General features: G+C 36.2%; 9 protein-coding genes and 1 pseudogene across 17 annotated transcripts; 3 read left to right on the top strand and 7 right to left on the bottom strand.

Annotated features, from left to right (window-relative positions):
* Nucleotides 1-25,905: 25,905 nt before the first annotated feature.
* LOC145073259 (E3 ubiquitin-protein ligase RDUF2 pseudogene) lies at nt 25,906-27,559 on the bottom strand (annotated as a pseudogene).
* Nucleotides 27,560-37,039: 9,480 nt separating this feature from the next.
* Nucleotides 37,040-38,957, bottom strand: LOC145076684 (transcription factor PCL1-like). Its single transcript, XM_079022495.1, has 2 exons — nt 37,770-38,957; nt 37,040-37,434 (listed from the first exon to the last, which is right to left on the bottom strand). Exon 1 carries the CDS (start codon nt 38,777-38,779, stop codon nt 37,811-37,813), a length of 969 nt encoding a protein of 322 aa, XP_078878621.1. The 5' UTR covers nt 38,780-38,957; the 3' UTR covers nt 37,040-37,434; nt 37,770-37,810.
* Nucleotides 38,958-41,642: 2,685 nt separating this feature from the next.
* On the bottom strand, nt 41,643-48,182 carry LOC145077191 (Tetratricopeptide repeat (TPR)-like superfamily protein). 2 transcript variants are annotated; one of them, XM_079022951.1, is made up of 5 exons: nt 46,463-48,182; nt 42,848-43,225; nt 42,403-42,470; nt 42,189-42,320; nt 41,643-41,862 (listed from the first exon to the last, which is right to left on the bottom strand). In XM_079022951.1, exons 1-2 carry the CDS (start codon nt 48,042-48,044, stop codon nt 43,038-43,040), a joined length of 1,770 nt encoding a protein of 589 aa, XP_078879077.1. In that variant the 5' UTR covers nt 48,045-48,182; the 3' UTR covers nt 41,643-41,862; nt 42,189-42,320; nt 42,403-42,470; nt 42,848-43,037. The 2 variants fall into 2 exon arrangements, with proteins under 2 accessions (XP_078879077.1, XP_078879076.1); XM_079022950.1 differs by having other exon boundaries at nt 42,189-42,470.
* A 1,330-nt stretch (nt 48,183-49,512) lies between these two features.
* On the top strand, nt 49,513-51,587 carry LOC145077193 (Chaperone DnaJ-domain superfamily protein). 2 transcript variants are annotated; one of them, XM_079022952.1, is made up of 5 exons: nt 49,513-49,980; nt 50,514-50,655; nt 50,870-50,902; nt 51,033-51,127; nt 51,204-51,587. In XM_079022952.1, the coding sequence occupies exons 1-5, from the start codon at nt 49,612-49,614 to the stop codon at nt 51,405-51,407; spliced, it is 843 nt and encodes a 280-aa protein (XP_078879078.1). In that variant the 5' UTR covers nt 49,513-49,611; the 3' UTR covers nt 51,408-51,587. The 2 variants fall into 2 exon arrangements, with proteins under 2 accessions (XP_078879078.1, XP_078879079.1); XM_079022953.1 differs by lacking the exon at nt 50,870-50,902 and having other exon boundaries at nt 49,515-49,980.
* A 130-nt stretch (nt 51,588-51,717) lies between these two features.
* LOC145077190 (pentatricopeptide repeat-containing protein At4g13650-like) lies at nt 51,718-53,737 on the bottom strand. Of its 2 annotated transcripts, XM_079022949.1 has the most exons (2): nt 52,286-53,737; nt 51,718-52,186 (listed from the first exon to the last, which is right to left on the bottom strand). In XM_079022949.1, the coding sequence occupies exons 1-2, from the start codon at nt 53,658-53,660 to the stop codon at nt 51,801-51,803; spliced, it is 1,761 nt and encodes a 586-aa protein (XP_078879075.1). In that variant the 5' UTR covers nt 53,661-53,737; the 3' UTR covers nt 51,718-51,800. The 2 variants fall into 2 exon arrangements, with proteins under 2 accessions (XP_078879075.1, XP_078879074.1); XM_079022948.1 differs by having other exon boundaries at nt 51,718-53,737.
* A 3,228-nt stretch (nt 53,738-56,965) lies between these two features.
* On the bottom strand, nt 56,966-59,475 carry LOC145076939 (transcription initiation factor IIA large subunit-like). Of its 4 annotated transcripts, XM_079022735.1 has the most exons (10): nt 59,121-59,465; nt 58,821-58,994; nt 58,593-58,739; nt 58,453-58,504; nt 58,330-58,376; nt 58,126-58,245; nt 57,970-58,033; nt 57,724-57,890; nt 57,423-57,506; nt 56,966-57,346 (listed from the first exon to the last, which is right to left on the bottom strand). In XM_079022735.1, the coding sequence occupies exons 1-10, from the start codon at nt 59,241-59,243 to the stop codon at nt 57,323-57,325; spliced, it is 1,002 nt and encodes a 333-aa protein (XP_078878861.1). In that variant the 5' UTR covers nt 59,244-59,465; the 3' UTR covers nt 56,966-57,322. The 4 variants fall into 4 exon arrangements, 3 of the variants coding, with proteins under 3 accessions (XP_078878861.1, XP_078878860.1, XP_078878862.1); XR_013692877.1 differs by having other exon boundaries at nt 57,423-57,522; nt 58,593-58,994; nt 59,121-59,474; XM_079022734.1 differs by having other exon boundaries at nt 58,593-58,994; nt 59,121-59,471.
* A 22,706-nt stretch (nt 59,476-82,181) lies between these two features.
* On the top strand, nt 82,182-87,269 carry LOC145074730 (splicing factor PWI domain-containing protein). The gene is made up of 12 exons (XM_079021067.1): nt 82,182-82,329; nt 82,465-82,554; nt 83,598-83,720; nt 83,819-83,986; nt 84,074-84,163; nt 84,294-84,472; nt 84,556-84,612; nt 84,695-85,471; nt 85,574-85,780; nt 85,902-85,988; nt 86,344-86,412; nt 86,495-87,269. Exons 1-12 carry the CDS (start codon nt 82,309-82,311, stop codon nt 87,021-87,023), a joined length of 2,397 nt encoding a protein of 798 aa, XP_078877193.1. The 5' UTR covers nt 82,182-82,308; the 3' UTR covers nt 87,024-87,269.
* Nucleotides 87,270-89,286: 2,017 nt separating this feature from the next.
* On the bottom strand, nt 89,287-92,663 carry LOC145074728 (pre-mRNA-splicing factor ATP-dependent RNA helicase DEAH1-like). 3 transcript variants are annotated; one of them, XM_079021065.1, is made up of 2 exons: nt 90,044-92,663; nt 89,777-89,948 (listed from the first exon to the last, which is right to left on the bottom strand). In XM_079021065.1, exons 1-2 carry the CDS (start codon nt 92,535-92,537, stop codon nt 89,923-89,925), a joined length of 2,520 nt encoding a protein of 839 aa, XP_078877191.1. In that variant the 5' UTR covers nt 92,538-92,663; the 3' UTR covers nt 89,777-89,922. The 3 variants fall into 3 exon arrangements, with proteins under 3 accessions (XP_078877190.1, XP_078877191.1, XP_078877192.1); XM_079021066.1 differs by having other exon boundaries at nt 89,830-89,972; XM_079021064.1 differs by having other exon boundaries at nt 89,287-92,663.
* Nucleotides 92,664-94,388: 1,725 nt separating this feature from the next.
* Nucleotides 94,389-94,994, bottom strand: LOC145075482 (uncharacterized). Its single transcript, XM_079021715.1, has one exon. It carries the CDS (start codon nt 94,992-94,994, stop codon nt 94,389-94,391), a length of 606 nt encoding a protein of 201 aa, XP_078877841.1.
* A 35,097-nt stretch (nt 94,995-130,091) lies between these two features.
* LOC145074756 (tropinone reductase homolog At5g06060-like) lies at nt 130,092-131,791 on the top strand. Its single transcript, XM_079021089.1, has 5 exons — nt 130,092-130,477; nt 130,713-130,920; nt 131,011-131,227; nt 131,306-131,412; nt 131,491-131,791. The coding sequence occupies exons 1-5, from the start codon at nt 130,269-130,271 to the stop codon at nt 131,677-131,679; spliced, it is 930 nt and encodes a 309-aa protein (XP_078877215.1). The 5' UTR covers nt 130,092-130,268; the 3' UTR covers nt 131,680-131,791.
* Nucleotides 131,792-144,179: the final 12,388 nt, after the last annotated feature.

Here is a 144,179-nt window from a genome sequence, read left to right on the forward strand (position 1 = left end):
GCAGTTCGCTATGGGGGGCGCCCATTCTTTTTGTCAAGAAGAAGGACGGTTCGCACCGGATGTGCATTGATTATCGTGAGTTGAATAAGCTAACGGTCAAGAACCGTTACCCATTGTCGAGGATCGATGATCTGTTCGATCAGTTGCAGGGAGCATCTTGGTTCTCCAATATCGATTTGAGGTCTGGATATCATCAGGTGAGGGTGCGGGAGGAGGAAGTCCCGAAGACAGCATTTCGGACTCGTTGTGGGCATTACGAGTTCGTGATGATTCCTTTCGGACTCACCAACGCACCGACGGTGTTCATGGATCTCATGAACAGGGTGTGCAGACCGATGTTGGATCGCTCGGTGATCGTGTTCATCGACGACATATTGGTGTATTCGAAATCCAGAGAGCAGCATGAGAAGCATTTGAGGGAGATCCACGGAGTTCTGACATCGGAGAGGCTTTATGCCAAGTTCTCCAAATGTGAGTTCTGGCTGCGAGAGGTTCAGTTTTTGGGGAATCTCGTTAACCATAAGGGGATATTGGTCGGTCCGGCCAAGATTGAGGCGGTTATGAGGTGGGAGGTGCCGAGGTCACCCACCGAGATCAGGAGTTTTCTGGGTTTGGCCGGCTATTATCGGAGATTTATTAAGAATTTCTCCAAGATTGTCGTGCCACTCACCAAGTTGACCCGGAAGGGTGTTGTGTTTTCTTGGGGTCCGGAGCAGCAGACCTCGTTCGAGACACTTCGCAGGAAGTTATGCGAAGCCCCAGTGTTAGCCCTTCCGGAAGGGATGGAGGATTTTGTGGTATATTGTGATGCATCGATATCTGGATTGGGAGTGGTGCTTATACAGAAGGGGCATCTGATAGCATATGCATCGAGGCAGCTTAAGCCTCATGAGTCGAGATATCCCACCCATGATTTGGAGCTGGGAGCGGTAGTGTTCGCTCTTAAGATCTGGCGACATTATCCATACGGGGTTCGGTGTGCGATATACACGGACCACAAGAGCTTGAAGTATCTGATGGATCAGCCCAACCTGAATATGCGCTAGAGGAGGTGGTTGGACGTGGTCAAGGATTATGATTGTGAGATCCTGTACCACCCGGGCAAGGCTAATGTTGTAGCCGATGCACTGAGCCGTATGGCGGAGAGCGCCCCAATGCGATGCATTCGTTTGAGATTGACGGTGATGACCCCGGTATTGGATGCTATTCGTGGGGCCCAGGCTGAGGTTGTGCATTCTGAGAGCCAGAAGAGAGAGCGAGTTGTCGGGCTAGTATCGAAGTTCATTACCGATAGACGGGGGCTTATGACATTTCAGGGTCGGATTTGCATACCGTCCGTGGGCGGCACGCATACCATTTTGATGGAGGAGGCCCATCGATCGAGATTCTTGATCCACCCCGGGGCCACTAAGATGTATTTGGACCTGAAAAAGGATTATTGGTGGCCGTGTATGAAGAGGGATGTCGCATGGTTTGTAGAGAGATGCTTGACCTGTCGCAGGGTTAAGGCCGAGCATCAGCGTCCACATGGTAAGCTGCAGCCATTAGAGATTCCCGAGTGGAAATGGGAACAGATTACCATGAACTTCATCACCAAATTGTCGAGGACTGCGAGGGGCGTCGATGGAATTTGGGTGATTGTGGACAGGTTGACGAAGAGTGCTCACTTCCTGGCCATCAGTGAGAGCTCTTCCGCGGAGAATTTGGCAGAGATGTACGTAAGAGAGGTGGTATCACGGCATGGAGTGCCGATCTCGATTGTCTCAGATCGAGATGTACGTTTCACTTCTAGATTCTGGAAGAAGTTTCACGAGGAGTTGGGTACGAGGCTGCATTTCAGTACAACATACCACCCACACACGGACGGGCAGAGTGAGCGGACGATTCAGACGCTCGAGGATATGCTTCGGGCATGTGTATTGGATTTCGGAGGGATTTGGGACACGTATTTTCCCTTGGCGGAGTTTTCTTATAACAACAGCCATCATTCGAGCATTGGCATGCCGCCCTTTGAGCTGTTCTATAAGAGGAGGTGTCGGACCCCTATTTGCTGGCGAGAGGTAGGGCAGCGTGTGATGGGTAGTACTGAGATTGTGCTTCAGACGACAGAGCAGATCCAGCAGGTCAGACAGAGTTTGTTGACCGCTCAGAGTCGTCAGAAGAGTTATGCGGACAGACACCGGTCCGAGCTTGAGTTTCAGGTCAGCGACTTCGTGCTCCTGAAGGTCTCTCCTTGGAAATGAGTGATCCGATTCAGGAAGAGGGGCAAGTTGGGGCCCCGATATATTGGTACTTTCAGGGTGATCGCGAGGGTAGGCAGGGTAGCCTATCGTTTGGAGTTGCCAACAGAGTTGGGTCAGATTCATGTCACTTTCCACGTGTCGCAGCTGCGAAAGTGTATAGCCAACGAGTCGGCAGTTGTGCCATTAGAAGATATTCAGGTGGATGCGAGCCTGAATTATGTTGAGAGACCAGTGGCGATCAGGGATCGAAAGATCAAGGTTCTGAGGAATAAAGAGGTGCCACTAGTGCAGGTCCAGTGGCAGCATCGGAAAGGGTCAGAGTTGACTTGGGAGTCGGAGCGTGAGATGCGTGAGTAGCATCCAGAGTTATTTGCAGAGTGAGACTTCGAGGGCGAAGTCTGATTCTAGTGGGGGAGAATTTTAACATCCGGATTCCCAGGTATTATTTTACTCTTTTTATTTTTGGGTGTTGTGAGGAGACTCGGCGAGTTGGGGTCTAAACTCGCCGAGTAGGATCGCGGTTGTGCACGCGGGTTTGCGTCTGGACTCGGCGAGTCCACACTGTTTAATGAAACCCTAATTTCCAGGGTTTGGGACCTATTTAAAGGCCATTATGGCCGTCCATTGCGGCTACCACACCCCAGAGAGAGTCCAAGATCGCTTGTGAGGAGAAGAGAGTCCATTGTTGATCATTGATTGGTGAAATTTGAAGGAGAAGGTGTCCAAGGCAAAAGAAGGTTGAAGGAAGTGCAAATCTAGTGTCTTCAGAGATCAAAGGCTTCATATTAAGGTATTCCTTCGGACCTTCTCCAGTTTTGGGTGTTGATTCATAGAGTTAGGGTTTTTAAACCCTTTAGAAGAAGAGTATGTAGAGTATTTAGTCCCCTTTTCGAGTTTGTGCTTTGGATCTGGACTCAAAGAGGTCAAGAGACCTTAACCCTTGGAGCTTTATGAGCCATTTTGGAAGTCATGAGTTTAGAATGTCATTTTTGGGGCTAAATCACCATTTTGGACCATTTCTATGTTATATGTGTGTCAAGGTTCGAACTTTACGTAATTATCATGCTTGGGGAGGCCAGATCTATGATTGTATGGAACATATCTAACCTCAGGAGTTGTATAGAGTTTGTGCATGGCATGAACTCGCCGAGTCCGAAGAACAGACTCGGCGAGTAGTATGAAGATTGCCCGTTAATCACTCAGTGAGTGGACTAGCTGAGTTGGGGTATAACTCAGTGAGTCAGGGAGAGTCAGGGGGGACTGAGTTCAAGTGGAACTCACCGAGTTGTTCTTGAGACTCGGTGAGTTGAGTCGGGGTGGCCCCTCGATTCATGTCAGGTGGAACACGTCAAGTCAGGGGAAGAACTCGACGTGCCAAGAGATGGATTAAGAGAGTCAGTGGATACGTGTGGACTCGCCGAGTTGCCCTAGTGCACTCGACGAGTCGGGTCAAAGTTTGACCGTTGACCTTGTTGACTCTTAGGGTTGACTACAGTTGTATTTATGAGAGTATTTACTTTGTGTGATTAGGCGGAGGCTAGATCACATTTCTTTCGAGACAGATACTAATCGAGACCGCGAGGTGAGTCTTCTCACTATACGTTACCTAGAGTGGTATAATTGTGTGGACCAGAGGGTCTTATGTGCTATGTATGAGATTATGTGCTATGTGTTATGTGTACGTTGTATGATGTTATAAACCGGACCGAAGGGTCCGACGATACAGACCGGGCCGAAGGGCCCAACGAGCTATGACCGGACCAGAGGGTCCAACGATCTACGGGACTGGGGGGTCCCGCTGAGACACATCGACCGGAGGGTCGTATTATAGCCTCGAGTGGCGTATGTGTTGTATGTGGTATTTTGGGGAACTCACTAAGCATTTATGGTTACAATTGTTGTGTGATGTGTTTCAGGTACCAGTGATGAGCACGGGAAGGCGCCGGTATGATTCGTACACACTTGGGGAGTTATGTTTTGGATTCTGGGGAGATGTTTTTGTGATAAATACATTTGATACAATATGTTTGATGTTATTTTGTGAGTAAATGAATGTTTTGAAAATGAAAAATTATTTTGAAAATTTATGTTGTTACAGTCATTATCAATACAGATCAAAAGCATAAATAGAAACAACATAGGCCTTACAACATGTATTTATTCTAGTGGCCTATAATCCATTGATCTCTCATTAGATCATCACTTATGTGCTCTCTTGCCACTACCTGTATGCAAGTAACTGATTGCGTTAGGCTTGGGAGTCTGGTAAGCACATAAGGTTTTCAACCCACAATAATTAATTTCATTAATTTCATCAAATCAATCAACCCGATTACTCGTTCCCGTTATCCTCACTTATTGTCCCTGAAGCATCTAAATTAAGGGAACTAGCCTAAGGATTTTCAACGGGATGACAACACTGCTTAGGGGATTCCACAGCAACATATGTCAAATAAGGCAACCATGAGGGGGATGGAGTACACCTGGTGAACACTTAGTTCAAAAACACCTACAGGTTGCGAACCTGCCAGCATTCCACTAGACTATGTAGAATAGTCTGTGGTCGTCATCTATACTCCGCTAGATAACTGGATCATCTTAAACATCGAGGCCTCTCTTCATTTATTTCATCTTTCATCATCTAGATCATCTACCCATCTTTATCCATCATGATTTATAGGTACAAAATACATATACAGTTTAAATCAAATAAAACATGTATATTGTGATCATCCTGCATAAATATCAAGTACACAGATAATATGCACACATAGCACATAATTTATGTTAAATACTTCATATCTATGTGTAAGATGAAATTAACTATGCACTCATTTGTTAAAGTGATGATTCCAAACTCGGGCAGCGCTTCGCTTCTAACAATTTTATTTTCCTTTGACGAAACCTAGTATCATTACTGCAAGATTTTAGTCAAATATTTTTTGCGACTATTTACGAGCGATATTGTTTTATAAGTGTTAAAAAAATACTTTTCAACCACTATGTACAACGGGTCAGACATGAAACACCAGAGGGCAGGACCATTTTGGCATTATAGCACTTTTGAAATCTAACAACCCTATGTGGCCCTTCAAACCAGATTCCCCGTACCGTGAGTAGTTAAAAGATATTATAATAACACTTTGTATATTATATTTTATAGTATATCTTGTTTATAAGTTCATAATAATGATAATAAACTTAAGCAAAAGCTATACTTTAAGTAGGGTAAGCATAACTCACTTACTAGGAGGTTTGGCTAGGAACCGGGCTCTACGGGGGCAGAACTTCCGAGCAAAAAGATCTTCTTCTTGGAGCCATATTGCGCTCCAGGACTTGCCTCTAGCACTTAGGAAGTACTAGGGAAGGATAGGGACAGTTTTGGAGTGTTGAGAGAGAAAGAAGGGTGAAGGTGTGAAGAATTTAGGAGAACCTCGCACCTATTTATAGGAGTTGGCCACGGACTAAGTTGGACATACTCCTCGGGGTATGTTGCGCGTACCATGCTAAGTTTCACGTACGAGGGGGCAACTGTCAATATTCGGGTGGGGTGATGTGGAGGTTGTTGGACCGCACATGCGAGACCGTTGGGCGTCATGCTGGCTACACGGGGAATATACGTGTCCCCTTGCATCCTAACCCTTAATCTTCTAAATTCTATAACTTTCCCATACAAGCTCCATTTTTGACGTTTATATCCACGCATAGGTGCCAACGTACTCTAAAACGTTTTTTTAGACTCCATCGGCTAATTTTGACTTTATTTTTAAAGTTATATTTTAACAGGCCTGGACAGATAAAGTCCGTTAAAAATTCATAACTTTGCCTTTCGACGTCCGTTTGCGTCAGTCTTTATATCGTTGAGTTCTTATTAATGATATCTTCAATCATCTTTTAGATTGTGCCGTCTAAAAATCGGTGGATCTAAAATTTGAATTCCAGACTGTGCATTGCTATGCTAAATCTTAGAAAAACCATAAATTCCTCATATGAAGTCAGATTTGGATGTTCTTTTTATGCACGCTCGCGGTTTAACGTATACTACGACTTTCATTTATATCGCTAAGGCTAAAAATTATTTTATCGCAAACTCACTATTTACGATTCTCGGTGTCGTGTTGGTTTTGCCAGAAAACTTCGACAGACCATAACTTCTTCGTTATAAGTCGGATTTCTGCATTCATTATATCCCCGAAATCCTTGTTACGACTACTTCAAATTTATTCAAATATATTGGGTATATCTATTATTTTATTTTTGATGCTTATTTTTATTATTATCTTATTACATCGTTAATAGCAAGTATAATGCACATAAAATCACATAATTCACATAATACTCAAATAATTCCTCTTCATTACTTAAAAATGGGTTACGATTGCCGACCCTAACTATTACATCAAACTATTAATGCTTAGCCTAGAAATACGGGCGTTACATGTCGTGACATCCTTCTTATCACGTCGTGACATATGGCTTTTCTTAAAAACCACACCTTTGACTCCTTAATGTCATAAACTGATCCATTCTAGGAGACGAGTGTTACAATATAATTCTATACTTAGGCTATGTGGAGTGGGATGCACGAATCCCATCTCCAAACATCACCCCCTGGCGTGCGCTACGCAAGCCTCGCTACCCGGTTGGCAAGAAGTGAGAGGAGAGAAAAGGAAGGAATGTGGGTTGTGATTGGTTGACCTTAATTGTTTTTCTTTTTTGTTTTCTTTTCCAAAATCAATTCAATGTAAATGTTTTCACCGCTACTCCCTAGCATTTACAAGGTCCTATGATTTTTTTAACAAATGTTAAATGTGACTTGAGCATTTAGAGCATTCGTATGGAGCATTTGAGTTCAATGGATCACTTGGAACTCAATGGAGCACTTGGGGTACCTAGAGCATGTGACAAAGTAACGGATCATCTAAGAAGGTAATGGATCATCTGACAAAGGAATGGAGCAAGTGACAAAGGAATGGATCTTCTAAAAGGGGGTATGTAGCACCAGGAGGTGGAATGGAGCATCTTGGTGCATGGATGTGCCATATGTGATCAATATGTGTTATCCTATGGTTGGATGTGCCACTTAGAATTCAAGGTATGCCACTACTGAAACATGATATGCCACGAATTGACATGATACGCCACCAAGTGACATTATAGGCCATCAAGTGACATGATATGCCGCCAAGTGACATGATATGCCACCAAATGACAAGATATTCCATCATGAGATGGATGCGCCATTGTGGAGAGTGTGTGCCAACTCTGAGTCTAGATATGCCAACTTGGAAGAGGATGTGTCATCCCTTGATCAATATGTTCCATCCACATGTATGATGCGCCACTTGGTTCCTTGATATGCCAAGGTATCCGTTGATGAACAGTATGCTATAAATTCCCTTATGATGTTCAAGATTGTTCAATGAAGCTCATAAGTTGAAGACGCTAAAGGATTATTGCTTAATGCACCACCATGATGGTTGATATGCGATGGTGATCTTGATGTGCCACTATTGCATCATGGTGTGCCACTATGGATCATGATGCTCCATCATGTGTGTTGTTGATTCTCATGCAAGGATGAATGTTCCAGAAGTTGTTTCATGGCGGCTTATGATTGGTTGACACCATTCATGGACCTATCGGTTAATGGGTTTGGCCCATTATGGTTTTAGGTTTGATCTCTCAAGTTTAAATAGGGATGCATGCTAAGTCATTGGTGTCTTTTGTTTTGTATCCTTAGTGAGTAGGACGAATATCTGTTAATTGTACTTGTAATCTATGTTTGAGAAATCTGTGAATAAAGAATACTCCCCTCCTTCCTATAGACGTAGGTCACATTGACCAAACCACGTAAATATTGTGTCTTTGTGTGCTTTTGGTTTTGCTAGTTATCCGATTTACTTCCTAACAACAAATGTTTATGTGGCTTAACAAAATCTAATGTGGTTATGTGATAAGGGTGCTACAACTCCCTTTAGCCTTATTTGACTTTTAAAATATGACGTGAGAGCATACCATGTACACCACCACTCCCTCTACTTTAACTAATGAAGAGTTTAGTGGGTAGCGTTGACCAAACTTTTCATGAACATAAGAATTTCTTGCAAGAGAAAAAGAGGAAGAATGAGATGTAAAAGGAATTTGGATTAGGTAACATTGACCGACTTCATTAGTAATGCAGATATACGTGAGTACTGTTGGAATAGTGTCTAAGGCTACAACTATATTAGGCAAGTATTTGACCCGATTGTGCATGGTCCTTTTGGGTTGCCTTCACCATAGCAACTTGACAGGATGATTTATTATGAGAGAATAAATATTATTTATATATTATGTGAATAATATAAGGAATAATAATATTGTTATTTGATTAATATAAGTCATAAATTAATTAGAATTAATTGATGACTTAAAGAGATTAATTAAATAAGAGGGTATAACCTGTCAATTGTTTGATAGTTACACTTTGGGCTGTAAAACCTTTATGGATAGAGTTGGACGATTTCTAGGGCTTAGGATAAGCCACAAATCGTCCAAGGGCTTATCTTGGAAAGGATTTAGATTGCTTTGAGTAAAAGATTATCCAACTAGGGTTTAAGGGTGAAACCCTAGGAGCCTTACAAGTATAAATAGACCCTTGGGGCAAGGGAAATCGGCACCTCTGCTAAATTAAAGAAACCCTGGCCGATTTCTTCCCTCTCCTCTCTCTCAAATCATCCTCTTGCTAGTTGGTGTTTGTAAGACATTAGAGGAGTGACATTTGTGACTCTAAAGCTCCAAGAAATAGAAGATCAAACAAGTGTTTCAAGGTATACTTCTAACTCTGATTTTGTATTGTTCTTATACTCTATTAGTTATTAGAAGTCTTGGATCCAATGCATGTTTAATTAAAGAAACCTAGATCCAAGCATTAGGGTTTGTATGTGCACATAGGAATGCTCATATGGCCAAAACCCATCAGTGGTATCAGAGCCTAGATTGGTTTCTATTAAATTGATCTATGATTGTTTGTTTCTTGCTTGCAAAATTCGTATTTTGTGGTTCTGAGTCATGAACTCGGCGAGTCCCATGGTGGACTCAGCGAGTTGTCCTGACTCGGCAAGTCCAGTTGGGAACTCGGCGAGTCCGAGCGTCAGGAAGAGCCAAAATTGGGATTTTTTGATATTTATCTTATGGAAACTTGCCTTTATCATATTAGATCAACCCTAATCCGATTTTTTGATATATATGACTATAATCTTGATCTAATTGAAGATATTTATCAATTAATAAAATATTTAATTTCCTTATGTGATAATTAATTAATTATTTTGATTAAATTGGTAAATTATTAAGCAAGAAATCATTAAGTAAATCAAATATGGATAATTATGGAATTAATTGTTAATTAAGATTATTTGCTATTTGATCCTCCATGTTTTGAATGTTTAAAACTTGCCCTCAAGTTTTGAAATTTATGTTTTGTGATTAAAAGTTTAATTTAGACAATTTAAATTTCAAACCCTAGAATTTTACAAGTTTAAAATCCAACCCAATACTAATATAATATTATAAGATTAATATATATATATATATATATATATATATATATATGTATAATTAAAATGCTAGTCTTACCGTTAGTAGGCCTCATTCACGAAGCCGATCTACAAGGTGGGTATAAGGTTGCGGCCTATAAAATGGCGCTTAATGGGTGTACACTCACACCCACCGCTTGCTTGATCGGTGGAGGGTCGTTAGCCGAACAGATAGGATAGGGCAACCTCATCCTCTCATTAAAAGTATAATATGAAATACAAAGTAACTACATGTTTTTCAAAAATTTCTCAATCTTAGTTACTTTAGGAAAAGTGAATTGATGCAATCCCATGAAATTACAGTTTGCACCCTTGCTAAGAAGTTAGTGGAGCGTGTATGGTTTACCGGCACACTAATTGGTTCTAAGCAAAGGTGGCAAAGGGTGATTCATTGTTTATCATAGTTCGATGGAGCGTGTGTGGTTTACCGGCACATCGAATATATATATATATATATATATATATATATATATATATATATATATATATATATATATAATTAAAATGCTAGTCTTACCGTTAGTAGGTCTCATTCACGAAGCTGATCTATAAGGTGGGTACAAGGTTGCGGCCTATAAAATGGCGCTTAATGGGTGTACACTCACACCCACCGCTTGCTTGATCGGTGGAGGGTCGTTAGCCGAACAGGTAGGATAGGGCAACCTCATCCTCTCATTAAAAGTATAATATGAAATACAAAGTAACTACATGTTTTTCAAAAATTTCTCAATCTTAGTTACTTTAGGAAAAGTGAATTGATGCAATCCCATGAAATTACACTTTGCACCCTTGCTAAGAAGTTAGTGGAGCGTGTGTGGTTTACCAGCACACTAATTGGTTCTAATCAAAGGTGGCAAAGGGTGATTCATTGTTTATCATAGTTCGATGGAGCGTGTGTGGTTTACCGGCACATCGAATAGGTGATCGTTACAATGAAGGCACCATGTAAATTTGCATGGTAATTCACACCCACTTTGTGATCCTCGGTATCCCAGTCACAAACAAGAGGGGCATATCGAGATTTAAACATGCCATTGAAAAGTTTCAATGAATCTCATCCAAACCTAGGAATTCTCAATACATTTAGAACTTAAAGTTATGTTTTGTGGTGGAGAATTAGTGAATCGTCATTCGCTTACCTTCAAATTGTTTGCATGTTAGATTACGACATCCCTTTTCTAATATGTAAATATTGTTGTTGGATCCTAGCCCTAATTTTCTTATTGGGTGATAATTAGGGATTCATATTCTAATCTATCTTTGTCCTTTCTATTTGTAGATGTCGAATGCAAACAACGATGCTGCTAGTTCATTCACATTGATGAGCCTTTGTCAAAAGGTCACTTTCGATGGGACGAACTTTAGCGAATGGATAAGATACATTCACACTATTGCTCGCTATGAGGACAAGGAGTATGTCCTCGATGAGAAGCTCGAGAAAATCAACCCTGAAATCGCTACTCCGGCTGAAATGACCAATTTTGAAACTCACGAACGTGATGCAACGAAGGTACATTGCATCATGATAGCCACTATGAACTCCGAATTCCAAAAGTCCTATGAGGACATGTACCCGTACGAGATGCACCAAGACTTGTTGGAGAGATACCACCAAAACGCGAGACAAGAGCGTTATGAGATTTTCACTAACATGATTTCTGCTAAAATGGGTCATGGAGAGTCTCTTACCGTGCACCTGCAAAAGATGCAAAGGTATGTCGACCGTCTTTGCAAGTTGAATGTTGACTTTGGGGAAGACTTGGCGATCGACATGGTGCTTCACTCTTTGCCTCCAAGTTACAATCAATTTAGGATGACCTACCACATGAACAAATAAGAGGTCACCCTAAGCAAGCTCCAAGGTCTCTTGAGGGTCGCTGAGAGCAACTTCAAGGACAAGTCTATTGCACCAACTCCCAATCCACCCACTGCTCCTGTTTTGGCTATTAGACAAGGAAGGGGAAAGAAGAGGAAGGCTTCGTCTAAGAACCATCGCAAGGTTAAGCCCCGAGATGGTGCCTCTTCTAGTGGGACCAAAGTTGATCCTGCTAAACCCTGCCCTAACCCAAAGGAGGCAGAGTGCCACCACTGCCACAAGATAGGACATTGGAAGAGAAGTTGCCCAGAGTACTTGCAAGCCATCAAGGAAGGAAATATCAAGCTGTCTTTTGCAGGTATATACACAATTAAATCTAACACTTCATCTCATGCTATTTCTTGGGTTCTTGATACCGGTTGTGGTTACCACATTTGTTCTAATGTGCAGGGACTAAGAAGAAATAGGGATGTGGAGCATGGAAGGATAAATCTAATCATGGGGAACAGAAGATCGTCGCATGTGACCAAGATTGGAGTGTATTCTTTAGTGCTTAGGAATGGTTTATCTTTAGATTTGAACAATTGTTGCTATTCGCTAGAAATGGCTAGAAACATCATTTCATTTCATGGTTTGTTTAGACAAGGTTTTAGATTTTCTTTTAATAATGAGAATGGTTCTATTTTGGCTTATCTAAATGGTGTCTTTTATTTTGAAGCTATACCATGTAATGGAATTTATGAAACCGTTATGATTGTAGATAACTTAGGAAATGATGTTTTATGCATGGATTCTTCCAATAGTATGGATAGAGCATCCTTGTGGCATTGTCGTCTTGGACATGTCAACAAGAAGCGCATAGCCCAACTCCAAAAGGATGGAGTGTTGGAGTCATTGGACCTTAGGGAAGATGACACATGCGAGTCTTGTTTACTTGGAAAGATGACTAAGTCACCCTTCACAAGTACATGTGAAAGGGGTGAGGGTCTATTGGACCTAATACATACCGATGTATGTGGACCGTTTAGATCAACCACGAAGGATGGGAACCGCTTCTATGTGACTTTTACCGATGACTATAGTAGATATGGGTATATCTACTTAATCAACCAAAAGTCAGACACTTTTGAAAAGTTCAAAGAGTTCAAGAATGAAGTGGAGAATCAATTGGGCAGGAAAATCAAGATGTTTTGATCCGATCGAGGAGGAGAGTACCTAAGTCTTGAGTTCCACGATTATCTCAAGGAGTGTGGAATAGTTTCACAATTGACGCCACCTAGGACACCACAATTGAATGGTGTAGCAGAAAGGCGTAATCGAACCTTGTTGGACATGGTTCAATCTATGATGAGTCGTGCTTCACTATCAATCTCTTTTTGGGGGTATGCCTTAGAGACTGTCGCCCATATCCTTAACCGAGTCCCTACTAAAAAGGTTGCCAAAACAACTCACGAGATGTGGACAGGGAAAGCTCCCTCGTTAGCACATATCAAGGTTTGGGGTTGCGAGGCTTTCGTAAGATGAGATACTCACGACAAGCTCGAACCTCGTAGTGAGCGATGTATTTTCATCGGCTACCCGCAGAAATCATTTGGATATCTCTTCTATAGACCGAAGGACAATGTTGTCTTCGTTGCGAGGAGAGGAGTTTTCCGAGAGCGAGAACTCATAAGCCAAGGAGACAGTGGGAGGCAAATCGAACTTGAAGAGATTCAAGAGTCGATAGATGAAGGAACCTCTACCGCTGGCATTCAACCCGAGGAGGAAACTCCGGTTGAACCGATTGATGAATCCTTACCTCTTAGACGTTCCGATAAAGTTAGAGTTCATCCCTAGTTTTATGGCTTTCATATTACTACCGAAGGGGACACGTATATTAGTGATGGTACACTAGTAAATCTTGATGAACCTAATAGCTATAAGGAAGCCATGGCAGGCCCGGAGTCTGTAAAGTGGAAAGAGGCAATGGATAGCGAGATCCAATCCATGTATGATAACCAAGTTTGGAATTTGGTTGATTACGTGCCCGGACGTAAGACCGTTGGGTGCAAATGGATCTTCAAGAAGAAGACCGACGTGGATGGGAACGTACACACATATAAGGTGCGATTGGTTGCAAAGGGCTTTACTCAAACTCCCAGAGTTGACTATGATGAGACCTTCTCACCAGTTGCGAAGATAAAGTCTATTAGAGTGATGCTAGCTGTTGCCGCATTTTATGATTATGAGATTTGGCAAATGGATGTCAAGACCGCTTTCCTTAATGGGAAGTTGGCTGAGGATGTTTACATGGCTCAGCCATAGGGGTTTGTGGATCCGAAGCATCGGAATAGAGTGTGTAAGCTTGAGAAGTCCATTTATAGACTTAAGCAAGCGTCTCACAGATTGAATCTTTGTTTCGATGAGAAAGTCAAAGAGTTTGGATTTGTACGAAGCGAAGATGAATCGTGTGTATATGTCAAAGCCAGTGGGAGTATCGTAATCTTCCTCGTTCTATATGTCGATGACATATTACTCATAGGAAACGACGTCCCGACTTTGCAGGAGGTTAAGTCCTGGCTCGGGAAGTGCTTCGCTATAAAGGACCTCGGAGAGGCTTCTTATATTTTGGGAATAAGGATAGTGAGAGAAATAAGTAAGAGACTAATAGGACTTAGTCAGAACACTTACTTAGAGATGGTACTAAAACGTTTTAGTATGGAAAACTCGAAGAAGGGAGAATTACCGATACAAAGTAATACCAAGTTGAGTAAGACTCAAAGTCCGAGTACCGAAGCTGAAATAGCAGAAATGAGCCAAGTACCATACGCTTCCGCAGTTGGCTCAATCATGTATGCTATGACTTGTACTCGCCCTGATGTAGCCTTTGCTTTGAGCATGGTTAGCAGATATCAAGGGAATCCCGGCAGAGCCCATTGGATTGCGGTTAAGAATATCCTTAAGTACCTTCGGAGGACGAAGGAATGGTTCTTAGTCCTCGGAGGGAGTGATGACTTGAAGGTGCGAGGGTATAGTGACGCCAGCTTTCAGACCGACAGGGACAACTACCGTTCGCAGTCGGGCTGGGTCTTTACCCTAAATGGAGGAGCAGTAACTTGGAAAAGTTACAAGCAGGAAACCGTAGCTGATTCAACGTGCGAATCAGAGTACATTGCAGCGAGCGAAGCGTCGAAAGAGGCAATATGGTTGAAGAACTTCATCGGGGATCTTGGAGTTGTACCTGCCATAAAGGAGCCCATGGAAATTTTATGTGATAATGAAGGAGTGGTTGCCTTGACCAAGGAACCGAGGGATCATGGTAGATCTCGACATATCAACAGAAAATATCACTTTATTAGACATCGTGTAGAAGAAGGACAACTCGTAGTGAAGAGGATATCATCTGAAGATAACCCAGCAGATCCTCTTACGAAGGGACTGAGTAGGGTTAAGCACTTGCAGCATGCTAGGAGTATTGGGCTGAAGGATGATATTGGTATAGATTAGATAGTAGTAGAAACATGTAATAGATAAATGTAATTAACATTTGATGATTAAATAAAGGAGTATCATTTATGAGTAATGTTACTGTCTTGTGTTAATTGTTTAAATATTGTTTCATTTTTGCATGTTTTGACTTCTAGAATAATTGAGTTTATTAAGAATAATCGAATTATTCAAATTGTCCACTATAGTTCATATGTTGGAAGTAGATATGAATGAAGATTGTCATGAATCGGTGTGTAGATTGTCTAAATGGTTTTAGACATAGCAAAGGGTTGCTACAACGTTCATGAGTGCTTATGAACTGGTTTTGAGCATTGGAACAAACCCGCGCTTGCTGGAATCACCTTATGGAATATGATATAAAAGGGTGATCGCAAGACGATAATATCATATAGTCTTAAAACCTAGATATATGGTTTGTTATTTGTTAATTGGTTGTACATTGATAATGCAAAAACACATCAGTAACTCGGTGTTATAAAACGCATTGTTGTGTATAGTTGATTAATGAATAAGTAAATGCATATAAGTCGAAGTTTATCTGTTACTTTTATCCCAAGAGGGTAAAAGCGATATCTCGGCCGCTCGATGATTTGATTTGACTTATGTGACGGGCCCGGTCAAAACTAAATTGATGTGTTCGATTAAGTTCTATGTCAAATGAATCGGAGATCGAGAAACCAAATGCTAGACTAATTATTCCATAGAATTGTCAGCATGATATCTAACAAAGGACTGTACGATCCCTTATCTAAAGGACAAGATTGATTAGATCAGAGTTTGACAGCGTCTTTGAGAGCTACGATTGCAAATCGAATTGTACTTGTGCATATAGTTACTAGACTTATCCAAGTGGGAGACTGTTGGAATAGTGTCTAAGGCTGCAACTATATTAGGCAAGTATTTGACCCGATTGTGCATGGTCCTTTTGGGTTTCCTTCACCATAGCAACTTGACAGGATGATTTATTATGAGAGAATAAATATTATTAATATATTATGTGAATAATATAAGGAATAATAATATTGTTATTTGATTAATATAAGTCATAAATTAATTAGAATTAATTTGGTGACTTAAAGAGATTAATTAAATAAGAGGGTATAAACTGTCAATTGTTTGATAGTTACACTTTAGGCTGTAAAACCTTTATGGATAGAGTTGGACGATTTCTAGGGCTTAGGATAAGCCACAAATCGTCCAAGGGCTTATCTTGGAAAGGATTTGGATTGCTTTGAGTAAAAGATTATCCAACTATGGTTTAAGGGTGAAACCCTAGGAGCCTTACAAGTATAAATAGACCCTTGGGGCAAGGGAAATCGGCACCTCTGCTAAAGCAAAGAAACCCTGGCCGATTTCTTCCCTCTCCTCTCTCTCAAATCATCCTCTTGCTAGTTGGTGTTTGTAAGCCATTAGAGGAGTGACATTTGTGACTCTAAAGCTCCAAGAACTAGAAGATCAAACAAGTGTTTCAAGGTATACTTCTAACTCTGATTTTGTATTGTTCTTATACTCTATTAGTTATTAGAAGTCTTGGATCCAATGCATGTTTAATTAAAGAAACCTAGATCCAAGCATTAAGGTTTGTATGTGCACATAGGAATGTTCATATGGCCAAAACCCATCAAGTACAACATGGGTGGGAAAAATACACTTAGATTAGCAATGATGGAAGGAGATTAAGAAAAGTTTACTTATACCTTGCTTGTGGCTTCTTTTTAAATAAATAGCAATCCACTTCGGTTTTAGCTCATACAAGAGAGGTTTCAAATCACTCCGTGATTATTTTGTTATGTTAATTTCAAGATTTCAGGCCTCCACATTTTAGATTCTATAACTATTGGCTTCATGTTTATAGCATTAGAGAAGTTGTAATCAAAGTGTGGCCGGAAGGTTGCTTCACAGGTGCACCAGACTTGATTATGCTAAAAAAATTCAAAGTAGTAAAAGGAGTCCTCAAGGCGTGGAGATTAGAAAAAGACAACATCAATAAAATCATGAGTTTTTTAAATTAAAGAAAAAAAATGAAGAAGTGGAGTCTAGAGTGGAGACACGTGTCGTTTCTTCTTTTGAGAGAGAAATTGTATTCTTTTCAAAAAAAACAATTGCACCATTTGGAACATCTTCGGAACATTGACTTAAAGCAAAAATTGAGAATTAAATGGGATGTCGAAGGGGAAAATTCCTCTTTTTTCCATGGAATCATCAATGGAAACAAGTGGAAAACCAAAATTAATGATTTTAACATTGATAATATGTAGAAGGTTGAAGTCGAAAAGATTAAAAGTGAAGTTTTCAATTTTTCTAAAAAAATTTATGTGTACACAGGCCCGATTCTTAAACTCAACAGCAAAATTTCAAAAAAAAAAAAAAAAAAAAAAATAGTCCCGAAGATAATGAACTTCTGGAAGCTGATTTTTCTCCTACTGAAATAAAAACCATTTGGTCTTGTGCTAGTGATAAAGCACCAGGACCTTACGACTTCCCTTTTAAATTTTTGAAGGATTTTTGGAACATTATTCAATTTGATTTCATTATTGCTTTGAGAAAATTCAAGTCCACCGGAAATATTAGTCGAGGTTGTTATTTGTCTTTTATTTTTTGGATTCCAAAAGTTCAGGATCCTACAATTTTGAAGGACTTTCGACCCATTAGTCTTATAAGATGTTTTACTAAAGTTATCTCGAAGCTTCTTACCATTCGCCTTAAAAGGTCATCCACAAGGTGGTTAGTGTTGAACAAACAACCAATGTTCAAGGACATAATATACTTGATGGGGCTTTTATTATAAATGAATTGTAATCGTGGGCTAAAAATTTGAATACAAAGATGATGTTACTGAAGATGGATTTGGATAAAGCCTTCGACTCTAGCTCATAGGAGTATCTTGATTCCGTCTAGGGACAAATCGAATTCGGATTTAAATGGAGAAGTTGGATGTGTGTGTGTGTGTGGGGGGGGTCTTGTTTCGGGTAGAGCTTCTATTTGTATTAACGGCTCTCCTACCTAAAATTTTAAAATTACAAAAGGAGTTCTGTAAGAACCTAAATTTAGAGAGATTTGATTTCTAGTAAAATATTGACCGAAAGGAAAATGGTCATTAATGATAATTTAGTAAGTTCATGAAGTTGTGACTTCATGAAAATAGCCAAGATGAGTTCAAGTCATTAAGATGCGATTAGATGAGTAAGTTTAGGAGAAGAAACACATGATAAGTTTGGTCAAAAGGGCAAAATGAGAAATTTTATGCCTTTTGGGCCAACTTTATGACTTAATAGATTAAGACTCGTATTAAGTTAGTGACAAGTGACTTAACATAGTTGCGTCCCCACCTTCGTATGAATATATGTCGAAAACGGAGATAAGATGAAGAATATATGCATCTTTGAAGATGCATTAGAAAATGGGACGAAATTTGTATTTTAAGCTTTTTGCATGGCTTAATGGATTAAGGTTCGTATGGATTAAGGTTCGTATGGATTAAGCTAAAATTAATTAGATAGAATTTTATAGTTTTTCAATACCTTCGCGTAGATATAAAAATCACTGAAACTGGGTTTAAAATGAAGAAGTTATGACCGTTTAAAGATTTGAAAAAATGTCTCAAACCTGGAATCTGTGAAATGTTTTCACAAATGCATGGCAAGAAGGCCACCACGACGTGATGACGCTACCAGAAAAGAATTTTCAACCTATTAAAGCCTCATTTTGAACCAAAAACACCCCATAGTCAGGGAGAGTAAATCGGAGGCGATTTTGAAGATAAGAAAGAGATTGGATGAGCTAGAGATAGAGCCTAACAAGGATTTAACATCCTTACACTCCTGAGGCCTAAGAGAAAAGAAAACGAAGCAAATATGCATCAATGGAAGAATTGAAGAAAAATAGCAGTTAGTCTTCACTAACTAACAAGGTTAGCTCTCTCTCTCTCTATTATTGATTATATGTTTATAATCTTTATATATATATATATATATATATATATACTAGGTGTGATCCCCATGTATTACATGGGTGTATTTAAAATAATTAAATATGTATAAACATTTGAGAAATTTGAATTTATAAGAAAAATGAGAAAAATATTGAATTACTAAAATTAAAGTGTTTTTTTCTCTTTTAAATTTAAACAAATTTAGATAAAATAATCAAAGCAAATTAATGAGATTTTATTTTAAAATTTTAAAATTATAAGGAAAGTTCATTAATGAAATTGATATGCATAGGAAAACCATATGAAATTTAATAAAATAGGAAAACCACAAAATTACATATGGAATAAAAATTAATTCAAAATAACCACAAAATGACATGTGGCAAAATGAATGAGAGTGTGACAAGTGGCAAAAAAACTTTTCATTTATTAGAGAACTAGGCGAATGCCCGCGCGTTGCGCAAAAGCATCTATATACCTGAAATCTTCACAAATATATGTTTTTTTAAATATAGCAATAATATCGTTGTTAAATTTGATATAATAATTTATATGCTAAGTTGATATAGTATATTGATTATTTTGAATTATATGATAATATATACATATATTAAAGCTGCATAATCTCAATCTTTTGAATGACCTCTACCTACGGGTTACTCATGAATAAAAGTAAATATAATATATGGTTTAATATTATTTATAGTTGTTGTTACTGTTAATTCATTTTTAAAATTTATTTGCTTAATGTTTTAATTTCTATCAGTGTAATTATTTAAAATATCACACAATTTTTTTTATTTTAAAGGTAACAATATAATCATTTATATAGAGTTATTTTTAGCTATTGTTATTGTATGTTATTTTAAGCAATTTATTTCAAAACTTTTAACGATTATAAAAATATTTTTAGGAAATATTTTAGTGAATTGGTATTACAATTTAGTTTTTGCATTTAGTACTACAATTTATCACTTTTCACTATTCACAAAATATTCTTTGAGTTTTTTTTAAGTGGAACTGAAATTTATATTGAAGTTGACCCTGTAATGTTATATTGAAAGTAACAATTTAAGTATTTTGTCCATCCAGTTCAAAAGTTGTAGCTTTAAACTGATAATGGTTTACATACAACAACATATTAAATCTAATAAATTAAGTATAATATGTTAAATGTTAAAGACATAACTTTATAAGTAGAAGTAAAAATATTATTTTAATATCGAAATTCAGTTTATTTTTATTACACTTTAGGTTTGATACTTATTTATCCTTATTAACCAATTTATAATCATTATTAGAAAGACATTACACTTTATCATTTCTAACTATTTACAAAATATTCTTTGGGTTGTTTAAGTTGAACTAAATTTTATATTTAAGTTGATCATGTAAGGTTCTATTTAAATTAACAATTTAAGTATTTTATACAAATTGATTAAAAGTTGTAGCTTTAAAATGATAATGGTTTACATACAACATATTAGACCTAATAAATTAAATATAATATGTTAAAAGTTTAAAAAAAACTTTATAAGTGGAAGAAAATATATTTTTTTAATATTGAAATTTAGTTTATATATGATTACACTTTAGGTTTGATATTTATTTAACCTTATTAATCAACTTATAATAATTATTAAAAAGAAATTGAAAAGTCATGGGAGTTTCAAATGAATGTGGTGAAAGGAAAAAATACATGGGAGTTTCAAATGAATGTGGTTCAAGAAAAAATGCAAGTTTTATAAGTATACAATGAAGATATGTGAGTTTGTTGGATCTTGAGGCACTAAGTGAATGCCCCTCAAGTTATTAGATAAAGAGTAAGAAAAGTATGAATATACGTTCTAAATCATGTAACAGAGCATACACTTAGTGAATGCCCTCAAGTAGAAAACACGGTTCATTACAAATTCGCCAAGGAAATCCATTATCTCCTTTACACTTTGTTATGAACATAGCTATGGAAAACATCTTTTTCAATGTATCATTTTTCCTAATAACAACCTTAGTTTGTCACATCTGATGTATTTCGATGATGTTATGTTTATCAGCCAACGGTCGGTCGTTTACTTCCTCAATCTAAAATATCTTCTTAGATGTTTTAACCTTGCTTCTGGGCTTAAGGTTAATTATCTTAAAATCAAGTTATTCGGTTTCAGAATTGAAATTTTGGATTGTTCTCGAATGGCTAGTCTTCTTAATTATGAAGGCGGGTCTCTTCCATTTACCTATCCAGGAGTTCCTATTGGAGCAAACATGAAATTTAGTAAAAGTTGGAACCCGATTATTGAGAGATTTAACATTAGATTGAACAAATGGAAAGCTAAAAACCTCTCATTTGGATGTCAATTGACTCTTACAAAATCGGTCCTTGGAAGTTTACCTTTATAGTATTTTTTTTTCTATCTTTAAAGCTCCGAAAAAAAAAGCTATTGGAAAATTGGAAGGTTTGAGGAAGACTTTCTTATGGGGAGGAGATGTTTCCAACAAGAAGATCAATTGGGTTGCATAGCAAAAGGTGGTGTCCCAAAAATGCTTTGGAGGTCTCGGTTGCTTGAGAAATTTTAACTTAGCTTTTCTCCCTAAATGGTGGTGGAAATTAAAAACGGACATCAATGGTCTTTGGTCTCTGGTTATTTGGTGCATTCACAACTACAATGGGCACGGTAAATGTTTAACGGCCAAAAAATCTATACCCAGAGTGTGGCTTAATTTTGTGAAGATTGAAGAAGAAATTATAGAAGTGGGGGGTGAATTTATCAATTTTTTTATTTAGAAAGGTCAACAATGTGAAACGCATCATGTTTTGGAAAGACAAAATGGTTGGTGATTTCATTCTAAAACACACATTCCCTCGTCTCCTCTAGTTGAATTGGATAAAAATTGTCCGGTTTGTGATAGGATAATTACTCTCGATAATCAATCTACGACTTGGACTTGAAAAAAAAAAAAAAAAAAAAAAAAAAAAAAAAAAAAAAAAAAAAACTCTTAGGAGAGGAGCGGAACAACAACAAATGGTTGCTTTAGAGTCCCTTTTAGAAGGTAAAAATTATCTATCAAATATGGAAGACACTTGGATTTGGTTCGGAAACTCAACCGGAATTTTTACGGTTAAATCGGTTAGGGAAATTATCGATTCAACCATTTATACTCCTGAACCATGTGCTTTTAAGTGGAATAGATGGCTGTTGATTAAAATTAATTGTTTCATATGGAGACTCCTCTTAAATAGAATTCTAGTTACTCATAATCTTGCTCAAAGAGGTGTTGTTCTTCCTTCCATTTTATGGGCTTTAAACCGGTTTCAGCTTTGGTTTCGATCCAAAAACCTCTTTTCCAGATTTGTTAGATGTTGTAGCCGGTGCTTCTACTCGAGATGTCAAAAAGAAAAAAAACTAATCGACATTTTATTTGGCACGATTTTTTTTGGTTTATTTGGAAAGCAAGAAAGGATATCATTTAAAAAAAAAAAAAAAAAAAAAAAAAAAAGAGGAAGATTATTGATAATAGATTGTTGGATGACATTAAGCTTTGTTTATTTTCATGGTTGAAACATAAAGGTAAAATGTCTAGTATACATTAGATTGTTTGGAGTGAATCTCCTTTTTCCGCTTGTAATATGTGACATCTTTGTACTTTGCTAGCTGCTTGCTAGTTTGTTTTGTTTGTAATTGTGTCTCCCGCCATTATAAAAAAAAATGTAAAAGGCCTTTGTTTCTTTGGCAACACGACACATACGTACACACATTACGACAATTGGAAAACTCTGTGGCTTATTGTCCTCTCCTCTGCTGGTGATGGTTGCTAATTTGGGAGGGAATATAATATATCTTTCGGTATATAATTAGTGGGGTCTTTAAAGTATAATATTTAGATATTTTAAATTCATTATTTTATGACAGTATGATGACACTAATTTAAAAACTCTATCAATAGTGACGAATTTTGCTTAACTAATTTAAAAACTATGTCAAGTGTGTAAGATTTGATATTCGTGTGGTGTGCGTTTATTGTAATTTGTAAGACAACCTGTAGTGAGGCCATATCTTTATCCGATTGTACTTAATAGTATGGTAGGGTTAAGTTAATTTGGAATTTGTACCCAATAATCCAAATGGTTAAAAGTTGTGCAAATGGTGGCCACAATTATGGTAGAGGAGGTAAGGTAACAATGTTAATAACATAAACGAAATGAACCATAATTTAGTAACAAACAGCCTTTTCTAAATAAGAAACAATTTTTCATCCAACAAATAAGTCCAGTACTATGTAAGAGATAAGTGAGTTAGACGACTAAAGTAACCATTCATAGCGGATTAAATTTAGAGATGACAACAAAAATGATAATCATGAATGACAAAGTTTTTATGTTTTAGAAAAATGATATCATTGTTCGAAATGGTAATTTCTCACGACTTTATGTCATACTAAAAATATTTCTTCTAAAAAAAATACATTTCAAAAATATTTCTTCATAAAAAAATACATTTCAGACTTAATGATATGGACTTTGGATTTTGCACATCAAAATAAAAAATAATTGATTTTTCTGGCCGTAGTGGAAAAATTTTCGAAAATTTTATTTTTTCTACTATCATACAACCCTGACTTTCCCAACCCTACTGTGAAATCTTGCGTCCATCTCTAATTAAATAAATAATTTTTCTGGAATTTTAAGAACAATTCTAAACTCTAATAAACAATTCCAAAATTTTGAGAAATTTTTGTTAGTTTTTTAAATCTAACAAAAAAATGTTATTAAAAAAATGCAACGAAAAGATGACATTTGAGAAAATTGGATATTTCCAAATAAGTCTAAGAGACGTGAATAAAAAGACTTTAAAAAGTGTTTAGTGAAAATGAGGGGGAAAAATATTATATAGTATTATGTCTTATCTTAATCATTTCGGTATTAGTTAAAACAAAATTATTCTAAACAAAAGAGTGATATTTTTGTTAATGGGGTTTTCTATAACTATCTTCGTTCTTTTTCTAATTTCATCCCCTTTGATTTGATTTTTTGTCTTTTATTGTTTTTTTTATTTTGTTTTTTGTTGTTTTTAATTTATTATTATTATTATTATTTCAAACAAAATTTTATAATTCGGACAACGTTATAAAATTTGAATGGCTATATAAAATCAATTTTTAATTATTTTTTATTATATATTTTAATATTATTATTATTATTATTATTATTATTATTATTATAAATTTCAAACAACATTTTATAAATCGGTTGGCATTATAAATTCGAAAGACTATATAAAATCGGTTTTTAATTCTTTTTTATTTTATATTTTCTAAATCGGTTTTTAAAATTGGATGAAATTTTAAAATTCGTACAACATAATAAAATTCGAACGACTATATAAAACGGAACAAAAACAAAGTTTGTCTTTATTTATCACTGATATATTAATTGGTTTGTTATTACATTTGCATGGTGCGTTATACGGATTGAAAACAATTTTACTTTTGTTCCATTTTATATAATCGTTCAAATTTTATAATGACGTCCGAATTTATAATGTTGTTCGAATATTATATGGTTATCGAAATTTATAATAATAATAATAATAATAAAAGAAAAAACAACAAAAAGAAAAAAGAAAAAAAATGATGTCAAATCAAATGTAAAAGGTTGATTATATTGATGTTAGGGGGATAAAATTAGTTAAGAATAATATTTATAGCACCATCCTTCTTTAATATCCCTTAAAGTTAGAATGGAGACAGGGGTTTGGGTGACATGATACTTATTTTGTCCATTTCTTGAATAGATAATGTATAAATTTGATTATAAAAATATATTAATACAATAAATAACCTACTTTTTGGAATATATACTTTTTTTCAAAATGGAATGCATTAAGAAAAAATTTGGATAACCATTAACTCGTTTGACATGTTTTTCTTTTACCTACAGTTTTCAATAATACCCATTTAATCCATTATAAATAAAATATAACCTGTATCATTAAAGGGGTACCATTATCCTGATACTTACAAAAAAGAAGTTTAAAAAAAATTAAAGCCTACATCATACTCCACAATCCACATAAGAAGTTAAAAAAATCTATATCCCAAAAAATCACCATTCACCAACCCTTGTCATATTCTCTTGTCAAATTCTTACACTAACTTTGGTTGTATACAACTATACTAGTAGTGACATATCTAGATTTCTCAAACAGGTTATATACTATTATTATGAATTTTGAAAACGCAATATATCAAAAAGACTATTAAGTTATGGCACATGTGAATAATACACTTTCTATTCCCACTGAAGAACAACACATGGTCCACAAAAAGTTTAGAGAGCTTTTTCTGCAAGAATCTAAACAGAAACCCAATATTCCGCTATACCAAATACCTAAAACAAAAGCTAAAGTTATATATCAAAGTCATTTGTAACAGGTTTTCTTTTCTTCTTTTGTTTCTTTTAACCAAAGTAGCTTTCTCCACATGTATTTACAATCCACAATTCCACAAAGCATAAAGTTTGCCCACAGAATTAATGCCATTAACTTTCTTTTGTCAAAACCAATTGTCATTGGATTCTATTTAGTTCGGTCTTTTTTTGTTTTTTCAAGCTTTAAAGATACTTCATATAGATATTTCAGTAAAACTTATCCATATAACTAACCTTTAAATAACCATTTTCGAATGCTTTATATTGTATTTTATAAAGTAAAACTCATACCTTGTTCTTGTCTTCTTGATATCATGAAGCAGGAACTGTTGACAAAATTCAGCTTTATATGGTGTAAAGTTCTTTAGCCTGGATTTGATACCATATCGTTCTTGAGTCAAATTCAAAAATTAGAGCACAAGAAATTAAGAAAAGTCAAAATTGGGATAATTTGGTTCTGAAATGGAATGAAATGAACTTAAAAGTACATAAACTGCAGAAATCTACATATCAAGAAAATTAAAACCAGTGTTTGTTTAGCAAAAATCCAGAAACTGTTTGGACAAGGCATTGGTTCCTTTTTCCTGATCAAACAGAAGATGAAATTGTAGGCTTCATGGATGCTTCTTCTAAGTTCACTTACCAGAATACTTGAATCAAAATTATTTACAATATAGGTATGTCTGGAAGTTTGGAACTTGAGTTTTGAATCTCGAAGCTCTTGAATCGAATTCTACAATCTGGACATACCATTTTGTTCCTCCAATATCCAAGTTCTACTTCTCCTCCTTGTCATTCTGCCGAAAACTGAACTTGAAAGACTACGACTTCTGTTCATTGATGCTCCATTAGAGTCGGAAGAATTTGAAGACGATCTCAATCTTCCAAAAAACGAAAACATGTTGCGGAAAACGCTACCCATTCCACCCTGTCCTCTCGCCCTATACCTTCTAGATTCCCACATAATTCTCCTTGGTGAACCGGAATTGTCACTAAACCCACCGTCAGCTTCGGTGTACACAACCGGAAGCTCTCTGTCGCCACTGCCGGTTCTTCTGCTGCCGGTGAACCTGCCGACTGCAAATCCCCCACCAGGTAATCTCCATATCGTCAATCCAACTGCCGCTGATTCTTCCTCGATTGGCTCCGAACGTTCTATTGACTCCGTTGTATCTGTTGGCAGTTCGTGGCGGCAGACGGGACAGGAGTTTCGCATAGAGAGCCATGGGATGATGCAATCGGGGTGGTAAATGTGCTTACAAGGCATCTCACGAGCTTCGGCGCCGAGAGCAAACGCTTCTATGCAAACTGCGCAGTGCGATTCGGTGCTGACGTGTAAACTCGATACCTCGATCGTTGGCATCGATTCCACCGCAGCTTTTGACGCCGGCGGCTGTTCTGAACGACTTAATCCGTTTATATCGATCTGTGATAACTGTTCAAGCAATCGATCAAATCCTGACCCCATCAGAAACTCCGACATCATCGCCGGCAACGGTTGTAGACCGGCACCTGCTCCATCGTCATAATACAACTCAAAACCTCTCTCTCCCCCTCCGGAGTTCTCGTCCACACCGGTAGCCGAAACGTCAGCAACACTGCGAAGGACGACGACCGGATTGAAAGGAGACCAGTCGCCGTTGTTACGTCGACCACGACGCCGGAGCCTCAGATCTGATCGATCGCTGTTCCGTAGCATGTACATCGCAGCGGCTGGAAGACGTCGCCGCGGTGGCGCGTTGGGCTCCACAACTTCAATAAATCCTCCCTCGCAGTGAGGACACACAACCGTGTCCTCTTCCGCTACTCTGACAAAGCGTGTGCATCGATAACACCAATACGACGCCGTTGGCATGTTGTTCAGAAATAAATTATACTAGGATCAGCTCCTTCACCCCTAGGTTTCAACTAGGTAATTAAGATCCGGCGAGTCGGTGAGAATACTATAATGGCCGGAAACAATATTCCGGTATCGGAAGCTTGCACACACAGACGATGGTGTGGTGTATTGTATTGATTTTATGAAAACGAGGTAAATTTGCTTTTTATATACACAGAATATGATTTAACGGCGTTCTCTATTCCATGGTAGGTACTCACTCAATACTTATAATTTTTTTAAACTATATATCTATCAATAAAACTAAGTTTTTAATAAGTTTATATCGTTATACTTTATATCCTGTTATTTATTTTTATATATTTTAGAATTCAGGGGATAAGCTATTTAATTTTTTTGGTCTACATCGACGGTTCATTGACGGCACTGTGGAATGCATGTTGACTTGATGATAGCTGGATGTTTTAGGAGGAGGGCCGCTTTAGGTTGGTCCTGAAATAGAAGAGCTAGAGGGGGTGGATTTAATTAATTATGTTCTTTATTTTTGTCCCTAATAAATACTTCAATCATCTATTTCTAATTATCTTCTATAGATTAGAGTAACTTGGCATAAAAATAAAAAAATAAAGTTTTCAGAAGGCAGAAAATTTGATGCAAATTTACAAGAAGACACGAATATACTAATTGGTGTAATAAATAAAATTTTATTAAAATACACCAAATTTGATGCAAATTTTTATATATTACATTACAAAATATTTGTTGTCTATTATTGTTAAAATTTGTCGTCTACATTTCTTTCTTAATGATCATCAAAACTTGTTCATAAACAAAAACAAAAATATATTTTTAAAAATATCTTTGTTACCGATGATAACGGTTTTAGCTGTTTTTGCTACTTATATAACATATAAAGCTATTGAGTATACTCACCACACAACCACAACAAAAGTGTTGGTCGCCTCAGCGTCATATCATTACCAAAATTTGAAGCCCGCAATGATTTGATGTTCAACAGAAAAAGTTACTCTCATCTAAGGACAGCAAATGACATATAGTTAACTTGGTTCCACCAAATAAAAAAAGTTCTAAATTATGTATGTTGGCCTTCTTGTTGCATTTTCCCATTTTGTTGCTTGTTTGTTTGTTGTAATGTATGCTTCCTATACTCTATTTTTGTTCTAACGTATTGTTAAAGTCTCAATGAATCCGCCATTACAAAAAAAAATTACGACATCAAGTTATACACTTTTTTGGCTTTGAAGGAAGGTGGCGTTTAACTTTTCATTTCGACGGTTTCATGCCCATAATCACTCCTCCTCACCTCGTTTCCAATAAAAATAAATTTCATAGTACTCTCCTGTCGTTTTTTGCTTAATCTTTGCCATATTTTAGGTTTCTTGATTTTTATTGTTTCATGATTTTGCTTCTCAACTTATATCCTTGAGTATATTTAAAAGAAAAAAGAAATCAGAATCGTCTTCTCTTAAACTCGAAATTCTTGTCTTCTTAATCATCAAGCTTGAAGATTATACATGGGTTAAATTATCCAGCTTCATTGGTGCAAATCAAACACTTCTTTTTTTGCCCGACAACTGTTCGATAAAATGTCTAAATGAGTTTTTCAAGTGTTGCAGCCATTTTAGGACTCAAGAAGATGTAGAGTCTCTTTCTGGTGTTGTTTTTCATTTTGCACTCCAACCTTTTAATGGAGTGTCACATTTTACTTTAGATTTTTGCTTCTCATATCGAGCCTTCCCTTTGAGGCTTTAATAAGATTTATTTATGTGTTTATGGCGTCTTCTCATACATATGCGAGCGGAACTTGGCCATGCCCTTTTTGGGGGTTTCATTGTTGCATGAATGGTGAAGTAGGTGGTAAGGGGATTTGTCGTATGATTTCTCATATCAAGAGTTTGAACCTCCCTACAGATGAGCGTGGAGTTGTGTAGTGTGAGGCTATTTCGTTGGTGGTTTGGGTTTATACTCTTTAGTATAGGCTACCTCATATGCTTGTGTTGCCTTAATGGCCCAATCTTGGGTATTGCAAGACCATATCTTATGGGATAGCGGCATATATGGTATGGGTTATGATTATGTTTGTGCCTTAGCTTCTCTTCATAACAAGCTTCCGAACATTTACCAAACATTTTAAACTTTTCAAAACAAATCCAGATAAATAAAAACTATTCAAACATCAACATAGTTCACAAATTGTTTTCAAAATTATTTCATATCAGAGTTCCCATAAATCCCAAATCATAAAATGAGAGGATGTGTACGTCACGCCTTCGCCTTGCCATGGTCACTTGAAGTACCTGAAACAAAATCAATAAATGTAAGCTCGAAGGCTTAGTGAATTACCCCTCCTGCAGTTGAAAAAGAGAGGACGTCGGTGTTGGAATTCTTTGTCAGCAGTCGATTCTCTTCCCATCAAAGGTTGCATCACCATCGATCAATACCATTACCGCCTCCACATTCTCTCTTGCCACTCATTATCAAAATATTGTTATTAGTGGGTTGAAGATGATGGTTTGCATTCCGTTCTTGCCTACCATTCTCGATTTCCAAGTCTCGGCTTTTTGGAGATTTTTCATTCACGTAAGTATTTTTTTTACAAGTCTCGGTATTGAAAAGATCATGTTTGATTTCATGTGTCAATACGCTTGGTCACTACAGATATTATGTTTCAAGATTTGAAGTGAAGTTTATCACTAGATATCTACATTGTTGCACTTAATTCCCAAATATTTTGAATCAATGGTTCATTAATAATGCAGATAAACGCTCAAAGATCACCATTGGCTGCACTCCTAACATGGATTTTCATTCTGTTTCAGCTGCAACCTAGGTGAAAAACAAAATACACAAAAAATTATGTTCTTTGGTTCTTTATATGTATTTTATTCCATATTTTAGACTAATTTCAAACTTTTTGATCATATTCAGTTTCATAGTTTCCTGTGTGGGAGAGAGATACCCATTAACTATATATTCCTTGTCATTTGGGGCTTCTTGATATTCTTGTAGCTACAAGCTACCAAAGTTGAGTCTTTTCTTTCCACTTACTCCTTGTCCTACATGGTGATAAAGTAGGGGAAACCTGATTGCAAATGTTACTGATGGAAATCTTGAAATTATGTTGTATTCGTCGGATGTGTAAGTAAATTACATTTGTTTTACCATTATTTTGTTCTAATATTTGCCTAATTCATGCTTATTTCAGTTATATATATTATCTTCCTACTAAATAAATTCCTTACTCTAATCTATAGCCAAATTTGATAATTTTTTTAGTGTTTCTTAAGTGTTTTTTAGTGTTTTTTTCTCGTGTAATACTATTCTGATAGAATATGATATCAACAACACATGTTTTATGTAATACTTATATTCTCACAGAATGGACAAGTTCATTCTCATAATTTTTATGATTAACAGATCAGTGATTACCAGTTGGCTTTGTTTTATGGTAATAGCTAACAAGTGTTTGTTGAAATGCTAAAAAAATCAAAGAATCTAACCATGTGGTATGCATTCTGTCAGAATTTCTAGAAACACATTCTTATTTTATATTTACATTCTCATAGAATGAACAGGGTTTTGTGTTATGATATCGAAAAGAAAGTAATCATGGCGAATGATAGTGTAATCTAGCAGAATGTGTTTTATGTATAAACATTCTAAAGCATAGACTGCATAAATTCATTATGGCAGAATGCCTTTAAGAATGTATGTGAACAACAAGTATATTTGTTTAACTGGTAATCTGCTAGAATAAATTAAAAGTCTTTAATGTCTAATACATTCTATTAGAATTGATAGTTTTATTATTTTAGAATATACTAAAAGTTTTAATATTTTAAAGTTGATTATGTTTTCTTTGTGGATATAGATTTTGAAGAGGTTGCCATTGATGTAGAAAAAAAACATGGAGAACAAGAGTATTCTAACAAAATGTATTCTGTCAGAATGTATAAAGTGCTTTTGTTAGATTTTGATGTTTTAATTTTTATTTTTTAACCATTCCTAGTTTTAATCTCTAAGAAATGTAATTCTTAAACCATTATTAATCATTTTTTTTAGAATGAATGTAATAATTGTTTAGTCTTATTCTCTACGAATTAATGTAATTAGTGATTCTTAAAAATAAAATCTGTATTCCTTAAAAAATGTTATTCTTGATAATATGTTGTATAATTCTATAAGTATGTTAATTATAAAAAATATATTGAATGAACCATATTCTGCATGAATAAAATCGAGAATATATTACTAGTTTATATTTGACTCTATGTCATTCTGACAGAATAAAAACGGTTAGTATTAGAATTATAATAGAATTAAATTTGAATTAATTTAAAAAATTCAGATTTAAAAAAGGAATTAATTATCTCTTAAAATCTGGAAATTTCAACTTTTTAATGTAGGTTAATTGACCAAAACACCTTTCTGCTGAAATTTGTGTGGTTATATGGTAGATGTTACCGTATTGTAATATCATAGACACTCAGATCATGACCATTGATTTTATCCATCTATTGGTCCAGAATTATGCTTACGAACACACAATAGATGTAAGAATAAAATCGGTTAGTATTAGAATTATAATAGAATTATATATATATATATATATATATATATATATATATATATATATATATATATATATATATATATATATATATATATGGAGTGGTTCAAATGAGAACCACAAAAGATTAAGAACCCTAAGAACCAACATTTAATAAGTAATATGTATTGTGAATATTACTAAGTATGTTAAAATCTTAATTTTGGTTTGTTTGTTAAGATAAGGGCAAAATTGTATTTTTTTAGTCTAATATTTTCATTCATACAATCATTTTATATTTTTAACCCAAAATTTATGTAAAATGCAAATTTATACATTCCATTTACAGTTTAATAGACAAAATTCACAACTTAATACAATTTATTTTATACCAATTAACAAATTTAAAGAAGTAAAACCCAAACTCTACCACTACCACCAGCAGCACACGCTGCCACCAACCACCTATGCCAACATTGCAACCATCTTTTCTTGAAAATCAGATCTGCATATAAAGTAATGCAATGAGAGGGTAAATACTACATTCATAATTTAATAAACCTATTAATTCACTCATATTGAATTTAATACAAAAAAATTTAAAAAACTAATGCATTCTTACGTACTTATACAACACAAAAAATAAATGTATTCTAACATTAATACAAAAGTTCATTCATAAATCATTTATATGTTAACACAAAATTTATATATAAAAAAAATCACAGTAAGTTGCAGTCAGTTCACAAGTTAACATAATCAATTACCGTTTAATACATAAAATTCACAGATCAATATAGTAAATTAACAATTTGATACACTGAAATGTAATATTTTTAACTTAAAACTTATATTTACACTTTCAGATATCAGTTCACAAGTTAATATAATCAATTACCATTTAATACAAAAAGTTCACAGCTTAATATATTAAATTAACAATTTAATACGATGAAATGTCATATTCTTAACTTAAAACATACATTTATATTTTCATATATGAAGGTTAGTGTTTTTTCTCAAAGTTAAATTTACACAATATTCTAAATTTAAGTTTTTGTATAATCTATTTAAATTTAGAAAAAATCATATATGTGTATACTGATTATTTCTTCTTATATTTCAGAAGCAAACACAAAATTCATAACAAACTCGCAGCATAGTACAATCAATTCACAACTTAATATAAGTCAATTCACAGTTTAATACGTAAAATTATTTATTCACATAAATATTATCAACTTAAAAATTACATTTATACGTTCATATATGCAGACATTTCTATGTATTAAATTGTGAATTTATTATATTAAGTCATTAATAAAATTTACAACTTAATACACAAAATACACAGTTTAATATGATATATTTATAGCTCATTTACAAGTATAACCTCATATGTTACTGTATTAAACAAACTATCCACAATTTAATATATACATAAATTATCTCATCTTTCAAAACCAGACATCAAAAGAAAAACATATACAATTTATTGAATAAAAAAATCAGATCAAGATATAAAAATATCAGAATTCACAGTTTAATTCAATATTTGAGACATTAATTCACAACATAATTCAATATTTCAGATACTAACTCACAATTTAGTGAATAAACAAAATATATAATCACATTTTAATAACTTATATATTCACAAATTAATATATAAAAAACACATATTCATAGCTTAATAACTTATCGAATTTCGTTGAAGCATTTCATCAAACACGTTGTTTTCACCATATACGTCATATCCATAATCACCATAAAACAGAAGATCTAAACAAACATACAAAGAGACGTTATACTAACAATTTATTCATTGTTTAACTCTAAAAAAAACTTTACCAGTAACATTCACAACTAAATTTACAACTCAATAATTTATCTAATTTCATTGAGGCATTTCATCAAGCACCTAGTGTGCATCTTTTTTTTTTGCAGAATTTTTTTATGTAAACACCATCACCAGATACAATACAGATACACCACACATATAAACACCAAATCTAACATGAAATAACACATTTACATCATTCACAACTTAAAATGTACCTTTTTCATGAGCATATCATCAAACATCTTCAAAACTCTTGTTTCCAAATCTGAGAGTGCTTCCTAGCTTCAGATCTAGAGGAGATTGGCTAAAAAAACAAATCTGGAGGTGTTCGGTCATATGGAGGCAACAAATAACCTCATTCTCCATCAGATCTAGTGTTCCTGCAAAGCATATCAAATAAGTTTTCTAGTGCTCTGTCAGATCAAGGTGGTTGTTTGACGCTGGAGGTAGTGGAGGTGATTTAACGTCGGTGGTAATGCTCTCTCTCCAGATCTGAAACATTTTTGCAATTTAGCGATAGAATGGAACTAAAGGAGGCCAAGTTGTTGGTAATGCTCTCTCTCAGATCTGAAACATTTTTGCAATTTAGAGATAGAATGGAACTGAAGGAGGCCAAGTTGTTGGTGGTAGATTGAGGTCGTTAATGGAGAATCAGAGTAATGAACGAGAAGAGGCAGTGACAACATATCTAGATCTGAAAGTGGCGCTTCCAGATCTGAAGTTTGTGCGACAGATGTATGTTTCTCGCAGGTAATCGGAAGCTGCAGAGAGGAAGGGAGGTAGAGGAGGTGGAGTTGGCGTTGATGATGGTGGCGGCAGTGGGCGCCGTGGCGGTGGTGGAGCAGCCATGGTGGCGGAACTGGGTCGTCGGCAGTGGTGGTCGTGGTATTTATTACAGGTGGTTGAAATAGATGAGATAATTCCTTTTGTTTTTGTAAAACGAGAGTAATGCATCAGGTATTATGAAATAAGAAAAATAGCCTTAATAATAGTGGTTCTTAGGGTTCTTAATCTTTTGTGGTTCTCATTTGAACCTTTACCTATATATATATATATATATATATATATATATATATATATATATATATATATATATATATATATATATATATAGGTTTAGTCATAGTTTTGTAATTTTGATACTACTAATCTATATATATATATATATATATATATATATATATATATATATATATATATATATATAGGTTTAGTCATAGTTTTGTAATTTTGATACTACTAATCGATATGGTTGGTAAATCTTTTAGTTTTGGTCCTTATCACAGTTTCGGTCTACACAATTCTGGTAAATACATATGAATTGACCAACCCCCTTTATATTATCTTTTTTTAGAATAATTATCATTATTAATTAATTAATAGGCCCCACTCTATGCTTCTATCACCACAATATATCATCGTTACAATAGATACCATCACAATATACCATCGTCACAATAGGTACAATCAGTCTCTAGCCAACCCACCACCCACAATTGTTCATATTTCTATATATAATGAAAAATGGAAAGCAAAATCAACACATAAAAATCGAATTACGTTATTTTGTTTCCATGTCTAAAAATTTTAAATTAAAATCAAAAGGATAATTTTCGAATCAAAATCCAAACCTAAAAAGATCAAAACAAATTTAATACTCAAAAGGAGGTGAGATGGATGTCGCATGTGAGAAGTGAAACACCAACGGTGATGTTGTGGGAAGACCATAAATCAGGTGAGGGCAGGGGACATGAGAGCAAGAGTATATTTGATGGTTCCAATGTAGCAAGAACATGAGCTTTAATGTGGTATACCCGCACAAGAAGGCATGATCTTGAGCTTGACAAGGTTTTTTTGGTGGTCTCAAAACATGGAGGTGGGGTGGTGAGTGTCATGGCATCAATGTTGGAGTTATAGGAAAGGGGCAATAGAGAAGAGAGGGAGATCTGTGACTGAGTTGGGGCCAACAACGACTTGGAGGGTTGGGGTGAAACATGCTAGGGGGTTCTCTAAAACCCATTCGCTAGCCGGTTAACGAGAGGAGAGAAAGAGAGAGGAGAAGCTTTGATTTGATTGGTTGTTGCATCTTTTGACCACAAAAAGAAAATGAAAAAAAAAAAAACAAGGGGTGCTAGGGTGTTACCACTCTCTATAAAATGCTAAAAAAAATGTGTTAGCATTGTGGGACAAAAAAATGACATGACAATCAAAAAACAGATGTGACAAGGTGCTAGAAATGCTACAACTCCATCCAACCTAAGTGATACGCCACCGAGTCCGTCTTCCATTGGTTAAGCTAAGCTAGATGTGTAACTCTCGACTGCCAATTGACCTGGAAACACAAACAATTCGTAAGCTGATGACTAGGAGGGATCCTGGGTCATGCTCCGATGATAAAGTCAGTAAAGACTTTGAGGTATTATGGGAAGTAAAAGAATTTATTGAATTGTTTACTATATTGAGTGTTACGTACCGTGTGAAGATGGTTTAGCTTACCTATTTATAGTCGTGACAAAAGGGTGGCGACCTCTTCTTGTACCGCGCAGGTTCATCGTCTTGTTGCATTTATGGCTAGGTCCCAAAAGGTAAATGTTAATGTACTTAGTAGCCGTTAAACAGTTGTCCTCGTAAGTGTAAGGATCTATCGGTCATCTATTATCGGACTGTATTTCTTTGAGTTCCCATGTCCTTTGGTACTGTAGTGACAGACATATTGTATTTTCGTCGTTATTTCTCCATGATTCGGTACTTATCCATGATGGTTTAGTGAGGGTACATGCATAATGTCGGGCCCTATACCCTATTACTAAGTAAGATGAAGATTGAGGTCGTGAAATTGTGAACGTTGAGGGAATTTTCCTTAGGGCTTTATTTTAGTGGTATAAAATCTTTATCAAATTTTTTATTAGATTATGTACCAACGTTGCCCCATTAAATTAATGAATGACTCCTTAATTAACCACAAACAAGACCTACTCATCTGTTGACTAAATTTATTAATTCATTTGTAGGTCATGAGTCATAAATAAATAACATCAATGATTAATATGTCAACTAAATTAATAATCTTTATAGCACATTTATTTTAAGAAAAGGAAGATTCTGTCAAATCATTGTTTTTCTTAACCCAGGAAATCCCTAACGATCTGTTGTACTGTTTCTCAAGAGTTGGCAGGAGTAGCAAGATCCAAAGATACAATTCTACCAAGAAACCAATATCAAAAAAACCACCAAACCACAATGACTAAAATTTCTCAAAATTATCAATCAATTGGAAAGAAGCTGTAAAGTGGAACAGCAATGAAATACTGAATCTCTATTTTATTTCTCAAAAGACAAATATGGAGACAAGGGTCCATAAAAAGCAAGAACCAATTGAAGCCTCTATTCCATGTAATACTTGGAAGTAATTAAATGGATATGGATGTACTCTTATATAACTATTGTTGCCATCTACTTTATTTTGCTTCCATCCTATATGCAAATTCAATTACCTTGTTGACAAATCATTAATGCTACATTTAAATTCGCAGTTGGAATTTTGAAACCATTGAAGGTCAACTCTTGTATTCAGAGGAGTGCATCATCAAAGCAGTTTGTAACACCTCAACAGTTCAAACTTGAAGTTGATGATGATGCCAGTATAGATTTTGAGGGGCTGCAAAGAAGTTGGTCAGCCATGCCCTGGTAACCATACATACCTATCAGAGCAAAAAAGAAAGCAATGGTTATGAAACAGATACAACACAGAATCTGATATAACACGTTTGACATGTCAATTCATCAGACAACATTTTGGTAGACTATACAAGAGAACAATATCAGCACATCACTCCTTAGAATAAGATGGATTAGTAGAAAAATAATGTATGGTAGCATCATTTCAGTGATAACAGGTCTAGATAAAATTTGAGATTAGAGCAAGCAATCTAGACCAAGGTATAGATGAGCAAGCTATCTAGATTAAGGTAGACAGTGTATAAACGTTGATTGAATCATGTATTAAACTGTAGACGAAGTCAAACAAGTAGTTCACCTCTCTTTTTGCTTGAATATCCAACTAACGGTATAGAACCTCTATTTGTCATTGGGAGTCATACGGTGCTGATAAGGTGAAACTGAAGCAAATTTACTCCCAGACCAGTCCCTTTGCTGCATCATCATATTATATGGATGAGAATGTGAGTCAAACCCATGATGATAAGCCCCACCACCGGCTCCACCCGGATGGGAGACCATCTGCGGCGGTGGATAAGGCATGGGCACCATCTGCGGTGGGTATGGCATTGGAATCGGCACTGGAGCGTGACTATTCCCATTCCCACCACCACTGGACTCGTGTAAACTCTGAGGAACAGGAGTTGAAGCGAACAAGTGATCTGAAGACGAAGGCCCTTCGTTAGATAACCCCTGCATCCGTTTCAGATAAAGCCTGTACTTCTGAAGATGACTAGCGACGTTCTCTCTGGTCAATCCTTCAACATTCATCAATTGCATGATCGTTTTAGGAACCGCGTTCTTAACACCTAGATGCGCAACGACATCGACAAATCGCTTATGCAATTGCGGCGTCCAGACCAAACGAGGTCGCTTCGATGTCCTCGCCGAGGAATCATCGGCTCGCAAAGCCGAGTCAGCTTCCTCTCCAGCTCCACCAATCGCACCGGTACCACCACTATCGACTCTCCTCAATTTCCTCGAATCTGAACAATCTCCAGTTAGATCAGCCGTTTCATCGCCTTCCGCAACCATCTCATCTCCTTTATCATCACCAAACGACTTAAAACCATTGAATTTATTCAATGTCTGTTTCACCGTCTGCCCTCGGAGATTTGATAGTGTGTTTTGAGAAGCGCGGTTGACGTCAATCATACTCCGTTGAGGCTCCGGCGTGATGCTGAACGCCGATGCCAGTTCCACCGGTACCAGAGACTGTGACAACGGCATCAAATCATCAGCGTTAGGCAACCCAGCCTCCCACTCCAAAACTCGATCGTCATCCTCCCCGCCGACATCGTAGTCGGTGATTCTCACTTCCTCTCCCATGATTACAGATCAGAATCGAAATCACAATAAAAAATCAAAATCAATCGATCTCAATCCCTAAATCCACAAAAATAATGTTAGATTTTGAGTGAAGAAATTAGGCGATCACGTGTGAAGGATGGAATTGGAACTATTGTGAGATTTTTCGGGGGTGAGGGTAGAAATGGAAATTCAGAAACGAAAAGTGCGAAAGGGAAGGATTATTTATTAATAAAATGTGGCAAAAGTGCAGGATCTGATTCCAAATGCCACCGTGGAAGTCTTACCCCCCTTCACTCTCGAATATCGATTCTTCCAAAATATCTCATCCAAATCCAAATAACTTTTTAATAGAATCTCAATTAAAAATACATCAAGATATTTTTATTATTTAATGAATTATTATATTTTATCATTTACTATAGGATATTATATTTTAATTTTTATGTTCGAAGTTTTCTATCAACTAATAAAAATATTAACTTTCGCTAACTGGAATGATTCGAAAATGTGATTTATAAACTCATTAAACAATAAATATAGTTTATTTTGCAATAAGCATTTTGAAAGATATATAATATTTTATTGTCTAGATAAGTTTCTAATCTAAATATACACATTTAACCATTTAATGTAACTTTAATAGTGAGTTTATGATAAAAAAAAAATTACGTCAAATGTTATATTCAACATTTATGTTGAAAGATACTTCAAATGAAATACTTTTTGGTTTTTGCTGAATAAAAAACATGTACATTTAGTTTCTTGTTAAGAGTTTACCAATAATAATAATAATTGTATATCGGATTGTTGGAGTTGCGAATTTAAGGATGGCATGTTAGAAATTTTAACTTGGAATATAAGAAGTTCTTAATGGTTTTTTTCACATAGCATTTTACTATATTTATTAGTTTATTTGTGGGCAGTCGATTGCCACGTCGTAGTCTAGGTGGGAAAAAATATGTATAAGCCAGTTGATTGAACCTGAAAGAGCTCGTACAACGTCCATTTGACAATTTCACAAATTGCCTATTTTTTATTATTTATTTTGTTTTTATGCATAATAATCATTTATTAAATAATATGTTTATTAAAAAATTATATTATAATTCATAATTTTTAATTTCCTACAAATAAAATATAAACGGTAAAATAAAATTTTGATCGGTTATATATATATATATATATATATATATATATATATATATATATATATATATATATATATATATATATATATATATATATATATATTCTAATCCCTATTCTAATAAAAGAATAGTTTTATTCTCCTTTTGATATGTGTCACTCTATTAGCCTTTTTAATTAATGCATATTGTATTCTCCTTTTGCCATGTGTCACCTTATTATTCCTCCTAATTAATGCATGTCACTTGTCAATATATTGATTATCCATTTTAAATTTCAAAATTTAAAATTCACTCTAATTAAATTAAATTAATAACAATAGAATAAAATTTAATACAAATTATAAAATGATATAATTTCACATATTTATTTAAATCAATGATTATAAATTTATATAACTAAAAAAATATATTAATTAATAATATATTTAAAATAATTGATTAATAATTTTAAATTTTTACTATAAAAATTTAATAAATTTTGTACCCGTGGTTTCCACGGGTTATAAACTAGTAAAATAATAGTTTTATTCTCCTTTTGACATGTGTCACCCTATTAGGCCTCCTAATTAATGTATATTTATTCTTCTTTTATCATGTGTCACCTTATTATGTCTCCTAATTAATGCATACCACTTGCCAACCTATTAAATCTTCATTTCAAATTTTCAAAATTTTAATTTGTCACTTTAATTACATTAAATTAATAATATTAGAATAAAAATTAAAATAAAATTAATACAAATTATAAAGTGATATAATTTCATATATTTATTTAAACAAATGATTATAATTTTATATAACTAAAAATATCTCTTAATTAATAATTTATTTAAAATTGATTAATAACTTTGAATTTTTATACTATAAAAGTTTAATTAATTTTGTAATCGTGGTTTCCATGCGTTATATATATATATATATATATATATATATATATATATATATATATATATATATATATAAAGGATCAAATGAGACCACCTAAAAGGTTGAGAACGCGAGAACAAGTATATTCATTTGTGATTTCATGTATTCATTTGAAATTAAAGACGTAAAAAATTATCAATCCTCCACAAATTAATATACTTTGTTCTCGCGTTCTCAATATTTTTGGTGTTCTCATTTGATCATACTCCTATATATATATATATATATATATATATATATATATATATATATATATATATATATATATATATATATATATATATATATATATATATATATATATATATATATATATAGGGAGAGGATCAAATGAAAACACTTAAAAGGTTGAGAACGCGAGAATAGTTGTAGACCAATCATTTTATGAGGGCATAAATGGAATTTTACCATCTAATTAAATTATGATATCCTAAATTTTAGTGATTATGATGACAATTACCCAAAATATCTCATTTTTAGATTCTTTTCTTTAATGAACCAATAATTAATAAAATCATGATTTAATATCTATCTAAGAAAACGTTTTTTTTTCATTTCATTTTTCATTTTTATGTTTTTATTTTTAGAAATCAAATATCAGATAATGAATAATTTATCGGTTTACCTCATTTATTTTTTTTTAAAAATATCTTCATAAATAATGATTTATACATTTCATTTAAAAATGAATAAAATTGTAAATTATAAATGAATTAACTCAATTGTATTTATGAATACACTTGTAAAATCATAAATGAATAAAACCCGAAAAAAAGATTATAAAATCAACTAAAATGGTACTCATATATTAATAAATAAAACACATTTCTATTCATATAAGAATATAATTATAATAGTAAATGAATAAGTTAGAATATATATATTTTTTTGACACGGAAACTAATACTAAAATTACAATTATAAATGAATAAAACACATTCGTGCTCCTTCCGAAAGAGGTATTGGTGTAGATGTTTCTTTGGTAAATCTCCCACCTCCCACTATATGTATGTTTATTCATTGTATCTGCAAAAACGTTAAAGAAACAATTATGTATAATTATATAGTCATTCACACATAAATACACTGATATTCACAAATAAATACACTGATATTCACAAATGAATACCGTGTTATTCATAAATAAATATAGTCATTCAAACAGAAATTCACACATAAATATACTGATATTCACAAATCAATATAAGAAAATAGTTGTTGCCCTTTCGTTTCAACCCTCAATTTATCTCTTTTCTCATTCCTTTTTGTCAAGTATTACCACACCAAAAGTACAATTTTAATGCTTAATTTGCTTGTGAAATCAAAGACCAAGAACAATTACAAAAAATTACCTTTCTAGTCATCGTTAGTTGTTGAATTTTGAATAAATCAAGACCCAAGAAATCTCCATTGAACCCACTTTTTGTTGTTGAAATTGATGAACTGATTTTTGCTCCTTCTTTCCCTTTCTTCTTCTTCGTTCCCTACAAAGAATAACCACCAGGATGGGGTTGTATTTCCGGTTAAATCAAAAGAGGCATCAGCCTCTTGGCTTTTTCCCCTAACCTGAATTGCTGTGGTTGCTTGCCTTGCTCCTCTCGGACCAACCTCATGGAGTATTCATTGATGATTAACTGTAAAATGAGACATCTGACATTATATTCATATAAGATTACAACTGCAAGCATTCAAGTTCCATTTTTCTGAATTTAGGCATTTCATCGAGCACCTTATGTGCACAACTTATCTTCTTCCCCTATTAGCCAATTTTAATGAGTAAAGTACCATACCATTTGATTCAAGCAAAAGAATTATGAATCTTTGGTGCATACAATAAAATAAAAAGCAGAAGAGGTTCAAATCAGCATAACATTTGGCTTTCCAATTGATTTTGCAAGAAAAAAAAACTACACATGTAAAAATTCGAACAATATATAGCATTGTAAGGCTCCAATCAAGAGAAGAGGTGGATTTCGAACAACATTTGCAAGGAAAAAAAACATAATGTTACCTGATTCAGAATACTTCGTCACTTCCCTGCTGCTCCGGAGTGGATGATCAAAATCCAGTAGTGTATCGCTGCTTGCTACCACCGATGAGTAGCAGTCGAGTTCACCAAATTGCCGACAAGGTTAAGAAAAAGAGATGTCGGTTGTAAGTCTCACTCTGAATGTGACGATGACGATGAAGAACGAACGTCATCATAGGAGTCTACCATTGTTCGCTGCCTTGCGCTGGTGAGTAGATGTCGCCGTCAGCCGATGAGTAGAAGTCGTCAAGCCGATGAGATCTTCGGTGATGGAAGCGACGATGCGTATAAAGGGGAAATGGGGAGTCAGTGTCGGTTGTTCAGTCGATGAGATCTTCGGTGATGAGATCTTATGAAATCCTAGAGAGAGATATAGAGAGGATATAGATACGAGAATTAGAAAGGTAATAGGTGAGAGGGTGAGAAATTATAGGAAATAGGCAAAGTTGCAATTCCTATAATACCCTTCTTACCATTTAAAAGTTACACATAAATGCCAATAGTTTTTAATTTTTACATAAATCACCCATTTAATATTAACCATAGATCTTAGTATTTAGATGGTCCAGATCTGTTCTCACGTTCTCAACCTTTTAGGTGTTCTCATTTGATCCTACTCCTATATATATATATATATATATATATATATATATATATATATATATATATATATATATATATATATATATATATGTGGTTAGGTTATTTTGTTTTCACTGTCCATTGTGTGCATGTATGACTGATTCTGGACCAATCATTTTAGTTATTTTAAGAAAGTAATTAATGCATATTACATGTTGAAGATATAATATGTATTAATTACATCTTCAACATTTAATATGCATTAATTACTTTCTTAAAATAATTAAAATGATTGGTCCAGAATCAATTTTGAATCTAACTCTCTCTCTCTCTCTCTCTCTCTCTCTATATATATATATATATATATATATATATATATAACTCGCGGGAACCACATGACCCCGTTGCATCAACACTGCTCCCATGTTTGTGATCGAAACATCACATCAGACTACGAAGTCATCTACACCCTTTGGCAGAGTGAAAATCGGTGTCTCGCACAACCGTTGCCTGAGCGTCTCAAAGGCTGCCTGTTGCTCAGGTCCCCAGCGAAAAACCACCAACTTCTTGGTCAGTCAGGTCAACGGAACTGCAATCTTGGAGAAGTCCTGAATAAATCTTCTATAATACTTTGTCATACCCAGGAAACTCTGAATCTCAGTTGGAGACCTCGGAATCTCCCACTGCATCATGACCTCTATCTTGAATAAATCATTTTAAATAAATTACTACTTAAGAGATATATATCAAATTTTTAAAGTTATTATAAAATCAAATTTAACATATAATTAGAAAATATAAATTTGAATTTTGAAATGAGTTGTCTAATATATCTACATAACACATGACATAATATTAATGAGAAATTGTATTAGAGTAATATTTGACAAAAAGAGATTAAAACTATTCATTTATTAGAATTATATATATATATATATATATATATATATATATATATATAATAAATTATTTTTCAAAGAAAAAAGTAAATTATGACACATTGTAAATAAACCGTCTTATAAGAAAAAGTAAATTACACGAATGGTTCCTATGGTTTGGGGTAATTTGTACGTTTGGTCCCTAACTTGTTTTTTTAACTCGAAAGGTCCCTAATATTTGTTTTTGTTACGTGCTTGGTCCCTACTATTTGTTTTTATTACGTGTTTGGTCCCTATCTTACCTAAAAAGACTTATTTAGATAGAGAAAAATTATGGGGTAAGTAAGTTAAGGTGATAGGGGTGGGGTTGTGGGTGTGTTTATTTAAATAAATTGAAAAATAAAGAGCAAAATAGTCTTTTCAGGTAAGGCGGAGACCAAACACGTAATAAAAACAAACATTAGAGACCTTCCGAGTTAAAAAAGTAAGTTATGGACCAAACACGTAAATTACCCAAAACCATAGGGACCATTCATGTAAATTACTCTATAAGAAATGCAATGGCACATAAGTCTTGCATTGTATAGAGGGTGGCTATTTAAAAGCTAACATAGGTGATACGTTTTTTTTATTGTAAGGAGGCTCTAAATATATGAAAAAAGAATACCAACAAGGTTTGATATGTAATATCCAAATCAATTATCAATTATAATAAATGAATATTCATTTTGCCACATGTCAATCTCTCATGAGTTTTGACACTTGCCATTTTATAATATTTTTGAGATAAATAATATTCACATGTCAATTTCTAGGTTTTTTGAATTTTTAAAATTAAAAAGTCACATAATACTTATATATTTATATATGTAAAATATTAAATATGATACTAATTGTTATTAATACATTTATTCTTTCCTTATTTCAAAATTTTATTTAAAAAAATACTTAATGTTTACAATTTAATATTTAATTTTTTTTAATCAACTCGTGTAATACACAGGTTTTACACATAGTTATTCTAATAAATGAAAATCTTTTTTTTTCCACATGGCACACTCTCATTGATTTTGTCACTTGTAATTTTGTGGTTATTTTCAATTAAATTTTTTTTCACATGACATTTTGTGGTTGTTTTCATTTTTATTAAATTTCTTATAATAATTGATTGAATATATTAATTGCAATAAATGTAATAATAAATGCATATCAATTTCATTAACTGACTTACTACTAATTTCAAAATTTCTAAATTAAAACCTCATTAGTCTCATTTGTTTATTTATCTAAATTAGCATATGTTTAAATTTAAAAGAGAAAAACACTTTAATTTTAATAATTCAATATTTTTCTAATTTTACTTATAAATTTAAACTTCTTAAATGTTTAAAATTTCATATATTTTTTTTAAATGAACTCACGTAATACATAGGTCTTACACCTAGTGATGAATAAAAATTAGCATTATGACAAATTGAAAAATCCTCTTTAAATGCCAAGAAAGAATGAAATTTATCATTTTGTCTTAGATTATGCTTCCTTCTCTTATACTGATTTTAATCTCATTCCAAAGAAAATAATTTTAGTTTTTTAAAAGAACAAATTAAAACTCCAAATATATCTTTTAATAAATATTAATTTTTTCTAAAAAAATTAAAACTCCAAATATATAATTTTTTAATTTAAATAAAATATATATTATTTGTAGGTAATTATATTAAAATTACATAGTATCTTGTTCTTTTTGTTTTATAACTTTTTTATAGCATAGATAATTAATTTTTACTATTTGCAAAACATATAACATGTATCACAAGTTCTATCTCTTGGGTATATCTATATAATTGAGAAGTTTTCGAAGTAATGATCATTAAACTTCCACATATCTCAATTGGATGATATCGAAATTTTCAATTAAGAATTTAGATTCTCTATGTAAGTCCTGTTTTGGTGACAACTTCTAACTTCTTTGTAAGATCATATTTAATAAGTTTTTGTTGACCGATGACTTGACTATATGTATATGCATGCCAAATGTGTATGATATCCGCAGATAACAGACTTCAAATTTCAATTTTTCGGTTTGGATACTTTTTGATTGTTGTACCAAAAAAAAAAATCAAAACTAATCACATACCTCCAATCCAGCTACTCCCAGGAACTTTTTTCATCTTCATCTTCTTCATCATTCGTTTAACCCTTGCAGCATATCCCCAACTTCCAGCATCAGCATACATATTCGACAACACTAAACTACTTCCAGCACTTTCAGGCTCCAGCTCAGCAACACGCTTAGCTGCCACCTCAGCAAGACCAACATCTCCATGAAGCTTACAAGCACCCAACAGCGCACCCCATACATACACATCAGCCTCAATCCCCATTTCTTGAATCAACTCATAAGCCTCCTTTAATTTCCCTTCTTGTCCAAACAAATGCACCATACAAGCATAATGCTCTAATCTTGGCTCAATCTGGAATTTCTCTTGCATAATCAAGAACAGCTTTTTACCAAGCTCAATCATCCCACACTGGCTACAAGCAGTTAAAACACCTGTGAAAGTTAGATGATCAAGTTTGACTTTTTGGTCAACCATTTGATTGAATAACCTAATTGCTTCATCACAATCTCCGTGATTTGCAAATCCAAATATCATCGAGTTCCATGTGATTGTGTTTCTTTCAGGCATGTTGTGAAAGAGTGTTTTGGATTCGTATATGAAGCCACATTTGGAGTACATGTCTATAAGAGCACTAGAAACAAAGATGTCTTTTTCGATTCCCATAACTATGGAATATGCATGAATCTCTTTCCCATGAACCGAATCTGCAAGATTTGCACAAGCAGGAAGAAGAGAACTGATTGTAGCTGAAGTTGGATGCATTCCAGTTGCCAACATTTTCTTGAACAAATCAAAAGCTTCTTGATTTCGAAGATTCTGAACGAATCCAGAGATGACTGAAGTCCAAGAAACTACATCGGGTGGAATCCCGGATTCCTTCATCAATTGGAATAGTTTAGCGACATTTGAATCATCATTGGCTTGTGAAAATCCTGCAATTAGTGTATTCCATGTCACCAAATTTGGTATTACTCCTATTGATTGTGTCTTCTCAACCAAGATTAAGGCTTCATTGACTAGTCTGTGTTGAACATAGCCTGCAACCATGGTGTTCATAGCCACCAAATCGATTTCTACCATCACATCAAACACCTTTCTCGCTTTATTGATTTTCCCACATTTTGAGTACATGTCAATCAACGCGCTAATAACAAATGGATCAGATTCGAATTCTTGTTTTACAACAACAGCGTGTAATTTCTCCCCTGTTTGTCGATCCAAAAGGTGCCCACATGCTTTTAGAACACTGGGTATTACAAACTTGTTGGGTTCCAGCCCTGCTCTTTGCATCTCGCAGAACACGCCCATGGCCTCCTGGTGGAAGCCGTGGCGTGCATATGTGCCTACCAGAACAATCCAACGTCGAGTGTTTCTTTTGGGAATTTCGTCAAACAGTTTGCGGGCATCACATATTTGACGGCATTCGGTGTAGAAAGATATGAGCTTTGAGGCGACGTGGGTGGAACGAGCTAAACCATTGATGATTAGGTGAGCATGTAGCCGTTTTCCTAATTCTAGTGCTCGATTGCTAGCATAATTTTCGATAATTTTTACGAACCAATCGGAAGGTGATTGTGAAAAATGAAAACAATGCATAGAAAAACTGCTGATGACAAAAACCAGCAAGCATTTTCCTTGGGAATTGCCAAATTCCGAATTCGAATTCTACTCCTTCGAGATTCCTCAGCTTCTTTTCAGCATAATGATGTCACCTTCCCAGTGAGTGTATGTACTATTTTCTCATTTAAATGTTAACAAATTTTATTTATGTAATGATTAAAAGAATTTTTTTTATAAAAATATTCAAATCAACCTAGACACCCTATATTTGTGACAAATTGTAGCTAGATCCTACGTGTCTCGGATTATATTTTGTATTTTGTTTATATAATATGGTTGATAGTTAGGGTTTCAATTATACTTTTCAGATTATATTTTGTATTTTGTTTATATAATATGAGTGATAGCTAGGGTTTCAATTATATTTTCAATTTTCAAACTCATGAATAAGAATATATTTATTCATGGTCTGTGAATATATGTTACATTAACCAAATCACGTTAAATATTATATATTATGTTTTTGTGTGATTTATTTTTTTGTTTATTTCTAATATACATACAATATATATAATTTTATACAAATTATTTATCATTCGACATTTTTAAAATTGACCATTTATATAAATAATTTTCTGATAAAATTACATGTTGAGTGTATGTATGATACTCATTTATTTCTTGTGTGTTATTTATTTTCTTGTTTATTTCTAGTTTAATTAATAATTGTATTTTTTATACAAATCGTTTCGTTTATCATTAAACATTTCTTAATTAATAACTTGTATGAATATTTTTCCTGATAAAAGTGTGTGTTAAGGTCATATTTGACAAATTAAAATATAACTTGTATGCTAACTTTTTAAAAAGTCGTCAAACTATTTTCCTTGTTCTTTTTTTTTTAATTTCCAAATATACCATTAATTGATTATAAAAATAAATCATTCTAAATACCGTTTACTTCATTTTATATCTTTTAGTTAGTTTTTACTAAATTTTATTTTTTATTTATATCTTTTAGTTAGTTTTTATCAAATTTTATTTTTTATTAGCTAGCTTATAATAAGCTAACAAAATTGCTGATTTATTTTGTAAAAAAATCATTTAATAATATTGTATAATTGTATTAACTGCAAAGATCTACTTAATTAAATACTCAGCAAGATTTGGTGGTACTAAAGATGTAAATATCATTTTAAAGATCACCTATGGTTTAAACTTTAAATATCACGAATAGGGTATGCATAGAATTAGTTAAATTAGGCAATTGGGATATGGTAAAAGATGTATTTTGATAATGTAATATATGATACAATACAAAAACTAACTTATATAAATTTCGAAAATATAATGATTATAATTAATTTTTAAACGCAATCTTAAACACACCTTTTGACCCATATCATAACTAATTTTATCAAATTCATAATCGAACAAGTGAATAACTATCAAGAATAGTGTATAGTGTATAAACAATACACCCTTCCTCATGATGAATGGCATCTAGTGCTGATTTAACCCACACCATATACTCATTCGTTACATCACCCACATCCACAAACCCTTCTATTTTGCCTGCTCATCTTTACACGGTTATGACTTGATGAATATGCATGGAGTTCCCCAACCTTTATCCCCAAATCTCAAGCCCTTGAATTCCAGTCTTTCCCATATCTCCTTTTCCTTCCAAAATCAACCGACTTTTTCCATACCCATTTGCAGATTTGGCTATGGCGGTCGTCTCAATTGTAACTTTCTTATTCGCGCTTCGTTTCCCTGCTCACCCATCTACCGGAATTTGGATGGAAGGAGAAGAAGAATAGGACGAAATTACTCTAAAACTCTTGTCAAAGCCGGTAGTAGAGAGTCCCCTTATCAAGTTTTGGGTGTCTCTCCCTCTGCTACTCCTGATGAGATCAAAAAGGCTTATAGGAAACTTGCTTTGAAGTATCATCCTGATGTAAACAAAGAGGTATTTCAAAATCTTCAATTATTTGCGTTTGTAGTCAATAAAGAACTATTGGTGAATTTATTTGTTCCATAGTGATTACGAAACATGGAGCTTTTTGTTTCGAATTTCAATGTTTTCTTAATTTAGTTAATTCCATGTTATTATTGCTTCTTATAATGGATATCTGATCTAACTGTTAAGAGGCAGACTTGCAAACTTTTTGCCATTTTAACCTGTGAAATCGACAAATTTTACAAATTGAACTCGAATCATAAAAAGTTTAAAGAGATAAGAAGAGGGAACTAAGATGTGTGCAGAGATGGTTTAGTGCTTGAATCCCAATTGTTTCAAAAGAAATAATTAATGGCATTCTTCAAGCTTACTCTCAAAAGATAACAAGCAATGCCTAAAGCTTGCCATTAGGTTAATGTCATAATTGGCACTTTGTGAATACGCCTATGAAACATCAAAGATTCTTGCAATTAAAAGAACAAAAAGATTTCATCATGTAAAATACTGAAGGTTTAACAAATATTTGAATTCTTGATTCTCAGCCCAATGCTCAAGAAAAATTTATGAGAATAAAGCATGCATACAATACAGTACTCAACTCTGATTCAAGAAGGAAGTATGATTCTGGAAACCGTACATCTGAAGCATACAAGCCTGCTCAAGATGAAGAGTTTTATGGTTTTGGTAAATTAAATTAATTATAATTTATACACATTGAACTTTTACTTGTTTTCTTATTTGTATATTAAGTGATCATAGGTTAAATCATTGAAATAACCTTCTTGCAAAATCTTAAAAACAATCCATTTTGGTCATCCAACATTTTCATTTTTGTGGGTCCCATTAAAAACCTCATATGCTTTGATATGATTAAGATTTGAGCTTCATGTCACTGCAGGTAATTTTGTGAGGGATGTTCAAATATCATTAGGTAGACACATCTTTTTATCACAGATATATCAAAGTAACATAAAAAATTTAACTTTTTTGGGCAAATTTGTAATCTTGAAAATGAAATCTATGTTGTCTAGTGTACTTGAAATCTTATTTTTTTGTTATAGGGGACTTCCTTAGAGATCTGCAAGAAGAATATAAGAACTGGGAAGCAAGTGCTCCTTCTGGAGCAAAGCCCAAGAGCTTATGGGAGGAATTAGGGGTAATGGTTTTTCTTTAAATTGATTCAATGAATAATGGATAAAACAAGAATTTACTAAAAGTTTTGAATTTGTTAGGAAATTGGAGAAGAATTTGTTGAGTTTCTTGAAAAAGAGCTGAACATTACAGATAGTGAAGATGAAACACAAAGAAGATATGAAGAGCCTGCAACTTCTGGTAAGAGTAGAACTGGAAATGATAGTAAAGGAAGCAGTATTGAAGAAAACATAGATGAGATTGAAGCTGCACTTGCTCAATTAAAAAGGGAATTAGGGTTGTGAAAGCTAATCCCAACACCAAATGTGGCATCATTTTTTTAATACAAATGTATTTAGCTTTTTAAATGTTGTAAGTTCTTTGAATTTGTTCAGAAAATTAGTTATTTATTTGCAAATACAAAGCCATAATTGTATCCAATTACAAATTGATTCAAGTTGTCATATACAATAATTATTATGTTATAGCAATTAGAAATGTGTTTTATGATTTGACCTTTGAACATTTTGCAAACGGAGTGTTTTGGTCAATTTTTCAGAACCGAATTAGAGGAATCAAATATGTACAATCAGTAAGATTATCAAAACAATAATCTTTCACAACCTCAAAATAGATGATTAATCATTCTCATTTCAATTTTCATACACAAGAAAGAAAAAACTTAGCAATAAGTCAGGTTATATCCAACTACATGCTGCTTTTTTCTTGATTCCTTTACTACAAATCAAATTATGTGCTCTAGCAGAATCATCCCAATAACCATTACTAGCCAAAATATTCGACACCTGCACATAAACTGCAGGATCATCAGGAAACAAATCCACAATTTTTCTTGACATACGCAAACCGATTTCCTTATTTCCATGAACCCTACAAGCACTTAATAGAGCTTTATACACCTCAGGTCCCACTTCCATTCCCAATTTATTCACAAACACTTCTGCTTCATCAAGAAAACCAGCTCTACTATAAAGATCAACAATACAAGCATAATGTTCAACTTTTGGTGAACCATAATTACTTCTCATTAACTCAAAGTATTCTAACCCTTTCTTCACCAATCCTACATGACCACAAGCAGAAATCACAATAAGAAACGTGGTCAAATCAGGTTTGACTTTGGTGTTTCTCATTTCTTCAAAAACTTCAACTGCTTCCTTACCTTTTCCATGTTGAGCATAGCATGAAAGAAGTGAGTTCCATGATACTGTATCGTGTTCCACCATTGATGTAAACATCCATTTTGCTTCATCAAAGTTACCACTTTTTGCATACATGGAAATAAGCCCGTTTTGTATGTATATATTTGAAGAGTGACCTGACTTGACTATAAGACTATGGATTTGTTTACCCTCTTTGAAAGATGACATAACTCCTATAACTTTTAAAATGCTTGAAATTGTAAAGAAATCAGTATCAATACCTATCTGCCTCATTTCCGAAAAGACACCAAGGGCTTTCTCGACATTTCCCATGTTTGAAAATCCAGCAATAATGGCGTTACATGTTATTTTGTTCCTTACTGGGAGAGTGGCACATATTTTGTGGAAGTCTTGTAAGCTGCTACCACATTTTGAATAAACAGTAACTAAAGTAACTGCTAAATAAATATCTGAATCTAACCCTTGTTTTATGATTGAGCCATGAATTTGTTCACAATGGATCATGTCATCTATATTGGAAAAGGAACTCAACAAAGTATTATAAGTTATGGAATCTGCTTTATGACCTGAAACCAGCATTTTTTTAATCATGCACAATGCAATGTTGGTTTGTTGATTCTGTGTGTAACCAGTGATCATTGAGGTCCAAACAACAGCATTTTTATCAGATATTTCGTCAAATATCCTCCTAGAATCATCTACATTAGAGCATTTCCAGTACATCTCAAGCAAAGACGTACACACCACAACATTAGAAAGAAACCCAAATTTTGTACTTAACCCATGCACTTGTTCCCCTAATTCGAGTGTTTCCAACTGTGAACACCCAACAAGAACAGTCGAAATAGTAAAATGAGTTGGATATATTCCCAATCTAAGCATTTCTAGAAACAACTCGACTGAAAAATCCACCAAATGGGTATGAAGATAACCTGAAATTAACGAGTTCCATGTAATCACATTTCTGTGAGGCGTTTCGTCGAACAGTTTCTGAGCATCGGATATTACACCACATTTGCCATACATGTCCAGAAGAGCAGTGCTGATATATACATGCGGACAAAAACCCATCTTGATAACAAATGAATGAATTTGAATACCAGTATGAAGTGATCTTGAAGTTGCACATGAGGATATAAGCTTGTTAAGAGGGTATGAGCTACAAATGGACCCATGAGAACCATGTTGCAACTGAGCCAAAAGATCCAAATCAATCAGCTTTAATTGATTCTCTTTGTGATCGTCAAGAGCTGCAACGTTACCCAAGGAGCTGAAATTGATGTCTAGAAATGATTTAGGGTTTATCAGGGTCGATAAAGGGCGAAAAATTAGGCACTGCGTTGTTTTAAATTGGCGTTTTAACACTGTTTGCATGGTTAATATCCAAACTTAATCAGCTTACTGTTACTCCCCAGTCCCCATCCCCATGAACAGTAGTTGCAAATAGTTTGTTTGGCTTCCATCATGAGCCCGCTACTATTGATTTTTTAGGCTAAATGCAAAAAATTAAAATATAAAAACTACTTAATATTTTTTATTATATATATTCTTTGTCTCAAAATTATAGTCCATCTTTTCTTTTTGGTTTGTCCCAAAATAATAGTCCACTTTTAAAAATAAATAACATTTTTACCAAAATACTCTCTCATTATTACTTAACCAACTAAGCATTTAATGAAACATTAAATGCAAAGTAAGGACAAAACTGTCATTTTGTTATATAAAGTTAATGGTAATTAATGTTTTTCTTAATCTGTATGTTTTTTGTCTGTGGACAATAATATTGGGACGGAGGGAGTATATGTTTTTCATTTTGTTATAATAACATCATATTTCTAAAATAATTTTTAATATTATATTATACTTCGACAAAATCTACTTATTAATTATTATAGCAATGATTAGCTTGTTAATATAAATTATGATACATGACATAAGTTAAAGAGGTTTTTTGTCATGTTATTCTCCATTTTATTTTATTTTTAGAATGGTAAGATTTTATAAACTTGCTAGAAAATTATAAAGTGTTAATAATTAATATAGAATTTTTGCAAGAAACCAAGGTAAGTTATTGTTAAATTTTTGTTCCTATTGGACATCCAATAGAAAAACTATCTTCTTAGCCTCTCCTAAATACTTAGCAAGCTTTGTCATAATCGTTTTATATAATAAAGTAGTCTCATGGAGAATAAGGTGGTGTTTGTTTTTTTGAAACAAAAATTCATGAAGTCTACGAACCACCTCTGCAACCTTCTGCAATAGAAAAGATGGATCAAACGGCTGCAGACTGTAATAAGAAGCGTGTTTGCTTTTGTGGCGGTGATCTGAGGGTTGAAGTTTATCTACCGAGTCGACATCTGCAAGGTGAGTTATCATCACTATATCAATAGGGTCTAAGGAACCAAGGTCGGCCCTTTAGTTGTTATTGTTATGATATGATACCTATGATTATGATCTGTTAGATCGGAATCAGGATAGACAATATGCTATGCTTTTATGATCCGTAGGGATTGGTATGATAGTGACATGTTAGGTCGATGCTCTAGTTATGAGAGATTGCTATGATTGATGATCAGTGAGATAGATATGTTGATGTTTATATATGACAGTATATGCTAGTTATGCGCATATGGTTATTTGCTTGTTGTTTGGGTTGAGGCGGTCCTGCTTTGTGCTGAAGGCCAATACACCCTATGAGAGGTCCGGGGAGACTATAGGCCCACGTGGCGGTCCAGTTATGCCGAAGGCTCGGGACAGATTCAGATAGACTGTAGGCCCTGCAGAGCGGTCCAGTCAGGCCGATGGCCCAATATGCATGTTGTTGTTTGTCTGTTGTTGATATGGTATTATCGGTGTGGTATTGGTATTTTGGGGGTAGCTTACTAAACCATTGGGTTTACAGTTTTCAATTTAATGTTTTAGGTACTTCAGGAGATCATGGCAAGGTGAAGGCGTGACCATACCACTCCTCATCTTTATGATCTGGTTATTGGGACACTCTAATGAATAATGATTGAAAAGATTTTGTAAACAAATACTATTTGGTTTTATTTGTGATTGGAAAAGTTTAAATTTGGCGTAAAAATTTATGGATGTTTCATCAACTTTGTGGTATTTTTAATGGGTGTTTGGATTGCTTCTCAAAACAACGCATTAACTTATTAGTTTTTTAAAAAGTCGATAAGGCAAAAAAAATGTTTCGCTAATTTAAAAACACTTTTTAGAATAGTTTTTCATTAACGTCAAAAAAACAGATTTTAAAAAGCATATAAAACTTGGCTTTTTGAAATTGTTTTTGGCATTTTAACCAAAATAGTTTCAAAAATGAAATTTTAAGTCACACTTTTTAACTTATTAACATTTTGCTTCATCATAAAAACTAATTCAAACATGCTTTTAAAAACTCTTTTTTACCACCACAATAAATCAATAAATACTTTTATATCAAAACACTTTTAGAATTCAATAGTGAATCTCCAAACACCCCCAAATGACTTAACAAAAATTATATAACAACAAAAGACTCTTAAAATTTTATAAAAAAAAAAAAATAAAAAAAAAAAAAAAAAAAACTAGCGGAAAAATTCGGGCTTTCATCTTGGGCCGTTTTTTATTTTTTTTATGAAAAAATGTAAAAGTTTTGACTCTAAAGACCAAAAATATCAAAATTGCTAAAGAATTAAATGGTTGGAATTAGCAAGTTTTAGAAAAGAGATCAAAGTTATCAATTCCTTAAAGCATTGTAGTCAAACTTTGAATATTAAAAAGTTCCAAAAGAAATATAAAAATTTTGATTTCAATGACCAAAAATATCAAAATAGCTAAAAAAAAATAGAAGCAAAATTGACAAAAAAAAATAATAATAAAATAAATTAAAAAAATACAAAATGATTACGACTTGGGAGTTAAAAATAAAATCTACAGCAAAAAAAAGGTTCACAAGTAGCCAAAAGCCAGACACGCCATACATATGCATAGACAAAAAGGAAGCTCTCATCCATTCCTCCCTCACATAAACCGTAACGCCTGTAACCGCCCTTCAAAACATGACTCTCACCGACTTAAACACACCACACTTTCCGCCCCTCTCTACTCTTATTTTCTACCACCACCATCATCATCATCATCATCACCGTTGTTGCTGCCATTTTTGCTGAGCGTTACAATGAACTCGGAAGGAAAGCCTCCGACGCGGCTCCAGAAACAAGCTCCGGCCACTCTCCAATTCAACAACGAGCTTTGGAATTCCTCGAAAACTGTGATTCCATTATTATCTCCTCTGGTAGTCTCGCCGGCTCCTTTACCCGATGCCACTGGCCAAACTCAAACTCAGAATTCATTTCTCTCACCTAACAACGTCAACAACAATCATGAAGCCAAAATGAACCATAAGATTGCGATCGGAATAATTCCTCAACTGCAACAAAGCAGCGGTGGTGCTAGCAGCTCCGGATGGCGGCATCCAGCCATGGCGGGGCAAACGCCGGATGCATCAGCTCTCTATGCTTACTTCCAATCGCAATGCGTGCTCCTTCCTCGTAAGCAGTGATCCTTATTCAGAGGTTAATTTCTTCTTTGAGTGATCATGTTTGTTCTTTCCGATGCTTACTGTATAAAATTTTGGGGTTTTAGTTTGGAAATTTTATTTTAAATAATCGAAGTCGAAAACCATTGAAGGCTGAAATTAGTAATCATGTTCTTTCACAACTTGATAAACCATTTTTTCCCTATTCGTTTACAATTTAACAGGTAGACTTTTATACATATGGATGATACGAATGATAATATTAAACTAATATTCTTTTGTCATGCTAGAGCCAACAGCATGAAGCTTCCCCACTTTATGTACAACAAGCATCCCTCCCTCATAAGCATCAAGAATTACATGAATTCTAGTTTTGCTTTTTAAAAAATAACCTATCCAAAGACATGCTTACAATCTTTACTACATGGAATTACAAAATTTGGTATGTTTGTATGATTGCTCTAGATTAACCCCGTCTTCAAAATGTGATCATTTTGTTTGGACAAAATAATCAGAAATCAAACTCTCCTGAAGCCTGCAAACAAGATGGAATGCTTAAAATTAGACAAGAGAACTTAATCACACATTGAAGTTAGAACAAAGTCACAAACCTTATTGAACAAAATGTCTCTGTTGTTTATGTGCATAACGCCATCCTTTAGAGTGCACTTCCACCTATTCTTTGCACGAGTCACCTGTAAAAAGACTAGACTTTTTACAATTATGTTGTTATACCAATTAACCTAAAAACACTGCTCCATGTCTTGTAAAGTTATTGATTTTGGAATGGATATAAAAACTGCAACATCACTCATTTTTTAAAATCAGAGTTTTTGGTTTGATAAAACTCTAGGTTTGACTTTTAAAGTCCAAGCAATAATGATATTTATATGCATATATCATAACTTATACCTTGTCAAACTGGGCCAAAACTAAATTTTGTGTATTTACTTCCTCATCATCATCATTGTCATCGTCAACATCATCCAGATCATCATCATTTTCATTCAAAGCTTCATCTTCATCATCATCTAAAGCATCATTCTGATTGACCAAGCTGGGAGTTTGCCCTTGTAGTTCTAATCAAATCCAGGTAACACCAAATTCTCAAAATCAAACCAAAAATTAAACAACAAAATAGACTATATATTACTTTACCAGGTGGAGCAGGTGTATTAGCAACATTGTAGTCTTCATTCACAACCCCTTGGTAGTTGTATATCTTCAATTCCATAAGAAAATCAATTAATTACCCACCTAAAATAGAAGTTTAAATCTTAAACATCTAAAATGATAAACACCAAAAAACCTCACCTCAAATTCATCAGCTACAACATCTCCAGATCCATCTTGTTGTGGAATATATCCACTTGGACGATATTGTGAAGGAAACTCTTCTCGCTTTCGCTTCCCAGAAGTCAACTGCAGAAAATCCTACAAATAAAATAATATATTTTTATATAATGTAAAAGTAAAGAAGTAAACATGGTTTAATCACAAGAGTAGGACTATGGTAACCTGAGTCATGTTTTGATGGGCTGTTTCTCTATCACCTTCCTCATAAACTGTAACAAGAATTTATTTATTAAGATGAAATGGAATGGAACTTATAATTTACTTTGTGATTAATCTATAACTTACCAACATTAACATCAAGACGTGGTCTTTGGTTCAACCAAGAAGAAGGTGGCTGCTGTACAAGTATGAAGAACACAATTCAATAAGGAATAATATTTAGGGCTACACAATTATCAGAATTCAGAAAAGAAAGATTTAGTTACCATGAATTGGCTAGGCCTCCCAGATTGATCATTTTCTTCTACAGGAGGATGATTATTTGGGGTTATGGGAGTAGAAGCAGTAGGTATATTGTATGAATGATCGATTCTCCCTGGTAATGGTGTCTGAATTGGAGTCTGTAGTGGTGTCTGTACAGATAAAGATCTGGATGTAAGTTGTAATTTAAAATTTAAAATTACATATTTAAACAGACAGCTTATATAACTCACCGGAGGGAAAAGTAAATCAGCTGTAGGTGTCTCGAATTCTTCAGGTCCTTCATAGGGCACATTTAGATCACGAACAGTGTTGGCCGGAGCTCCAAGGGCCGGCAACTTTGCCGATGAAGATCTGTCGTTAGGGCCAAATACGGCACCAGCTTGCATCATCTTCAACTCCCAAATCTGCACCATTAACAGATGATTACTTTCTGATGATGAAAAAATCGGTGATGAAGTGAACTAAATCGAAATTGAAAATGAATCAGATATGAGGAACGAGGAAGAGTCGAGAGTCGAGAAATAGCTCACTCCTTGAAGTTCGTTGAGAACGCCTTCACCCGGACCACCATTGGTGATGAATTCTTCCCGGACTTTGGTGATGACGTCTTCGATGACTTGGATGTATACACTGCTCGTCGACGAACTTCCCATTTTTTTTGGAAACCCCGGCTAACAGAAAAACCCTAACGAGTAAGGATACTTGTTGGTATTTGATTTCAGATGATAATTGGTTAGGGATATGAGATGAACGGGGAGATTAAGAGGTGGTGTAAAGTGAGAGAGCGGCGAAAATCGCCTGAGAACGGAGATGGAGAATTGGAGATCGGGGGTTTGCGGGACAGAAATGGAGGAGAGGAACGCAATATAAATAGGTTTGGTTGCATCAGTTTCAAAGAGGATTAAATTACTTTTCTTTTGGGCTTTTTCAGGATTCGCTTGCACACGGACAGTTGCCGGTCCGGTCCGATCCAAAAAAAAATGGTTTTGTCTTAATTTTAGTTTTGCAAAAATATCTCTCTCAAACGCTTAAGTCGGTTCTTTGATTTTACCTTAAAAGACAATAAAGATGTGGCTTTAGGCAGGTGTGGCAATCCTATCATGTTTGGTATCATGTTTGGGTTGACGGGTCATAAAATCACAACATGGACACGAGCATTATAAATATTTGTATCGTCTTGCTCAACCTTAATCTGGATTAGTCATAAACATGTCAACTCGTGTAACCCGGGTAACCATTTTAATTATACGGGTTTGCAAGTCAGATTCGAGATAGTAGGTCAAATCAGTTCGTAAGTCAGATCGAAATATCTCATATTTAATTGTTAGTCATTCTTCTCTCTTTTATTTAATAAATATATTTTTTATTTTTTTAATCTAATAAAATAAACAGGTCAGATCGAGAATTGTTACCCCTAATTGGAGAACCTTTAGCATAAAAAAGTAGGTCGTCTTTTTGAAACAAAATCACCCAGCATTTCCTCAACGAAATGAATTGAGTTTGCTACCAAATCAAAGAACAAATATATACAAAATAGAGGAACATGAACAAAATGGTGATGTAGTATAACACTATGTTTAATAAACTAGTAAACTGAGACACAAATGATCAGATGTTAAAAGTGATAAAATGGTTTTAACTAGTAAACTGAGACACAAATAATCAGATGTTAAAAGTGATAAAATGGTTTTAAACAATGCTCTTGGAATTTTCCGCCAAGGAAAATGAGAAAGCTTTCTATTATGTAGACTTTTGGAAACTGTCAATAGATGCGTAATATGGTGCTAGCATATTACTAGAGTGGTTATTTTTATGTTTGATATTTTTAACGTTTTATTATCATAGAATTTCCTGTTCAATTTAATTTCAATTGTTTTATGCTTTATTATCATGTAATTTTCATTCAGACAACACAACTACTTATAAAAAAACACAATTTCCGTCAACCCTTACATGTTGTATGTAACGAAAATTTTGAAGTATTCGCCATTTTTTTCTAGCACATTTAAATGAGAAGCACCACCAATTGAGATCTAAACCCCTAAAAAAATAATGACATTTGTATATATCGATTATAATATATATATATATATATATATATATATATATATATATATATATATATATATATTTCATAAAAGACACTAAACAAAATTTTGATTTTGACATTGTTTTTTTTTTACAATTAAAACACTAAGTTTTAACAAACGTTCGATTTTAACACTATATTTCCCAATTTGTTATAATATTAACAATTTGACCGGTCAACCCAATAGTCAACTGATATGACATGGTGATGTGTCACTGTTTGATGATGTGGCGCTAACATAATATGGTGACATGACACTTTTTTTGGAAGAGTTATAGCCAACAGAGTGCACGCCAGAAAGCAAATATGGCCATTGTGCAGTCCAACGAGGTAGTGTTTGGGTGTAATGATAAAAATTTAGGAATCATTATTATAATACACGAATGAATAGTATAAAATACACATGATCAATCCACATAGACACAGATTTAGCTATTAAGCCTTTCCACACGATACATTTTGAAAACTAATATAAAAGACAGTTTTGTTGATTAAAAATAAACTTTCATAAACAAATAACATACAAGATAATGACTAAAATTCAGAATTAGGAAGGATTTATGGTTCTAAATTCTATTCAAGTACTATATTATTGGATGTGATGCAATATCAATCTTCATTACATATAGGTCGGTAATTAAAATAATTTTAGAATTCCAAAAGTATTTACTCAAAATAAGATCTTCAAGTTAAATCTCATCTAAGTAATCTAACTTAAATAGGTTCTTAAACTAAATCATTCGATGACAGTGTGTTTGTAACACCTATGCCAGGTATCATTTAATTTATGGAATTTTTAGGGTTTCGTGCTTGGACTCAACGAGTTGGGGAGCTCCAACTCATCGAGTAGAGTCATTTATGAGGATGCGAGATTCAGATCCTACTCGACGAGTCGGAAGGCCCCGACTCGACGAGTAGGCACTATAACGAGAAAACCTAATATTCAAGAGTTTATACCCTATTTAAAGAACTTATGGCTCATTTACAACCTCTTCCATCATTCCTACAGCTATAGAAACCCTAGTTTGAGCCTTGCACCTTCTTGAGAGAGAAAGAGAGCTTTTGAGAGTGATTTTTGGTGTGATTGTGAAGATTTTGGAGCTTGAAGAAGAAGAAGCAAAGAGGGAAGCAGTAGATCCGACATCCACCCTGTATTGGTGACCATACTGAGGTATAAAGTCACTATCTTGACCTTTAGTTTCCTATATCTCTTTTCTTGGATGTAAATGGTCGCTTTTGGTGCCAAAAGGGTGTCATCTTCATATTTGGACTTTTCACAAGGATATGGTTCCAGATCTAAACCCCTCTAGGTCCTCAATGACATAAAGTTGCTCACTTTATTCAGTTTAGGCCCTTTACATGCATTAAGACCTAGTGGGAACCTTAGTTTTGGTGTTTTAGCCTTGTGAGGCCTTGCATGCACGTAAAGTTTGCAACTTTACGTGGTAACTACGCTAGGAGAGGTTGGATATGAAGTTTGGAACCTTGGATCTCACTGGAAAGGACCGAACATAAAAAGGACTGAAGGAACTCGTCGAGTCCATTAGCCAATTCGACGAGTCAAGTGGAGTTTACCCGTTTTCGAGATTCCGAGTGATTTCTATAATGGATTGAGGTTTTCGGTCTACATGGGTTATCGATCTTCTGGACATTGAGGAACTCGACGAGTTGCACAGTTAACTCGGCGAGTTGAAGAGTTACTCGGGTAGCTCGACGAGTTGCTGGATGCATTCGACGAGTTGAGGTCAACATGGACTATTGACCTTGACTATTGACTTGGACTTTGACCAGGGTTGATTTTGAGGGCGGTTATGGTATTTTGGGATTGTGACAAATTAATCATGTGATGATTATAGGCGGTTGAGTTGGAGTAGTGCGAGGGACTATCTGATCTTATCTTGTCAGTTCAGTATTCACGAGAGGTGAGTCTCCTCACCATACCAATAGGTCTAAGGCACCAAGGCCGACCCATTATTGTTATGAGTTATGATTAGTTGGTTATAGGATATGTGGTATGCTAGTTATCTGTGATACTCGCATGAAAGAACTCAGGGGGGGTTCCCGAGGCGCTTATATGTAAGACCTTGGAGGGCTTCCATGGCATTCTAGTATATTTGCTTGTGTAGTTTATATATCATCTTTTGATTGTAAAGACCGTGTGGGGGTTTGGTAGGAAGACCATGTGGGGGTTCCCATCGCAGGAAGACCGTGTGGGGGTTCCCATGGCAGTTAGTTAAGACCATGTGGGGGTTCCAGTGACACTAGGTGTAAGACCCCAGAGGGTTTCCATGGCTTCCTTATATGTTCTTATGCATGTCTTATATGGTTCATCGTAACCGTGGTTATGAGGGGAATCCTTGACGCTACCCCAATTATCTATGGGACGGTCAAGGAGGTTATGGTGGAGATCATGGAGGAGAGGCTCGGGGCATTCAGAGTTGAGATTGCTGCAAGCCAGGTTGGGGCCCGAACTCCCTCGTTCCGGGAGTTCAAGGCGTGTGGGGCGCCAAAGTTTTTCGGGGTCAAGGACCCCATTGTTAGCTGACGCTGGGTGGCGGACATAGAGAACGCCCAACGCACGAGTTCATGCCCTAATGCAGCGAAGGTGGGGTTCGCTTCATGTATGCTGAGGGATCGAGCCCGGGATTGGTGGGGAGAGGTGACGAATCAGGTGGGAGCATGCGGTGTGGCTGAGATGACATGGGCTAAGTTTGTTAGGTGATTTGACTTGGAGTTTGCACCACCTATCGAGGTGCAACGACTAGTGAGGGAGTTTCATGAGCTCCAGCAGACCACCGATACTGTGGCGGAGATCACTACCAAGTTTCGGGAACAGACATTGTTGATTCCACATTACGCTACCGATAAGGACATGAGGAGGACGAGGTATCATCCCATGTTGAGGCATGATATCCGAAAGTTTGTGAGATTTACAGGGTGCAAAACCTTAAATGAGATGGTGGAGAAGGCCCGTAGGCGAGAGATGGAGTTAGACTTCCGCACCAAGCGGAAGCCTGAGTAGGCACATACAATAGTAAGTCAGGCTAAAAAGCCTAAGACCTCGGATCATCCATTTCACAACATCCTTTAGCTTAAGCCAAATTTGAGATATGGAAAAGCTTTGCGGGGTGTTTTTGTTTTTTTGTATTGACCCATGGCCGCCTTAAACACATCAAACTCGATTGACCCGCTTTTGTGTAGGTTTGATAAATTGTTGTAGATTCCGCCAAATTCAGTACATTTTAGCCTTATATCGCACCTCTTTGAAGTAATTTTGTCGGGATTTCAGATTTCATTTGCCATTAATCCATAAAACACAGTTCAAATATTTGCCCAAAACATAAGTAGATGTTTGAGCATCTCTGTGTATGGGGGTCTTAGGAAGCTGAAAGCCATGCTATTGCTATATTCTCTTCCTCCTCTTGACTAATTCACCCTGTCACTTTGATTGGTTTGAGTGGTAACCGCAAGTTTTCTTCCTTTTCTTTTGTCAAGTTGGTGGTGAAGGTTGTGTTTCGGCTACAAAACCTGATGAATACGATGGTTGGGGTTGTGAGGGTTGTGCTTTTTATTGTGTTTGGAAAGGTTATTGGTATACGAAAGCAGATTGGAATTGTAGTTGAACAGTTTGTTGATAGGGTGGGAATGGTTGATATGATTGTTGAAAAAGTTTATTTTGTTGAATAGCGGAACCACCTTGAAGCAAAATCATAAAACCACTTTGAGGTGATCTCATGGTCGGCTATTAACGAGACGTTCTATCCAGCGCAAAGACATTATCAGGCTTGTGGTTTCGATAGTTTGGTGGGGTATTTTGGTTGAGATCCATGGTTTTTGGATTAAGCACCAGAAATGTGTACATGTAATGCAACGTCCCATTTTCACAACCATTTTTTTAGTTAAGGTAAAACGCCATTTTCATAAAACCCAAGATAATAAAACTCATTGTTTAAAATACTATTATTTGAAAATTAGAATAATATAATAAATGCGGAACACCAATGTTGTTGATGAGTGTGTACAATCATGTCTTCGTCTTCCCACGATCATCAATGGTACCTGAAATACATGCATTTGTTGGATTAGTGTCTAAGTCCATAACTATTTTGGTATGTACTTGACCCGATGGTGCATGGTCCTTTTGGGTTGCCTTCACCAAAGCAACTTGATTGGAGAAATAAATAGAAAGAGAGGATAATATGATTTATTAATATGTTATAAGAATAATATATTAAAGGAGAAATCATATTTGTTTAATTAATATTGGTCAATAATTAATTAAGAATTAGTTTTGTGATCAAATGTAATTAATTAAACTAGAGGGGCTGAATTGTAATTATGTGATAGTTACAAAATAAGGTAAGGATTATCTTTTATATATGGTGGACGAATTTAAGGTTGGAAAGCCTTAGAATTCGAGTATGATAAGGATTCATGGATTATCTTATTGGTTGCTTAATGGATAATCAACTAGATAAGGATAATGACTGAAACCCTATCTCTACACCTATATAAACAACCCCAAGGTCATGAATTCGTGTAACCCTTCCCAAGAGGTCCTAAGGACGAATTCTAACCTCCCTCCTCTCTCTTTATACCTTCTCCACTTGCTTATGGTGTTTGTGAGCCATTAGAGGAGTGACACTTGTGACTCTAAGCCTTCCAAAGTCAATTCAAGGAGGAATTGGATTGTTATTGCTATATAACAATCAAGGTATGTTCATGAACCTATTTACATGTGAATTCTGATTTCCATATGCTAGAATTAGGGTTCAAAGTCTTGGATTCAAAGTATGTACAATAGAGAAACCTAGATCCAAGCTTTAGGGTTTGTATGAGCACATAGGATGTCTTATGACCAAAACCCATCAGTGGTATCAGAGCCATGATTGGTTTCTATTGTATTGATGCTTGATATGTTTAAAAAAATTCGATTTTTGGTGTTCTGCTTGATGGACTCGGCGAGTCCCACTGTGGACTCGGCGAGTTGCCCCTACTCGGCGAGTTCCAGAGGGTGACTCGGCGAGTCGGTGCGTCAGACAGTGCTTATCTCGGGATTTCTTGCTGTTTTTGCATTTGGATAATTACCTTATCATCTTAGATTAATATTAATCCGATTATATGATATATTTGACTATAATTTTAATCTAATTGAAGATATTTATCAATTAATAAGATAATTGTTTCCTTATAAGATAATTGATTAATTATTTTAAGTAAATTGATAAATTGTTTTGCAAGAAATCATCAAATATGGATAATTATAATTATGTGATAAAATGTTAATTTAAGTTATTTGTTATTTGATCCTTGTTGTTGTGAAAAGTTTCATATTTGGCCCTTTAGGTTTTATAGTTTAAATTTGAACCCCAAAAGTTTTGTTGTTTTGAAATTTAAATAGTTGAAACCCTAATGTGTTGAAATGTTTCAAAACTTGCCCTCAAGTTTTGGAATTTAAAAGTTGATTAAAAATTTAATTAGGAATGTTAAATTCTAAAACTCTAGTATAGTTTTGAAAAAGTTCAAATCACACCCTTATGGTTTTATTAACTAATTAAGGTGTTTAATTGAAGAGGTTTAATAAATCCATAAAAGTTTAGGTTAACCATTTAATTAAAAGTATAATTGTTATAGTTAACCACATAGTATTTTAAAAGTTATAAAATACACCCTATACTATATATAACATTAAAAGTCTAACATTATATATATGTATAACTAAAAGTCAGTCTTACCGTTAGTAGGCCTCATTCACGAAGCTGGTCTATAAGGGGTGTTTAAGGAAATTGCCTATAAAATGGCGATTGAATGGGTATCCACTCTTACCCACCGCACTCTTGACTAGTGGAGGGTCGTTAGGCGAACGGGTAGGATAGGACGGAACCTTCCATTATAAGTATAATGAAATATAAAAGTAACTAAATGTTTTCAAAATTCCCAATCTTAGTTACTTAGGCAAAAGTGAATTGATGCAATTCCATGAAATTACACTTTGTGCCCTTGCGAAGACGTTAGTGGAGCGTGTGTGGTTAACCGGCGCACTAAATGGGTCTAAGCAAAGGTAGCAAAGGGTGACTCAATGTTTGTCATAGTTCGGTGGAGCGTGTGTGGTTTACCGGCACATCGAATAGGTGACTGTAACATGTGAGGGCACCATGTAGTTTTCATGGTTATTCACACCCGCTTTGTGATCCTCGGCATCCCAGTCACAAACAAGAGGAGCATATCGAGATATAAACATGCCATTGAAAGTTCAATGTATCTCAAAGGATCTAGGAGTTTTCATAGATTTTAAACTTAAATTTCTTTTTCGTTTTTCATGGTGGAAATTAGTGAATCGTCATTCACTTACCTTCAAATATTCTGCAATTAGGGTTACGGCATCCCTCTCCCGAGTTATAGAATATTGTGTTGGGTCCTAGCCTTAGTATCTTATTTGGGTGATTTACTAAGGACTCAATCAATCAACTAACTTGAATTTTTTTTTGTTTTCTCCCGTTTTGTAGATGTCAAAGTTCGACAACTATGGTCTTCCCAAATCCCGTGGAACAAGTATTCCACATGAAGATGGTATTCCACGATTCAATCGAGGAACAAGAAATCATGCTTCACTTCCTCCTCCTCCTCCTATTATTCTCCCCAACCCACAAGATCGAAGAATTGAAAGGTTCAATATCACTAAAGCCCTATTGGAAATGAAACATGAAGATGGTAAACCCGTGTGTGCCCACGTTCTAGGAATGAAATCACACATTGATAGGTTGATAATGTTGGGTGTGTCATTCCCAGATGAGTTGGCTGTGAATTGGGTTTTGCAGTCACTTCCTGAATCATATAATGAGTTCAAAAGAAAGTATTATATGATGAATCATGACGACAACCTCATTGACCTAACTTACATGCTCATTGCTGCTGAATCAGAAATGATTTGGCGAAGCAATGGAGCGTATTTGTTGGGAAAGTCAACCGACCATGCTTCCGAGGACGTTCTAGGAGAACCGACCTGTGTTTGCTGCCAAAAGAGAGGGCGTTGGATACAAGTCTGCCCAAAGAGCCTGAAGAGTCCAGAAGCTGGGAGAGTCAAAGAGTATGGCTGCGCTTCAGGTAAAATCCACTATCTAACTCCATTAAGTTCCTATTCATTAATTCTTAATACATAATGTAATAAGATTGCATTTGAATGTTTTATAGGATCGGTGAAAAGAAAGGAAGCTTGGTGAAAGAGCAAGATGAATCTAATCACAAGGAATGGATCTTGATCGCATGGACTTGAAGATTAGATTTTGAGCTTAGATAGTTATGATAGAGTTGTTAGAAAATTTTCTTTTGAAATACATAGTTTTCAACGGATTTTGCATTGTAAGGACAAATGTTTTCCGCTGCTTTTATAAATAAAATAAATTTTTGTTTGACTTATTTATTTATTTATTTCCTTGCAATGAAATCGTTATGAAAATTGGTGTTTGCATATTTCTACAACAAATGGATATGATTCTTATTTATGGTGTTTATGGAAAAGTCAAGAATTTACCAAATAGGGAGAGTTTTCTCATCGCCCAAGTTTCAATTGGACAGAAATTTGGAATCATGCAACTTGGATGCACGATGAATGAGAAATTTCATATTTGGAAATTAGACTAATTAATTGACAGAGTGTCAAGTGAAGGACTTGGAGATCGAATACACAAAGTTGCGTGTTGATCAAGTCCACCATAAGAGTAACAAGATATTCGTCATGATTTACTAAAGGTTTAGTAAATATGATTATACTTATAAGATTAAGTGTAATTCTTAGTTGATTGAAAAAGTTTAAATCAATAGCAGAACGAATAAGAAGAATCAAGAAGACAGAAAGATAAAAGTTTCTCCATTCTAAGAAGAAGGGAGAGTAGCTTTTATGCTTTATGATAGGTCTTAATGATTAAGAACCATGTCTCAATTGATCCTCTAATTAAGTCTTAGTACAATTGTATGTTTAAGAAGAGGAATCAGGGATTGAAGAAATGGTTAAATCAATAAGTCAATCATACTTCGTTCCAATAACAAGTCTTAAAGTTAAGATTGTGACATTGAGTGAAAGGTATTAAAAAGGTTTGTAACTTTCATTAAATGTGGAAAGTTGTGATGTCTTGGATAAGACAAAGACCAACTATGACAAATTTATGAAGTGTTTTGATAAAAACTACACTAACTCTTGAATATTTGTTTGTCAAGAAATGTTTATTGACAAGAGAATCATATATGTCAAGGAGTCAGTGGGAGTCTTAATGGTCTTGAAAGGTTTCAAGAACAAATCAAATAAACCTTATCGATCATCACTAGCACACGAGTTGAGGTTTACAACCTATCGTGTTGACATTATTTTGATTCTGTGCCAATCCAATCGAGTTAATTATGCATGTGAGTTCTATGAGTTCTCATTTTGAACGCATAAAAGGCAAAGCACCTTAATCAATGAAAGGTACATTGATAGGAAAGGGTGAGCTGCTTAACTACTTGGAAGACATGGTGGGCAGCTGTGCTACCATAAAGGCAAGAAATCGAGATCAAGAAAGTTCGATCCATAAGAGTTTGAATTTGTCGTAAACCTTGGTTTTGACAAATTCACATGGATAAAAACACATACACCGCTCAAATCTAAGTGTCATAAGATTTCCTCCTTCATGAAAATGATTGTGAAGAAATGCTTTCACTAAGACAGATTTTAAGAAGATAGTGAAATTGCATTCTCGAATTCAATTATGGTTACGGCATCCCTTTCCATAATTTGAATTGTGAGGTTTGGCAATTAGTCTTAATTGTTTAGACACACATATGAACTATCGAAGGCAAAGGTGTATAAGTTCAAGAAGCATTGATAAAGGATTATCAAAGCACTGAGTATTAGAAACATGAACTTAAGAAATTCAATAAGTATTGTTTTCTGAAAGTTAAGATGTTTATGAATACATGTCGAAGCTAGTGGGAGCATAAGTGTTATGTTTTATAATAATCATCATGATAGTGGGAGCATAAATGTTATGATTGTATGATTATTAAGGAAAGTATTGCAAGGTTAGCAATATTAATTATAGAAAACAAGAGTCATACTTTGCAAAGTTGTAAGAGTTGAAAGGTTGTTTTACTATAATTAAGGGAGAGAATATTATGCTTCATTTCAAATCTAAAGGATTAGGTTGAGAAATGTTAATAAATTTAGTCAAAGGTACATAGTGTGTTCTTAAAATTTCGATTATGATTACGGCATCCCTTTTCACAATCCGAATTTTGAGAACATAGCAAATAAAACATTATGCGTCGTGTCCCATACGCTTCGGGTATAGGATCGATTGCAAATGCTTAATGTTTGACCATTCTAAAATTTTCCAAATGTCGAGCGCATTTAGAGGGAAAAGGGACTAGAATTGGTTTTGACTAAAATAATCAAACAACTATCAAAGGACAATCCAAGTTCGACGAAGATTGGTCGCTTGTGAGTAGTTGGAAGTATAGTATTGGAAAATATGGAAATGTTTCCATATTGGATGGACCGTATCGACATCATTACGAATAGATAAGATTCTATTAAGAATGAGTTGTTATATGGAACATATGGAAGTGTGTCCATATTGGGAATTGAATATTGAGAAATCTATGACTAAATTAGACACTTCTATGCAAAAGGATGTTCAAAGAATGTACTTTGAGTGAGAGACATCACGTCTATGGAATTGTCTTGTAACAATCTCTGATAGAGGACTTTGTAATATCATTGGCAATAGTCTTTGTGACTTTGGTGCAGTGACATTACGAAAGGATAGTTGCATAGAATGTTAGAATCTAGCATATTCTATAAGTAGCAAGAATTTGATATTCTTTGACTTATGAAAAACGGATTTGGAGTTGTGAAATGAGAAGGATTGGAAATGTGTTCAATGTGATCTATTTCACAAAGTAAGAACCATAGGTAAACATTGTGTGCATGCTAGGAGCATGGGACAAGTGTTGTAATTCAAGTAAGAAGTTGATTACCCGAAACGACAAATAATGAGTAATCAATATGGTGATAAATAAAAGGTGTTTTATTTATGCTCAAAGGTTTGAGGCCATATGGGATTAGTATTATTCTTGTGTTTCACATTTGCATGTTTTGACTTCCAGAATAATTGAGTTTGTTAAGAATAATCGAATTATTCAAACGGGCCACAGTCGTTCATATGTTGGAAGTAGATATGAATGAAGACTGTCGTGAATTGGTGTGTGGATTGTCTAAAAGAGTATTAGACATAAGCAAATGTTTGCTGCAACGTTCATGAGTGCTTATGAATGTGATTTGAGCATTGGATTAGACCCACGCTCGCTTGGATCACTCCATGAATTGTATCACGAGTGATTAGTGAGACGATAACATCTTATATTCTTGAAACCGAGATGTGTGAGTTGTATCTTGCAAATCGGTTGCACGTTGATAATATGTAAACGCACTAGTAACTTGGTGTTATAAAACATATTGTTGTGTGTAATTCGGTGGGTGAGTGCAAGCAAGCATTGTATCAAAGTTTATCCGTTCCTTTTATTCAAAGTAGAATAAAAGCGATATCTTTGGGCCCCTCGATGGTTTAGTGATGACAAACGTAAATGCTCGGTCGGGCTAGGGCTAATTTGATTTGTTCAATTAGTCTGTCGTCATAAATCGGGAATCGAGATATAGTACAAAGAGAATGATTTGAAATCATATCTCATATGATATCTAGAATGGAGGAATATATGATCCCTTATCTTAAGGACACGTGTATTTGATAGGATCAGAGTTGACAGCATCTTTGGAAAGCTACGATTGCAGATCAGGATCTGAAGTCATACGCTTAATAGTTATTAAACTTATCCAAGTGGGAGACTGTTGGATTAGTGTCTAAGTCCATAACTATTTTGGTATGTACTTGACCCGATGGTGCATGGTCCTTTTGGGTTGCCTTCACCAAAGCAACTTGATTGGAGAAATAAATAGAAAGAGAGGATAATATGATTTATTAATATGTTATAAGAATAATATATTAAAGGAGAAATCATATTTGTTTAATTAATATTGGTCAATAATTAATTAAGAATTAGTTTTGTGATCAAATGTAATTAATTAAACTAGAGGGGCTGAATTGTAATTATGTGATAGTTACAAAATAAGGTAAGGATTATCTTTTATATATGGTGGACGAATTTAAGGTTGGAAAGCCTTAGAATTCGAGTATGATAAGGATTCATGGATTATCTTATTGGTTGCTTAATGGATAATCAACTAGATAAGGATAATGACTGAAACCCTATCTCTACACCTATATAAACAACCCCAAGGTCATGAATTCGTGTAACCCTTCCCAAGAGGTCCTAAGGACGAATTCTAACCTCCCTCCTCTCTCTTTATACCTTCTCCACTTGCTTATGGTGTTTGTGAGCCATTAGAGGAGTGACACTTGTGACTCTAAGCCTTCCAAAGTCAATTCAAGGAGGAATTGGATTGTTATTGCTATATAACAATCAAGGTATGTTCATGAACCTATTTACATGTGAATTCTGATTTCCATATGCTAGAATTAGGGTTCAAAGTCTTGGATTCAAAGTATGTACAATAGAGAAACCTAGATCCAAGCTTTAGGGTTTGTATGAGCACATAGGATGTCTTATGACCAAAACCCATCAGCATTCACCTTCCCACGATCATCAATGGTACTTGAAAAACATTTAATCCACAGTTGTAAGTCAAAGCTTAGTGAGTTCCCTTAAAATACCACACACCACGATATACATACAAGCATACACACATCGGCCTTCAGTCCATGACTGGCCCGCCTCTCATGCCTACAACATACAATTGGTCCGCAACTGGCCTACAACATACCGTTGACCTGCCTAGGTATATTGGCCTGCTGCATGGAGCAAGACCGACTCAACCTACCACAAGATATGTCAATGTGTAATGCAGACAAGTAATCAAATAAGAACATCAACACATGCAACTGTCTCCACTAGTCTACCTGTCTAATAGTCCATTGTTGCATACAAGGTCTAATACAGTACACTATGTCACAACTAGAAGATCACCTGTAACATCCCTTAAATTTCATAAAATTTTAAGCTTTTCAAAAAACCCTTTTTCTATATAAGTATTTACAAAAACCGTTGTTCCCAAAACATTATTTAAAATCAGAATCTCTTTCAACATAGTTTTCAAAACGTTCACGTTATCAGAGTTTCCCATAAATCATAAGTCCAAAACGTGAGGATGTGTACGGTCAAGCCTTCACCTTTCCACGATCTACTGAAATACTTGAAACCATAAACCAAAAATGTGAGCACGAAACTTAGTGAGTTTCCCCCAAAGTACCAACACCCAAACATATAACAAATACAAATAACAACATGTATACAAAGCCTTCAACATGTATGGACCGCCTTCCTGGGTATACAACCTGTCTGGACCGCTCACAGGACCTTCAACATGTCTGGACCGCCTCACTGGGCCTATGGCCTGTTTGGACCATCTTTCGGGCCTTCGGCCTGGTCCGCCTCGCAAGCCTTCAGTCTATCCGGACCGCCCTGGGTCTGTTGTCCTTCAGCACAAGTCAATACCACCTCAACCCAACCACACACATATGTCGACATATACATAACAATTAACATATAACCAATCAATATACAAATAGGCAGATCTTACAGATCACTAAGCATAACATCATCCTATCTACCAGGATAACGATCTAACAGATCATGATAACATAACAACATCCTATCTACCTTGATACCGATCTAACAGATCACTACAACATACAAGCATACGATAAACTAGGGTAACAATCCAAAAGGGCAGGCCTTGGTGCCTTCAACCAGTAAGTCCAGTGAGGAAAAACTCACTTCGAATGCAGAAGCCCCCGAAAGAAATTCCTAGTTGCTGCCCTACCGGCTTTCCGAGCTATCAATACCAACAACAAAACCAATTAGCAATTGGGTTCCATGCCATAAACCAATGTCCATGTTTGGGGTAAAATGGCCATTTTATCCCTGGCCCCACATACATCAAAATTGATCCCCAAAACCAAAAGATCCTCAAAGGCCCACTAATGGCCCAATTTTCCAAATTGGGCCCAACCTCGCATGGGTCTTATCTTAAGCCCATATGTAACACCCTATTTACTTATTAGATAAATAAATTAATTAATGAACAAATGGTAGCCCTAAAATAAATAATTATATATCAAAGGATGGTCTCGAAGGGCTAATTGTCACAGTTTTAAAAGTCAGGGATTAAAAGTGTGAGTTCCGGACTCAGTTTGTAAATATTTATGAAGACAAGGGCTCCGTGGTAATTATTTGGATTTAATTTAAAAGGAAATGAGGTGGAAGGGCTGATTATGTCATAATTAAGATATTGGGGGCTGTTTGGTAGATTTTGTACCTAAGGTGTAAAGGATTTTAATACTGAGGGTTTAAATGGTAATTATCGAATTTAATTTGAAGAAGAATTCTAAAGCCAGGGTAGAATGGGTAAATATTAGACTCAAGTTGGAAAGGCTTGGTGTGGGAGGGACTAAACTTGTTAAAAGGATGAAAGTTTGATATTGAGCACGGGACTTGGACCCGGTGATCTTCCATCTCTTTTTAAGGTAGCTACTCCAATACCCTAACCCTAACCCGTCTTCTCTCCAACCGCCACTCCTTCGCACACGATTCTCCGGCCGGCGAAACTATTCATTGCTGCTACAACTCGCGTCGCCACCTTCTCTCTCCGTCCTTCGCTTATTGCACCTCGCACACGATCACCGCTACTATTGTATCTAAAGTCGGAGACGAACGAAGACCCATAGGAATCTGAATAAAGCATAACCGATTGGGGAGATCCGAGAAGACATCGTTGTCGTCTCACCGTCGACGAAGACGGAAATGTCGCCGCCTATCACTGTTTTAGTCGTGAGGATCGAAGATCGACGACCTTGGAGGCCGCTGTGATTCGCGGTGGAGTCGTTCACCTTTCTCGTCCCTATTCTCCTGCCGCGGCACTGCCCCCATGGAAGATGTTGTCGCCATCGTTCATCTGTCGCCGGTTGTCACACCCCCAGCCGAGGCGGCGGAATACGCCGGGCTGTGCGACTTAGTTTATGGATCACAAGCAAATTGAATATACATCACAAGTTACAACAATAACAACATAGCAGTTACATTACACTTTAAGATTTGGATACAAAGTTCATAATAATAAATTCATAAAGTTGGCTTAACAAATAGGCCAATTTAACAAAAACTAGATAAACTAGGTCGCCTGAAATCCATGGCTAATCTTCTGACTGAAAACTCGTTTGGTGATACCCTAAGAATACATGAAATTTGAGGGTCGACACAAGGTTGGTGAGAGTTCACAGGTTTTCTGCTAACCGCAGTAATGATACTTTAAAATATTAAAAAGTATTCCATTTATAGTTTAAGCCATGTTTGAAAATGTTTGATAAAACAAAACTTTATAATTAAATCCATGCTCAAAATGTTTAGTAATCAGATAAACCGTGAGTTAATCCATACTCAAAATGTTTGGTACTCAAAGAATCATGAATAAATCCATACTCAAAATGCTTAGTAATCAGAGAAACCGTGAGTAATTTCATACTCAAAATGTTTGGTACTCAAAGAAAACCGTGAGTAAATCCGTACTCAAAATGTTTGATAATCAGAGAAACCGTGAGTAAATCCATACTCAAAATGTGTGGTACTCAAAGAAACCCGTGATTAAATCCATACTCAAAATGTTTGATAATCAGAGAAACCGTGAGTAAATCCATACTCAAAATGTTTGGTACTCAAAGAAAACCGTGAGTAAATCCATACTCAAAATGTTTGATAATCAGAGAAACCGAATCTGTGGTTTCTAGATTATGAGATCTAGTTAATGCTTATAGTGGGTCCTATAACCGAGCTATGTGACTGTACCTACCTCTACGACGCTTCATTGGACGTTGTAAAACTGTTTTAGATATTTATCACCCGCTTCGATTGATCGGTCGAGGTTGTAGCTAGCAACCACGGGTGGGGATGTCTACCCGTATAGATCTATACATACATATCTTAGCTCCGAAGATTAACGGTCATAATGGTGTGGGTCTTCTAAGTGTTTGTTTACACTTAGGGTAATGAATAATGTCTCACTCATAAGGCCCTTAACTAGAGTTTGTCATGAAAAACCGGTTATACTTGATAAGAAAATCCATAAAAATGTGTAATGCTCATTCCAACAAGTGGTAAATCTCATGGTAGTGTACACGGTACATAAATGATTTCAAGATAAGAGTTTGATAACTCGTATACGTAGGTTGGGTATGAACTTGGAATGCTACAATGGTGGTAACTTCTTATGACACAAGTTTAATAACATATTTTGTCATAAAATCATGATATTTTGTATGCAGAAATCATTTGTCTCGACTACTTGTATTATTTAAAAACAGTTGTAACATATTTACATAAAACATAGTTATTACTAGTTTATTTGTAAATAAAATATTATTTAACGAAATAATATTTATAAACTAGTTTTGAAATCGGTAAGTGTTTATCAAATTCAATAAATATATATAGCACATGTATTCTCCCCCAAAGCGTAAAAATATTAAAAAAGCGTGAACGAATCTCGAGGGTGAAACTTGTCGTGAAAATCTTTTCGTGACGTTTCGTGCCCTTTAAACGAATCATCAGGTCTATTTATATTACCTAATAACCAAAAGGGTAGTTTTTGGTATTAATTATTAAGTATAGGGTGGCCTTGATTAAAATAAATAAAGTCTAAGGGTTGATTTTGCCAAAATCAAACTTGATGGACCGATCTTGCAGACAGCTCTCAAACCAGGGGCTAAACATGTACCTTTGAAGCTGATTTAGAGCTTCAGGACCTAACTTGTTAAGGCTTTAGGAGGAGGGACCTAATATATTAAATTTTAATGGGACTTTGACCTTTATTGCTGACTTATTTCACAGAAGGGGCTAAGTCATATCATTTGGAAACCACAGGGTTTAAATTAAGTAAAATATAATGGAGTTTGAACAGATCGTCTTCCTCATCTGGACGTGATTCACAAACGCAGGGCCGGCCCAAGGGCAGGGCAAACTGGGCCACTGCCCAGGGCAGCAATATTGGACAGGGCATCATATTTTTTCCAACTCTTAAAGGTATATGTCACTCGGCCCATAATTTTATCCCTAAAAGTAGTCGAACAGGAACGGTACCTGATTCGAAAAGTGAAACTAGAAAGAAGCGGCAATATTCCTCGACTAGCTAAAATACTCATGCCTCTTTGAAGAAGACGAGGAGACTAACCGACTGGAAGAACTACCGAGGAGTCGTTGAGGTTTTCTGAATCTATCTTTTATATACCGAGGAGTCAGGGATCGAACATTTTCTTCCAAGCAAAAAACACGCATGCTAATTTCATGTTATTTCTTTCATAAAGAGGGGAAGGTATTTTGATGCCTTCTTTCATAATGAGGGGAGGTATTCTGGTTCATTCTTTGGACTTTCAAACTGAGGGTCAAGGATTAGGTTTGTTTTTTACACTTTTTTTTTTTGCAAACAACACCAAAAGTCGCATCTTTTTTGTTTCTTTGCTTAATTTTCTGACTGATATATGTGTTTCAGTTTTCAGTTATCAGAAATAAGTTTACTTCGGTCAAGCTTTGTCCTCGAATCTCGTTATTCTTTCAAACTTTTGCCCATCTTTCTAGAGTTTTATTGTTCTAGCATAAGTGATTACTCAAAAATTGTTAAATTGCATTCTAATTTTTATGGAGAGAGCCAAAGAAAGGGAGAATTTTCCTTTTTTACTTGAAAATTGAAGGTCGAACCTCCTAAGTTCTTTAACCTGCAGTTGGATTTTTTGCCCTTTGCTTGTAAGTGAATTTACCCAATGAGAATATGACCAAGCTTACCCTTTGGTTGGAAAGACGAAGCTACCCTTTTGTGTTAATCCAACTTTTTTTTTGGCTTTCACTTTGTATCTCACTTTAATGATGTGGTGGTACTGAAATGAAACTATTTATAAGTAATTCATATCGTTATATCATGCATGTATTAGTTGTTAAACATGGGGCATCATTAAGTCTTTTTGCCCGGGGCATTAAAAACCTTTGGACCGGCCCTGCACAAACGAATGGATGAAAACGAGACCCATCTGCTGGGTCTCTATGCCTCGGTTGTTCGCAAGGGCTAAAACACGAATAATGAAGATGGCGGAAGGGCTTACAGAGGGTAGTCAGTGGTCGTGAGTGGTTAGCGTCGGCAGCAACAAGTCCGACGATAGCGGCGATCGACGGCGTTGAGCGGCAGGGGGTTGATCCGGCGACCTTTTGCTGCTTCGTCCTGGCTTATGTTTGACGGATACAGAGAGCGGAGGTAAGGGAGGGGATGGTGGTGAATGGAAACTGCAGAACTACAAATGAGGGAGCTGTTGGGTGATTTCTTCACCGGAAATGGGTGGTGGGTGGCGATTTCGAGTGCTTATCAGCGGAGAAGCTCCAAGAAAACGGTAGAGGCAGTGGGTGGTGATGTTTTGAGGGTACTTGGGTGTATGTACGCCCATAAATTATAGGATGGTGATTTTCTGGTGGTCACAAAGGTGGCGGCAGTGGGTGGTTCGTTTGCTTCGGTCAATAGATAAGAAATGAGAAACGAAGATGTTGGTGTGACTCCTTGCTTGCCGGAAAATGAGAAACAACACTTCCACTGGAGGTGTTCTTGAGTGTTACAAAACAAAGAAGAACAAGAGATAATAATAAAAAAATTGTTTAAGTAGTGGATTTGTTGGAGGTTCAAATGGTTGAAGCTATACCTTCAGTTGTATGAAAATATTGAGTTATCGAGAGGGATAGTATATGGCACAGAGCATCTTCACGTTACACCATTTGAGTATAGCCTTCATGATCATTGCAAAAGTTCATTACTGCCTTTTTCTTATTTATTTATTAATATATTTAACCCCAAAAATGTAACAATTCATTAGACATTTGAATGCTTTACAAACGAATTTCGTTTTGTATGTCCGGTTCATGTCGTTGGGTGTATTTTTTTTAAGGCGGTGAATGGTAGAATTTAATTCGAGGTTCTAAAAACCCGAACAAATAAATTTTTTGAGTTGTAGAACTCCGTGAATTTAGGTTTAAAGTTTTGCATCTAATTGGTCTAAAACGTCTGATTTTTTCAGACTTTTACGAATATTTTTACTATAATATGTATTAAAATTCGTTCGGTCGAGATACGAAGAGGTTCATGGTGACTTGACCGTTTACAGATTCAGCCCTAAATTTTGTGGTGGCTGCAGCCATGCGCCACCGTCGGCCACCATTAGGTAGATGTGTGTATGTGTGTGTTTAATTAGATTAGTATGTGTGCGTGTGTTAATCGGATTGGCATTGTAAATTGTAACAAAAATGGAATAATTGAAATCTAAAACCACCACCGTAGGGTGGTGGCTGCCGCCATATGCTGCCGTGTCGGGTGGCGGTGTGTGTTGCCTCGTTGTGTTTATTCGTTTGGGGTGCTTGAAACCCTAATGGGCCCAAAGAAGCCCTAATGGGCTTAGTGAAACCCTAATGGGCCCAATGAAGCCTTAATTGACCTAAAAGCCCAAGCATGTGACGAATGGGCCTAATGAACCCTAATTGATCAAAAGACCTAGCTATTGGACCTATTGGGCTAAGATGGGATTCGAAACCCTAATTAGGTTTTGAAAACCCTAATATTGGATTTATGGGCTTGGACTTATCGGGACCCACATTTTGGGCCATTAGAATGGAAGTGTGTATTAAGCCTAATCACACCATATGAGTTATTTAGAAGAGTGATGGACTTAATGGATTAAGTCCTTAATGGGTTATTAATGGGGGTTTAGGGTTTAGGGTTTAGGTGAGACACTTAACCCTAATCGTCATTTTATGTGAAACCCTAATTTCATTGTTGGGCCTTTCTATTGGGCCTTGATAATTGGGTTATTAATGGGCCATCCAAGAATAATCATATGGACTAAAATAATTTAATGGGCCTATGGTAAGGCCCATGTAAAGGGTTTGGGCCTAATTTGGAAAGTTGGGCCATAGATGGGCCACAGTTTGGGCCTTAATAATTATATGATATTGGGCCATTAGAATGTCAAATGTTGGACTGGAATAAATGGTTGGGCCTTAGAGTAAGACCATGTAGAGGGTTGGGCCCAATTTAGAAAATTAGGCCATATGTTGGGCTTTGACTCATAGTTGACTTTTTGGACTTTGGATTGGGCCTTGGACTTGAATAAAGTTAAGTTAGGGGTAAAGTATTATTTACCCCAAGTATGTACATATGGTTATGTGTTGGAACCCAATTATTAATTGGGTGATGTTTTGATATTGACAGTTCAGGAATCTGTTATCCAGTAGCTGAGATTGTGTCTACGGGACTTCAGCAGTGTGAGGTGAGTTACCTTCCAGTAGTGGTGGGTCTACGACCACAATGTTGGCCCACCAGTAGGATTTGTTGTTAGATGATTGTCTTTGTGATAATTGTCTATGTTTGCTATTACCTGTTATGTTTATGTGCTAGCATGATATGATGTTATGTGATAGTGGTAGTAGGGGGTGAAATAGTCCCCAGTTACCGGTCGATAGGACCGAAGGGGTAGATTAGTACCCAACTATGCTAGACAGATTATGATATATGTGATATGATATTATGTGGTAGTAGTAGGGGGTGAAATAGTCCCCAGTTACTGGTCGACAGGACCGAAGGGGTAGGCCAGCACCCAGATATGCTAGGCAGTATGTGATTTATGTGTTTATGCTATTCTTTTATATGGTAGTGTTAAGGGGTGATATAGTCACCGTTTGAAAGGTACCGAAGGGGAGACAAGCTCCCGGTTACCGATTGAAAGATACCGAAAGGGTAGGTCGGGCACCCAAATATGCTGACATGGGGTAGGTCGGGCACCCCGGTATGCCTGACAGTGGGGTAGGTTGAGCACCCCGGTATGCACAACAGGGTAGGTCGGGCACCCAGATATGCCTGACAATATGTGATTGTATGTCTTTGGGGACATGCATGTTCAATGTATGTCTTGAACTTAAGCTAGGTCAAAAACGGTAGAAATGGGGTTAGAACCTCATGTATGGAATCAACACTCTATAAAACCCCAAATCTAGAACATGATACCACAAAGGGACCTCAAGGCTCCATAAAGCTGCCAACTTTATAGAATCCATACACTCAAACCATCTTGAACATGGGAGAAAACTGCTTAAAAGCCTAGAAAGGTTACACACAAAAGTTATGATCTCGAGGACTTACAAAGGTCCAAAATGCATGTAAGAAGGTGGCAAGGAGTTTACTTGCTAAATCTTGGACTAAGAACACCCTATTCTTTCTTTAAAACCACAAAATACTACTAAAAAGCTTCAAGATACCACTAAGGGAGGTCAGGTTTTGTTCCATGTCTAAAGGAAGTGATGGAGGTTGAGGGTGAAAACCCTAGCCATCATATCCCTTAAATAGGGGCACTAACCCCATAAATCAGTGTTTTGCATAATGGCCGCCACCATGTCGTAGCCATGCCTTTGCCACGTCATTATGCATTAAAAGAATGTGTGTTCCATGAATCCTTGCCACGCCATGGTGCTTCATCCACCACGTCGTGGGCACCACCAAATTCCACATTTAAAAGATTTGAAAATGACCAAGTCTCAAAATAAGTATTGCTGGAACTGGTGTTACATGTAAATAGAGTAAGAAAAGAATGGTGTGAAAAATATTTTTGTTTGAAGTAGTATTTATAGGTAAAAAATGAAAGTAGAAAATTAGTCGTTGCTCCGATTCAAACACCCTCACCTCCTTGTTCTTCTTCGTTGTAGCCAACACTCACCACCACGAACATGCCCAACCATGGACACCTAGAGCTGTGTTCGTGCTCATGGTTCTTGCAACTGTGGACAACGAACCTATTCGTTGTGTGTATATCAGTTAGAGACTTAGCCTTAGTCAATAACTTTAAATAATGACTAATGAGACATCACCAAACCAACTAAAATAATGATGCTCGTGCTTGGACTAAATTATAGTATTTGATTTATACATTATATATTTTTATGGGTTTCTTAAAATTATATATTAAATATTTTGTATTTACATAGATAGTGGGGCGTACAAAAATAACTTAGGATAGACCTTTTCATATCCTTTAAAACATTAGAATGGAACTATCGTCTATGTACGAAACAAAACTTTTAAAAGTGAAACTATTTTTTTCAGAAAATAATTTTGTCATGCACCTACAAAAATTGGAACTTGTTTTTAGGCACAATTATTTCTCCAATTTAAATGACAAAAATCATCCAAAAGAGCGAATATGATATACGGGGGATGAAGTCTATTTTGAAGACTTGGGGGACAACTTTTGCAATTATTCCAAACTTCAAAGGGGCACTTTGTAAACCCACTTTTATTCCGTATGCAGTAGCGGGTTGTACCTTCACCTTCCACAAATGTCCTAAAAAAGATCCCGCTCGTAGCCCTAGTTCTCAGTTCTTCGTTACTCACTCGAGGAAAGTACACCACAGCTTCATCGTCATTCGGCTCATCTATTTCAAAACCCTAGAAGATGTCAGGCGGTTTCTTCCGGGTTAGTTCTTTCACTTACAACACCAATTTCGTTATGAATATCTCGTTCGATTAAGTTACTTATTGATATAGATGATTCGAGTAGATCTTCGTGGCTCAAGTTGTGAAATTACTGATTGATTTTGTTTTCTGGCAGGGTACTACGGCCGATCAAGACACTCGTTTCTCAAACAAGCATGCTAAGCTTCTTAAATCGCAGAAGTTTCCACCTGAATTGGAAAATCTGGTTCGTTTATCTATACATCATCCGTGTTTTTATTACCTTGTTCCTGTTCGTAAGGGGGCCTTGTGTAACCGGGGAATCATTATTGTTAGTTATCTTGAGTGTACGCGAGAGTCAATTTATTGTATCTTGACCTCCGAGGTAAAACAAAAGGTTCAAATTTCCAAATTTTAGTGAGTGATTTCGAGAAAGAAACGACGACTATGCTAAATTTTTACCAATAGAGGAATGCTAATTTTAGATCTATGCTAAAATCAGTATCAATTTTTTAGCTTTGAAAACAATAGATTTATGTTTAGGGGTCAAAATGCTTGTGGGATTTATTATTATTATTATTATTTTTTCTGTGTGTGTTTTTCTTTTTTCTGGAATGGTAGGAGCATCTTCAGTGATGGATGATATGAGTATATGACATTAGATGTAAAGCCAAGAACTTTCTAAGTTCAATATGTTAACTAGCTCATAGGGCAACATCTAAAAGGGTGATTCTATTCGGACCCCTATTACTAGATGCATCCACTGATTGGAGATATGTGAGTGGTTGACCCCCATGCACATATGTCCCATCATGAGGGAGTACATATAGTAATGAAGGGGTACGAATAGTAGCACCCTACTTAAATTGTGAGGAAGGGAGTAGGTTTAGGGCTGGATGGTCTACATGATGTGCAAAAAGAAATGTAATATTTTTAAATGCCATGTCCATGAATAGTTTGGAAAATGTTGGACTATTTATCTAAAAACTAAAAATACCATTCTAGAACCGCTACAGAAGGAATTATGTGGACAGAAATCAAGAAACATCAGTTTATTTTGTAGGGATAATTCTGGAAAATGCGTAATCTGACTTTGGAATTTTCCTATGAGGATGTTGTAATTTTATTGGATATATAAAAAACATAAGGGTTACAAACATGGGACAGTAGAATTCAAGCATGATAAGCATAAAATTTCAATGCATTATAACTTTGTATTACACTCTTCAATGGTTATCTTGCTTTCTAGTGGTGGAATTGTTTTTGATGATAGTTTGGTCTTGTCTTCAGGTGGACATGACAAAGGTTAAGATGGATGTCATGCGCCCATGGATAGCTCACAGGGTGACTGAACTTCTTGGATTTGAAGATGAAGTTCTGATCAACTTTATTTATGGACTTTTAGAGGAGAAGGTAACAAACATGCTACCAGCTTACCATATATCTTTGTATTCAGAATTAGTGCTGCTGTAAGAAGTCTGACAATCTGTTACATGTTTTGTTGTATACAGGTAGTTAATGGCAAAGAGATTCAAATTTCACTTACTGGGTTTATGGAGAAAAATACAGGGAAATTTATGAAGGAGCTCTGGACACATCTTCTGAGTGCCCAGAATAATGCCAGTGGTGTCCCTCAACAGTTCTTGGATGCCAAAGAGGAAGAAACTCGAAAGAAGCAGGTAACCTTTTTTTTTTTTTTTTTGGTAAAGATATGGTTTCTTTTTGTATATCATCTGTCCTCTAACTATAGCATGATGTATATATAGGAGGATACGGATCGTATAACCAGAGAATTGAAGAGAACAAAAGAGAAAGAAGGGCGTGAGCGGGAGGCTGAACAAGAAAGAGTGAAGATGGTAGTAATTCTTTCCATGCAAGTTAGTTAGCGTAGAGTCAAGTTTTTGGTTTTGACGTATGGTTTTCTCATGACATTCAGCTTGCTTCTGCAATTATTTGGGTTCATGTCCTTTCCTCAAACTACTGTAGGACAGAGAGGTTGCTGCTGCTGCTACGTTGGAGCCCCACTCAAGGAGTCGCACTAAAGATTCTAGCAAATGGTCAACTGTAGATGACAAAGGGACAGATGATAGGAATAATGGCTCAAAAGCAACACCCAGGATCACCCGCTCTCCACATTCACCTCATCATTCTCTCTCACCACCTCGGTATGTATTACCCAAACTTCTATATCTTGCATTGCTTGAGTTGTTTTTTAGTATCTAACTGCTTATTTGGTGTTCTTCTGCAGAGGTACACGTTCAAGATCAGTTAGCAAGTCATTCTCTAATTCCAGAAGTCATTCAAGGTCTGCATCCATCCAAAATTATATATAATCCATGATTTTTATATATTCATATATATTTCATTTAATACATAACATATCTCAGGTCCAGAAGCCTGTCAGCATCTCCTAAACCTCCAAGGCGTTCAGTTTCTTCTGAAAGGAGGCGCCGAGTTGACTCACGTCTGCATTCCCCATCCCCTCCACCACGTCCACGTGGACGCTCACCTTCACCTGCAAGGCGAAGGCTGCGATCCCCTGTGAGACGCAGATCTCGGTCTCCCATGTGGCGCAGATCAAGGTCACCTATAAGGCGTAGGTCCCGCACACCCATCCGGCGAAGGTCCCGCTCTCCCATCCGCCGGAGGTCACGTTCTCCCCTCCGGCGAAGATCACGTTCTCCCCTCCGGCGAAGGTCCCGCTCTCCACTCCGGCGAAGGTCACGTTCTCCGATCAGGCGCAGGTCACGTTCTCCGGTCAGGCGAAGGTCGCGTTCTCCGATCCGGCGAAGGTCTCCGTCTCCGTTTCAACGCAGGCCTAGATCTCCTTTCCGTCACGGGTCACAATCCTCTGCGTCTCCTCCGCCACGCCAGGTGTCAGTGTCTCCTTCACCGGTTCGTCGGAGGTCCCCATCTCCTCCTGTAAGGCGGCGATACCAGAGAGCACCGTCAATTCCACGTCATCGGTCTCCTTCGCCAGCTAGGCGTAGGCCAGCTTTTCCCACCCGTCAAAGATCCCCTCCAAGTCCTCGGAGTATGTCTTCTTCTCCATCAAGGCAGATGTCTCTTTCCCCTAGACGTGCTACACCCCTGAAAAGTTTCAGGGGATCACCAAGGCACCAACAACAGAGATCACCTGTACAATCTCCTAGAGATGGACACAGGTTTTTGATACTTCTAGATTGATATATTTCATTTCTTTGATTGTTACTCTTGCTTGTCATATTTTGTTTACATGGTTCTGAACCCATGGAGCAATTTTGCAGAGGTGTTCAGAGAAGTGTTGTTGATCGTCAAGCTCCACGAAAAGAGACTGCTCCACCTCCTGTTGCAGGAAGGTCTTTGGAAAGAGATTCAAAGGGCAGGAGAACTTCTCATAATGGAGGGCCAGCTTTGTCTTCACCACAACATAGCTCTCCTATGGGTTCTGTATCTCCCCCACCTGCTGCCAGAAGTCCTAGTGTCGAGAGGAGGTATTGCCAGCTATAAAATATATATATATATATATATATATATATATATATATATATATATGTTCCATTATAGTGTAACATTATATTATCTAATTTGTTACTTTAACATGTCTGACCACAGCCCTATACTTCCAAGGAGACAGAAAGAAACTATGGATACCAAGGACCGTATGGATAATGTTGAGGTTGAAGAAAGGACCTTTTCCAGGTTGGCTCTCTATTCAATAAATATTATATTCTAATGTTTAATTACTTTAACATATTCAAGAGTGAACTCATTCCAGTGGGTGCATTTAGATTGGTCGAATTTGCATGGGAAGACAAATTTGTAGGTTGAGTGGGTCCCATCCCACCAAATTATGTCTTCTTTAATGGCTATTTTCAGCCTCCATGATACTTTTCACTAGGTTTAGACATGTAGTATAAAAGCCTTCATCTCCTTATTTGCCAAATGTGTTATATATCATTGGTTAGCATTAATATTGATATGTTTCCATTTCAGCGTGTACTTGAAAGGATGTATAATGTATTTAAATTGTGTATCTTTGTAATTTGTTATGCAGAGTGAAGGAAGAGAAACATGCCAAGAACAAAAATTCTCCTGAAAAGTTAACTAGTCATCACCGAAAGAGGTTTTTCTTTAACTAGCTAGTATAAATATAAAAAAAACCATTAAAGGGATTGTAATCTTTTTGTGATTTTGTAATTTGTTAGCAAGAACGATGATGTAAGGAGGAAATACCCCGATGAAGTTACAGAGGATCCCCCGCGAAACCGTAAGGACATTTTAGCAGCTGAAAAAGGGTATAAAGCTGGTGATGATAATAAGGAAGCAGCAGCAGCAAAGTTGCAAAAAAGTGGGTCATTGGATTCTGGTGGGTCGGATGAAAGTGATGGTGGAAAGAGAAAACGCAAAAGGTCAAAAAAGAAAGACGTGACATCAGATGATGATGATGATGATTATAGCCATCATAGTCATGATGACTCTCACACAGAAGACAAAAAGGAAGCTAAAAAACGACGCAAAGAGGAGAAACGATTGAAAAAAGAGGAAAGGCGCAAACGACGTGAGGAACGACGTCGCAGGAAGGCAGAAAAGCAGAAAGGCAGGAAAGCAAGCGGGAATGTTTCTCCATCTTCAGATGAAAATGAGGAAGATGCTGATCAGAAGAAACTTGAAATTGAGTTGAGGGAAAAAGCTCTTGAATCTCTCAGAGCTAAAAAGGGCAGCATTGGTCATTAGTTTTGTTGTTGATTTTCAATGCTTCCTTTTCTTTTTAAAAAAACTTTAAAATATTATTATGTTTTCTTTCTCCCTATGACATGACATTTGCATTTTGGTTGTGTATTGTATTGTTGATAACTGTTTAATACACTTTGTCTGTCTTTGCTGATGGCAGCTGAACGGAATTCAAGGATATTCATCGTGCTGACTTCCCTTCTGCTAAGTTTGCCGGTAATAAATGTTTTCCTTTTTGCTGGGGACTTAGTTTTCTTGTGCTTGTTTGGTGGATATATAGATCCATCTGTGGAAATAGTTAAATACTTGATATGATGTTATTTGTTGATTATCCTAAAAATATGCATATCTGGATGTGTAGACTTATGACATTTGTTTGGTTTGGGCTCTTGGGGATCAAACCTCCACAAGTTGAAAATGGTAATATTCAATCACATTCTTAATGATAGGTATTGAGCAAGCAAAATAGTTTTGAAATTTCCTATTTATTAATAGAGATTGAACATGACTATATATAATACAACGGCTCAATGCTAGAGTAGGAAAGAAATCGCCTACTATGCTTATCGCATAACTTTTTGGAATTCAATAGAGAACACTTTATTTAAGGGTGGTATGTTTGAAAATAGGTGTTGTGTGCCTCTTTGGGTTGGTTTTTTAGTACAATTAAAATTATGATGGTAAGGAATTCATTTTGCTACCTTTATCAATGACTGAGCTATCGGATGATTGAGATTGTCTTTTTCGGTGAGTATACTTGTAGAGTTGTAGTGGTGGTCTTTAGGAGGTAGAGTCAATTTGAGAGGAGGATGTTTGTGGTTGATTAGGTGGAAGCCGATTTTGGATAGTTTTATGACATGGTCTAGGTGACTGATTAATCGATGACCGGATGCCTTGGCAGTCTTCATCCATTGTCTCCATCCGACTGCGAGTCTACAAATAGTGGTAATTGGTTGTGTCAGGCGGGCTCAGTCAAAGCCAGCCAATAATTGGGCGTGACGCTCGTAAATGGTCAAAATTAGCAAAATAAACGATTAATTTCCTGACCTAGTCAACCAGCTACCGCTTGGCGATATTTACAACCATGATCAATATAAAAAAATGGTTTTTATGGCTCTTGGTTCAAGGTTAATGGCTTGATACGTTTGTTGATGTGAACATAGGAAACAAATCAAAAGTTTTTATCGGAAGGAACGATCGTTTAAGTGGGGGAAGATGTTTGAGTAGAACATCAATCGGGGGAGGACCTTGAAAAACCAATTGAAATTTCCAACTTTTTTCTCAAATAACCGTGCACATGTTACTCCTAGAGAATGACAAGTTTCACATTGAGAAATCCTATTTTGATGAAAATGGGCTCTCTACCTTGCGAGGATAGGGGAAAAGTCTCCTATTTTGTTGTGGGATTCAAATACATGATAATATGTGAATGGGTACCCTTGTAGTGACATAAGTTTATTAAAGGTATTCGCTCCAATTTTGATCACATATGTTTAATGCACTCCTTAAATTGTGAGGATTCATTTGACGAAATTGGAGAAGAATCATACTCAATCTAGAAGAATCATACTCAATCTAGATTTGTTTTCATTACATAAAGCCAAGTTCTAAAATATATTGTTAATAAAAGACATTATCATGGCTTTAATGGTATCAAGAGACAAGAATTGTAGAAGCTCCCAACCAGTAAGATGTCTTGAAAATCTTAAAGTTTATATATTTTTGTGTTTGGTCGTTTGACACCTTGCATGATAACTCACCAAATTTATATTCTGAAACGTCAATGGAAACACAATCTCGATTGATGCAGTCTTCATTAATGCAAAAGAAGTTGATCACGATCAAACATCATCCCATAGTGGAGAATAAGCATGGTTGTGTGACGAAATTGGAAAGCACAGAAACTATCTATAAATCTATTGGTAAAGAGGTATAAGCAAATGGTGGTGATCATTCAAAAGGAGAACAATCACAGGATGTAAAGTTGATAAGCGCCTATTCAGTTTTTAAGAATAATGTGTGTCTCACATACATTACCATAAATGTGTCACATTGCTGATTTAAGTTCATGACATAAAAAACTAACATCTGTTATTCTGTTCTATAAAAAGGTGTTTTTAATATGTTGGTAAATTTTGTATATCACTAAAGTCGCAATTTCAATAAAATAACAATTGTTAATATATATATTTTTTCGATAATTGAAAAATCTACCACCACAAAAATATATAAACTTTGAGTTAAGAAAAATTATCTGTGACACAAATGCAACCAAAAGAATTTAACAAACTAAACTTGATTATTACAACGATCTGTTTTTCTCAAGTGTTACTACTCTCATATTCTGACTAAAAATTTACACACTGCCGTAGGAAATCAACCAACAAATTGCTGGAAAGCTTCAATTGTGCCAACAACAAATCGCAACATTCAACGTCCAGGATCCTCTCCATCTGCAAAACAGAAAAACAAGACCATTATTCACTTTGTTTAGTCTTTGCCATTTAAAAAGTGTCTTTAGAGTTTAGATGCACGCCCTTTCCCACGAGGCAATTTCTTTGAACCCAAATCTTCAACATCCTTCAGTTCATAATAATGAGGTGCTATCTCCACAAGCCACTCAGGTTTTATCTCGCTGACCTGTCGTACATACTCCTTGGTTGTCAGCACCAGTTCATGATATACCACCCACCTTGGAAGCGCCTCACATAAACCAGAGCTTGGGTGGATATAAACAGTCTGCCGATGTTTAACACTTGTATAACATCCATTCTTTTGCAACTTTGCTGAGTGTGAGAAGTATCCTGATGTTATGCACTTGTAAATTGCATCCAAGTCCCCTGAGTTTGACACCAATTCGATCTCAACCCTTTCCATAATCCCCTTCAGTTGATCTCTTATGTCACGTCCTCGTTTCATACTCCTCAACTGAATGTAGTTATCATAGCACCACTGAGCAGAAAAGTTAGTTTCCTTCCACAAATTATAAACATTAAGAAGTGCGACATGATCACCAACATTACCTGTATAAAAATTCAAGCGAGCATTATCAGCATGGACTTGTTTATTCTTTGGCCGATAAAACACTGAGTTTTCAATCGACAACATGGCAGCAATCGTAATTATCTCATCTGAACATTTGTATTTATCAGATGCCACAATCATCTTCGACAGCATCGGATCAAGTGGGAATTCCGCCATTTTCCTCCCAACTTTTGTCAACTCCCCATATTTATTAAGTGCACCCAACGCAAACAGCAGCTCCAAAGCTTTAAGCACCGCTTCAGATGGTGGTGGATCCATAAAATCAAAATTCAACAAATCATCGATTCCAAGACTTGTTAAGCTCAAAACAACATTTGCCAAATTCGTCCTTTGGATCTCGGGGACTGAATTGTCATCCAATTCGTTATAGTAAGTGTAAGCCGTGTACAACCTGAAGCACTTCCCGGGACCCGTTCTACCCGATCGACCCGCCCGTTGATTTGCTGATGCTTTTGAAATTGGGATAATCTTTAATGATTCCATCCCGGTTCGTGGATCGTAAAAATTCATTTTCACAAATCCCGGGTCGATAACGTATTTGATTCCATCGATTGTTAATGATGTTTCTGCAATGTTGGTGGCAAGAACAACTTTTCGTGCCCCTTGAGGAGTTGGTTCGAATACTTTTGCTTGAAGCTCGGTTGGGAGATTTGCATAAATTGGGCATATTACTAATTCGGGTATTTTACTACCCAAACAATGTGTTCTCTGTTTGAGGATCTCTTGGGCTGTTTCGATTTCCTCTTGACCCGTGAGAAAGACCAAAATGTCGCCATCTCCAGGGGGTTCATTGACATGGATTTGAAGAGCTGTGACAATTGCTGCATCAAGGTAATCGGCCTCTGGTACTTTCGTGTAGTTAATCTCAACAGGAAATCGCCTTCCTGGAATTCTAAAAATTGGGGCACAATCAAAATAGTCGCTGAACTTTTCTGCATCGAGAGTGGCACTTGAGATCAGCAACTTGATATCAGGGCGGAAGCGTGCGATCTGCTTAAGTAAACCAAACAAGAGATCAGTTGATAATGTTCTTTCATGAGCCTCATCCACCATCACCACACTGTAACTTTTAAGATCAGGTTCACCTAGAAATTCACGAAGCAACATTCCATCAGTCAAATATTTGATCACTGTTTTCTCACAAGTACAGTCTTCAAAGCGTATTGCATACCCAACCTCATGACCAAGTTTGACATTCATTTCTTGAGAAACTCTTGCAGCAACACTCATGGCAGCAACTCTTCTTGGCTGTGTGCATCCGATCATCCCACGTTTTGTGTATCCAGCCTCATGGAGATATTGTGGTATTTGAGTCGTCTTCCCTGAACCAGTTTCACCAACAATTATAAGAACCTGATGATCTTCAACAGCTTTTAGCAAAGACTCTCGATACGGATACACAGGTAAAGTTTTTCTGTCTGCAAGAAGCTTCTCGCGTGCTGATTTTGCTATGATTCTTTCATGTTCTTCCTCTTCCTCTTCATCAACATTTACACCACCCATGACTTGTTCCTGTATGAACTCAATCTGGTCCTCAAACACAAAGTTATAATCGTCAGATTGCTTTTTGTTTTTTGATCCAAATTTTAGCGTTGCTTTGTTAATCTGATGATCCTCCCATGCTTCTTGTTCGGCAAACAGATTCATCTTATCTCCATCTTTTGAATCTATGTATCGCTCCAAAGCTACAGCAAATCTTTTCTCTTGATTGACTCCGCCTTCTTCATCATATGCATCAGGCATATGATACTCATTGACATTATCATCCACTTGTGACCGCTTCTTGACTAGCTCATATACTTGTTTCTTGTATCTTAGTTCACGTTGTTTGGCTTCAGTTAACTTGAAGCCCTCAAATAGATACTCTTCATCTTCTATATCATCTTTGATTTCCTCCATTTTCTTCTGCTCCCTTTTCTTGAGATATTCTTGCCTCGAAACTTTTCTTAAAGCTCGAATGTCATCATCTTTCAAGGCATTGGCTCTCCTGATTGCTTCTTTTTCATCCCTCTTAGACAACTTCTGTTCAGTCAGCTTTCTTATCCTTGATGCATCTTTTTCCCTTAAACGACGCTCCAAATCTTCTCGTTCTATTTGGTCACGTAATCTTTCTTCTTCAGATTCAGAATCATCTGATTTTTCATGAGAAGATTTTTGTTTGACCCTTCTTTCTTGTTTCAAAATTCCAGCTCCCTCATCATCATCATCATCATCATCATCATCTTGGTTTTGGCTCCTCTTCCTAAATCGTTTCACATCATTATCGACAACAGAAACAGAGCCACCAGGCACATCTTTGGCATCATCGTCATCTGCCTCCAATAGCGTGCAAGTGATCCTCTGCTTCCTGGTTAGCATTGGTGCAGCCTCTTCTTGTTGTCGATAAAGATTTGATCCAGAACTCTTGTGTTCAACTTTCTGGAAAATTTCTTCAGCAAATACACGTGTTTCGTTTGAAGATGGCACACCCATATCTTTACGATTACTAAATATACCATAAGATGATGAATCTTTATTAACTAAACTAATTAGGGAATAATATGGACTGAATCAGCGTGGGTTGTGAATATCCCAAAAGGGGGATCAGTCTTTTTAAACCCCAACTCCCCAAGTGTTCAAGTTAAACGTATTGGACAAGTTCCGTGTTGAACAAGTAACTGGTCAAACAAAGCCACCTTTTCAGGCTTCTAAAACATGTTAAATTAGGGTTATTGGATGAGTAAATTACATGACTGGTCCCTATGGTTTGGGGTAATTTACGCGTTTGGTTCTTAGCTTATTTTTTTTAACTTGGAAGGTCCTTACTGTTTGTTTTTGTTACGTGTTTAGTCCCTATTGTTTATTTTTGTTACGCGTTTGGTCCCTTCTTTACCTAAAAAAACTATTATTTAAATAAGAAAAAATGGTGGGGTAGATAAGGTAAGGTGAAAGGGGTGTGGTTGGGGAGTGTTTATTTAAATAAATTAAAGACAAAATTGCAAAAATGGTCCATGTGGTATGCAAAATTTTGGGGTTTTAGTCCAAACCACGAGTTTTTTGGAACCATAGTCCTTTTGGAGTGGTTTCTATGTGGTTTTGGTCCCTGGACTTAACTCCCATTAAGTTGGAACTGTTAAGCCCCCTCACGTGCCTCACACGTGAGGGTAATTTCGTCATTTCATATGTCAAGGACCATTTTTGCATAAACGTTTTTTTGGATTAATTCCTTTTAAATACCCCCACTTCCTGCGATCTTCTTCCCCAACGTCTCTTTTCTTCTACCCTTCTTCTTCTTGAGCTCTGCTACAACAAAAATGGTGTTATGTTTTTGTGGAAAAGTTGCTGAGTTGAAAACGTCTTGGACCCCTTTGAATCCATGAAGGAGATTTTTTGCATGCCCTATGAATGATTCCGTTTGTGGGTTTATTGGGTGGCTTGATCCCCCAATGTGTGCTAGGTCTAAAGCCATCATACCTGGTCTGCTAAGAAATTTGAATTCAGTGCAGGAACGGTGCAATGAGTTGGTTAGAGGTATGAACATGCTACAGGATCAATGCAATGGACTGATATGCATGAACAACATTTTGGTGGCAAATGTCAGAGCATTGAAGGATGATAATTTGAAGTTGAAAATGTACATGTTTGGAAGTTGGTTTTTCTTTGTGATTGTATTCTTTTATATTTGGTTTGTGTAGGGGTATACTCTGAAGGGTGTTTTGGTCATTTTGTTGTAATTTTATGTGATCAAGTTTGTAGTGACTTATGATGATAATGATATATGTACAATTTTATGATGCAAGTGTAATGAATGTTTTACCAAAATGGTATGAATGTATAAGAATTAACATATGAATAGAAATGGTATGAATGTGTTACCAAAATATATATATTAGAACCAATTGCACATAACCAAAATGCACATTTCATTAAGATTTGTAATATAACAACCAAAGTTTCTAAACATAACAACCAAAGATTCTAAACATTACCAAAAGGGACACATTACCATACCTGAGATAACAACCAAGTTTTCATAACAACCAACCAAAAAATTTCAACAAAATATTGTAAACATAACAACCAAGTTTTCATAACCAACCAAAATCACAAAAAACTCCATGCATGCATGACATATTACTTCTTGGATTGATTCCCACCTTGCCCTTTACAGGTCCTAGAGTTGTGTCCCTTGTTCTTGCATTTGCTACAAGTAACACTGATATGCTTCCTTGATAGCTTCTGCACTCCATCATTTGTTGGTTTTTGGGAACCTCCTTCTTGTGCAGCATTCATTCCATCACCTTGACTTGCCTTCTGCTTTTTGCTTAACCTTTCACCCTCACTTTATCTTCTCTTTTTCTTAGGCCTTCCCACCTGAGTGCGATGTGGAGGAGAGATTAGCTTTGTGGGACATTCACTTTTGGGCCACATGGATCTACCCTTAATTGGCTCCACCTTAAAAGAATAAGCCTTTTTCCATGTCTCTAGAAAATACACCTTGTGAACCCATTTGTAAATGTCAAGCTCAACCTCTGGGTCTTTACTCATCTCATTTAGAGTTGCAATTGCATGTCTGCATGGAATTCCAATTAATTCCCATTTTCTGCAAGTGCATGTTTTGTTCCTAACATCAACCACATGTTGATCCTGCAAAGCTCCTGTGACTTGATACTTGTCTCCCCCATTCCACCTAGCAATGTATTGTGAAGCAACTGTTTTTCTTGCAGCTAGGATGTCTGTTGCTGTGGGTGTTAGTGGACCTTTAGCCTTTTTCATTTCCTTCATGACATTGCATATCCTCTTCATTAGATACTCCCTTATGAATTCTAAACATCCAATGACATATTTATCTCTTCCTTTCTTTATCTTCCCATTAAACACTTCACACATGTTTGATATCAACACATTAGAAACTGCTCTTCCTGTGTGTAAATTACCATTAAAAAACATTTAATACAATTCACATACATGTAAAACAGTTCACTAAGTGAAAGACATAAGGACCAAATTGGAATATATAGATTTACCTGAAAAATGACTCCTTGCCCAATGTTTAGGAGGAATTTGCTTCAACCATTCACATGCCTCCTTATCATACTGACTAAACTCCTTCATCAAATGTTCAAACTCAGGAATGGTGGTAGCTGATGCACACCTCCATAAGTGGTCCCTGTACTCTGTTTGCCTCCATCTTTTCCTCATATTGTCATGAATATGTCTGATACAATATCTATGCTCAGCATTGGGAAAAATTTGCTCAACTGCAGTATGTAAACCCTGCAAAAATTAATTGTCAATCATTAGAATTAACTTACAACCACACTTTAAATGACCAAATGTATAAAAACTACTTCCAACTTTACCTTTTGCCTGTCACTTATGAAAGTAAAATTTGAGTTTCTTCCAAGGTCCAAGTCATCCCCAAGGTTATCTAAAAACCATTTCCAGCTTTCTGTATTTTCAGACTCAACAATCCCATATGCTAATGGGTAAATTCCATTATTGGAATCAAGACCAACTGCTGAAAGGACTTGCCCAGGGAATGGTCCTTTCATGAAGGCACCATCAAAACCTAACAAGTCCCTAAGGCATGCCTTGAACCCTTTTTTCAGTGGACCCAAGCACACATAAATTCTTCTAAACCGCCTAGTTAGGGAATCAGGGTTAGGCTCAGAACATACATCTATTTTCACCGTGGTGTCTGGGTTGGTGGCTTGAAGTTCGAGAACATAGTCCCTCAACAGTTCACACTGCTTTGTGTAGTCCCCAGTTATATGCTTTCTTTCCTTATCCTTTGCCCTGAACACCTTGTCCATACTAACACCCACTTGGTAGGTCTTTTGAAAGTGATCTTGTATGGCTCTCAAAGGTATATCTGGATTCGCCTCAACTTGATCAAAGATTTTCTTGTTGATTAAAGAAGCAGTACAAGCCCTGGGTTTCCTTGTTTGCAAACATGTGTGAGTTTGGTTTAAGGTCCTTATAAACCAGTCGGATTCAGGATTTGACCTAGATGCATGAATGTACCAACCACATGTTACTTTTTGTGTCTTTAATTCTTTACCCTTTCTTTTTGAAGTGGTAGCTTGACTACCCACTTGGCCTTTATTGGTGACAGGTTCAACACCTCTACACTGTTCCCTAAGCCTTACATTGTCATTTTTTTTAAAGAAAAGATTCCTTCTTGACTCTAGTGCATGCAGATCAGTTGCCTCCTTTAATTCTTTTTTACTATTAAATTTATCTCCAACTGAAAAAGATTGTTTATGTACTGCCCCAAGACTGCACCTTTTTTCTTTTCTCAAATTCTTGATAAGAGCTCTTCTCTCTCTGTCTTGGTCGGATCCTTCATCCAAAGATTCAAATTCCTCATTGTTAATCACTTCCATATCTTCAGGTTCATGCCCACGAACAACATTTATACAAGAACCTTCCACATCACTTTCAACATTGAGAGTGAAGTCTCCCATGTCCACATCCACATCCTGTATATTGTTGTCAACATCCATTATGTCATCCATATGATCTTCATCTTCTATTTGTCTCTCATCTTCTTCATACTCTGGATCACTATTTTCAGATTCATCATACTCTTCAAAATTTGGATCACTTTCTTGAGATTCATCATCCTCTTCATACTCTTGATTATCCTCTTCAGATTCTCCATCCCCTTCATACTCTGCATTATCATCATCACTCCCAATCAAATTTTCCATAAGGTTATCAAATAACTCATTCAATTGTTCATCAGCATTATTAACATGGGGGGGTGTTGTAGCCTTCTTCATCAACAGTTGATGCCTCTTGAACAACATTTGCAGCCTCCCTAACACCATCCATCTCATCAATATGAACACAAGTTGCTGCCTCCTGAACATTAGTTGAACCATCTTGATCATCATTCTTTTCCTTTGAAATGTGAACAACCTCATCAATATAATCTAAATTAAGCCTCTTGCTACAAGAGCTTTCACCTATTTTGGAATTCCCAACCCTACCCCTTTTATACTCTGGTGAGAAACTATCATTCTTACTCCCAAAAAGAATCAGAGACATGAACTCACCAATAGGCTCACCATTATCATGGTTCACATTTTTCATTGGAGAATCTGCATGAACTTGACCCTCAACTTCAGCCCCTTGATCATCATTTTCTGGTAATTCCTCAATGACAACTTTACCCTTTGCATTTGGTGACATGAAGTAAGTCAATAAATTTGTCTTTCCATGCTCTGTGTACACCTCAATCAGCTTGTTATGTGCAATGTATTTAGAAAGGTTGATCACATCCTGATCATTCCCTAAAGCTCTAAGACCAAATTGAAAGTCACCATTGGGTATCCTAAAATGGTAGTATATAACTGGGGATTCATCAGCGAATTCAGAATTCCGTGGGTCTGGGTAACCTAGGTCAAGCATTATGGCATCAAGTTCATGCACAAAAAACTCATCAATGTCCACATAATCAACATAACGCACTTCACCTCCAATGTACTTTATATCAGGTAATTTAGTAAATTTCCCATCGTGATGAAGCTTAATACTAAACCATGTGGGTGCACCAGCTAAAAATCAAAATTGTACATATTAACAAAGTTAAAATTTTGCATTTTTTTTGTTCTAAATCAATAAGAAAATGCAAAGTATAAAAGTTAAAGAAAACAGAGCAGCTTACCATATACAGTTGATACATCAACAACTTCGTGTTTTGCTCTGATATGCCACATTACGAACACCATTTTGTATTAAACGTATGCCCTTATATGTGTAGTGTCGATTATCTTGTTTGGATAAGCAACGAGGGTTTTTTGCAGGTTCAATGGAGCAGAAGCAAGAAGGAGGGAGTTGGGGAGTTGACGAGTGTTGGGGAAAGTAAATGAGGGGTAAATGTCAATTAATCCAAAAAAACGTTTATGCAAAAATGGTCCCTGACATATGAAATGACGAAATTACCCTCACGTGTGAGGCACGTGAGGGGGCTTAACAGTTCCAACTTAACGGGAGTTAAGTCCAGGGACCAAAACCACATAGAAACCACTCCAAAAGGACTATGGTTCCAAAAAACTCGTGGTTTGGACTAAAACCCCAAAATTTTGCATACCACAAGGACCATTTTTGCAATTTTGTCTAAATTAAAAAAATCAAAGACAAAATAGTCTTTTTAAGTAAAACAGGGACCAAGTACCTAACAAAAACAAACAGTAGGGACCTTCCGAGTTAAAAAAACAAGTTAGGGATCAAACGCGCAAATTACCCTAAATCATAAGGACCATTCGTGTAATTTACTCTTATTGGATTTGAAATTTCTGGTTGGTCGCTCGTAAAGGTAACTTGGTTTTCTGGTTTTTCTTTTAATATAAAAAATATAATATAGAGAAATTAAATTGCCTTCTATTCTTATAAATATTCTTATCTCTTAAAATTACAACACTTGTTAAATGCTGAGAGCATTAAGGGGGTGTTTGGGATATCTTTTTACCTTTAAAAGTCCTTTTTGCAAAATGACTTTTTGTAAAAGGACTTTTTACAAAAGATGTTTTTAAAAATGTGTTTGGATTAGCTTTTGAGAAACAAAAGTCAAAAGTTGTTTTTAAAAGATGTTTTGTTTAACTTTTACATGTAAAATAACTAAAAGTTCTAAGGGCTTATTGATTAGGGTAGTGGTAGTTGGGGGTATATGAGTAATTTAAGTGTCAAGGGCTTCAAAAGTTCCAAAAAGTCACGGATACGTGACTTTTCCAAATGCTCCTTTTTCTTCTTTCTGAAAAGTTGGTTTTAAAATATTTTTTCCCTTTCCCAAACATCCTTTACCTCATTTTTAACTTTTTGGAAAAGATAAAGTCTAAAAGTTGGTTGAAAAGATAAAACAAACACACCCTAAATATGAAAAACCATAATCCATATCTTTTATTAATTTTATTTATATAATAATACACTAAGGGATCGTTTGGTTCGCTGGAATCGGAAGGAATTGGAATTTAATTCCATCACTTTCCTATGTTTGGTTCAAGTTTTGAGAAGGAATTGGATTCTTAAATGTGTCCAACTTTCCTTCCATCGAGGGAAAATAAATTCCATCTAAAAGATGAGGAAATTTAAATTCCTTAAAGTAGGAATGTTGAAGAATGCCATATTACCCTTTTCATTTTTAACATTAAATATGAAAAACCTCTGTCACTACTCGTGACCACCTCCACCACAACTTTCGCCACCACTACCCACCATCTCCACTACCACCCACCATACCACCCACCACAACCACCTCCGCCACCCACCCACCACCACCACTAACAGTCACCATTGATGTTGTCGCCACTACCACCAACAACTACCACCACTTCCGTTACCACTACCACCACCACCACCATCACCATCGTTGATACCACTACCACCACCACCGTCACCGTCACCACCACCACCACCACCACCTATAACCTCCGTTACCACCTACACCACCACCCTATCTCTATCGTTGTTACTACTAACTCTATCATCACCACCACCACCTTTATTGCCACCACCACGACCACCACCGTCGCCGCCACCCGCACCAACAACAACCACCACCACCACCGTCACTAACACCCATCGCCACAACCACCACTGCCTCCACCATCAACACTAGTGATGCCACTACTACCACCACTTCCACCTTCATCACCACCACATACTGCTGCCATCACCACCACTGTCGCTTCTGCCACCATCGCCGCCGCCACCATTACAGTTTACTATTTTTATAATTTATATAATATCTATTTACATGTAATTATAAAACAAAGTAAAAGTAAGGAAAAACCAAGAAGGGTAGTTCTGTCATTTTACACTATTCCAATTCCATTTTCCACCAACCAAACAAAATATAAAATTGGATTCAAATTTAATTTACTGCTAACCAAACAGAATATTGAATTGGATTCCAATTCAAGACAAATTCCAATTCCTCAATAGATTCAAATTTCTTCAAAAACATTATGTAAATCAAACGCCACCTAAGTGAATGTTTTTGGAATGGATACATATAGTGCCAATAACAACACTTATCATGGTAGTCCTAAATGGAACCAACAAACTTAGGTGAGATGTGTTATTGAACATGTTGTTGGTCACCGTTAGAGTCATGATTTCTTCATATGGGGAAATCCATTTTAATGTTATATATAGGGACGCTTTATCAAGTAACAGACATCTTTGAAGAAGCCTTGAAGTTAGTTTTAACTCAAGTCCTTCTACAAAAAAGAGTTTATCTCTAAACCCTATTACAAGCTTATATTACATAGCTCCATGCAGGTATTCTTTAGTTTTTTCATTACTATATATGAATGTTATGTTGATGGATACCTTTGTTCATGTTTCCCTTTTTTCCCATGTACTTTTGCTTTATTGTTTGTGCCATGGTATTTGTTGGAGAAGAGTAACATGGAAGTTTCACAAATTCAATTCAACTTCTGCATTTTCTTCTCAAATTCTATTTGTACTTTAGCATTAAACCTTTCAATTTTCTTAGTAATTGGAAGAACATGATAACAACATTGGTAATGACGATAATACAAAGAGTAGAAGTAGATGAAGAGGCACTTCTAATGGCATCTTCAAGGCTTTCTTATATTGCATGTTCACAACTTAATAGCCGATATGCTTGATCATGATGATGTCATTTGTGATCAAAGTACCTTGCTATATTGAGCCATTGTGGAATATAAGATCATCAAATTTGGAACTTGGATCATAAGCACTTTTCTTATCTTCTTGTGTTCATCGACATTGATATGTTATTATTGTTTTTGGCGCCCGTCCATTGATGCATTCTAATCATGACTTGGATAAACATACATATGTTTCTGTATCTTCTCGTGAAAGCAAACCATATCTAAATAAGATAGTTTGTCCATTGTGATTTACTCCAACAAAAGGCGCAAACGACATATAATATTTTTGGTCAAATATATGCCATAACATCTACCAAAGGGCTTGTGGCCCAACAGTATTAGGTGTGGCGAAAAGGTGCCCCTCCCCAACAGAAGATATTTTAGCCATTTGCATCAAGCTCAAACTTCCTTCTTGCATGCGTGCCCAAGTCTCGTTGTGGAAAAATTAATAGATTTAGGAGTATGGTTAATGGGTGTGTGCGCGCTAGCTGTTCCAAAAAAAAAAAATCTCCGAATGACTTGTAAGCTGCCCTAGATCTTGCATCTGCTCAAAATACATTTTGCATACGACTTTCATCATCCATGTCAATCATGTAGAAAAAAAATTTAAACTCTTTTTTTTGCATATTGAGAAAAAAATTACGAAGTGCCTCAGCATCCCTAAGCCCGAAACTTAGTTGTCTTACTTTTACGATGTAAGATCTACAATCTGTCTTGCCAAACAACAAATTGACATACCCTTCCACTTCAACAACTAACGAATGAAAATTTTTGTTTAATGGAATTCCAACATAATCATTCAATTCAAGTCTTCTCTTAGCATATGAATCCATTTTCTATGTGATTGTTGGAAACAAGATTTTTTGGGACTTAAAGCATGGTTATGTTCAAGAAAAACACGAGAGATGGTGCATTTTCCATCACCATATGTAATTACGTATATTTTTGCTTTACAATTTGTTTTAGAATACTTTTGATATGTTTTTTTTGTCTTAGATACATATAGACCTCCTCTAGCACATCCAAGTAAGTAGTATGTTGTAGTAATATAATCTTTTGTTCTTGTACTATTTTTCCACACACCAAATCCAATCTGGAATGCATATGTTTTAAAGTAATTGCAAAGTTCATTTTCTTTGTAGCGTTTCGATTTTTTAGAATAAAATTTTCATTCTAAAATATAGATCCATATGAGTGATTACAGTTCATTAAGAACTTGCTAGTTGGAGTAATTATGAGTAATGCTGGAAGCCATTGAGAGGTTATGGAGCAATGTTGATACCTTAAGGTCTATATGAGCTTCCTTATAGTTATTGTGACTTAAAAAGGTCATAATCATTAAATGATAAGATGTATATGAGTTCAACACTTGGTGCTTACACTTATTACACCCATTTGGGTCATTTGGGAAACCTGTAGGACAATTAGTTGCATTTGGATCAAAGTATGATGTCTAAGAATGGAAAGTTGGTTGTTTTTCGCTTACTGGGCATGATACGGGTCGTGACGTGCTTTGAGAGTCTTAAGTCAACCAAACTTCTTTTGCTCATAATTTTTTTGTATAGACTCGAAATCATGCAGTGTTTTCATCTACATTCATTGATGTTGCCATAATTAGCTATACATTTTTGTCAATTCTCTATTTTAATAAATGAATAGTTTTAATCTCCTTTTGCCAAGTGTCACTCTAATACAACTCCTCATTAATAATATGCTATGTGTCATGTAGATATATTAGGCAACTCATTTCAAAATTCAAATTTACATTTTCTAATTATATGTTAAATTTAAAGTTATAATAACTTTTAAAATTTGATATATCTCTTAATTAATAATTTATTTAAAATGACTTATTTAAAATAATTGATTAATAATTATAAATTTTTATTATAAAAGTTTAATTAATTTTATAACTGTGGTTCCCACGGGTTATAAACTAGTATCTTAATAAATAAATCTTAAATGTTATTAAATGCTTTGAATGGGATGAAGAAGCACTTTGGAAGATTTGAAGAATCGAAGCTAGGAGCATTAGGACTACAAATCAGTTTGCTTTATGATCGTGTTTAACAATTCCTTTTTGATGTTTTGATGTTTTTATTTACTGATTATGGGGTAAAACCGTAAAACCCTTTTGCTTTCAATAGAGTAGATGAAACCTTAAAGATTTGTTGTGATTCCTTTAATCAAATTATTAGTTTTATTTAGTTTAGTATGTTTGTTTGGTTAAATTATGTATATGTTTTAGTTGATATCTTTGTTGCTTATAGCTGAGTTAATAGAGTCTAGAGGACCAATCTGATTTTGTTGGCTTGAATCATAATTGTTAATATCCAATGATAATTATGACCAGTGATCAACCAAATCCAAGAGTTAGGTTAATAAAGTTGTTAACTTTAAAGTGTATGAGTGTGGATAACCAATCATGTACATATAATTGATTACCATGACCATTGCAATTAATTCACTAATCAAATCTCTATTGATGCGAACTTAATAATAAATGTTTAGATAGTTAATTGCACAACTGTTATGTTGATTGTCTTAATAATTATAATGTTAGTTAATCAAACAAAGATACTGACTAGGATAGAAATCGATGAATAATTACTAATATCCATTGCAATCTATTGAAATCCACCATAACTAAAATGTGTAATTGAATCTATATGAAAGGATCATTATTTCTCTTGTCTCTAAATCTAATCTCTAGTATTGTCTTCGTTTAATTAGTTTTAGTTGAGTTTAAGTGAATTTAAACAAAACCCCTTTTTTTACTTTACTATTTATTGTTTGATTAATATTTGAATTATCCAATTTAAATCATTCTCGTTCCCCTTATGCTTGACACCATTTACTACTTTAACAATACTGCTACACGATTATGTACAATGCTTAGTGTGTATTTTAGTTTACTAGTGATAAATTATGATTTATAAATTTAAAACTAGTGCACATAAAAAAACACGTCATTCAAGGTTTGATGTAAGAAATATTGTGAGACCAAAAAATTTCATATTTTCAATTAAGAGATTAATAGGGTTTTGACATTTCTATTTATATTCATAGGTAACACTTGAATTTTCAACCTATTTGTGAAACATGAAGGAAATATTAGATATCTAGCTTTGGATTAAGGTGAACATATACCCAAAGTACATGTCCCTTTTACTTATTTGAGATGTTTTGAGTATGTTATAAACTATATATATACTTGATTGTATTTGGCCTTATGACATTTGTATGCATTGCATGAAGAAGAATTTTGAATATGTTTGAAATGAATTAAGTAAATTGGTTTGGAAATTTTTTGAGCTTGGTCTGGAAAATGGTTTAAGAATCCTTAATGCGAATTAATTACATGATGGAATTTGAGAGTGCCCTTGATAAAGAAGTGACGCCTTAAAGGAAAATTGAACAAGAATCCTAGGTTAAAGGGAGTGACTCTAACTCCCTTGAGTTAGATGTAAGCAATTTCCTAATCTCGTAAGCTATAAGCTAAGGGATGGAATTTACAATTCCATTCCAACAAGGTTATGGTAATGGTCACATGACTCTCTTAAAAGTTTACCTAAAGGAGCGATTCCTTTTGTTACATGATCTTCGTGTTCATAATTTGATTCATATGTTGAGTCAATTGCAATGGATTGGATTATCGTGAAGTGTCAATTCGAGTGGAGCCTAGACCATTTATACTTTAGAAAGTGAGAGACTTATTTGAGAGTATCAAATTGGGATGGGTTAGGTGTATATGCATTACATCTATAATTATGAACATATCTACTCTTCAACTTATAATTTCCATTGTGAAATGATAAGTGAAATGATGAATGGTTTTGTAAATGACTTGTGATATAAGGACATGATTATGAAAAAGATTCAATATTTTGAAATACTTTTTCAAATTTTTTTGGAGTCTAGACTTAGGAAGTGGGTTATTTCCATTACCCAATTCCATTCAACAGTCGGGTTTCAGTATTACTTAATAGGCTTCCCAAACCTAACGTATTATTTTGACATGTACTCATAGATGAAGTCGAAAAACTTATTTACAAATATTGGACATTTATAAATCCATGATATGTATGGGTTATCTAAACTATTGTGAAGATATTATGATTGAACTCTCTCGTACCTAAATTGAATTTAAAACTATATTTGACCAAATTCTGTATTGGTGTTTTCAAGGAAGTAAATGTTTTTAAAAGTTGACTAAATTTTTTCTAAATTTTTTCTAGCCCTTACGAGGGGTGTTACAAATAGTTGACGGATCTCTTGTAAATTTACTCCTCGATTTATATATGATAATTAACAAATATTATCTAAGGTAAGCTATTTCAATGACTATTAATAATATATGCAATAGAGTTTTGTACGACGAGCTTCATAACTTGTAACTCTGAACTTTTCAAGAAGTGACCAACTTCCTTTACATAATAGTATAGATATAGGTAAGCTATATTGATTTATAAGATATACAACACATAAGGTCATACAATGTGGTACCCCCAAACAATTTTTCAGTGATGAGGTCGGTGCTGGGGGTGGTCCGGCCACACCACGTTGCGAGTAGCTTGGTCATCGAAATTAAAGAACAACCTTCTCAACTCGAAGAACAAGCTTCTCATCTCAATTCAGTTTTCTCACAATGTTTTTTCCTTGAATATTTTTGTCATCTAACAAAGTCTTGATAGAACCGGAGACCCTGGTTTATGTGGCTTTAATATTGCCGATACTAAACACATGGTCATGGGTCGATCAAAGTCTTCCAATACTATACACATGGTCACGAGTCAATCAAAGTCAAACATTCAAACCCAACCATGCTACATGTACCGTCACTTGTGATAATGAGCGTTAAGCGAACATATAATGTGGCATGTTTCTCTACTAATGGGGTCATGAACCTTAAATGAGCAACTAAACATAAGGATATATCAAGAACAATGGGTTGTCAATCGCAATAGCCTCCCCTCATTATAAATCATCGATCTCGTTATCAAATTCTCTCACATGTTAAATTAGAATATCATAGATTCTAAGTATGCAAGATTTTCCATAAACTTAGGGTTGTGGTTGAGTACTGTTGGGAATGATTGGTCATAATATTATTTAATGTTAAACATGTAGGTTATCTAGCTTGTTTCTTAATGGGAAGTGATCTGTATACAAAATGTATACAAAACCTTTTGTCATACACAACTATTTATATTTTATAAAATTGTACAATTTGTGTACTACTTTCTAACACATAAATTGTTGTCTATGAAAAAAATTGTTGTGTATGAATGGAATACCATTTATTGTCCTCGAGGCAATGGTGGAGATGTTGCATATAATCTTCCTCCCGATCCAACTCCAACTAGGAGTCTTAAATTTGCTAGACATGTAAGTTACTTGTTCCGATGAATTATGTTTTTATTTTGAATATGTTGTTAGTCCACTAATTAACTAAAACCTTGAGGTAGCAAATTGAAGAATCCCTTTACCTATATATCATGTTTGATAAAAAAAGAGCAAACATACAAATCAGTTGGTCCTAATTACATGACGATTTTAACTTGATTTATAGGAAACTTGGTCAATGTTCACATCCAATGGTAGGAAGAAAGAAGTTAATTCCATATATTCCATGTAAACTTTAGAATTATTGACAAAAAAGTAAATATTTGGAAACTCCCCGTGTAACACCCCAAAGTTTGGAAAGTCAAGAAAAGAAAGAAGACCTCAATTTTAAGGGGAGACTCGGCGAGTCCTAGGAGGGACTCGGCGAGTCCGAGCGGGATCCGGGTCGAGGTGTAAGCGACCGACTCGGCGAGTCGGCCAAGGAGACTCGACGAGTTGGGTCTGAACGAGGAAAACCCTAAATCCGGGACTTGGAGCCTATTTAAGCGTCTCATTCTCCTTCCTAGGGTTCCTTTACTGCCTCTCTACCCCAGAACACCAAACCCTAGCCACCATATCTGTTTTTGAGCTAGATCTTGCCTTGAAGAGTGTACTAAAGCTTGGAAAAGGAAGAAAGGCTTTGGAGGTGCAAGAAGGGACTTTAGATCCGGGATTGAGAAGACATTTCAGACCAATTGGAGGTAATAAGCTGTTGCTTGGAATCCCTTTGCACCTAGATCTATTCTCATGTGTGAGTTTTGGACATTTTGGCATGATAAGTAACCATTTCGAGTTAGAGGTCTAGATCTGAGGTTGCTACCTCAGATCCATGTTTGTTTTGGTTTAGAATGCCCTAAAGTATCAGCCCTTGGTATGTTGAAGAAGTATGTTGCCATAAACCCCAGTTTGAATGTGTTTTAAGCCTAGATCTCTTGATCTACACGTAAAGTTTGCCACTTTACGTGGGGGATAGGCCTTAGAAGTATGGATCTATGAGTTGGAAGCCCTGCTTGGCTCGAAAAGCCACTGCATGGATTAAGGACTGAATAGACTCGGCGAGTATCTTGAAGATGAGGAGGAACTCGACGAGTGGGATGAACAGCTCGTCGAGTCGGATGAAGTTAGGCATCAACTCGGCGAGTTGGAAGAACAACTCGACGAGTTGGTTGAAGATTGCCTTGGACTCGGCAAGTCTATTAGTGGACTCGGCGAGTCAGGTCGCGAAACCTCAAACCCTTCGAGTTGAGACTCGAATCAGTGAGTCGGGTGGTGACTCAGTGAGTTGGACAGGACAGGACTTGGAACTAGTTGGACTCGGCGAGTCATAGAATGACTCGGCGAGTCGAGTCGCGAATAGAAAGACCCTGAGCTTATGAACTCGGCGAGTCATTAGGAGGACTCGGCGAGTAGGGTTGACCTAGAAGGTTGACTTTGACCAGGATCTTGACTTTGACCAGAGTTGACTTAGTTGGCTGTCAGACTAAGTGTTATATGTATATTGATAGCTCGGAGAGCTAGAGGAGCAGCGGTTCAGGGGATTGTCGAGTAGCAGCCAGAGGTTTATCAGCAGAGCTCAGCAGTCCAGGTGAGTTTCCCTTCAGTAGGAACGGGTCTAAGGCCACAATGCCGGCCCGTTTAGCTAGCAGTCAGCTTCGGACCTCGATCCGATGTAGTTGTTAGTATGTTTGATGCCTTCGTGGCTCAGACAGGATATATGTGTTTATGCCAGTTGATATGTTTATGCGATGTTCAGTCAGCTTCGGATTTCGGTCCGATGTAGGGGACAAGGTCCCAGTCAGCTTCGGACTTCGGTCCGATGTCAGCTTCGGACTTCGGTTCGATGTAGGGGACAAGGTCTCAGTCAGCTTCGGACTTCGGTCCGATGTCAGCTTCGGACTTCGGCTCGATGTAGGGGACAAGGTCCCATTTAGCTTCAGACTTCGGTCCGATGTAGGGGGCAAGGCCCCAGTATAACGCCCGCAAATCCGGGCTAATCAAATTAGAGGCAATAGGAGTCGAAAATGACTTTTCGACAAAAGATTATTTAGAATAAATAATCTTAACCAAGTTGTAGAGTATGTCACAAGGTTTCCGTACATATAAGGAACGCCGAAATCCGAGTTATAACGAAGAAGTTATGGCCCGTCGAAGTTTTACGGCAAAACCGGCACGGCACCGGGAAGCGTAAATAGTAAATTTACAATAGAGCGAGATTTAGCCTTAGCGATCTAAACGGAAGTCGTAGAATATGTTAAACTAAGAACATCGATAAAAAGAACGCCCAAATCTGACTTCGTATGAAGAAGTTATGATTTTTCGAAGTTTCGGACTAGCAGTGTACAACCCGAAATTCGAATATTTGATCGAGCGGTTTTTAGCCGACACGACCTAAACAAGAATCGAAGATCTCGTTGAGAGTAGCGTAACGAGAAAAAGATGGGCGAAAACGGATGTCGGATGAAGAAGTTATGAGGATTTAACGGACCAATCGTGTCCCGGCCCGTTAATAATATAAAATTTAAAATCGAGCCAAAATTAGCTGACGGAGTCTAAACGAAAGTTGTAGAGTACGTTCCCACCTTCGCGTGGATATAAAGAACGTCGAAAACGGAGATCGTACGCAAAAGTTACGAATTTTTAAAGATTGTACTCGATTTTGCGAGATCTAATACGAAGTCGCTGACGTGGCGCTTTCCCAGCCGTCCGATGATGATCGCTGAAGTCGCCTCGGATGAGTGACGCGTCGCCCCTCGCTACGCCCAGCGTTCGGTCTCGTACGCGCCGCGTTCGCTTAGCCATTCTCGGTCCAGAAGAAGCCACGACGCACCACCGAGGTCTCGCCATCTGGCACCCTTATCCGAAGTTACGCCCCGCGTAACCTTCTGAACGCCCCGCGTAGTGCGAAGCCTCGCACCTATAAAAGGGGTGCGAGGGCAGCCGGTTTTTCACACCAAAAATCAACTCTTTCTCTCACTACTTTCTCTCTCTACAACCCCAAACCACCCCTAAACCCTAGTTAAGCCCCTTAGCACCCTAGGGAAGCCCCGAGGCTCCCGGAGTCCCGAGAAAAAGGAGTTTTTCGGTTTCGAAACGCTGCTCCAATTAAGTTCCGGTTTTCGATAAAATTCGCTGTAAGTGTGCTACGCTTACACAATTTTTAATATAGCTTTCATATAATTATAGGAATGTTATTAGGTCCTTAAAATAATTATTTGGGCTATTAAAATGAATTATATCGAGTATTATTAACACTTAATAATACTCGGACTAATGAATTTGTCGCGGTTATTGTTAAACTAAACCCTAGTGGTATTGGTACTAGGTTTTATCGAAGGAATATCGTTTTGAGAGTATCGAAGCGCTGTCCGAGTGCTAAGTCACCACCTACTCAGGTGAGTGCATAGTTACTTTCATCTTACACATAGATATGAAGTATTTAATATATATATTACGTGTTGTGAGTGCATAGTCCCTTTCATCTTACACATAGATATGAAGTATTTTATATAAACTACGTGCTATGTGTGCATATTATCTGAATACTTGCTGTCTATGTTGGATGAACGTTTTATACATGTTTTAAAGGATTTAAACTGTATACGTATTTTATATATACGAATATGTTGGGTATGAGATGGGTAGATGAATGATGAGAGATAGAAGATGACGTGAGTATACATTGGCAGCTACAGACTTAGTGCCTATGGGACAAACACCGGTAGCTATGGAATTAGTACCTTTTAGACTTTGGTAGCTATGGATTTAGTACCTGTTGGGAATTGGTAGCTATGGACTTAGTACCTATTAGTTAGACGCTGGTAGCTAAGGATTTAGTACCTGTAGGAATTGGTAGCTATGGACTTAGTACCTGTTGAACATTGGTAGCTATGGACTTAGTACCTATTAGATAAAGACTGGTAGCTATGGATTTAGTACCCGATGAATAGACTATAGCAGCTATGGAATTAGTGCTTTATGAACGAACATTGGCAGCTATGGATTTAGTGCCAGTCCCATAACCCTGGAAGTAAGGGACTTCGGAACAAACGAATGCAGGATAGATGACTCTTAGGTTAAATCCTTAAGAGTACAGAAGATAACGGGGATGGGTAATGGGGTTAATTGTTTGATGATTAAACATAACAATTATATTATTGTGGGTTGAAAACCCTATGTACTCACCAGGTTTCCCAACCTGACCCACTCAGTCTATGTATATCACAGGTGACGAAGTGAAGTGACATTACGCTGAGAGATTTAAAGAGATATAGATCACTAGTGTAAATCATTGTAAGTTCTGTTTATGCTTATGTTTTGGTATTAACGATGACATCCCAAACGTTTTAAAATGAAATAAATACGTTTCCTCGAAAATGTTTTAATAACGTATTTACCATGTTTTTCTGGGAACAAATTCCGCAACCTTTTTATAAAATGAAGTACTCTGATTTTTATAAAGCATAAACAAAATCGGTCTTTTCTGGCCGTGATTTTGGGGATGTCACAGTTGGTATCAGAGCATTAGTTTAAGCGAACTAGGAATATGGATTTATTTCTAGACTTAAACTTAGAATGCTAAGCGATGATTGTGAGGTGTGAGCACTAGCTTATTTTAGGAATGATGCCTAAATTGCTTTTATGTGCTAAATGCTTTGTGCATGATATGTTGTTAATTGTTCGGATCTATGGTCTGTTGCCGACTGGATCTGTAAACCTTATGTGTTTAGGATTCTAAACGTACGAATACGATATTAGAACTAGCATGTAAACGTTTCGGAGTGATAAGGATGATTTAAACGTCAATCCTAAGTAAAGGTCTAGATTCACCTCATTAGGTGTATAGATCAAGATGGTAAGAACCCGTAGCGGAAACGTAAACGCAAATGGGAACAGGAACCAACCCCCAGTGGTTCATCAAATACCTATTGTAGAAGAAGTTGCGCCTGAGCCAGTCACCATGGCTGGAGTTCAAACCATGATTCGGGCTATGTTGGCTGAACAAAGGGAAGAAATGAGACGAATGTTGAATAGGGACGAACCTACTATGCCCATTGAGCAACCCGAACTGATTCCCGAGCAATCTGAGGAAGGGAACTACAGCCGCCAAGTGAGTCAAGTAGGGACTCAAGGTGAGCAAAAGGATGGCCCAGAAGGGAGAAACAACAAGGATGGGCGGATGTACAAGAATTTCTTGGGTGCGAAACCACCAAGTCTCTCAGGAAGCCCAAAGCCGGTTGAGATTATGGATTGGATCTCTGAGATGGAGATGGTGTTTGAAAGTTGCAGCTGTAACGAGAATCAGAAGACTATCTTCGCTGTAAGACAACTGAAAACTGGAGTCTTGAGCTGGTGGAAGCTATTGGCAGATACGATGCCACGAGGAGAAGCCTTAAGGATGTCGTGGGAAGAGTTTTTGGAACAGTTGAAAATGCAGTACTGCTCAGAGGTAGATCTGATAGACCTAAACAACAAGTTTCAGAACCTGAAGAAAGGGAAGATGAGTGTTGATGAGTATGCCACCGCATTCACCGAGAGGATGAAGCTATTCCCCTACTTGGTGCCTACTGAACTCTCCAAGATTGATAGGTTTGCTAACGGACTGCCCACTGACTTTGGCCCAATGGTCAAGATGGCAACTACCTTGAAAACAGCTGTTAGGGCAGCTAAGAACGTAGAGGCCCAGATAAGAGAAAAATGTCTAGAAAAAGATAAGGCAGGAGAGAAGCGGAAGTTTGAAGGATCTTCGAGGTCGAACAAGGAAAGAAAATTCTCAAAGCTTGGAGGAGGAGATGGAGGTGAAGCAAGATGGTGTGATAGATGCAAGAAGAAGCATGGTGGGAAGTGCAATGAAGAAGTGACTTGCTACAAGTGTGGGAGGACTGGTCACTATTCCAAAGACTGCACACATGATGATAAAGTATGCTACGGATGTGGAGGCAAGGGGCATATGTCCAGAAACTGCCCAAAGAAAAATAAAGCAGTAAGACCAGAAACGCCACCAAGGCCAAGGGCATTTCACATGATCCTCGACGAAGCAGAAAACCGTGCGAGGAATCAAGGATGAGGACTTCATATCCGAAGATCAAGTTATGCAGTAGCCATAGTATTGTATGATGTGGCCTATTAGAGGCATAGCCTAGGGTGAACTTGAACACCTATGTAATCATTTCAAGAAATAATATAAAACCTTTGTTTTGTTATCTGATGTGTTAAGTTGATTCGCTGCATGGTGACTTGGGAAACTGCGAGACAATACTTGGGACGAGTATGAGTAGGTGTGAATGGTAGTAGAGGCCTATACTACCGGAAGCACAGGACTCACACTTGGATCAGGGAAAGTCACAAGGTTACCAAGAAGCTAGTAATTGATTTCGTTTTATTCAAGTGTGTTGTTACCATCGTTTCGGTAATGACTAAGAAGATTGTTGATATTCCGACCCTTGTGGTCATATCAAATCGAGTCCGACTACGATGAGTATGTTGTGTGGTTCAGAGAAACAAGTTTGATGTAGCGTCCGACATTAAACCAAACGGTTGAAATTAAAGCGATCAATAGAAGTATCGCACTCGTTGTTAAAGAAGTTGGTAGCTAGAAATGCCTAATGTTAAAGTGTGATTATATCACATTAGAACACGAAGGAAGGCATAGTCTGTTTTAGAATTTAACTCTAAGAGACCTAAGTCTAAGTGTTGCAACGTACGATGATAGGTCGTTAGAATATGACATATCGATCTATAGTAGTAATAAAAGAACTTATCTCAAGTCTGTATCCAGCAAGGATCGAGATTGTGACTTGAAGGTCATAATTTGGAGTCTAACCTGAGGTAGAGAGCAGGTGCACGATCGAGTACTCTTACAATCAATGAGTTTAAGAGATAGAATTGAAGGAATGTAGAAGTTATAATTATTACCTAGGATGAAGAGATGACATATGGAGTCATTATACGACCCTGTTTCGTTGATGATTCCGGGACGTAATCATCCTAAGGGGGAGATAATTGTAACGCCCGCAAATCCGGGCTAATCAAATTAGAGGCAATAGGAGTCGAAAATGACTTTTCGACAAAATATTATTTAGAATAAATAATCTTAACCAAGTTGTAGAGTATGTCACAAGGTTTCCGTACATATAAGGAACGCCGAAATCCGAGTTATAACGAAGAAGTTATGGCCCGTCGAAGTTTTACGGCAAAACCGGCACGGCACCGGGAAGCGTAAATAGTAAATTTACGATAGAGCGAGATTTAGCCTTAGCGATCTAAACGGAAGTCGTAGAATATGTTAAACTAAGAACATCGATAAAAAGAACGCCCAAATCTGACTTCGTATGAAGAAGTTATGATTTTTCGAAGTTTCGGACTAGCAGTGTACAGCCCGAAATTCGAATATTTGATCGAGCGGTTTTTAGCCGACACGACCTAAACGAGAATCGAAGATCTCGTTGAGAGTAGCGTAACGAGAAAAAGATGGGCGAAAACGGATGTCGGATGAAGAAGTTATGAGGATTTAACGGACCAATCGTGTCCCGGCCCGTTAATAATATAAAATTTAAAATCGAGCCAAAATTAGCTGACGGAGTCTAAACGAAAGTTGTAGAGTACGTTCCCACCTTCGCGTGGATATAAAGAACGTCGAAAACGGAGATCGTACGCAAAAGTTACGAATTTTTAAAGATTGTACTCGATTTTGCGAGATCTAATACGAAGTCGCTGACGTGGCGCTTTCCCAGCCGTCCGATGATGATCGCTGAAGTCGCCTCGGATGAGTGACGCGTCGCCCCTCGCTACGCCCAGCGTTCGGTCTCGTACGCGCCGCGTTCGCTTAGCCATTCTCGGTCCAGAAGAAGCCACGACGCACCACCGAGGTCTCGCCATCTGGCACCCTTATCCGAAGTTACGCCCCGCGTAACCTTCTGAACGCCCCGCGTAGTGCGAAGCCTCGCACCTATAAAAGGGGTGCGAGGGCAGCCGGTTTTTCACACCAAAAATCAACTCTTTCTCTCACTACTTTCTCTCTCTACAACCCCAAACCACCCCTAAACCCTAGTTAAGCCCCTTAGCACCCTAGGGAAGCCCCGAGGCTCCCGGAGTCCCGAGAAAAAGGAGTTTTTCGGTTTCGAAACGCTGCTCCAATTAAGTTCCGGTTTTCGATAAAATTCGCTGTAAGTGTGCTACGCTTACACAATTTTTAATATAGCTTTCATATAATTATAGGAATGTTATTAGGTCCTTAAAATAATTATTTGGGCTATTAAAATGAATTATATCGAGTATTATTAACACTTAATAATACTCGGACTAATGAATTTGTCGCGGTTATTGTTAAACTAAACCCTAGTGGTATTGGTACTAGGTTTTATCGAAGGAATATCGTTTTGAGAGTATCGAAGCGCTGTCCGAGTGCTAAGTCACCACCTACTCAGGTGAGTGCATAGTTACTTTCATCTTACACATAGATATGAAGTATTTAATATATATATTACGTGTTGTGAGTGCATAGTCCCTTTCATCTTACACATAGATATGAAGTATTTTATATAAACTACGTGCTATGTGTGCATATTATCTGAATACTTGCTGTCTATGTTGGATGAACGTTTTATACATGTTTTAAAGGATTTAAACTGTATACGTATTTTATATATACGAATATGTTGGGTATGAGATGGGTAGATGAATGATGAGAGATAGAAGATGACGTGAGTATACATTGGCAGCTACAGACTTAGTGCCTATGGGACAAACACCGGTAGCTATGGAATTAGTACCTTTTAGACTTTGGTAGCTATGGATTTAGTACCTGTTGGGAATTGGTAGCTATGGACTTAGTACCTATTAGTTAGACGCTGGTAGCTAAGGATTTAGTACCTGTAGGAATTGGTAGCTATGGACTTAGTACCTGTTGAACATTGGTAGCTATGGACTTAGTACCTATTAGATAAAGACTGGTAGCTATGGATTTAGTACCCGATGAATAGACTATAGCAGCTATGGAATTAGTGCTTTATGAACGAACATTGGCAGCTATGGATTTAGTGCCAGTCCCATAACCCTGGAAGTAAGGGACTTCGGAACAAACGAATGCAGGATAGATGACTCTTAGGTTAAATCCTTAAGAGTACAGAAGATAACGGGGATGGGTAATGGGGTTAATTGTTTGATGATTAAACATAACAATTATATTATTGTGGGTTGAAAACCCTATGTACTCACCAGGTTTCCCAACCTGACCCACTCAGTCTATGTATATCACAGGTGACGAAGTGAAGTGACATTACGCTGAGAGATTTAAAGAGATATAGATCACTAGTGTAAATCATTGTAAGTTCTGTTTATGCTTATGTTTTGGTATTAACGATGACATCCCAAACGTTTTAAAATGAAATAAATACGTTTCCTCGAAAATGTTTTAATAACGTATTTACCATGTTTTTCTGGGAACAAATTCCGCAACCTTTTTATAAAATGAAGTACTCTGATTTTTATAAAGCATAAACAAAATCGGTCTTTTCTGGCCGTGATTTTGGGGATGTCACAGTTGGTATCAGAGCATTAGTTTAAGCGAACTAGGAATATGGATTTATTTCTAGACTTAAACTTAGAATGCTAAGCGATGATTGTGAGGTGTGAGCACTAGCTTATTTTAGGAATGATGCCTAAATTGCTTTTATGTGCTAAATGCTTTGTGCATGATATGTTGTTAATTGTTCGGATCTATGGTCTGTTGCCGACTGGATCTGTAAACCTTATGTGTTTAGGATTCTAAACGTACGAATACGATATTAGAACTAGCATGTAAACGTTTCGGAGTGATAAGGATGATTTAAACGTCAATCCTAAGTAAAGGTCTAGATTCACCTCATTAGGTGTATAGATCAAGATGGTAAGAACCCGTAGCGGAAACGTAAACGCAAATGGGAACAGGAACCAACCCCCAGTGGTTCATCAAATACCTATTGTAGAAGAAGTTGCGCCTGAGCCAGTCACCATGGCTGGAGTTCAAACCATGATTCGGGCTATGTTGGCTGAACAAAGGGAAGAAATGAGACGAATGTTGAATAGGGACGAACCTACTATGCCCATTGAGCAACCCGAACTGATTCCCGAGCAATCTGAGGAAGGGAACTACAGCCGCCAAGTGAGTCAAGTAGGGACTCAAGGTGAGCAAAGGGATGGCCCAGAAGGGAGAAACAACAAGGATGGGCGGATGTACAAGAATTTCTTGGGTGCGAAACCACCAAGTCTCTCAGGAAGCCCAAAGCCGGTTGAGATTATGGATTGGATCTCTGAGATGGAGATGGTGTTTGAAAGTTGCAGCTGTAACGAGAATCAGAAGACTATCTTCGCTGTAAGACAACTGAAAACTGGAGTCTTGAGCTGGTGGAAGCTATTGGCAGATACGATGCCACGAGGAGAAGCCTTAAGGATGTCGTGGGAAGAGTTTTTGGAACAGTTGAAAATGCAGTACTGCTCAGAGGTAGATCTGATAGACCTAAACAACAAGTTTCAGAACCTGAAGAAAGGGAAGATGAGTGTTGATGAGTATGCCACCGCATTCACCGAGAGGATGAAGCTATTCCCCTACTTGGTGCCTACTGAACTCTCCAAGATTGATAGGTTTGCTAACGGACTGCCCACTGACTTTGGCCCAATGGTCAAGATGGCAACTACCTTGAAAACAACTGTTAGGGCAGCTAAGAACGTAGAGGCCCAGATAAGAGAAAAATGTCTAGAAAAAGATAAGGCAGGAGAGAAGCGGAAGTTTGAAGGATCTTCGAGGTCGAACAAGGAAAGAAAATTCTCAAAGCTTGGAGGAGGAGATGGAGGTGAAGCAAGATGGTGTGATAGATGCAAGAAGAAGCATGGTGGGAAGTGCAATGAAGAAGTGACTTGCTACAAGTGTGGGAGGACTGGTCACTATTCCAAAGACTGCACACATGATGATAAAGTATGCTACGGATGTGGAGGCAAGGGGCATATGTCCAGAAACTGCCCAAAGAAAAATAAAGCAGTAAGACCAGAAACGCCACCAAGGCCAAGGGCATTTCACATGATCCTCGACGAAGCAGAAAACCGTGCGAGGAATCAAGGATGAGGACTTCATATCCGAAGATCAAGTTATGCAGTAGCCATAGTATTGTATGATGTGGCCTATTAGAGGCATAGCCTAGGGTGAACTTGAACACCTATGTAATCATTTCAAGAAATAATATAAAACCTTTGTTTTGTTATCTGATGTGTTAAGTTGATTCGCTGCATGGTGACTTGGGAAACTGCGAGACAATACTTGGGACGAGTATGAGTAGGTGTGAATGGTAGTAGAGGCCTATACTACCGGAAGCACAGGACTCACACTTGGATCAGGGAAAGTCACAAGGTTACCAAGAAGCTAGTAATTGATTTCGTTTTATTCAAGTGTGTTGTTACCATCGTTTCGGTAATGACTAAGAAGATTGTTGATATTCCGACCCTTGTGGTCATATCAAATCGAGTCCGACTACGATGAGTATGTTGTGTGGTTCAGAGAAACAAGTTTGATGTAGCGTCCGACATTAAACCAAACGGTTGAAATTAAAGCGATCAATAGAAGTATCGCACTCGTTGTTAAAGAAGTTGGTAGCTAGAAATGCCTAATGTTAAAGTGTGATTATATCACATTAGAACACGAAGGAAGGCATAGTCTGTTTTAGAATTTAACTCTAAGAGACCTAAGTCTAAGTGTTGCAACGTACGATGATAGGTCGTTAGAATATGACATATCGATCTATAGTAGTAATAAAAGAACTTATCTCAAGTCTGTATCCAGCAAGGATCGAGATTGTGACTTGAAGGTCATAATTTGGAGTCTAACCTGAGGTAGAGAGCAGGTGCACGATCGAGTACTCTTACAATCAATGAGTTTAAGAGATAGAATTGAAGGAATGTAGAAGTTATAATTATTACCTAGGATGAAGAGATGACATATGGAGTCATTATACGACCCTGTTTCGTTGATGATTCCGGGACGTAATCATCCTAAGGGGGAGATAATTGTAACGCCCGCAAATCCGGGCTAATCAAATTAGAGGCAATAGGAGTCGAAAATGACTTTTCGACAAAATATTATTTAGAATAAATAATCTTAACCAAGTTGTAGAGTATGTCACAAGGTTTCCGTACATATAAGGAACGCCGAAATCCGAGTTATAACGAAGAAGTTATGGCCCGTCGAAGTTTTACGGCAAAACCGGCACGGCACCGGGAAGCGTAAATAGTAAATTTACGATAGAGCGAGATTTAGCCTTAGCGATCTAAACGGAAGTCGTAGAATATGTTAAACTAAGAACATCGATAAAAAGAACGCCCAAATCTGACTTCGTATGAAGAAGTTATGATTTTTCGAAGTTTCGGACTAGCAGTGTACAGCCCGAAATTCGAATATTTGATCGAGCGGTTTTTAGCCGACACGACCTAAACGAGAATCGAAGATCTCGTTGAGAGTAGCGTAACGAGAAAAAGATGGGCGAAAACGGATGTCGGATGAAGAAGTTATGAGGATTTAACGGACCAATCGTGTCCCGGCCCGTTAATAATATAAAATTTAAAATCGAGCCAAAATTAGCTGACGGAGTCTAAACGAAAGTTGTAGAGTACGTTCCCACCTTCGCGTGGATATAAAGAACGTCGAAAACGGAGATCGTACGCAAAAGTTACGAATTTTTAAAGATTGTACTCGATTTTGCGAGATCTAATACGAAGTCGCTGACGTGGCGCTTTCCCAGCCGTCCGATGATGATCGCTGAAGTCGCCTCGGATGAGTGACGCGTCGCCCCTCGCTACGCCCAGCGTTCGGTCTCGTACGCGCCGCGTTCGCTTAGCCATTCTCGGTCCAGAAGAAGCCACGACGCACCACCGAGGTCTCGCCATCTGGCACCCTTATCCGAAGTTACGCCCCGCGTAACCTTCTGAACGCCCCGCGTAGTGCGAAGCCTCGCACCTATAAAAGGGGTGCGAGGGCAGCCGGTTTTTCACACCAAAAATCAACTCTTTCTCTCACTACTTTCTCTCTCTACAACCCCAAACCACCCCTAAACCCTAGTTAAGCCCCTTAGCACCCTAGGGAAGCCCCGAGGCTCCCGGAGTCCCGAGAAAAAGGAGTTTTTCGGTTTCGAAACGCTGCTCCAATTAAGTTCCGGTTTTCGATAAAATTCGCTGTAAGTGTGCTACGCTTACACAATTTTTAATATAGCTTTCATATAATTATAGGAATGTTATTAGGTCCTTAAAATAATTATTTGGGCTATTAAAATGAATTATATCGAGTATTATTAACACTTAATAATACTCGGACTAATGAATTTGTCGCGGTTATTGTTAAACTAAACCCTAGTGGTATTGGTACTAGGTTTTATCGAAGGAATATCGTTTTGAGAGTATCGAAGCGCTGTCCGAGTGCTAAGTCACCACCTACTCAGGTGAGTGCATAGTTACTTTCATCTTACACATAGATATGAAGTATTTAATATATATATTACGTGTTGTGAGTGCATAGTCCCTTTCATCTTACACATAGATATGAAGTATTTTATATAAACTACGTGCTATGTGTGCATATTATCTGAATACTTGTTGTCTATGTTGGATGAACGTTTTATACATGTTTTAAAGGATTTAAACTGTATACGTATTTTATATATACGAATATGTTGGGTATGAGATGGGTAGATGAATGATGAGAGATAGAAGATGACGTGAGTATACATTGGCAGCTACAGACTTAGTGCCTATGGGACAAACACCGGTAGCTATGGAATTAGTACCTTTTAGACTTTGGTAGCTATGGATTTAGTACCTGTTGGGAATTGGTAGCTATGGACTTAGTACCTATTAGTTAGACGCTGGTAGCTAAGGATTTAGTACCTGTAGGAATTGGTAGCTATGGACTTAGTACCTGTTGAACATTGGTAGCTATGGACTTAGTACCTATTAGATAAAGACTGGTAGCTATGGATTTAGTACCCGATGAATAGACTATAGCAGCTATGGAATTAGTGCTTTATGAACGAACATTGGCAGCTATGGATTTAGTGCCAGTCCCATAACCCTGGAAGTAAGGGACTTCGGAACAAACGAATGCAGGATAGATGACTCTTAGGTTAAATCCTTAAGAGTACAGAAGATAACGGGGATGGGTAATGGGGTTAATTGTTTGATGATTAAACATAACAATTATATTATTGTGGGTTGAAAACCCTATGTACTCACCAGGTTTCCCAACCTGACCCACTCAGTCTATGTATATCACAGGTGACGAAGTGAAGTGACATTACGCTGAGAGATTTAAAGAGATATAGATCACTAGTGTAAATCATTGTAAGTTCTGTTTATGCTTATGTTTTGGTATTAACGATGACATCCCAAACGTTTTAAAATGAAATAAATACGTTTCCTCGAAAATGTTTTAATAACGTATTTACCATGTTTTTCTGGGAACAAATTCCGCAACCTTTTTATAAAATGAAGTACTCTGATTTTTATAAAGCATAAACAAAATCGGTCTTTTCTGGCCGTGATTTTGGGGATGTCACACCCAGTTAGTCCGGACTTCGGTCCGATGCAGTGGGCAAGGCCTAGTATGTGCTTTATATGTTATTATGTGGTATGTGGTAGATTGGGGGAGCTCACTAAGCTTCGTGCTTACGGTTTTCAGTTTTGGTTTCAGGTACTCGGTTTTCAAAAGGGGAGCTCGAGAAGATTGCAGAGCACACACCATAGTCAGTTAGCCTTGGAATGTTTGACTCTGATAATGATATTATGTTTTGAATTTAATACTCGATAGTTATGTTTGACTTATGATACGTTTTTATAAATCTAGTTTTAGTAATGTTTTTAAAAGAAATTTTTAGTCGTGATTTTTGGGTCGTTACACCCCGATGATTCATTGTCCTAACATGAGAGCAAGGTCTACTTCATGCCCCAGTGATATTGGATCTCTCATTACATTTTCTTGATGGTTATTTCTTGAATCATGTGAGCCATCCCCAAAAAGTCGACGTGATTTGTTTTTCCCTTTAGCATAAATTGAAAAGGGATTGATTGCAGCGTTGATGGCAGCAACGTTTGGTGGTGGTGAGAAGGCCGACATAGCTTTATGCATGCGGTGGATTTGCATATATATGGCCTCCAAGTGCTTTGTGGATTGGTGAAGCGGCTTGTGCAAAAAGTGCAATTGTATCTCCAACTTTGTTGATGTTCTTCGACAGTTGTGGTGGAGGTTATTACGTCGTTGTAGTTTTCTTGATTTGGTTCCACCGAAGGCTAAAAGAGCAACAAACACACAAAGGGAGAGAGAAAGAGAAAGAAGTTTAGAATATAATATTTACTGTATATTGGGAGTTGGCATGCAACTTATATATATATATATATATATATATATATATATATATATATATGGTTAGGTTATTTTGTTTTTACTATCTATTGTGTGCATGTATGATTGATTCTGGACCAATCATTTGAGTTATTTTAAGAAAGTAATTAATGCATATTACATGTTGAAAATATAATGGATATTAATTACATCTTCAGCATTTAATATGCATTAATTATTTTCTTCAAATAACTAAAATGATTGGTCCAGAATTAATCATACATGCACACAATAGATAGTGAAAACATTTGAACCTAACTTTCTCTTTCTCTCTCTCTCTCTCTCTCTCTCTCTCTCTCTATATATATATATATATATATATATATATATATATATATATATATATATATATATATATATATATATATATATATATATATATATATATATATATATAGAAAAGTGAATATACCCTTAAGGGTATATAAGCTTAGGTACCCAAACTCACCATAATACGTTGTTTTGTTTGATATATTCATTATAATTTTCTTAAACTTTAATCCTTAACTTGATTTATTTTCAAGATTTTCAAATTTTCAATATTATCTTCCTCTTATATCACATTTTTTGACGAACACCTACTAAGTTATATATATTATAGTTGAAAATGAAAATTATGTAAGAGGACGATAAATGCGAAATTTATAAAAATCTTTGAAATAAATCAAGTTAGAAGTTGAATTATAAGAACATTAGACAATTACAATGTATATAAATTATACAAAACGACATAGTATGGTGAGTTTGGGTACCTAAACTTATATACCCTTAAGAGTATATTCACTTTTCCATATATATATATATATATATATATATATATATATATATATATATATATATATATATATATATATATATATATATATATATATATATATATCAAATTCTTTCCGAAGTGTTCAAAAAATCTATTTATTTATCAAATTTGATTCTGTATGTTAAATACACAATGGATTTTTTTCCATGTAAAATAAATATAATATACTATATGATTTCACAGGTATATAATTAAAGTGATAGATTGATAGTTCATTATATATCACAAACTTAAAAAATATGATCGTTAATGTAGATACTTAAGAACAATTCGTCACAATAGTCCATATATTTATCAAATAACGTAGATATAAATTAAAAATGTATTTGACACGTCTTAGCTAGCTGAAAAACTATCTTATTTTTCAAGGTTTTTTTGGTTTGTCGTGTTTGATAAGCCAAAAACTCAACTTTTAAAAAACTACTTGGAGTAGCTTTTCAGAAGTTTTTTTTACAAAATTTTCAAATATACCCTTAATTAATTATAGAAAACTTATTTTGGAAAATGTCCGTTTATATAATTTTATATCTTTCAACTATTTTATCAGCTAGTTTTTATCAAATATTTTTTTTATCAGTTAGCTAACAACGAAATTATTAAGTAGCAGCTAGCTTTTTAACTAGAAGCTAGTGTATCAAACGCAACCTAAATATATAAATCACTGCGATATAATAATTACAATGTTTCTTAATCTTACAATTAACATTGATATGTACCAAAAGTTTTAGGCCTAACAGTAGACATCATGGCCGACTCTAAGGTTGTACGACCAAACACACATGTTTCGTGTATGGGGGCCCAATTTTTTATGTACTAAAGACATACAGTATATAGGAATTATCGACATAATTAAATTCCGTTGGAAATTTGACTTAAGGCTAACAACGACATATCAAACGACAAAATTATGTAGGGACGCATTAGCTTATTTGGAATCAACTGGCTTCTCTCGCTCTCTAATTACCATCACTAATATTTCGTTGATTATTTGTGTATCATATGTTCTTCTGTTTTTAATGATAGTCAATACTATAATTCTTGATGATCTACTAGGTATCAAATCGTATGACATGATTAATGATTTTTGCTTCTACATAAAAAAATTAAATTGATAATTCATTTTTACTTTTCGCACAAAATAGGGGTAAAAATGTCAACTTCGTCCACCCTTACAGTTGTGGCTTCGTGATGCTTCAACATGTACGCCAAGGAACGCTAATTAAACGAAATTTAACGGACACAGCTTGGTGGAATTAAGAAATCATGAACTACGACCTGCATGCATAATTAAATACTTCATTGCCTCATCGCAACCTTCGCGACTCTATATATATATATCTTCTTATCTAGCTTGTTTCAATGTCGTTACGTTAAAGAAGGCTAACTAGGACCTGCCGGAAAATGAAGTCACCCATCCTTCCTCTCCCTTCAGGTTCGCTAGGGATTTAAACTTCTAAATCGGAAGCTCCAATGCTCTCGCTCGAACAACTTGAAGTCTCCTTGCATGAGACTATGTACCTTTGATCTACTCATGTAACTGTTTGTGTTTCAGCAAAACACTTTACATGAGAATTTAAAAAGAAGACCAACACATTAAAATCTATGTGATCTGCTTGAAACTCGCACCATCAACTTGAATCGCCATTTTATTATCGAATAACTAGTTTAAAATTAACCGATTCAATTTATCATCTCTTATCTCTCTTTAGCTCTCTTGATAACTCATGCAAATTAAATTAAATACGTGACCACATTATCTCCGCGGACATTTGTCAGAAATACATCAATCACCTGGATCTGTTCTCGTTATACAAGCTCAACCCTCAACTTTCGGTGTACTCTCATATTGCCTTAGGTAAACTTGAACCAATTCTCCCAAAGATATACCTATAATTAAGTTAACATCAAACTCTTTGTAAATATATTGTCAACAAAATGAATTGAAATATAGTATATTATGAATAACAGGGTCCTCCAATATGAACAAAAAATGTTAAAAAAAAAAGGATTTAAAAGATTAAGAAAATATTGTTTTCTTAAATAGAAATCAACACAAAGCAGGAAGAAAGAAGTTAATTGCATATATTCCATGTAAAATTTACAATTATTGCATGAGAAAGAAAGTAAATTAGTAAACTCCCCAAAAAAATTAGTTTGAATTTGTTAGAAGAATTTTCTAGTAGTCGTAATCTTGTTCCCCGGCGATTCAACTTGTCCTAACCTGAGCTCAAGGTCTACTTCATGCGCCGGTGATGTTGGATCTTTCATTACATTATCTTGATGGTTATTTCTTGAATCATGCGAGCCATCCCCAAAAAGTCGAAGTGGTTTGTTTTTCCCTTGACCGGAATTTGAAAAGGAGTTGACTGTTGTGGTTGTGGTGGTGGTGGCGGCGCTTGGTGGCGGTGAGAAGGCCAGTGTAGCTTTATGCTTGCGGTGGATGTTCATATGGCCTCCAAGTGCTTGTGCATTGGTGAAGCCTCTTTTGCAAAAAGTGCACTCGTATGATCGACTTTGTTGATGCTGTTCTTCAACGGTGGTGGTGGTGGTGGTGGAGGTTATTGCGTCGTCGGAGTTTTCTGGGGTTGAGTGATTTGGTTCCATTGACGGCTAAAAGAGCAGCGGAGAGAGAGAAACCAGGGCGGATGGAGATGGTAGTGGTCAAGTGATGAATGAATGAGTTATGAAAATCTTAGGATTTACTGTATATGGTAAGTTGGCCTGCAGCTTATATATAGATAGATACCATATTCTTGCCGAAGTGTTCAGAAAGAATCTATTTATTTTGTCAATTAAAATGGATTCCAACCATCCTAAAATCTGAAAAAATCTTGTGTTTCTATTTTAAGAACACAACTAGAAATACGTTATGTTTCGATCTAGGTTTTGAAAAGTGATAGAAAAATACGATGACCCTGAAGTGGTATAGAAAATATGAAAAACGAAAAGTATTACTAGCGTTTGTACAAATATACATTTTGAAATATATAAAATCTGAAAGAAATATTTTTATAGTTTAAAGACACTTTAACCCTCTCAAAACGATTAGTTTGTATACAAATTAAAACTAATGACAAATAATATAAAATATATGTTTTTATTTTTTTGATTTTGTGATTATATTATTTTGCTTTAAAGTGGAGTTTTATTTTTCTATTTTTGTTTAATGTAAGATATTTGTATTTAAATTCAATAGCACAAAAGAAATTATGTTTTTATTGATTTTCGACTTCTAACGCTGCACTTTGTAATTTTTGCTCAAAAGACATTATGTTTTCATTATTATTTTTCACTTTTAGCAATTTTTAGATTGTATTTTCTAACACAACATGACAAACAGGATACCTGTTAAATTATCGAAATTGAATAAAATTATAAAATACAACAAAAGATATTACATTTGCTATAAAATTTATGTCATAGTTATATAGTGATTCAATTGACACAATCCAAAGACGGCAACAAAGTGGATATAAGATAATACGAAATATATTGTTTGTCTGTATATGTTTTGTATTGAATCAAGTACAAAAAAGTTCACCCGTATCTACGTATCTCCCATTAATATCCACACAATAAAAGACAAGATAAACAAAGATTTCATAAAAACTCTTTCATTTCCTCATTGTATCTCATTATATATTTTCAACATATATCGATAACAACAAATAAAATATTGGAGTCCATCCAGCCTCTTTGGTATACTCGTCAACAACATCATGATTCAGCTAAATTTATTGTTTTTAATTCTATCCTTTTAAGTTTTATTTAGTGATCGATAAAAAATACTCATCCAACCAAATCATCGACTTCGTATATGCGGAAACATCAATAATGTCACAATCATGTCCTTTCATATGTACCAACAAATCTATGTGAACTGTCTCATATTGTGTTAACTTTCGACCACATCACAACTAAATTCAGATCAAGTTAGATGGCCAGGTGTTTATTAGGACTTTTAAAACATGATTATTCATGTTTCAAACAAATAATTATTGCATTTAAAGTTATAATAATCAAATTTATTACAGCTGTGATTATTTATGTTTTTAAAAACAACCAATTTTGTATCATTATATAACTACAACAAAGCCGATAACTTAAAGTTAAGTAAAATTACTTCCCTTTAATTTATCCATATATTTTTTTTTCATAGTTAATGACATTGTAGGAAAATAGGTAATTCTTGAAATTATATATGATAGACTTTTTGCAAAAGATAAACTTCATCAAAAAATAACTTATAAAAAGCATTGTATAGTTTGTATAATTTTTCATATCTTAAATTCCGGATATAATGTAAGGATACGTTTAGACATTCTGTTTATTAGTTTTCAACTTATTAGAGTTTAAAAATACTGAAATAGTGAATTATATAATTATTGTTCTGTTTATTAGTTTTTAACTTACTAGAGTTTCAAAATATTGAAATATTGAATTAAATAATTGTTACAACTTCAGTCGATATGAACATCTCAAAAATCTCAAAATTACTGTTTTAATACAACACAATATTTAATTGTGTATTTAATTTTACAAAAATAATTAGAAAAACTTGGGTCAAACAGTCCCTAGGCATAAGCTACATTGTTGGGCCGGCCGTTGACAGCCCACTAAACGTTAGAATGCCTTCCAAAACACAAAATGTGTGTCGTTGATGATTATTTGATTGTGAAATATATTCTGGATCATTTAAAAGAAAAATCATATACCTTTAGTAATTATATTCGACATTTTCTTCTACAAAATCTGATGCGTTTCATTAGAGATTTATGCACCTCACATGATTTATCTTATTCTAACAGAAATGATCTTGCTGAATAATGTGGAATAACGAAAAATATGAGAAACATATGTCCAGACTCTATCATCTGGGGTTTCGACTCCCAATTTTCCCAAGTTTCTAAAAAATTTTAGCGGTGTTTTATTTAGTTTTGATGTAAACTAAGTTACAATCCGTGGGAACCACGGGTAAAGAATTTATAAAAAAATTATATTATTAATAAGAGTTAAATTTGTTTAACACTTTTTCTATTGATTATTTAAAATTAATATTAATATATATTTGTAAAAAAGTATATAAATTTGAATAGATGCTATATGACACATAAAACGAAAGTCTATTGATAATTATCAAGTTTATGTTCATGAAGCAGTTTGTTTATTATTACCTAAATCCGATTATAACTGTATTCTAAAAATGACTCTAATTCTTCATAATTTTAATTTTTAACATCAACAAATTAATTTTTAAAAAATGTTACATAAATATATTCCTAAACATATAATAATTATAATATTTTAAAAATAAATAAGTTTTTATAGTTAAAACTCATAATTATGAATCAATCATTTTCAATAAATTATTAATTAAAGGATTAATGTTTTTTTTATTTACGTAAATGCAGAAATAAATTATTATAAAATAAAATAATCAAATTTTTTTGCTTCATAATTTTTTACCCTTCGTGGAACACAAAGTTTATTATGGCCGTGAATATGGTTGAATGATTATTTATTGGAACTTTAGTAATATTTTGTGGGTTATTTGTAAAGTTTTATTGTTAAAAACGAATTTATAACAAAATATGCATAAAAACCGATTTAAGTAAATTATATGCTAGTTACTGGAAAAAAAAATAAGTTTTTATTTACATAAATTGTAGATATTTATGCAAAATACCATAGAAATATGAGTTATTACAAAGTAGTTAATCGAGTAGGGGCAAAAAAGTAAATTGTGATGCTAATTTTCTATTATGTTACAACAAATACACACAAAAAAAACACATATGGAAATAGTATATGTTCTTATAGAAATAGTATATATTCTTATGAAAAAGTTGTTAAAAACACAAATCTTATAAAGTACAATGTAATATTCTGCATGGAATGAAAGTATGCTACTATTAAGGGATAAAAATGCAGAAAAAAAAAATTAAAAAAGTTTAATTAAAGAAGGTCGCCTTTTTATTTTGTGGATTATTTGTGAAGTTTTATTGTTAAAAAGGAATTTATAACAAAATATGCAGAAACAACAAATATATCCTAATAACTTGAAAGTATGTTGCTATTTTCTGCATAAAATGAAAGTATGCTGCTATTAAGGGCTAAAAATGCAGAAATAAATTGTTATAAAATTAAATAATCAGTTTTTTTGCTTCATAATTTTTTACCCTTTGTGTAATACAAAGTTTATTGTGGTCGTGAATGAGGTTAACATATTATACGGGTGGAAAACTTCCCAAAAATGCACCAATTGGATTTAAAAGTCACAAAAAGAGAAACAAATATTAAAGAGAGAAAAATTCCATGGACTTACCAAACAAAGAAAATAAAACAGAAATACACATACAAACACAAACTACCATTATGTCCCTGTACATAAATTTTGCGATTAAAGGGCAAATTTGTCAATTACCATTATATCACTATACAGAAAATTACCATTATATCCATGTACAGAAAATTACAATTATGTCCCTGTACAGAAAATTTGCGATTAAAGGGCAAATTTGTCAATTATGGAAAAAACTTGAATATATATGCTTGGATTAGATTTCCTTTTTCGGGTATTATGAAAAAACTTGAATATATATGCTTCTATAAGTAATTTTGATTTAATATTTATGTATTGGTTTTTGTTTTTAAATTAATAGTATCAAATTTATGAACCAGTTAATACTTATTTTGCTTTATGTGGCATATGTTTTTTAGGTTAGTTGTTCAAATGGCATGTGAGCAGCTTAGGTGTCCACCATCATATTTTTGGTGTATCAGGTCGTTTTACAGAGTGACACGACGATGAAGATCCATACAGATTCTTCGAATGGGATGTCACATATGACGATATCTATCCACTCGGTGTTCGTCAACAGGTCGATATATATCCAATCATTCAATAACTTTACTCCAATCAACATTTTTTACGTTTGATTTCTCAGTTTTGTGTTTAAACAAAAAAACTTACTAAAAGTTTCATGTTAAAAGTAATACTTTCGTTAATATTAAGATATGATGGTTAATATTAAACAGAAATAGCAACATCAAGGGAGCAAATAAAGGTCGCCATTTTCTGTCCATGACTGGGAAACAGGGGCTTAAAAAAACAATTAAGTTCATAAAGAGAAATAGCAACAGTTAAGCAATTCCACACACTCATACACATTGAGAAGCAAAAAGTGATGTGAAAAAAAGAACACAAACATTAAAAAAAAAAAAAAAAAAAAAAAAAAAAAAAGATAAACAAACAATCTGAAAGCAGGTTTTTATAAAGTTACTGAAGCGATTGAAGTCTGTGATTGAGTGGACGATTTTCAACTGTGATGATTGTAAACCTTAGAAATACGATGCTGTAAATAAACAATTGATATCATATGTTTGAATTATATATTGAGCAGAATACGATCAAATTGAATGCAATTGATATTATACCTTATATAAGAAATTGGATACCATAATAACATGCATTGAATCGGGTATGTAATGAATTTTTGAGTTAATATGTACAGCTGTTATCACTGAGTAAATGGAAAGAAAACAGGGAGTTCTATATATTTTGATTTGTAGTTGAAACAAAGTAGGGGTATAATCGGTATTTAACTTTGGAATAATTCTGCTGTTTTGAATTGACACGTGGAGGGTTGGTTTTGTTTATTAGATAGGGAGATTATATAGTATTAATGATATCAGTTTGTGCACTGTTTTGAATTTCAATCATTTAGTGTTTTATTTCAAAACTGTAGATTGTTTACTTAACGTATCAAATTATATGTTCATTACAAAAGATAGGTTGAAGGAAATATATAAGGATATAATAAGATGTATAGGGGGTTGGAGACAAACCGTAGATTCTTGCTTTCGTTTTAACACATGTAAGTCAATGCATCAAGATAAACTAATTGAAATTTGAAACGCACAAAAGCTTCCTCCTTCCCTCCATAATCCCAATCTGTGTAGCCATGTGCGATGCATTCGTCTCACCACCATCTCTGCTAATCCTCAGAAAGCTTCAAATTTCAAGCTCCCCATATGTCTCTACTAGTTCATTCAAACCCTCAGTTAGATCCAAGTACCGAAGCGTTCATGCCTCCCTCAGTCAAAGTCATTCAAACAGATGGTCTCTTCAAGGGATGACAGCACTTGTTACTGGTGGTACCAGGGGAATTGGGTACACAGACAAATTCCTCTTCTTACATATGATACGATTTTGATATTTGTATTGGATAAAATTGCGATTTATGCTTGGAACCCTAAGTACGATTTGGGTATTTTCAATATTGCATATACGCATGCCATGCTTTAAAATTCGAAGTCTATATGGAATTTTTTTACTATTCGAATGTGCTACAGTTTAACATCAAAATGTCTGATTAGGTTTAGGATTTTGTTTTCTCTGTATACAGGCATGCGATTGTGGAGGAATTGGCTGAGCATGGGGCAACTGTACACACCTGTGCTCGAAATGAATCTGAACTAAATAGCTGTTTGAAGGGTTGGGTGGATAAGGGTTTTGAGATCACTGGTTCAGTCTGTGATGTATCTTTACAACATGATCGTGAAAAGTTAATGAAAGATGTTTCCTGCTTGTTTGATGGAAAGCTTTATATACTTGTAAATTTCCCAAATTTCTATGTTAAGTCGTTTTTTCCAGATTAAATCGAAAGGAAACAATAACTATAACTTCCTTGGGTTGATTAGTAGGTAAACAACGTGGGGACAAACATTAGGAAGCCGATGGTGGAGTTAACATCTAAAGAATTCACCACAATAATGTCAACAAATTTTGAATCGGTTTTTCACATCTGCCAACTTGCATACCCATTGCTCAAAGCATCAAAAACAGGGAGCGTTGTGTTCACTTCATCTGTATCAGCTTTTGTCTCACTCAAGTCCATGACTCTACAAGGAGCCACAAAAGGTAAACTTGTGACAATTTTGTGTTTTTGTCTTGTTGATGAAAACTTATGACAATGTTGTGTTGTTGATCCGTTTTTAGGAGCGATTAATCAGCTTACAAGAAACTTGGCTTGTGAGTGGGCAAAAGATGGTATCAGAAGCAATGCTGTAGCCCCTTGGTATATCAAAACATCCATGGTAGAACAAGTGAGTTCCTCTTTGCTTACAAAAAATGATTTAGGTTAGAAAAGACATGAGATAACTTATAATCTTAATCGAATCCAGGTACTAAGTAAGAAAGAGTATGTTGAAGAGGTTCTTGATTGCACACCACTTGGGAGATTAGGGGATCCAAATGAGGTTTCATCACTCGTTGCATTTCTTTGCATGCCCGCTTCATCTTATATCACTGGCCAAATTATATGTGTTGATGGTGGGATGTCTGTAAACGGTTTCTACCCAAAGCATGTCTAGCTTTTCTTGCTAATTGTGTGCTTTTAATTTGCTAATGTTTTTTTTGTTACATTTCACACATAGTATTGTTTTGAGATTAGTTTTTGTTTTTAATGTTGCGGTTTTAAATTAATGATGCTTATAGTTTTGGTAGAAAACCTATGTGACCCAACAAAGGATAGAAAAATCTTACTGGAAGAGCTTTGTTGATTAGCAAGTTATTAAAAAAAACAAAAAAAAGGAAAAGAAAAACTTCTCTAATAGCTTTCATGAACTTTTTGGGTTGATAAAACTCTTGAAAAAACTTATAAATGCTCTAAGACGTTAAAATGCTCATAAAGAAATGAGGGGACAACACGTTGGTTGATTGTGTCTTGATATTTTACTTGTGAAAGAAAACAATACTCAAAGTATAAAGTATAATTAAAAATTATATAATCTTTTGGGAATATATTACAAGAATTAAAGTGGAAGCGTTGCTTTATGATTAGGTAAAGTTTGAGTCAATTAATGCTTTTGATTGATTTGGAGGGAGGATAGAGTTGGTTATCTACTTAATCAAGTTTGGTTATGGGTGTAAAAAGAACACCTCATGTCTACCCATTTATCAACGAATGATTAAATATCTAGATAACTGTTTAAAACAATATCTTTATAAATTATTGGTCCTTTTGATTATGATTTTTAACGGATCTTAACTCCATTGTCGAAATCAGAAACAAACTGTTCTAAAATGGTTTCGTTTTTGCAAACAAAATAAATCTTCAGACATGTCTATTTCAATCAATTATAGTGATATTTATATCAAGTATTGATGATATTGATGATGTGTAAAAAGATTATTTACACTTGATTGGAAAATGATAGAAAAAGAACACCTGGATTGATGATTAGAGAGCCTCGTTTACTATTTTCTTTATTAAAGAAAGTTATCTTCCTTTAGAAAAAGAAATCCTACAATTTAATTTCAGTTGAATTATGTCTTAAAATATCTACTTTAACATCGAATGTTTGAATGATATCTGTTAGACAAAATTATGTGATTTGTTCCGATGATTTGTCAAAAAAGGTTAGTTGAGTACAACTATTAAAATGTTTATGTTTTTTTCATAATTGATTTGAAATTACTATTTTACCAATTGATTAGCGATTGCCACTAAGGATGAAGCTTGAAATCTAAAATTACCATTCACCATGAATGAAGCTTGAATACCAAAATCGATTATGTGAGTTCATCATGCCAGGAAGATGATTCAAAAACCTAGAAAAAAAAAAAGTAAATACGTTGTCGTCAAACACATACACACACGATTAATTTCAGAATTGGTGTCCCTGATGAACATCTTTTTGTGTCCTAAGAACGCAAAACATACATATGTACACTGTTTCGAAATTTTCGGTATCATCGGAGCAAGTTAGGGTTTCAGTTCTAAAAATGAAACCTACACATGATTTCAGATTCCATATATGGGAAGACTTCTTGATCGTGTTTGTCCCTAGGAATATGGGTTTATTTCGAATTTCCAAATCCGTTTCAATTTTGATTTGAAAAGATGGAGAATGGCAAAAAGATTTGATACGATAACCCATACATAAAAACACACATAAATCGATTTTAGATTCACGCATACAAATCCAAACACGAATTGAATTCATAAATGAAATCTCACACACAAAAATCGATTTAGGGGGATGGACACACACACACACATGTATTGTACTTGATCTTAAATCCAGCCACAGAGAAGGCTGGTGGTGACGATCTTGTTTCTGGAGAGAGAAAACCGACGTTAAGTTAAAGAAGATGGATGGAGATAAAGATGTATGGTTGGTTTTAGGTAGGTAGGTGGGGGTAGGGTTTTTTTTTTTATTATTTTTTTTTTATTATTTTTTTATTATCCATAATGCATTGAAGTGAACTGCTTCGAATATAATAACTTCTCACATCATCTTTCTTTATTCAATAAACTCTATCAATTATTTTTCCAAAAAATTAAAATCATCAAGTTGAATGGAATTTTTTTAAACATTCACTAAATAATTAAATAACTTTTCATTTTTTCATTTAATAGCTTAATGACTATTGGATTCCAAATTCATTGAGTGTTAAAATGGTATCTCATAATGGAAGTTGTTATCTATTAACTAACAATTATGCTTACTAGTTGCCACCTCATTGGAATCTCCATTAAGAGCCTTTATGTAACATCCCTAAAACAATGATAATTTTTTTCATTTTTATAAAAACATCTCCACAATAAACCATTAATAATCAAACATTGTTTTCAAATCATATCCCATAAAATCAAAGTGTCAAATCAATCTATCAAGACATAAACAATAAGAGAAAGTGTATGATCATGCCTTCACCTTCTCGACTTTGGGACTACATCTGATTGATGTGTAGCAGACTATAGGGAACCAGGTTGAGGATCCCAGTTAGGACATGAGTTGAGTGTGAGATGTTAGATTGTGTGTTTGCTCGACTTTGGGTGTGTTTGGATTGTTAATCAATGGTAAGACCATGGTTAACAGTTGAGTTAGCGTGAGAAGTGATATAAGACTGCGGGATAAACGTAGCATTCACCAATAACCAGATAACATGGAAGGTGTCGTAAGACTGTGGGATGGCCGTAGCATTCACCGACAGTCAGATAGCGTGGAACTGTAGCATTAGTCATCAGATAGCATGGAAGGTGTCGTAAGACTGCGGGGTGGCCCGTAGCATTAGTCAGCAGATAGTGTAGAAGTGTTGTAAGACTGCTAGGGGCCCACAACATTCATTAGTTAGTAGGCACTGTAGAAGTGTTGTAAGATTGCAGGGTGACCCGTAGCGTTCACCAGTTGGCAGATAGAGTAGAAACATTGTAAGACTGTGGGGGTGGCCTATGGCATTCATTAGTTAGTCGTTAGTATAGTGGTATAGTAAGACTACAGGGGTGGCCCGTAGTGTTCACTAATGGTCAATTAGTATAGGAGTGTTGTAAGACTGTGGGGTGACCCGTAACATTCACCGGTCCCTATCCGACAATGAGAAGGTGATTGATTTGTGATTCACTCACGGATTCCTTCAGATGATTTAGGCAAGGGTGGGTCAGCCACATGAATGTGAGTAGGCTACATTACGATCGGATTTGGGAACGAAAGGTCGTTGGAGACCAGGTGTGATGTAAGACTATAGTGATTCTGGTAGCATTCACTTTTCGTATTAGATTTGATGGCAACAGGTAGCGTGAGACCATGGTTAACAGTTGAGTTAGCGTGAGAAGTGATATAAGACTGCGGGATAGCCGTAGCATTCACCAACAACCAGATAACATGGAAGGTGTCGTAAGACGGTAGGATAGCCGTAGCATTCACCGACAGTCAGATAGCGTGGGACTGTAGCATTAGTCATTAGATAGCATGGAAGGTGTCGTAAGACTGCGGGGTGGCCCGTAGCATTAGTCAGCAGATAGTGTAGAAGTGTTGTAAGACTGCTAGGGGCCCACAACATTCATTAGTTAGTAGGCACTGTAGAAGTGTTGTAAGACTGCAGGGTGACCCGTAGCGTTCACCAGTTGGCAGATAGAGTAGAAACGTTGTAAGACTGTGGGGGTGGCCTATGGCATTCGTTAGTTAGTCGTTAGTATAGTGGTATAGTAAGACTACAGGGGTGGCCCGTAGTGTTCACTAATGGTCAATTAGTATAGGAGTGTTGTAAGATTGTGGGGTGACCCGTAACATTCACCGGTCCCTATCCGACAATGAGAAGGTGATTGATTTGTGATTCACTCACGGATTCCTTCAGATGATTTAGGTAAGGGTGGGTCAGCCACACGAATGTGAGTAGGCTACATTACGATCGGATTTGGGAACGAAAGGTCGTTGGAGACCAGGTGTGATGTAAGACTATAGTGATTCTGGTAGCATTCACTTTTCGTATTAGATTTGATGGCAACAGGTAGCGTGAGACCATGGTTAACAGTTGAGTTAGCGTGAGAAGTGATATAAGACTGCGGGATAGCCGTAGCATTCACCAACAACCAGATAACATGGAAGGTGTCGTAAGACGGTAGGATGGCCGTAGCATTCACCGACAGTCAGATAGCGTGGAACTGTAGCATTAGTCATCAGATAGCATGGAAGGTGTCGTAAGACTGCGGGGTGGCCCGTAGCATTAGTCAGCAGATAGTGTAGAAGTGTTTTAAGACTGCTAGGGGCCCACAACATTCATTAGTTAGTAGGCACTGTAGAAGTGTTGTAAGATTGCAGGGTGACCCGTAGCGTTCACCAGTTGGCAGATAGAGTAGAAACGTTGTAAGACTGCGGGGGTGGCCTATGGCATTCATTAGTTAGTCGTTAGTATAGTGGTATAGTAAGACTACAAGGCTGGCCCGTAGTGTTCACTAATGGTCAATTAGTATAGGAGTGTTGTAAGACTGTGGGTGACCCGTAACATTCACCGGTCCCTATCTGACAATGAGAAGGTGATTGATTTGTGATTCACTCACGGATTCCTTCAGATGATTTAGGCAAGGGTGGGTCAGCCACACGAATGTGAGTAGGCTACATTACGATCGGATTTGGGAACGAAAGGTCGTTGGAGACCAGGTGTGATGTAAGACTATAGTGATTCTGGTAGCATTCACTTTTCGTATTAGATTTGATGGCAACAGGTAGTCAGACTGCCATGATCAGGAAGATCAAAAGGAATAATGGATCCATGAGTGGCAATATGGTTAGGGCAGATTTCGATAGCTGAGGTTCTCTTTCGGAAGTCGTGTAGCCGAAGTTCTCTTTCGGAAGTCGCGTGGAACGACTGAAAGGTTGTTCTTTGGCTCAACAACCGGGAAATCTGGTATTCCAGATAGTTGGTAGATAAGTTGGGACCAGGGAGGTCTCAGTTACCTTTGGAAAGCAAATAGGAGGCAGTGTGATGTTTCAGGCAGTGGTAGTGATTTGGGGATTTCTCAGATGGGCTGACAGAGCAGAGTAAGAGTGTGGTTCAGTTCAATATCAGATCAGTTAGTTTTCATTACGGTGACGCCCTTTTGGTGCGGGATTAGAGTGTCGGCGTGTGGCCGAGAAGCTCAGAGACTGTTTGATTATGCATATTTTCGTTCATCTTGGTCGCTGTGAGGGAATGCATCATGAAGTAGAAGCGGGAGCTGATTTCGAGGAGGAAATCTAATTTAAGTGGTAGAGAATTGTAACATTTCGTTTAAAGATAAGATAAATAGAATAAAATAAATAAATATGGATAATAATAATAAGTGAATAAAAATAAATAAATAAATAATCAGCCCTAAAATCCCGAGATGTATTTTATATTTTATTTTATTTTAGCCCTAAATCCATAGTAATTTATCAGTGTTGGCGATAAGGAGTTAAATGATATAAATTCCAGAATTTGGGGTTTATATTGTAACTTTAGGGCCTGAAATGTAAAGGATTTTGGGAAGCAGGGGTTGCATGGTAAATTATGGACTTAATTCGAAAAAAGAAGGGGATGAAGGGACTAAAAGTGTTAAAAATGAATTAAGTTTGCTATGTGGAGGCGGGACTAAGACCCGTCACGTCCCACCCTTGTCCCTCATGTAAAAGCTTACCATCCAATACCCTCTAAAACCCTAAGCCTAATATTACTATTCAGTTGCTACTATCTCCACCATCCCAGCCGCCGCCTTCGTGACGCCATAGTGAACCACCGATCGAGCGACTCCGACGACGGGCTTGAAGACCGATTCTGCTGCTGTTGTTGCTGTTTCTTAATCACTGCCCTCTCTTTCTTCCGAGTCGATCATCGTTGGGCTGCGTCGCCACCGCTAAACGCCACTTGTTGGCGTCGTCGCTGCCACTACTGTCGTTGTGCGTTCCATAACTCCGTCTGTCGCCCTCCTTCGTCATTCTCCTCCTCCAAGACCGAAGTCCGGCGTGGTGTGTGTTCGAATCTCAGCCCATGTCGCTGTGTGTGTGTGTTTTTCAGACGTCATCATGATTTGTGTGTGTGTGTGTGTGTTTGGCTGGCCGGAAGTTGAATAGAGCCACCATGGTGGCTGCTGCCATTTTGCTTTTCTGTCATCCCCGACCACCGCCTGCCACCGTGGGGGTGGTTGTTTTATGAGTGTTTCTCGCATGTGTGTGTGATATGGTGTAATTATGCGTGTGTATTGGTGTGATGTTGTAGGAGCAATTCTAAGCCAAAAAATCTAGGAAAAACCCCACCACCACCACCATGAAGTGGTAGTTGCCACCTCATTTCGTTTTATGTGAAAACCCTAATTTCGTTTGTGTAGCACCTGGTTCTTGGTATGTGTTCTGTTATTAAATCTTCTTTATTTTTGCACTTTTGGCCTTGGACTCGGCGAGTCGAAGGACTGACTCGCCGAGTAGAAGCGGGATGAGGCGCGGGGTTTAAGTCGTGGACTCGGCAAGTCGAGTCCCGGACTCGGCGAGTAGCCGCTGTTTGGGCAAAAACCCTAATCCAGGGGTTTGCACCCTATTTAAACAACCTTATGCAGCCTCCTTTTCCCCTTTATGCTCCCAAACACTCCTCATAGCAACCCTAGCCGTTTTTGTGAAGATCTAAGGCTTTTTGAATGATTCTTATGAGTTTTGGTCTCAAGGAAGAAGGAAGAGCATAGAAGGATCAAGAGGGGACTGAAGGATTCGAGTTTGGTTTATCATTTGCAGTCTTTGAAAGGTATAAAGTTTGAACCTTGCTCATTCTTTTGTTAGATCCCTCTTTGGAGTGATTTAGGGCTTTTATAAGCCATTTTTGGTGGCCAACCATGTTTGCAAACATGGTTGGGGGTTTAGGTTTCTGTATCATGTCATTTTATGAGCCACAAGTCAGATCTAGGTTGCTTTTTGCACCAAGGAAGGCCCCATGCAATAAAAGAACCATTCTAGAGCCTTTTAAGCTCTAATGTCCCATGCATGCACGTAAAGTTTGTAACTTTACGTGCTAGATCGAGTTTAGGGGCCTGGATCTATCATTTGGTTAAGTGTTGTACATCAGAAATCGAAGTTCTTAGTAAGGAATATGATAGACTCGGCGAGTCCAAGGGTTTTGGTCCCATATCAGTGAGGGTCGTATGGACCAGTTGAGTGTGGAAGGGTTTCTAGGAGTTGCGGGGAGTGACCCAACGTTCGGGACTAAGCAAAGTGTTCTGGGAATTCATGGTACTTGGGGAGTGCATGAACGGACTCGGCGAGTCCAAGACAATCTTCATGGAACTCGGCGAGTTGTTCATCAACTCGGCGAGTCGAGGACAGAACGTGTTCATAGGATGAAGAGTAACTCGACGATTTGTTCATACAACTCGGCGAGTCAGGGCAGGACATGAGTATCAGTTGATGATGAACTCGACGAGTTGTTCATACAACTCGGCGAGTTAGATGTGGATTCAGTCGGTGTTCATTTCGAAGGAAAACTCGTCGAGTCATCGCCTAACTCGACGAGTAGAGACGGGTATGAGGTCTAATGGAAGGATAGGGACTCGACGAGTTGACGAGTCAACTCGGCGAGTCAGGTCAACTGGAAGTTGTCTTTGACGTTGACTTTGACTTGGTCAAGGGGTAAAATGGTCATTTTACTCTAAGGGTAGATGTCAGTTTCTGACTAAGTGTTTTGTGGGAATTTTAGGCGGAGGACTTCCGGAGCAGACGCGGTAGCAGTCAGAGGATTCCCGCACAGTTCGGCAGATACGAGGTGAGTTACCTTCCAGTAGAGGTGGGTCTAAGGCCACAATGCCGGCCCACCATTGAGGAGTAATTAGAAGATAATTGTCTTTGTGATAATTTATCTTGGTCTGGTTTGCGTTTGATTATGAGTTATATCTGTATGATATGTTACATGATTGGGATAGTTTTCCTTGATAGCGGTCCTTAGGACCAAGGGGTAGGTCAGTACCCGAATATGTTTGAATGTGTGCTTATATCTTGCCATCGTATGCTAGTGGTAGGGGTGGAATAGTCCCTAGTTACCGGTTGAAAGATACCGATGACGATTACCGGTTGAAAGATACCGATGGTATTGTATGGTATGTGGTATGATGGGGGAACTCACTAAGTTTTGTGCTTACGGTTTCAGTTTTTGGTTTCAGGTACCTCTTCATCCAAGGGGAAGGAGCCGGCGGCGTAGCATGGCATCACACACACACACACACTTACATATGATTTCCGCACAGTGTTTTCTGGGATTGTACTCTGATATGTCATTTGTTCATGGTTGTGGGTTTCAAACATGATACTTGGTTTTGAGATGACGTGTTTATATAATATTTCCTAATGAATGTTTTATGAATTAATTAATCAATAGTGAAATTTTTGGGCTTGAATTTTGGGATGTTACAATTGGGCTTTGAGTTGGGCCTTCCTTTTGAGCCTAGGTGTCTGGGTTTTTGTTGGGCCATCTAAGATCAGGTGTATGGATAGGATATATGGGTGGATTTTAGGGTAAGGCCCATGTAACGGGTTTGGTAGATAGCGTGAGTGCGTTGTTTGGACGCGGAAAGAACAGTAGTACCCACCAGTTCGGGTGTAGTAGTGAGGAGATGGAAATCCACGGACTGGATTTCGGAATTACCCAGACGGGCTAGACCTGGTTAAGCCAGTGATAAGATTGTAGAAGCACCACTACAGAGAAGAGAGAAAGGAAGCAGCGGACTGCTTAAGGCCATTTATGACATAAGGCTACCAATGGTCATGTAGCAATCACTTTTAGCCTTGGTATTGGTGACGTCAGGATTCGACGCATGGAACCAATCAGTTAGATCCGGAGGCCGTTAGAGCCACAGTGACAAGATAATTAGTAGCAAATAGTTCCAGAGAAGGATTTTGTTTAGTAGTCAGGTGAGGCGACTAAGTAGGGAGTCCTTTGGCTCCGCAGTCGGGCTGGGACCCGATATTTCAGATGATTGGCGGAAAAATTGAGACCAGGTAGGTCTTGGTAGATGTTGGAGGCAGTCCAGTGTTTTAGGCAGTTCAGTTTTTTCAGACAGATCAGTTATTCAGATAGTTTCGGGTCTCCAACAGTAACGGTATTTGAGGATCTCATGGATGATATGCGTAATAGATTGATGAGTAACACTTAGTCACCCACCGCTGGGTTTATCCATAATGATTTAGTATGAGTGGTCTGTCCGGGAATCAGACCATCTCGAGACAATAGATTCCAAACGGAGTAGATGTGATCATGTTGTAGGGAATTCATTCATCTTCAGGTTTTAGAACCCTATTAGAGTGGGTTATGGTTGCCATGAAAAGGTTGGTCACGGTTACCCTGGGAGGACTAGGATGTGCATGGGATGGTGACCATGTTGCTAGAGTGCTTTATCGTGTAACGAATGGTAAGAAATGATTTCGAGGACGAAATCTAATTTAAGTGGGGGAGAGTTGTAACGCCCCGTTTATTTAAATAAATTAATAAATATAATTCCCGGACTAATTTGTGAAGAATTTTTATAATGGGGGCTGTTTAGTAAATTACGGAGTTGATTTGAGAAGAATATGAGATGCGGGGGTATGTTTGGTAATTATCGGGACTTATTATGAAAGGGAATTATGGAATCAGGGGCAAAAAGGATTAATTTTGGATCTAATTTGAAAAGAATTAATGGGGAGGGACCGTAATGGGATTATAGCGCACAAGTTTGAAATGGATACGGGATGAACCCATCACATTGATCCTCCCGTTATTTTGGAGACATGAAACCCTAAACCTACAAAAAATGTTCCAGCCGTCGGCCGCCTCTCCCGCTTCCCTCTCGTTTACCGATCGACGAAGTGTTAATCGACCGCCGCTTGCATCTCAGGTCCGATCGCCGACTGCTACACTGCCGATGAATGTCGCCTTGCAACGTCTGCTGCCGGAAATGTCGGGGTCCGTTAGAGAACCAAAGACAAACCCGTTACTCGTCGTGGGTGGGTCGTGAGCCACCAGAAACTCTCGGTTAGTCCTCTGCAAACCACCCTCTTCTCTCTCTTTCGTTGTTTACTGTGGGAAAGACGCCGGAAGCGTCATTGTCGACGTCGGTGGCCATGGGGCCGATGTGTGCAACTTTTCGATGATAACAGCCTCCTAGTCGGCTATTGGGGGCTTGATCTCGAGTCGTTTCATGTATGTGTTGCTGCCACAGGTTGTATGTGTAAGCTCGGACCTAGAAACCCATCGCCACCACCTCATGATGGTGGTTGCCACCATGTTCTGTTGCCCATTTCCGCCACCAGCCACCGTAGGAGGTGGGTGTGTGTGTGTGTTTATTATTAATTGTGAAGAAGTATGTGTGATTTTTGGCAGGAACCACCACCACCATTGGAAATGGTAGCTGTCGCCACAGTGCCGCTGTTGTTGCTATCGGACCTCCGCACCCCGCCGTGAAGTGGGTGATTGTTTGCATTCCCGAGCAGGAGGCATATTTTGTGGTTGTGTTTCTTTTGTTATAGTGTGTTTGTTTAGCTGGAATTTCCAAGATCAGCCACTGCCACCACCGTGAGGTGGTGGCTGCCGCCAAGCACTGCTACCGGCCACCATGGTGTGTGTGATTAGTTTATTGTGTGTGTATGGTTAATTGAGATTAGCTTTGTAAAATGTAACTTGAATTTTTGGATTAATGAAAAGAATCAAAACCACCACCGTAAGGTGGTGGCCGCCGCCGTAAGCCGCCATAGACCACCACTACCCGAGGTGGTAGTGGATGGTGCCTCACTAGCAAACCCTAATAGGCTTAGAGATTGGTGTTGGGCCTATTGGGCCATGTTTGGGTGGAAGACCCTAATTGTTAGCATTTGGGCCTTGGACCTATTTGGACCCACTTGTGGGCCATTGGGATTGGATTGTGAATTAAGCCTAAATTATTCCATGTCATTTATCTAGTAGAGTAAAGGAATTAATGGATCAAGTCCTTAATGGGCTAATTGAGAAAATAATATTATTTGAGAATTTATCAGGACACATGTTAGGTGCAATTTGTGCACCTTTTTGCACACCTTTTAGTCCTATTTCATGCATCTATTTTGCACAATTGTTCTTCCTTTTTCTTGAATTTCATCATATTCATGTTAGTCTCTAGAACAACCTTATTTGCACACTTTCATGTCTTTTTCAGGTAAACCGAAGCTTGGAACGCGCTTTGGGAAGTACCGGGAAGCATTGGTGAAGATTTCGGGATGATCGGGCGAAGAACGAAAAAGTTGGAAAAATCAAGTTTGGAATTGGAGTCAGAGAGGTACATGGGGCGTGTTGAATTTACACTGAAAAGTGGGCACGGGGCGTGTTTGACCAAAATGGGAGCTGTTGACCATGCTGAACACGGGGCGTGTCAGTTTAGTGAAAATCAACACGGGGCGTGTTGCTGAACACGACCCGTGTCAGTTTAGCCTATTTTAACACGGGCCGTGTTCGACCCAAAAACCAACTTTTGGCAGTTTTACCTATCTTTCATATTACGGGTTGAGGGTCATTTTTACACACACACAACATATCAGAGCACCATTGGAGAGGAGAATTCGAAGGTTTTTGCAAGGGTTTGCCCGTCAATCATTTGGAAACATTAATTCTTGTTTTTGTAAGTTGTAATTACACTTAATTTCATCTTTTAGACTTGTGATCTTGTTCTAGCCATGTGTGGCTAGAACCCTAATTTCTCCAACTCATGTTTTGACTTTCTAGTTGTGAATCTAATCATATGACTTGATGTTTGTTCTCAGTTTCTATCTAATGAATTTGATTTTGCTTCAATCGAATGTTTGATTCTAATTGTGATTTTTATTGGCCATTTGAATTAGGGTTAGGTCATTCAAGTTATCTCTTTTACAAAATCCGTAATTGTTTTGTGAAATTGAACAAGTAACAAGCATTAAATTGATCTCTATTGAATGAATTTAGTGTAAATCTTATTCATACACTTTTACACTCCCGAGCTTATGAGGAGTATTGGGTGTTGTTGGGAACATTCACATAAAGCTTCATGCAATCTTCCAATCTAATTCTAAGAGCTTATTTAGATTAGGTTAGTAAGGTTAGGATTAATCAAAGAGCTTGTTTTGGTTAATTATTGTGGTGAATGGAAAGTGTTAGAGCTTGTTAACACTTTCAAGTACCAACTTAGATAGAATGAAACAAAAGTCTTGTCATCTTGGATTCACATTGTTGAACTGTCATACATTAAGTTGGAGTCTTTATAGCATCTGAATTTAATTTACTCATTCAGCCAATTACTTGCGATTTTACTTTATTTGTCTAATCATTGCAATCAAACCCCCTTTTTTCTTTCATCTTTTGTGAACAAGTACCTTACGCAAAAAAGGTATAGACTGATTGTCCCGTGTCTCTGTGGATTGACCCTACTTGCCTTGTACTACTTTTTAGTGCAATAGAGTAGTGTTACTTAGGAGTATATCGTACCCCTTTTATTTGTTGGGTCTGACACCCCTAACAACACACACGAGACTTATTTAATAAGTGAAATATTAAATAACAATCATTGGCAGAAATTAATCTAAGCAATAATGGACTTAATGGATTAAGTCCTTAG

Source organism: Lactuca serriola, chromosome 9 (assembly GCF_051521515.1).
Source record: "Lactuca serriola cultivar US96UC23 chromosome 9, Lser_US96UC23_V15, whole genome shotgun sequence".
In the NCBI taxonomy this organism is placed as follows: domain Eukaryota; kingdom Viridiplantae; phylum Streptophyta; class Magnoliopsida; order Asterales; family Asteraceae; genus Lactuca; species Lactuca serriola.

Coding starts and splice junctions, on each gene's coding strand:
- LOC145074756 (XM_079021089.1), top strand. CDS start 130,269: ATGTGCGATGCATTCGTCTCACCACCATCTCTGCTAATCCTCAGAAAG. Junction 130,478..130,712: donor GGTGGTACCAGGGGAATTGG/GTACACAGACAA, acceptor CTCTGTATACAG/GCATGCGATTGTGGAGGAAT. Junction 130,921..131,010: donor ATGGAAAGCTTTATATACTT/GTAAATTTCCCA, acceptor GTTGATTAGTAG/GTAAACAACGTGGGGACAAA.
- LOC145075482 (XM_079021715.1), bottom strand. CDS start 94,994: ATGTTTTTTAATGGTAATTTACACACAGGAAGAGCAGTTTCTAATGTG.
- LOC145076684 (XM_079022495.1), bottom strand. CDS start 38,779: ATGGGAGAGGAAGTGAGAATCACCGACTACGATGTCGGCGGGGAGGAT.
- LOC145077193 (XM_079022952.1), top strand. CDS start 49,612: ATGAATATGCATGGAGTTCCCCAACCTTTATCCCCAAATCTCAAGCCC. Junction 49,981..50,513: donor ATCCTGATGTAAACAAAGAG/GTATTTCAAAAT, acceptor CTTGATTCTCAG/CCCAATGCTCAAGAAAAATT. Junction 51,128..51,203: donor GCTTATGGGAGGAATTAGGG/GTAATGGTTTTT, acceptor TGAATTTGTTAG/GAAATTGGAGAAGAATTTGT.
- LOC145074728 (XM_079021064.1), bottom strand. CDS start 92,537: ATGGGTGTGCCATCTTCAAACGAAACACGTGTATTTGCTGAAGAAATT.
- LOC145077190 (XM_079022948.1), bottom strand. CDS start 53,660: ATGCAAACAGTGTTAAAACGCCAATTTAAAACAACGCAGTGCCTAATT.
- LOC145077191 (XM_079022951.1), bottom strand. CDS start 48,044: ATGCATTGTTTTCATTTTTCACAATCACCTTCCGATTGGTTCGTAAAA. Junction 43,226..46,462: donor TGGGAGTAGCTGGATTGGAG/GTATGTGATTAG, acceptor ATCTCTCTCTAG/GATTTCATAAGATCTCATCA.
- LOC145074730 (XM_079021067.1), top strand. CDS start 82,309: ATGTCAGGCGGTTTCTTCCGG. Junction 82,555..83,597: donor CACCTGAATTGGAAAATCTG/GTTCGTTTATCT, acceptor TCTTGTCTTCAG/GTGGACATGACAAAGGTTAA. Junction 85,989..86,343: donor GAAGAAAGGACCTTTTCCAG/GTTGGCTCTCTA, acceptor TTTGTTATGCAG/AGTGAAGGAAGAGAAACATG.
- LOC145076939 (XM_079022734.1), bottom strand. CDS start 59,243: ATGGGAAGTTCGTCGACGAGCAGTGTATACATCCAAGTCATCGAAGAC. Junction 58,505..58,592: donor GGAGGCCTAGCCAATTCATG/GTAACTAAATCT, acceptor ATACTTGTACAG/CAGCCACCTTCTTCTTGGTT. Junction 58,246..58,329: donor CCCATCAAAACATGACTCAG/GTTACCATAGTC, acceptor TTTTATTTGTAG/GATTTTCTGCAGTTGACTTC.